The sequence below is a fragment of the Schistocerca nitens genome, chromosome 5, assembly GCF_023898315.1.
Source record: "Schistocerca nitens isolate TAMUIC-IGC-003100 chromosome 5, iqSchNite1.1, whole genome shotgun sequence".
Classification (NCBI taxonomy): Eukaryota; Metazoa; Arthropoda; class Insecta; order Orthoptera; family Acrididae; genus Schistocerca; species Schistocerca nitens.
The window spans coordinates 406649648-406793826 of NC_064618.1; the positions used below are offsets into that span (position 1 = coordinate 406649648).

Sequence of the window (144179 nt, forward strand, 5' to 3'; positions counted from 1 at the left end):
GAGTGAGGACATGTAATGTGCCGAGTAATCAATGGAACAATTTTGTTCAACATAGTTATCCTCCTGTCTGTTGCCTGAAAATATACAGCATTTATAGCAAAATTGAAACTGTCAATGTTTAGTTCAGTTTTTATTCGGAAATTAATGATTTGTAAGGTGAAACGGTGGGAGGCTGGAGAAAAAGAAGAAAAAGAAAAAAAATCAGATATCACATGGCGCTCCAAAACTACATTTCTTAAAAAAAAGGTAAAATCTAAAAAAATGGGAATAAAAACGTATCAGTCATTGCTTTAACACTTCACCGAGCTTGTATAAAACATGAAGCCCGGAAGTTAGGCGGTCAACTACTTTTTAATACTTATAAAACGCAACAAATACTTTGTGGGGATATAAAGTAGACAAATAATTAACACTGAACGATGTGAGGATCTAACAAACAAAAAACAGTCAGAAGACGTCCACTCCCAGTTCTTCTCAGAAATGCAGTTATGTTTCTTTCCCTACCAGTACTACCAGGAGTCCTATCATTCACTACGTCACTTAGGTACTCTACCAAAACCACTGATTCGCAGTTTTGGTAGAGCGCAACTGTACCCGATAATAATCCCACAGAATATTGCCAAAAGCAAGTGAAACGTAGCAACCAACATCCCCCCCCCCCCGCAATTTTTTAGCTCTATAGCTGTACTGGATATAGTCAGTGAGTGGGTTCAACGGAATGTGGCATACTTAAAAAAATGTTGACTCTCGTTTTCGTTAACCTGAGGTCATTATCATAGCTAGATGCATCTTTACACGGTATTAGCGGTATGTGTTTTGAGAGTGACGAATTTTATACGGCTTGACTATGCAGTATCTGTAGGGGAAACACGGGCCCATTTAAACGGATTTCTTTACTGAATTTCTTGAATTGTATTGGTTAGATTTATTGACTTTAAAATTGTTTAGTCTTAGGACATGGTCATTAAAGTATAGTTTGGTAGATAAAGTATAATTTGGTAGATACACTTCTAACTCATCATTCCATTTAAGAGGGCAAATTAGTTTTATATAGGCTCAAGACACTAGCATAAAAGTGGCAGGTTTACGTATCTGTGGCAAATCTACGCAGCTATGGGACACGTTTATGCATGTCATAGAACACAATAATGAGTAAACAAAACACATTACTAAACTCTACTAAATTTGTGTTATTGGAAGTACATCTACATCTACATCCACACACCGCAAGCCACCTGACGGTGTCTGTCGGAGGGTACCTTGAGTATCTTTATCGGTTCTCCCTTCTATTCCAGTCTCATATTGTTCGTGGAAAGAAAGATTGTCGGTGTGCCTCTGTATGGGCTCTAATCCCCCTGATTTTATCCTCATGGACTCTTCGCGAGATATACGTAGGAGGGAGCAATATACTGCTTGACTCCTCGGTCAAGGTATGTTCTCGAAACTTCAACAAAAGCCCATACCGAACTACTGAGCGTCTCTCTTGCAGAGTCTTCCACTTGCCTTTATCTATCATCTCCGTAATGCTTTCGCGATTAATAAATGATCCTGTAACGAAGCGTGCTGCTCTCCGTTGAATCTTCTACATTTTTTCTATCAATCCTATCTGGTACGGACCCCACACTAGTGACCAGTACTAAAGCAGTGGGTGAACAAGTGTACTGTAACCTACTTCCTCTATTTTCAGACTGCATTTCCTTAGGATTTTTCCAATGAATCTCAGTTTGGCATCTGCTTTACCGGCGATTAATTTTATATGGCCATTTCATTTTAAATCACTCCTAATGCGTACTCGCAGATAATTTATGGAATTAACTGCTTCCAGTTGCTGACCTGCTACACTGTAGCTAAATGATAAAAAATCTATCTTTCTATGTATTCGCAGCACATTACACTTGTCTACATTGAGATTCAATTGCCATTCCCTGCACCATGCGTCAATTCGTTGTAGATCCTCCTGCATTTCAGTACAATTCTCCATTGTTACAACCTCTCGATATACTACAGCATCATCCGCAAAAAGCCTCAGTGAACTTCCGATGTTATCCACAAGGTCATTTATATATATTGTGAATAGCAACGGTCCTACGACACTCCCCAGCGGCACACCTGAAATCACTCTTACTTCGGAAGACTTCTCTCCATTGAGAATAACATGCTGCGTTCTGTTATCTAGGAACTCTTCAGTCCAATCACACAATTGGTCTGATAATCCATATGCTCTTTCTTTGTTCATTAAACGACTGTGGGGAACTGTATCACACGCCTTGCGGAAGTCAAGAAACAAGGCATCTACCTGGGAACTCGTGTCAATGGCCGTCTGAGTCTCGTGGACGAATAGCGATAGCTGGATTTCACACGATCGTCTTTTTCGGAAACCATGCTGATTCCTACAGAGCAGATTTCTAGTCTCCAGAAAAGTCATTATACTCGAACATAACGTATGTTACAAAATTCTACAACTGATCGATATTAGAGATATAGGTCTACAGTTCTGCACATCTGTTCGACGTCCCTTCTTGGACACGGGGATGACCTGTGCCCTTTTCCAATCCTTTGGAACGCTACGCTCTTCTAGAGACCTATGGTACACCGCTGCAAGGAGGAAAGTTCATTTGCGAACCCTGTGTAAAATCGGACTGGTATCTCATCAGGTCCAGAGGCCTTTCCTCTTTTGAGCGATTTTAATTGTATTTCTAACCCTCTGTCATCTGTTTCGATATCTACCATTTTGTCATCTGTGCGACAATCTAGAGAAGGAACTACGGTGCAGTCTTCCTCTGTGAAACAGCTTTGGAAAAAGACATTTAGTATTTCGGTCTTTAGTCTGTCATCCTCTGTTTCAGTACCATTTTGGTCACAGAGTGTCTGGACATTTTGTTTTGATCCACCTACCGCTTTGACATGAGACCAAAATTTCGCAGGATTTTCTGCCAAGTCAGTACATAGAACTTTACTTTCGAATTCGTTGAACGCCACTCGCATAGCCCTTCTCACACTACATTTCGCTTCCTGTAATTTTTGTAAGTAAACAGAATTACAGCCTTATTTACAACAATTAACCTGCCAGTAAATAAATTTTTGGCAAACTTCCACCTGTTAGCATGATAAGTCTTACAAAGAAGTTCGAATGTTGACTCAAGGACTATTCATCACCACTGTCCGAGTTAATTTATGCACACAAAAGTAGTCTTTCCTGTGCCACAATCGTGGTGGGCCCACCTTTTGCTCTAAGGCACTGGAGCCATTTTTTTGTTTTGTTTGATCGATTGTGTCGTTTCAAATAGTAAACACAAAGGCAATTTTCATTCTCTTCACGGGGCAACTGGAGAAGAGAAGAGCACCTTGATAGGACATTCGTTGAGGTGGGAGGGCTGGGTAACAGACGGTATGGAAGAACTGGCTTGGCAGAGAAGGCTGAGACGAAAGAATACGTAAATGATAGACGACATAAAGGGAACTGGAACTTATGCGAATCTGATGAAGATGACAGAAGACAAGACAAGATATGGAGCTACCATGTGAAAACCAGCCTTTGGATAGAACACTAATGATAACATCAGAATTTGGCCTATCCACATTCTCCCATGTTCTTGCTTTAAGCAATTGCTTGCCCTTATCAGTTCTTGCTGTCATAGAATTAATTCTATCAGCTTCAGAGTCATTAGGTTCAAATTGTGTTTTTAGTAATTTCTATTCCTTATCTCCCGTGCCTTCATTTTCCTTAGACTGCATTTCACACTGATCTCGTCTTAAAGTTTCCTTGAGTGGTACATCAGTTCGGATGTCAATGCAAAGCATTGCGTAAAGGTGCCCCAAGAGAACTGCGGAAACATGCCCCACTGTTTTGTTTGCGTTAGTTTCGAAGACGCAGTAGTAACATTCCGTTTTTCAAATTTCAAATTACGAGGTGTGTGAGAAAAGTAACGAGAGCTTTTATCTGCCATATTTTTTCATTTTTTTTAAGATCACTATTGCCCCCCTTCAAAGTAGTTCCATTCGGCAGCTGTACACTGGCGGAGTCGTTGTTTCCAGTCTTTCCAGTAGGCGGCAACTGGTTGATCCTTTAACATGTCAGTCACATTCTGCTGAACGTCCTCTAAAGCCCGAAATGACGTCCTTTTAAGACATTATTCAATTTCAGGGAAAGAAAAATGTCACAAGGAATCCGATTAGGTGAATAGGGAGGCAGTGGAACTACAGGATTGCCATTTGAGGTCAAAATTTCATGATGGAAGTGTCCGTGTGACATAGGACGTTGTGTTGATGCAGCATCTTTTCTGCAATGTCCGGTGTCACTCACTCGATTCACCCTTTTTCTCAGTCTATCAAGGATATCTTACTAAAACAGTTCTTTCACATTTTGTGTTAGAGGAACAAATTCTTTGAGCACGAGACCCCTGCTGTGGAAAATGTCCTTCTACTCAGTTGTGAAGTTTTTCGACACCACTTTAACACAAACCTTTCGCATGTGCAAAACGGCGGTAAAAATTTCATGTACGGGGAAAGTGTTTCAGCTTAACACATATTGTTAAACGTTGGTCTGATCTCACAAGAGCACATACATGTTCGTCTTTTTCGTCGGTTTTTGAAGCTAAAGATCTCCTGGAGCGTGGTTCATGTTTAACGCGTTCTCGACCTGGCAAAAATGATTTGTGCCAGCGAACAACTTGTGCTCTTAGTAAGGAATTTTCTTCATAGGCCTATTTCAGTTTTTCATAGGTCACACTCGCGGATTCGCCAAGTTCAACACAATACTTGATGACAATAATGTTGCCCTCAATTCCGCTGTTCCATTTTTGTAAAACACACACACACACACACACACACACAAATCACTGATGGTGCCCTCAAAAATCACGTGATGGACGTACGGGGCTGAGTCTCGAACTGAGCTTCTGGAAGGCATGAACACGCCGGTCTACACAAGTAGAACAGCACAACGTTGTCATATCGCTCGCAGTTTTGGTCGCATTACTTTTCTCACACACGTCGTATATAAACGTATCTTGTAAAGTCGAATAATTTCATGTGAACAAACATACATCTATCTATTGTCATTTCTAGAACTAGCTTTGATATTTGACAACAAAATTTACTCACCTTGTGCAAGAACACGAATATGGTCTCGTGCTAAGACGTTCGCTCATCTGGTGCCATGAAGTTTGTTATAGTGCTCAGTAGATGGCATTACAAAACTAATCTTCCATTGTCGGTGGCACTCTAGCAGGAAACGTTCCCGAGAAAAGTGCTCTGCGTAATATTCCTTCATCGTTTTCTGTTGGTACCATGAATCTTCGTTTAATCTCAATAGGAATCCATTTTTCTACTGCAAGGCAGTGCAATGTCAGAGTTTGGAAACACTTTTAGCATAGCCTTTAACTGAAAATACCTGAGTGTTAATGTTTGTCGAGACGTCTCTTGCTAAATTAATGAAGATAGCTTAGAAGAATATTCTATTCCTTCTGAAAGAAGAACGAGGATTCCACTAACATAGTGCATTACATGACGTCGCAATCTAGTGAGGATGTACGCATATGACGAAACAAAATTGCGGAACACATTATCCTTATCAGCTACTACACACAGAACAGTTTTTTCGATACGTGTTGGTAATGTGCAGGAAATTCAAGGGACAATATGGAAACAGATTTCACAAGAATTCTTCAGATTTTTAATGTTAAGATTTTAGCTTACAAAAATGTTCAATGTAAATATTAACAATCGACTCTATAACTATAATACACGATCAACAGTATTAAAATCCGTTAGTAACTTTTTTTTCTGACCAGATAGTCTTTTGTGCGAAGTGCATCACAAGAATTACCAAATTTGTATATATTCAATGTCATACTTGGACAAATTTACTTTATAGTTTTCTCGTCACTATGCAGGACATCCGATGCAGATCAGTCACATTCCACACAACTTGAGCATTAAGGAGCTAACTACAACCTCGATTTATTCTTTCATATCGCGAGTGACACCAGGTCTTTCAGTAAAATTTTCTAGAATATGGGTAGTATTATTTTTCACCACTGTGATAAAATGGAGATAAATAGTTAGTCACACGGCCTTTAAAAATCCAAGCACTACACAGACGATACATCACGAATATTAATTATTACACTGTTTCAGTGAACATTAAGAGCGCACTCAATTGCGCCATGTAATGTCGTATTAATGGAATCAGGAGTATTATGTCACACTGTAAATGAGGATGCAGATATATGACTATTTATGTCAGTGTCTTTCTGTCACTAATTTCGCAAACACTATCTGATATTGCCACTAAACACAGTCATTTTCTTCGCTAAAACCTTAATCACTCGTGTCTCTAATCACACCGGAGTAGCGACGGAATATATGCATTTGAGTATTTAATTTTTAGTCATAACTATTGGATAATTGTTGGTTCCACCATAAAAAATAAATAACACACAGATAGCTGGCTTAAAATATATGGTGCATAACTACCTGGATAACCGAATGAAATTCGATAACAGAAGAAAGACAGTATTAGCAATACAGTTGTTTTTATTCACGCATGATATATCCTACAAAGAACGTAAGTATTCTTCCACAGAATAAGTTCGTAACGAATTATAAGAATGGCAACTGGAATGGAAAATTGTAGGTTTTTGGTTATCTTTTGGATCGTGTTTGCTGTTTCCAGTATTTATTGCCTTTTGAGAATCATAATTCTAATCACATTGTAACTGCCCTTTTGCTTAAATGGATTATTCTTGAAATCAGAAAATGTGTATGGTAACAAACAATGTAACGAGAGAATAGCAAATCCTGGCCTCATTTGTCAATAAATGATTAACTGTTCATTATTCTATGTCAACTGAATAAACAGATAAATAAATGATTTGTGAGTGTCATCCGAATTATTAGATTTATGGACTGTGGAAGGAAAGCATATAAAGGGCAAACAGCGCTGTTGCCAGTTGACTGTGTATTTTGTCGCTGTGAGTGACAACAGAAAACAGGTCCAATGATCTGTCAAACACATCAGTTTATGTGCATAAAGCATTATAATTGAAATGGGACTCTATCAATTAGAAGGAACATGGTGAAAAATGCGTGGGAAGTGATAAATCATTTTGACGGCCTTCATGAAAATTTAGTGTCAGAGTCAATGGGAACGTCGTTCTTTGTTTTATTTTGTAGGAAATTTTAGCGTCTGCGTTGTATAGTCCACAATGTTAGAGAACATGTCAGTTCACATGACAAATCGCCGTACATATAGGAGGACGACTTCTAGCAATTATCGTGTAGAAAAATGACAGTGAAAGTATATGTCAGTGAACTATGGCTGATATACCGGGTGATCAAAAAGTCAGTATAAATTTGAAAACTTAATAAACCACGGAATAATTTAGTTAGAGAGGTAAAAATTAACACACATGCTTGGAATGACATGGGGTTTTATTAGAACCACCCATATTGCTAGACGCGTGAAAGATCTTTTGCGCGCGTCGTTTGGTGATGATCGTGTGCTCGGCCGCCACTTTCGTCACGCTTGGCCTCCCAGGTCCCCAGACCTTAGTCTGTGGGATTATTGGCTTTGTGGTTACCTGAAGTCGCAAGTGTATCGTGATCGACCGACATCTCTAGGGGTGCTGAAAGACAACATCCGAATCCAATGCCTCACCATAACTCCGGACGTGCTTTACAGTGCTGTTCACAACATTATTCCTCCACTGCAGTTATTGTTGAGGAATGATGGTGGACATATTGAGCATTTCCTGTAAAGAACATCATCTTTGCTTTGTCTTACTTTGTTATGCTAATTGTTGCTATTCTGATCAGATGAAGCGCCATGTGTCGGACATTTTTTGAACTTTTGTACTTTTTTTGGTTCTAATAAAACCCCATGTCATTCCAAGCATATGTCAATTTGGCCTCTCTATCTACATTATTCCGTGATTTATTCAGTTTTCAAATTTATACTGACTTTTTGATCACCCAGTATACTTGAAAGTAATGCAGTCCTGCTTAAATAATGACATATGCTTTCTACAACTCAGTTAATGGTTAAGTAACGAACATTAGCCAAACGTTCCTCCAATGATTATTTGTGTGTTCACTTAAGTCAAATTAAAGAAAAGGGAGTAAAAGTCTTGGTTGTGAATGAAAGATAGCAGGCACTGATGGTCCATTTTCATAATGTTACAGAAGTTAGGAAGGCATTGATATGTGACGCAACATAGTACTCAGATTTCATCATATGTGTAGCACGCGGTAAGATGTCTTTCTCTGAAATTATTTTCTTGGGGTGTAGCTTCATAATCAGAAAAATGGAGTTTGCTCCGTCTGGGTAGACTGATTTGTACTTTTCATGGGTTTCCTACTTCATTTCAGGCAAAAGCAGGGATAATCCCTTCGTTAAGACCGCAGTTGATCACCTGTCCTATCCTCATAAAAGCATACTATTATATTCTGTGTGTGTGCGTCTTTTTGAGCCATTTATTTTCGCTATATTACAGTGATAAAACATATACGACTACAAGATGATTCCCGAATGAATAAACAAATAAATGGAAGTGAAACGTTGGTAATAAACACTACAGATAACAAGGGGATAGAAGATCTTCAAATGCCATGCTACAGAAGAGTGTTGAAGATTGGGTGGATAGATAGATTAACTAGTGAAGAGATCGTGAAGCGAATTGGGGGAGGGGGAGAGAGATAGGAACTTCAAAGCGCAGCTTAACAGCTTGATTACAGGTTGATAGGACACGTCCTGGGGCATGAAGGTAGAGTTAATATGATAATGGGGGCAAATGCGAGGTTAATATTGAAAAGATTGGCCGAAACTTGACTATACCATGAAATGGATGTAGCTTGTGTGAAAATATTTGAAAAACGTAGACTAAAGATGGAGAACTGCGTAAAACCAGTCATCACAGTGAAGGCTACAATGACAGCAAGAACTACACATTACGTGAGAGAAATTTACCTAACAGATGCTACTATTTAAAGTTAAGCAACTAACAATTCCGAGTATACCTCAGAGATCTAGGGCTTGTAGGCCTGGAATGCCATTAGTTTGTTCTGAAATTGTTGAAAATGATAATATTGAAAAAAACGCTGACTTTAGTGCGAAAAGAACAAGTTACAGTAAATGAATTATTGTGATCATAAGCAAAGGCTAGAAAAGAACGAAAGCTACTTTACCGTTCAGCAGAAGGAATGAAGGAGTGTGTAGTGTTAACGTCGACATAACCAGAGACGTCGGTCGCACTAGATAATCCGTACTCGATAATCTAACATGGGAAAGAATCGACTTCGTTCTTCCCACAAATCCGCTGAAATCTTTTGGGAAACCGTGGAAACATAAGCTAGCACGGACGGGGATACGAAGATCGCACTTCACTCTGATATCTCAGTTGAAAGAGCTGTTTACTGGAAAGACATGGATATAGTACCGCGAAAGTACGTTACTTCATCAGAGTATAGGGTTTCATGAGCTTTACTATCGACAACATGTTACGGTAGTATTGTAACGACTGTGAATATCTTAGAAATGTAGGTGCCGAAACATTGCTTCTCAGGTTAAACAACGGTACCTACTCATGATTCTAATGTGACAACATTTGTACAAGTTATGAAGTACATATTACTATCAAAACATTTTTGATATTTATCGACAGAACCTTGTACTGTCTGGAAACTGCATATATGAATGTAGCAGGAACATTATGCCCTATGGCTGAGAAGTGAACCCCTCAAAAACTAACACAGAGGAACACATGTGATATGGAATTTCTCGGAATCAGAGAAAAAATCATGGTAGTCTACGTTTCGAATGTAGCTCTTTGCAAGAAGCGGAAGATGGACAGTGGAGTACACTGGAAATAAAACGATCAGAAGCCTTTTAAATATGATGTTACAAGAGAGTGTCGAAGACCACATGGACTGATCGAGTAAAGAATGAAGACGCTCTGCAGAAAGTAAACGACAAAACTTAACTAATAAAGAACATAACATAATGAATAAGAGAAACAGAATGAGTGGGCACGTGTTAATAAATGTTGGTAGTAGAGGAGGACTTAAGATTTGGAACGAAGAGATAGAAGGCGCCATACAAAAACGAAAATAAAGCATATAGGGAGTTCTTACAGAAACAGACTGAGGAAGCTAGAGAAAAATTTAATGACATCAGACATTAAACCAAAAGAACAGTAAGACAGGCACATAGATCTTTATGGGCTGCATTTACAAGTACAGTTGAACATGACGTACACGGCCGACAGGATGCAGCATATAAACTGATCAGACAGCTAAAAAAAAAGACAAAGATACTGCAAGTATTAATATTATTACTTCAGAAGACTAGTAAGTCCCTAAATGAAATATGGAATAACCCGACTGCAGAAGAGCCAACGGAAGAGAACGCAGAGGAACGGACAGATTTGATAGATTTGACACAATTAAAACAGGCATTCAAGGAAGCAAAAAACAGAAAAGCACCTGGATTAACAGAATTACTGCATAACTGAAAATATATGGGGGCACATTTCTAGAATTCATAATGTTCCATCTATGTAACAAGTGTTAGAATGCAGATGAAATACCAGAAAAATCGTGATGCGCTAAAATTATATCAGCGTTTAAAAAAGTAGACAATAGTAACTTACAGGGGAATCAGTCTTCTGAATGCTTCTTAAAAAAATTTAAACAAAATATTCATTGAATGGCTTCGAAACATCTCTGATTCAGTTTTATTAGAACAGCAAGCAGTATTTCGTAAAGGAAGCCCTTCTGCTGACGATGTTTTAGCTCTGAAATAAATTATACACAAAAGTCGAGAATTCGATTTGGAGACACACCTAGCATTTATCGACTTTGAGAATGTATCGGATCTCATCCACAGAAAAGTCTCTGGTAAGTAATGCAGGAAAGAGGTTTCTTCAGACACGTGATAAAAGTACGCCCAGGTTAATACAAAAACACTAAAATAAAAATAGATACTGGCAAAGAGCTGAACCTAGAAATGGATACAAACCAGGGAGTAAGGCAAAGCTGTAGTCTGACCAACACTATTTAATATCAACATCGATGACTTGGTCAGGGAATAGATGAACGCCAAAATTCTTGAAGGTATAAGAATTAGTCCAGGCAAATTTTTAAATACGACTCTTTCTGCCGACGATCAGGTGATCATACAGGACAGTGAAGCTACATTACAAAAAGATGAAACAAATTATAATCTAAAGATATCAACAAAAAATGGTCTTTGTAGGAAAATATCCCTTAAGAACTAACATAATCATCAATGATATACTAATATACCAAATGTCCTTTCCAGTACCTAGGATGTAATATAACTTTTGAAGAATAGAAATACATAAGTAAGAAAATTAATACCTACCAACATATTGTTGCCCGATAAGAACACTGAACCGTAAAAGGAGAAGAGAAACCTTAATGAAATTTTATAAAGTCATGGCACTACCCGCAGTACTATAGGGGCCAGTAGGTTATATATTAAGATCAAAAGAAGTAAGACAACTTGAAACATCAGAAGTGAAATTACTTAGGTCAATGAAAGGCGGCGCAAGAGAAGACAGAATAAGGAATGAAGGAATAAGGAAAGAATTGGGGGTACAGTCATTACGTGAAAAAGTAATCCAACGAAATCAGGGTCGGAAAGAGCAGGTACTGCGTATGACATCTCAGAGAATCCCTCGACAAGCGATGGAATACAACGCATTTTGGAAAAGGAGTGCTGGAAGACCAAGGGAGATGGTGAGGACCAAACAGGCCATAAGACCTAATACAGGATTTGCAAAACAAGAATAAGAAGAAGAAGAATTGAAGGAACACTGGAAGGAAAGAATCATAGGCACGTATCTAGATGTGACTGTATGAAGCACATTGTTGGCAACGTAAGATACAGCAGTCGTAATGAGGCAGATAGTTGGCGACAGGAATTGAGAAAATGGGACTCATGACCGAAACAGCAACGTGGAATCCCATAATGCAACGGATACACTCGGTTCTTATCTAGATTAGCTTTTCCTTTTTGCATATCACGTCAAATGGATTTCAGCTGTATTACATGAAGTGTAACTTAATTCTTTTTATGTTTAGTCATTGACCGTTTGGGTTAATACTAGTTCTAGATTGCACAAGCTATAAAAAACCAGAGAAATGCTAATGTCCTATCTACTAGCCTTGTAGCTGGCGGAAATGTAAAGTTCAAGTGTCAATAATGCACTACGTAAAAATGATATGATAAGAAGAAGGTAGCAATTATCCACCATGTGTGTCAAGAGACAGGGTTTTGATTTGATTATTCGAGCCAGATGAGTCTGTTTATATTTACATAAAATTTGAATTATGGGATTGGGAAAAGTTTCTGATTGATCTACACCTCACTCGCGATTGTATCAAACTGGAATATTCGTGTTCAGTGGCTCAGTTTTTAGTTTTAGTGGCGGATTGGCTGTTAGTACTGATCTGCGATTTCCTGGAACCACGTTAAGAGAGCAAATAAAAACTTTACTCGAAGACATTATGGAATAAGACATCTCATGGTAATTAGTATGTAGTATCTGACAACAAAGTGGTGAGTGTAACAGTAGGTGAGTTGTTTTTGTTTTGGAAATTAGATATTCCTTTGGACTAAGTACTCACGTAATGACACAGGACCAGGAAAGAGTTTTTCGTACTACGCAGATGTTCGGGTGTCCTTCCTTAAATTAATTATGGGCAGCGAGGTAGAGAATAAAATCAGCTTTCTACTTACAGTAGGCAGAAGAATTAAGGTTAATGTCCAATGTATTCCTAGTAATACTTCTCTGAAATACAGTTGTAATAATTGTAGGGATGTATTATTGCTGCTGCACGACAGCGCTCCCATTAAATGTTCCCTAGAAACTCCCGGAAACTAATACTTATGTTGGACAGTTGAGACCCTTATACTCCTTCCAGACTAAAGTCTACAGGGCTGTACGGAGATGTGCACTCCTACAATCTCTGTCAGGCTGGAGACGCCTACGGGACCAACTTTCAATCACTGACGAGCAATAGTTGCTTCAGTTGATGGGTGAACACAGCCTGCTCGTCATTGTCTGTCAGTTCTATAATAGAACATACAGTCACTAGTGATCTTTATTTTACAATTATTATTGCCTACTTTGGCCCATATGAACAGATACTCGTCTGCATTGAGCTTCTTCCTTCTTCATGTAGACAGAGTAAACGGCTTTTCTGGCATCAAACTCCACGTCTTCGAACCCAAGATGTTATAGGTCTGGAAAAGCTTCAAGGCCACCATAGTCTGCGTGGTTGCCCATACAACTGCCAAGGTAAGCCATGTACTGCCTCCAAAAACCGCTTGAAGATCACAAGTTAACTGCATTCGTAGTCCACGAAACACATTAGGACCAACTTCGTATTTTGCTGCACGAAGATGGTTGAGACTTTCAAGGCACTGTTAACGTGTTACAATTGCTGCCCACGCTTGGTGATGACTGCGTACTAGAATGTGTGGCCTAGATGGTTTACAGCATCCTGCAGTATGATTGGAAAATGTCAGTCTCGGCTTTCGTGCCGGCAATTATCCCAAGGAGCTACTATTCCTGCAGAATGACGGCAGCTCCATAAAGGCAATGCCATCGATGACGCCTAGTCGTTTCTATAATTAACGGACTGAAGTACCTCAGATGGCCAAGGTTTCGAAAATACCTGGAAAGCTATAATTCTGTGTGCATGAAGCATCAATCGACACTGTTCTTCCTCCTTGACTTGAAGGAAGAAAAGAGTCGTGCTATAGATGTTTTAAGTAGCTGCTCCTTTGGCTACAGATGGCCTCAGACGGACGAAGTCTGGCAGCTGCTGCTGGTGGCGAATAGTGATGACCTCGTGTGAGTATGCTCTTCTACGACCTTTGGTTCCTTGTGAGGGACGATCGTTTCAGATAAGAGTGTCCATTGTTGGTGTACGGCAGCTGTTATCCTGAGGGCCATAGATAAGCGTGGTTGTCGGTGACGCGTGGGGGATGCTATTCCTGGTGAATGGCGACAGCACAGGCAAATGTGGCTATCAGGGGTGTGTGACAGCTGCTGCTGCTGTCATGGCAACTGCCTCAGACGAGCCTGGACTTCAGCATCTGGCGCTGCTACTCGTGGCGATGGTGACGTCCTTACATAACGACCACATCAGACGGGCGTGGCTAACGGTGGCGCCCAACAGTTGCTACTCCTGACGAATGACGACGGGCTCGGGCAAGTTTCGCCATCAGCGACACCCGGCAGCTGCTACTCCTGGTGAGAGGCGACGGCCTCAGACGAGCGTGCCCTCGAGGACGTCCGGCAGCTCGCGGGGCCGGCTCTCCAGGCCTCACATGTGCGAACCGGCGGGGGGCGGCGGCTCGGGCAGTGCTCGCGGGGGCGGCGCCGGGGGCGGCAGCTCCGGGGGCCCGTACAGCCTCTGCAGCGCCTGGAGGCTGCTGGAGGAGACGGCGCGCTCCAGGATCTCGCCCCAGCGCTGCTCGCTCAGGCACTCCAGGTCCCGCGGAGAGCCGGGGCAGCGCGCCTTGCTGCGCCGCCGGCACCAGATCTGCGGCACAAACACACAGCCCAGTGCTGCTTCAGACACAAAGTGTACGGTGCTCACACCAAGACTGAGTGTCCACATTTGAGGGCTGTAGTTGACCCTTTTAGACGAGGTTTTTACGTCATTCCGGCGGGACAGGCAACATGATCATTCTGAAAGTTTAAATGGAAATTTATCTTACTTAAACATGTAAGCTCTCATCACTGTGCCTTCAGTGATGGCGGTGGTAGTCAACGAAAGTGATTACGTGTGCGTTGAGACAAGCGCGGAAGATACATTGAGAATATCACTGTACTGCAACGTACATCGTTCGGTCAGTTCACGAACCTTTCCTTCAGTAGGAAGACTTGAATTTAATTTACGTGGCATGTAACATGAGACAAATATTTTGATTCGTTACCGCACAGCCAGATACGTGTTAATAAGACAGTATTACACTTCTTTGAAGATGTAGTCTGAGAACAGTAATGAAAATAGAGAAGGAAATGACGACGAAAAGCACCGCGCGCTTTCGGCGACACATGGCCGTTGATTATCTGGTTCGGCGATTTTGAACAACTGCCACTTCTTGGAAGAAAAGAAAACGGTCTGTCACAGGCTTTCTGCAGAAATCGATTTTACCAGTACACCTACATCTACATCAACATAGAGACTCTGCAAATCACATTTATGTGCCTGGCAGAGGGTTCATCGAATCACCTTCACAATTCTCTATTATTCCAATCTCGTACAGCGCGCGGAAAGAACGAACACCTATATCTTTCCGTACAAGCTCTGATTTCCCTTATTTTATCGTGGTAATCGTTTCTCCCTATGTAGGTCGGTGTCAACAAAATATTTTCGCATTCGGAGGAGAAAGCTGGTGATTGGAATTTCGTGAGAAGATTCCGTTGCAACGAAAAACGCCTTTCTTTTAATGCTGTCCAGCCCAAATCCTGTATAAAAAAAATGTTTCAGATGGCTCTGAGCACTATGGGACTTAACTTCTGAGGTCATCAGTCCCCTAGAACGTAGATCTACTTAAACCTAACGAACTTAAGGACCTCACACACATCTATGCCCGAGGCAGGATTCGAACCAGCGACCGTAGCAGCCGCATGGGTCCGGACTGAAGCGCCGGGCCGGCCAAAATCCTGTATCATGTCAGTGACACTCTCTCCCATATTTCGCGTTAATACAAAACGTGCTGCCCTTCTTTGAACTTTTTCGATGTACTCCCTCAGTCGTATCTGGTAAGGATCCCACACCGCGCTGCAGTATTCTAAAAGAGGACGGACAAGCATCCTTAGTAGATCTGTTACATTTTCTAAGTGTCCTGCCAATTAAACGCAATCTTTGGTTAGCCTTCCCCACAACATTTTCTTTGTTTCTTCCAATTTAAGTTGCTTGTAATTGTAATTCCTAGGTATTTACGAGGCCTGTTCAGAAAGTAAGCTCCGATTGATTGCCAAATTGAAACCACAGTGAACATCAGAAATGTTTTACTTGTAACAATTAGCTACACCTTTCAGCTACTTCTCTACGTAGTCGCCGTTCTGACTTAGACTTTTGTCATAGCGTTGTACCAACTTTTCAATAGCCTCATCATAGAAGGCAGCCGCCAGTGCTTTCCGCCAATTCTCCACGCTGGCCTACACCTCGTTGCCTGTGTCAAAATGTTGTCTTCAAAGACAGCGGTTCATGTGACCAGAGATGAAACTCAGGGGGAGACAATTGCGGACTGTATTGTGGGTAATCTCACATTTCCATTTGAAAACGATGCAGGAGCATCTTCATTGCCCCTGCAGAATGCGGCTGAGAATTGTCTTGAAGAAGAAACAGCACGACAGTTATGTAATATTAGCTGCATAGCCTCAGGCGAAATTTCTCACCAGGCCCTCGTACTTGGCGGCAGACACTATTTTCTAGACATCTTTACGCACTCACTGCGAGCTCAGAAATGAGAAGAGCGACGTGATGCTAACTGGGGTTATACTAGAGACACTACCCAACACATCTGTGCAAAGCTTTATCGGATTTTCATAGTCGTTTCCATTTCGCGACCGATCGGAGCTTACTTTCTGAACGCCCCTCGAAATTGAATTTACGGCCTTTATATTTGACTGATTTATCGTGTAACCGAGGTTTAACGGATTCCTTTTAGCACTCATGTGGATGACCTCACACTTTTCGTAATTTTGGGTCAACTGCAAATTTTCGCATCATTCAGATATCTAACAGAGAGTTCTTCTGTCCTTTCTATGTTCACAGAGGGAGATCAGCGTGCTTCAGAAACCAATTGAGCTAATCTTTTTTATTTTCATGTCTAGATCGCTATATTTTCTTTATGTAAGGTGATTGGTTTCAACCACACCGTCATCTCCGGGCCTAATGATAACAATAGGAAAATAATTAGGAAAGTTTAGAAGGTTACAACAGCAGACAGAATAAAGTGTATGCAGTATACTACACAGGTGAGGCAGGTAAGACAGGGCACCAAAAACACTGTCTAAGATAAAAAAGAATTTAAAAAAAAGCCGAAGCACCAAATAGGAATTATCCATTTGGGACGAAAATCAGTACATGAGACGTCCATGTACAGACAAACATATGATTACTATTTCAGAAATATTGGATGATTTATGCACGAGAAGACAAATTGTGCAACTCAATAATGCGTTGGCCCACCTCTGGTCCTTATGCAAGCAGTTACTAGCTTTGGAATTGATAGAGCTGTTGGACGGTCTCCTGTAGAATATCGTGCCTAATTCTAATTGGCGCGTTACATAGAATAACGAGATATTGAAGGGGTCTTGCCCTTAGTGGTCGATACGTTTACAAATGGGGAGAGATCCAGCGACCTTACTGGCCAAGGTAGGGTTTCGCAAGCACGAAGACATGCAATGGAACCTTTCGCCTTGTGTGAACGGCCATTATCTTGCTGAAATGAAAGCCCAGGATGGCTTTCCATGAAGGGCAACAAAACGGGGCGTAGAATAATATCTACATAGCTGTAACCAGAGAGATCGTGATATGAAAAGAAATGGGATCCCAGACCATTAGTTTTATTTGTCGCGTCGTATCGCAGATTGGTACACCATCGCTGTGTCGGACGTCTCCAGACTAGTTGATAGGCGTCTTTCTACATTTGAAATATGATGTCTATTCATATTTCGTGACAGTCGCTAGTCGCTGGAAGCTCCACTATGAGGATGCAAATGGGGTTTGCTTTAACTACACGCTATAACGGTCATAAACGTTAGTTACCTTTGAGATTGGACGAGGTGAGTTGATGTTAGTCACGAATTTATTAAAGGCGACAAAGACGCCAAAATCAACACCTCATTGAGTTTAAACGAGGTGGTACGATACGGCTACGAGAAGCTAGCAGGAATGTAGCTACTGCACATGGTTGCTGGCAACATGTACGGTGGCGAGAAGACGGAGCTCCGGACGGCCGCGTGGCACTGCCGATAGGGAATACCGTAGTGTTTGGCGTAGGGCTGCCACCACAGTGACATAACGAGCTGTTAAAATCGGTTACTTCAATGACAGCTCCGAGTCTGACGCCCTGCACCGTGTATTCACTCACCCCAAACCACCGCTATTTGCAACTTCATTGGTGTCAAGCCAGAGCTCATTGGAGAGCAGGGTGGGAGCTTGTTGCGCTTTCTGATGAAAGGTTGTTCTGCCTCGGTGCCAGAGATGGCCGTATGTTGGTTAGAATGGGGCCATTTGAGGACCTGCAGCCAGCCTGGCGGCGTGATACACACACCGGACCTACACCTGGAACTATGACGTGGGGTGTGATTTCGTGTGGTAGCAGAAGCAGTCTCGTGGTTATCCCACACACCCTGACTGCAAATCTCTGCGTCACTCTGGTGCTTCGACCTGTTGCGCTATCAGTAATGAACAGCATTCTAGGGGGTGTTCAAGAATGGTTCAAACGGCTCTGAGCACTATGGGACTCAACTGCTGAGGTCATTAGTCCCCTACAACTTAGAACTAGTTAAACCTAACTAACCTAAGGACATCACAAACATCCATGCCCGAGGCAGGATTCGAACCTGCGACCGTAGCGGTCTTGCGGTTCCAGACTGCAGCGCCTTTAACCGCACGGCCACTTCGGCCGGCCTAGGGGGTGTCTTACAACAGGATACCGCCCGCCAACATACTACTGTTGTAATCCAACATGCTCTATAGAGTGTCGACTAGTCTCTTAGCGCCAGCCATTGTGACCGAGCGGTTCTAGGCGCTTCAGTCCGGAATCGCGCTGCTGCTACGGTCGCAGTTTCGAATCCTGCCGCGGGCTTGGATGTGTGTGATGTCCTTAGGTTAGTTTGGTTTTAGTAGTTCTAAGTCTAGGGGACTGATGACCTCAGATGTTGAGTACCATAGTGCCTAGACCCATTTGAACCATTTTGATAAATTCCTTCCATATTCGGGCAAGCATGTCCTTCGTCACGGATGTTATGGCAGTACGGATCCGGTTCTTCAACTCTTTCAAGATCTGTGAGAGTGATGGTACAGTCATGCTCAAAAGTATCCGAACGACCTGAATTGTATTTCGCCTGATTCGCATGCAACCTGCATAACGCAGCTGTCTAGCAGGTCCTCTAATCGCTCCTCGGTGCAGTCGTTTGACTATTAAAAAAGATTCCAACAAGTCACCACTAGAAAACACTGCACTGTATCGCAATGATTCAAGATGTAAAGTAATACCACGATACTACAAATATCAAGGAACACCTTATCACAGATAAGACTGTCCTTAAGGCTTGTAAACTCACATTTATTACAATAAATGCATGGTTAAGAATCGGAGACCGGCCGCTGTGGCCGAGTAGTTCTAGGCGCTTCAGTCTGGAACCGCGCTGCTGCTACGCTCGCAGGTTCGAATCCTGCCCCGGGCATGGATGTGTGTGGTGTCCTTCAGTTAGGTTTAAGTAGTTCTAAGTATAGGCGACTGATGACCGCAGACGTTAAGTCCCATAGTGCTAAGAGCCATTTGAACCATTTGTCACTTAGCCTGCTCGATCATCAGATCTGTCTCCAGTCGAGCACATATCGGACATCATCGGACGACAACCCCAGCCCCAACAAGTAACAGCGTTAACCGCCCCTGTATTGACCGACCAAGTGCAGCAGGCATGGAACTCCATCCCACAAACTGACAACCGGAACCTGTACGGAACAATGCATGTCCATTTGCAAACTCACATTCAACATTTATTTAACAGTATTTTACATCTGAAATGGCTTATCTCGAGCTTAGATGAACCTCTGATCTTGCAATGTTAATTACTTAAATATGTTATCTAGACAAATGTATTCCCGAAGTTTCATTACTCTATATTAATTAATTCTGGTGTGGTGATTTTTTCCCGTCAGTGTATTACAAAGAGCAGTTTTATCAAAGAGTGGTTTTCGCCAAGCTGTAGCGGACGATAAGGAGAATTTCCTTACGTTCGGAAGTAATTTTTGTCGTTTATAGTCACCGAATTACGAAATGGACTTTGTGTTTTTGTGAAGAAACTATATACTTTCTGTGGCATTTGAAAGAAATTTCCAAGAGAACTTCAAGGACGTAACAAGTATGGGACTTGATCAAATAGTACCTAGATAACAGCACCGCAAACCACTGTCCCACCGGCAAGAGAAGAGGTTGTACAAAAGTCTGTTCTCTTACACCAGGCGTAATGGTTCAAATGGCTCTGAGCACTATGGGACTTAACATCTGAGGTCATCAGTCCCCTAGAACTTAGAACAACTTAAAACTAACTAACCTAAGGACATCACACATATCCATGCCCGAGGCAGGATTCGAACCTGCGACCGTAGCGGTCGCGCGGTTCCAGACTGAAGCGCCTAGAACCGCTCGGCCACACAGGCCGGCAACCAGGCGTAAGCAGACACGATAACTCAGGTATGGTTCTATTGTTTACCTGTGCGTCTGAAACCCATCGGTCTGTTTTATGCTGTGGTAGCAATCAGGTAATTGTTGCTTGTGAAGCTATTTAGAAACTCACAACGTATATGATAGTCGAAAAAGTTAGTATCGTTTACGGTAAATTTCGCCAAACTACTGGGTTGGTGCGTAAGTTCCTAGCGATTTTCCGTAAGTTTAATAAACTCAACAGATACAGGTAACAGAGACAAGTCATCAATAATAAATTCTCCTTCACTGTCTACAACAGTCTTTCGACGCTGTGGTAACTTTACGATTCCGCGACTGTCGAAATCACGTGGCTTTGAGGTGAAGAACTCTTCGAGGCATGTTCGGAGCGCATTTTCATCCGGAAAGGAGTTTCCTTGAAGGCTGTTCGACAGAGAGCGTAATGAGGTGGATGCGGAATGACTTCGCAACCCAACGACTGTGTAGCGTTTTTTGTCAGTCTAGCAGAATGTGAGCGAGCGGTGGCGTGGAGTAGCATCACTTCACGCAGACCTCCTGGTCGTTGTTCTCGGATTACGTTTGCAAGAAGACGTCTCAGATGTTGACAATAAATGTCAGGAGCGTAAAGCAGTTCGTAGTACAGCACACCATCACTGTTCCACCAGATGCATAACATTATCTTTTGTGGATGCACACAGGTCTTGGTACGGGAGTTGTTGCTTTGTTTGAGCTCAACCATTCCTTTCGTTTCCTTACGTTAGCATAAAGACACCATTTCTCTTCACCGGGAGCGATATAAGGTAGGAAAGGGCGCTGTTCTTCACGAGACAATTTAAGACGAGCAAGCAGAGATGCACACCCGCACATTTTATGATTTTGGCTTAGAGCATGCGGTACCCACACCACAGATTTTTTAACCTTCTCCATTACATGCAAATGTCACACAATGGTGTACTGATCATAGTTCATCAAATCAGCCTGTTCTCGAGAATACTGACGTGGAATATTGTAGATTAATGCGTTTAAACTGTGTTCTTCAAACCCTGAAGGTTTTCCTGAACGTAGATTGCCACTAATGTCAAAACGATCTTCCTTAAAACTAGAAAACGAATTCCTTGCCGTGCTCAGTCTAGTGGCATTATCCCCATACACGGTGCAAATGTTTCTGGCTGTCTCCGCTGCTGTCACCCCTCTGCTGAACTTAGTCAGAAGAATACGTCGGTCACGTCCCTATTTCTCCACTTGCAACTCTGTTTTCTAACGTCGACAGTTGCACTTTTTATTTCCAAACGTCAAAATGACAATATGCAAACTCAAACAAGATCAGTGAACTGCAAATAAGAAATGACAACCGATTAATAAACCCATATCAAACGAGATACCAACAATTAAAATAAAAACGCTACGGTCTGGTGCACCACCCTAATATTAGAGCAGCGGTTCGGCTGTATGGTGTATAATATCCCTAAAGTGCTAATTACTCACGATCTGTCTTTACAAACGTTATAAAAATGTTCTAAAATGAAATGCGCCAAGAAAAATAACAGCAATTGAAAAAAGAAATGAAACTAGCATTTTAACAGCAGTAGCACATAATGTCACTAAGAAGCATTTCGGAATTACGAGAGGGATCAACCAGAAGAGTGTTCTGCGAACATTGCATTTCATCGTATTTCATCCTTTTCACGTGTCACTGCCTCTACAACATGTGTCGATGACTTCCAAAATTGATTACAGTTACCGAATGTTATCTATGAAGTTTCAAAGTGACTCACCATATCTATGCAAAATTTTATATAAGGAATAAACATCGTTTGCAAAGTATGAGCAACTCAGTTTTCGCAACACGCAGTAATTGTCAACTGAAAATCAAGAAAATTGAAAGAAGTTGATAAAACAACGTTCTTGACCTGTCAACATTTGCTACATTTCATTGATGGGAATCCAAGTACATTCAAGTATCTCGAGTGTCTAAGATATGCCGCTGCCACAGTTTTTGGAGGACATCCCATAATAAAAACACGAAGCATACCTGAATTATAAATTTGCTTTCATTTGGTATCAGAAGGCAAACGTTTGTGAACCTCTTCTCATGAGGCGGGACAGTGGTTTGCGGCGCTGTTATCTTGATACTACACTCCTGGAAATTGAAATAAGAACACCGTGAATTCATTGTCCCAGGAAGGGGAAACTTTATTGACACATTCCTGGGGTCAGATACATCACATGATCACACTGACAGAACCACAGGCACATAGACAAAGGCAACAGAGCATGCACAATGTCGGCACTAGTACAGTGTATATCCACCTTTCGCAGCAATGCAGGCTGCTATTCTCCCATGGAGACGATCGTAGAGATGCTGGATGTAGTCCTGTGGAACGGCTTGCCATGCCATTTCCACCTGGCGCCTCAGTTGGACCAGCGTTCGTGCTGGACGTGCAGACCGCGTGAGACGACGCTTCATCCAGTCCCAAACATGCTCAATGGGGGACAGATCCGGAGATCTTGCTGGCCAGGGTAGTTGACTTACAGCTTCTAGAGCACGTTGGGTGGCACGGGATACATGCGGACGTGCATTGTCCTGTTGGAACAGCAAGTTCCCTTGCCGGTCTAGGAATGGTAGAACGATGGGTTCGATGACGGTTTGGATGTACCGTGCACTATTCAGTGTCCCCTCGACGATCACCAGTGGTGTACGGCCAGTGTAGGAGATCGCTCCCCACACCATGATGCCGGGTGTTGGCCCTGTGTGCCTCGGTCGTATGCAGTCCTGATTGTGGCGCTCACCTGTACGGCGCCAAACACGCATACGACCATCATTGGCACCAAGGCAGAAGCGACTCTCATCGCTGAAGACGACACGTCTCCATTCGTCCCTCCATTCACGCCTGTCGCGACACCACTGGAGGCGGGCTGCACGATGTTGGGGCGTGAGCGGAAGACGGCCTAACGGTGTGCGGGACCGTAGCCCAGCTTCATGGAGACGGTTGCGAATGGTCCTCGCCGATACCCCAGGAGCAACAGTGTCCCTAATTTGCTGGGAAGTGGCGGTGCGGTCCCCTACGGCACTGCGTAGGATCCTACGGTCTTGGCGTGCATCCGTGCGTCGCTGCGGTCCGGTCCCAGGTCGACGGGCACGTGCACCTTCCGCTGACCACTGGCGACAACATCGATGTACTGTGGAGACCTCACGCCCCACGTGTTGAGCAATTCGGCGGTGCGTCCACCCGGCCTCCCGCATGCCCACTATACGCCCTCGCTCAAAGTCCGTCAACTGCACATACGGTTCACGTCCACGCTGTCGCGGCATGCTACCAGTGTTAAAGACTGCGATGGAGCTCCGTATGCCACGGCAAACTGGCTGACACTGACGGCGGCGGTGCACAAATGCTGCGCAGCTAGCGCCATTCGACGGCCAACACTGCGGTTCCTGGTGTGTCCGCTGTGCCGTGCGTGTGATCATTGCTTGTACAGCCCTCTCGCAGTGTCCGGAGCAAGTATGGTGGGTCTGACACACCGGTGTCAATGTGTTCTTTTTTCCATTTCCAGGAGTGTAGTTGATTAAGTCCCATTCTTATTATATCGTTGAAGTTATCTTAGATGCTTGTTTCGAATTCCACAGAAAAAAGCATATAGTTCCATTAGAGGGAATGTAAACACTGTCGGTCTCGTAATTCGATGACTATAAACAACAAAAATTACTTGCGAACGTCAGAAAATTCGCCATATTGTGCGCTATAACTTGGTAAAAATCGCGCCCCGATATATTTATTAATTCTGGGTATATTTCTGGTGTTCTGTCTTAGCTGCCCATCCAGTATTTTCGTTACCAGAGTAGCTACACGTCACCATTTGCACAGTCTTATATAAACGCATGAAATACACTGTGTGGCAAAAGGAGTGAAGAACCCAGAAAGGAGTAGAGGAAAGGAAATGGATCATGTATGCCATTTCATTTTAAGACGTTGACCACATTGCCACGTGTAATTTTATTCGAAATGTGGAAACTAAAGTATTTTAAGGTGTTGTACGCTGTTGCAGTGAAAAACCAGTGTAGGGGTTGCAGATTCCTCTTCTTCTTTAGGAAGTTCACGTGTGTGATCGTAAACTGTAATTCACCAAACGGTAATAACAAATGAAATTAGTATCTATATGTTTTTAATATGAACTATGCTGAATAGTGAAGTATATGCAGGCTGTATTCGTTACCACCATTATCAAACAAAACTTTACTAAGGACTCCGTTAGATGGAGCTCCCTCCGCACAGATTTGTGAAATATGGGATATCATGTGACTATACCTTTTCACTTACATGTATCTTTGTTCTTATGATTTTTTTCTGTTCTTTGAGCTACTTCAACTTTTTGATATTTTTTTTCTATTAGGTGGCTTGAAAAATGTGAAAGGGAACGAAATTAGCTAACAGGAAAAGCATGCAATGAACTGTTTATTTCAAAACTAAAAACACCTTATACAGGTAAATGACTTTGCTCAAGAAATTCGCAACAGCAATGGACCCATGTATAAGGAAGGCTATCGATGAAAGGAAGGTGAACGTCACACTTTCAAAGTTCTTATGCAGAGGGTGTTGAGATCTGACAGTTCAAAAATTTTAGCATGAACAAAAATATTATAATGAGGTTAATTTCGAAACATTATTTACATTTTAAAAATTAAGAAACAATAACGCAAATAAAAATTCCAAAAAGTTCCATTCATGGTATCAAGCGTAAAATCCTCTTCACATCTTTCATTTATAAATGACCCTGCTCTTAAAATACCTGTTTTAATGTTATTTAGTGTTCATCAGTCGTTATACGAATAGAAATCTCCTGCATACATTTAGTTTCTGAATATGTTAATATTGTGATTCATTTAAAAATCGTGTGAAAATGGTAGTATGAATGGATAATTGCCTTTTTTGTGAAAAAGCCAACAGCAGAATAACTTGCTTTTGGAGACAGGTAGAATCTTATGAGGAAACTCTTTAAAAAGAAAGAGAGAAAACATTAGCAACAAATTAAACTACGCTGGAAATCACGATACAATTTATGGCAGATTTCTTCAACAGCAATACGTTTGAAACAAGGAATATAAAGAGCAGACATGCTCATAATCGACACGGATGTCACTTTGCTAACAGGCAAAAGTAAAACTGTTAAGAAAGGGAAAGAACATTTTAGCATATTACTGAATGGTTCGGCAGTATGTAATTTACACGAATAAAATGACGACTAGATGGTGATTTGATTGTGGAAACTAGCTGGGTGTTTGCTATCGTGGGACCCTTAACTGATATACAAGTAAGGGGGCAGAACCAAGCTGTTTTGAAAATCACACTCAAATGGGTTTGTACTGAATCTGAACAAGGTATGTAACGCATTCTTATAATGGCCCAGATATAAATCCTACGTGGGATGGTAACTTCTCATATAATTTATTCATTACATTATAAATCAAAGTTTTCCTCCAAAAGTGATGATGGGAAAGATTCTGGTGAATGTGACTGTTTAACAGAGAAATGCCGCCTAAAAGTTTACAGTCACATTTATTTGCTTTAAATGGAACACAAAAGTGACCAATAATTTGTACTAGGAACAATCATATATATTGTTGTAAACCAAACATGTAAGCAGTATTCATGTGACAGAGGTGTTGGAGACAACCTAGTAAAAACGACACAACGAGGAATCAAGTGTGCTTCTCTACTGCGAGAAGAGGGAGCAACGAGAACAGGTGAAATGTATAACATCAATAAACAGGTGGGAATTCGGATGCAGTACCACGATATCACCTAAGAAGGCAAAGCGATTCTATGGATGACACCGCTGAGAAAACTCAATTTGAATTTTGAACGGCTAAGAATTCAGCAGAAAGCCTATAGGTCGGAGCTGCGTGTATCTGACAGTACAGCGCAAGGCGGCGTGCTGATGGCTGCTATGCGTGGTCGGCTGCGCTGCATGGAGGTGGGGTTCCCCCCCTCGGAGAACGATCGAAGTCAGAGCGCGAAAAGAGTGTTCGTCCGAATGGCCGGAAAAGCGAATCTGTGTGCAGCAAGGGCGGCAAAGTACGCTACTGATTCCTGGGGCGGTCAGGAACCAACTCCCCCTTTCAATTCTCTTCCGTCCTACGCTCAGAGAGCGACAGCTCCGCATGTGGCAGAACTCGTCTAATAGTCGCCGATAAACAAAGCTTTCGCCAATCATGGCCTCACAACAAATTCGCCTGGACTCCCACTACCATACTCCAAGAACCTAGGTGGCGCCGAGCCGATGCGTTCCTGCCCAGCACATGAGGATTCCGCGAAAAAACTGTCGCCAACTGCTGTAAAAATAGCGACCGCCTGTTGTCTTGGACTCTGAGACCCGACATCAAAAGAGAAAGCCGCCAGCAACGGGTCGGGGCTCGGTCCGCAATTCCCAATGAACGGATGTCCCTTCACCTCCTACTCGTACTATTGTGAGCGGTTCGCCTCCTCACAGCCCAAACGTTCCTGCTCGTCTCCTAAGTGAAATGAACAGAATTACGATATGCATGCATCCCACTCCCGATCATGTACAGGCCGGTAGATAGTATCAATTACCTCCTTGAATGACAGTGTAATATGGTAGCGACACGACATCAATTTGCGAGTATGTAAATTCAGATTAAAAAAAAAATGCAAGACAGGCTGGTTTTATGACCCTCAATTAATGTATAATGAAGCCAGAGGGCTTGTCGTCTTGCATCACCCTGACCCAGTTAATTATAATTTGAAGTAATCATAAAGGAAAAGAGATATAAAAACACTAGAATTGATGGCACAAACACGGGCATTTGTAAGCTCAACAAATTTCTTTTTATAATCAGCCCCCACAAAATTATTAGGTTCCATAAGTGCTATACACAAAAGTTGTTCACAATAAATAGTTTAAACTATAGAGGAAGTGTATTAGTGAGTATAACTTATAGACTGTGACGAATTTACTGTTAGCGGGTATATAACAATAAATTTAAGTGTTTCTTGATGACTGGGCCTGCAGTGAAACATGTGTCTTGAAAGACACTGTAAGTAATGTTCCAGTATCACTACTTAAAACATTAATTGACTGTTATCACAGCTGTTTCGGAAGATTTCCATTTTCAAGTACGTCTACGTTGTCCTGGCGTATATCTGATGTAACTGTATCTTGTGACTGTTCTCGTTATATTTCAAGTGAAATTCTAACATATCGATTTCACTTCTATTTTTGATGTTTCATACAGTGTGGCGTCATATTTTAGTGTAATGTTGTAGATATGTCTCGTAATTTTAAATAGTTCACACCATAGATGAACTGTCAAAATAATCTCATACCCTTGGGGTGGCGAACTGGCCTAAAACGCTGAAGAATCAGCAGTGATCAACAACGTGACGAAACAGAAGGCAGCGGTAACCACTGTATTAAGGAAACACAATGCGCATCCACAGGACCTATGATCTGTAATTGAAAAATTGCCATTGGCCAATGATTCCGGACTAGTCCACCTTTCAGATTTCGGGGAGGGGACTGCCAAGGGAGAGATGACCATGAGGAAAAGATGGAATAACCAGTGAAAGAGTAACGTTCTGCGAGTCGAGTGGTGGAATGTCAGAAGTTTGAGCATGGTAGGGAAAGCAGAAAAACTGAAAAGGGAATTGCTAAGGCTCAATTTAGATATATTGGGAGTCAGTAAAGTAAAATGGAAAGAAGACAAGAATATCTGGTCAGATGAGTATAGGTTAATATCAACAGGAGCAGAAAATGTTATAAAGGGAGTAGGATTCGTTATGAGTAGGGAGGCAGTGCAGAGAGTAAGTTTTTTTGAACAGTTCGGTGATAGGATTGTTCTCGTCAGAAATGACAGAAAACTAACACCGACATGATAGTTCAGGTACACATGCTGACGTCGCAAGCAGAGGATGAAGAGATACAGAAAGTATATGAGGATGCGGAACGGGTAATTCAATACGTAAAGGGAGATGAAAATCTAATAGTCATAGGTGACTGGAATGTGGATGTACAGGAATTACTTATTTCGCTTTAATTGTATTAATATTAACTAACGTATATGAAACGTGGACTTGCAGAAGAACACAGGCTAACGGCTTCTGAACGCAAAAACTAGAGAAACAAATTTTAACCCATGGGGGACATCACACATTATGACTGGACACTTGGCTAATGAACGTTGTAAGTTATCCAAATAATTTATAAGGTGTTCGCAGTCTCTAGTCACACGACGAGGCCCATATAACGGGCTTAAAGTGAATTTCTACAGTTGGTTTAATAGAAGTGACAAAACCTTATGGTTATGCATCAAGTTTTATGAAGTTGACTTAGGACATGGCCTGTTTTAGACAAACATTTAAATAATAATTTATGTAAGTACTATACGATGCATCCTATAGGATGACCATATCTAATATAATTTACTAGCGCATTATAATATTAACTTGTTGCAGGATCTGAAGAAGACGTTATTACTAACGTTGAAACCTAGGTAAACGATAAAGTTAACCTGCAACTGTAGGCTGCATATTCTTATATAAACAATATCAGTTGCTGTCGCTGCATAAAAATGTTAAAAATCAAAATTAAAGCCAATAGCAATGTTATGACAGCACCACTAAACAGTATGATCCTAAAAGTGACAAAACTTCATATTGGAAACGACTTTTTCAACATTTTCATGCGAGATGCCTACGTCACATCGAAAGTGTTTTGGAAACATTATGACAGGAGAGAGAATGCAAAAAGATTCTAACATCAAAGTTGGTCAATATATATTATTTTACAGTGACGGACCTTGGTTTGCAAAACTTAATATTAACGAGGGTTAATTATCTCACCCACAAAATACTGCGAAAGGAAATATCCCTTGCATATTCAGCACACGACAAAGGAAGTGCAGGTGAAGCACCTGATATTTTAATGAACATCTGAAAATTCTTGTTCTCTCTTTGCAGACTACAGAGTTGTAATGCTTCCCAACCATAATTTTATGTTATGTAACTGCCTTTAGTAGAAATTCAGAGATAAAGAAAAAAAATACTTTGTAGCAGAGATCATCCAGTATGAAGTTTCTATCCGCCGATGGAAAAAGTAATCCTATAAAATAAATCTGTTTACAGAAACTGACCGCACGCGCTTTATTGCCCCGCAGAACATACATTTAAACAGTGAAAACAATATTCACCGTGGTAAATTCTGTGGATTCCGAGGTCACAAGAGCCACCAAAGCTGTTGTAAGCTTCGAAATTTGGCAGCGGATATTTCTCAAGTAATGTCCACTGATTCGATCATTAAAGTCTGCTTTGCGCAACGTCGTACATATAAATTCTGAGGGGCCGTTTTTGGTCGAGGAAACTATGGGCAGTGCTAACGGGACAAACGTCAGCAGAGGTGAACGGTGTTGTTCAATGAGCAGTTGAATGGAAATGCATCGGCGAATGGTCATAGTCGATGCTTCCCTAATGCCCTCCATTAATAACGTGTAAAATGGAATCGAGAATGTTGGAGATAACTCTCCACACGCGGGAAAGCCTTTAAAGCGGTAACGACGAGGATTTAATACCGAAAATGAAACATGGCCAGCTCAGGCAAAACCCCTCCCGTGCCTGCACTTGGACTGTTGCTGATAGCGCGGTTGTACCCGGGCATCATGTTTTGTTGTAAAGCTTAACGAATAACGAATAGATGCCGCCAAAAAAAAATAATCTCCCGTTTGTACTGGATTAGGGAAATGGTCTCCCAGTTTTCGGTGACTGAAGGCCAACACAGATGCACTGTCAGATCCATGGGTGAGGTCACTTGTAGGGGTTTGCCATAGCAGGGCCTGGGCTAAATGAAATATGTGCGGTTCATCCAGAAACTAACTATCCCTATTATCTTTGTTCATCAATTATTTATTCCAAAAGATGAAAATTACGCAAGTAAAACATTTTTTGTGCAAATCATATTTTTTCCACGTAATCTTCTTTCAGTTCCATGGAGTTTCTTCAGCGAGACACAAGGGCGAGAATGCCTACCGGTACCTCGCCCTGGTGACGAAGCTATTTCCTCACTGCACTAGTCACTTCCTCGCTGTCCTTACAAAGTTTTCTACGAATGTCATCCTTTCATGGCCCAAAAATAGAAAGTGTGAGAGAGATAGGTCGGGCTGTAGAGCGAATGGCGTATCCCCGATATGAGTAGTGCTCAGAACAGATTTTGTGTAGCTGTGAGCGCAGCACGTCTGAACTAACTGTATTCCCTGTGGACAAATGGTTGGTGCTCCCGTAGCCAATGAAGCCGAAGTGTTAGGGGTGTCAAGAGGCTTCATATCGAAGATGTATATAGCATGCAAGGAAAGCGGAAACACGTCAACCACTAAGTCACAGGACAGAAGTCAATGTGTGCTGAGTGATTGTGACAGGTGCTTAAAGAAGAGGATTCTGACGAAAAATAAGAGGTGGACAGCTGCTAAAGTCAATGCAGAACTGAAGGTCGCTCACCCGAAATATATTAGCACCAAAAACGAGGAGAGCTTCATAAGCAGGGCATTGTAGTGCAAGCTGAAATTCCAGAACCACGTATCAGTGATGGAAATGCCCGTAACAGCAAAACGTTGCGTCGAAGCCAAAACATCTGGACTGTGGAGCAATTGAAGAAAGGCATTTGATCGTATAAGTCTTGTTTCGCCCATTATACAAATTGTAGCCGAGTTTACGTTTTAAGAGTGTAGCATTGCGGAGGTTAGGTGGTGATTCGGGCAGCCATATCGTGGTATTCCATGGTCAACGTGGTTGCTGTGCAAGGTCGCACTATTGCCAAGGATTAAGTGACCATTTTGGCTGACCAGGTCCATGCCATGGTACCCATGTTTCTACCCCAATGGTGATACTGTGATCCAAGACGACTGGCCCACTTATCACACAGCTGGCATCGTCCAAGACTGATTTTGGGTGCACAGGATCAGTTTTCTCATCTTTCTTGACCACCACTGTCACCAGATCTGAATATCATCGAGCCTTTGTGGTCTATGACGGAGAGTAGAATGCGTGATCGCTATAAACCTACAACATCGTTACTTTAATATGCCACTACTTTGCTGGAAGATCGGTTTGCGATTCCATTGAAAAATATATTGGTGCTGTATTTGTCCATTCCGAGAAGACTAGAAGCTGTTCCCAATGCCAATGGTTTTCCACACCGTAGTAGACATAGTACTGTGTCGTGGTTTTGTTTGTTTTCATATTTTTGGCCATCTCTTGTACGTGTGTATATGAAACGATGTGCCTGCACACAGACCAATTTTCTCTAATGGCAGCAGGCAAGCCATCAGCTCCTGACATTCCCATCCGACGGATGTGTCATCACTAACAGTGGCATGTGCCGTACTTAGACATTCGCGTTGATGCGGGTCCCGGGACTAATAACTACTTTGCGGATAGACGACGATGCTGATGTGGATATCCGTCAATATGTTTGTGAATATTCGTAGCAATAATAATTATTTCGTTAAAAAATATTAGTGCTAATGATAGTATTTTCAGTCATTTGGGTTACATACAATCGATAATAACAGCACTTATTGTTTAATTCCCTATTACTGTCAGTTTATGACTGGTGACACTATGTCGGTTGCGCTACACAGTGTCCTGGAAGGGGTTGAGATTTGCAAAGGCTTAATGTATCGACATGCCCTCCATCCTGGTTTTATGCACAGTTGCATTTACATCCTACTTGCGTCTTGCCAGCAGCTGTCTTCTTTCCCAGTCATTTCTGATTCGTTCGTGTTAAACGCTAAAACTTATGTAATTACCGGAGGTTGCACAAAGTAACATGAAGGCTTATGTGGAACACTAAATCATTTGGAGTCTTCGCTCCATGTTCTGGCTCTTGTTTACTTTTCACAGATGCCATAAATATGTCGATTGCACTACACAGTGTCCTGGAAGGGGTTGAGATTTGCAAAGGGTTAATGTATCGACATGCCCTCCATCCTGGTTTTATGCACAGTTGCATTTACATCCTACTTGCGTCTTGCCAGCAGGTCTTCTTTCCCAGTCATTTCTGATTCGTTCGTGTTAAACGCTAAAACTTATGTAATTACCGGAGGTTGAACAAATTAACATGAAGGCTTATGTGGAACACTAAATCATTTGGAGTCTTCGCTCCATGTTCTGGCTCTTGTTTACTTTTCACAGATGCCATAAATAACATTCAGTATAAAATCAGTATATCTCCCAACATTTTCCGTAAATATACACTGGTCACCCAGAACATTATGACCATATAAACCCGTCCAGGCGATAGCAGCGTCAGCTGGCAAGGAATAAATGCTAGTCAGACACTCACACAGTGCATGCCGCATCATTGAGTCTTCTGTCCGTTTGTAGAATGGTTAAGACGCGCGATCTATCTGACAAGGGGAGGCCGCCAATTGTGAAATTCAGATTCGATTCATACTGCGCATAATAAAAGCTGATGGCCAGAGGTGTAATGTGGCAAAGCATCAAGATGCACTTCTCAGCCGTTGTCGAGAAAATCGACAGTTAAAAGAAACCGTTGCGGTGAAATACTCTCTACGATTATCAATTTTCTACAGCGTCGTGGCGCAGCGGTAAGCGCTCGGGTTCGTAATCGGAAGGTCGCCGGATCGAATCTCGCGCCATGCAATTTTTTATTAGTTTTTTGTAATTCAAATATATATAAAAACTATTAATGAATTGCTTATGCATGTTGGTGAAGGCGGATCGCTCTCCAATTGTACCGCCTCCATTTTTCCGTTTGTTTCACAGGGTGTACCAAAGCTTTCCCGTCCGCACTGATTTTCGACGATGTTATAAGTTGCGCTAGGGACCGCATCTACCTTCTTTCGAAGTTAGCAGGCAACTACGCTGTTATGCGGCTGCTCGTTTCGGCCCATTCAACATCTGTCCTTCATGTGTAACGAGCGAGTAACGGAGTTTATATTTCATACCTGCCACAGCAAATTTGTGTTCGTGTGGTCTCTGTTCTAATTCGAACGTTTGACTTACACTATACGTATTCGTTTCGGAATATCGTTTCTACGTCTTCCGTTAACTATACGTCGTTAACATTATGAAGACAACTAATAACATTTATGAAATACAATTTTGTTTGCGGAAAACATAATGATGTTCGAAGTCGCCAGTTTTTCCACGAGAAACAAATTGTTGCAACGACTTACGAACTATATATATATATATATATATATATATATATATATATATATATATATATATATATATATATATATATATATTTGAATTACAAAAAACAAATACTAAAAAAAAAGTTGCATGGCGCGAGATTCGATCCGGCGACCTTCGGATTACGAACCCGAGCGCTTACCGCTGCACCACGACGCTGTAGAAAATTATTAATCGTAGAGAGTATTTCACCACAACGGTTTCTTTTAACTGTCGATTTTCTCGACAACGGCTGAGAAGTGCATCTTGGTGCTTTGCCACATTACACCTCTGGCCATGAGCTTTCATTATGCGCAGTATGAATCGAATCTGAATTTCACAATTGGCGGCCTCCCCTTGTGAGTCTGACCGATAGTAGATTGTGACGGCCAGGAAGCTCGGCACGATCGTTTCCGAAACTGCACGACTTGTTGGATATTCGAAGAGAACTGTGGTGAGGGCCTTCGACAAGTAGCAAAACCAAGGTGAAAACACCTCCAGACGCAGTATATTTAGACAGCCGACCCTCACAAAAGATGTCGGACGTCGCGAAGATCGGCAAAACGGGAAAGGCGGCGAACTGTGGCGGAACTGACGTCAGACTTCACTGCTGGGCAGACTACAAGCGTATCTGAACACACAGTGCACCGAACACTCTTAACGATGGGGCTCCGCAGCCGAAGATCCATGCATGTACCAATGTTAACACTACGACGTCGGCAACTACAACTGAAATGGGCACGTGACCATCGGCACTGGACATTGGCGCAGTGGCAGAGCGTTGCACGATCTGATGGATCCGATACCTTCTTCATCATGCCGGTGGTAGGGCGCGAATCCGTCGTCCTCCAGGAGAACAGCTTCTTGACTCCTGTGCTGAGGGTCAGAGACAAGCTAGAGGCTGTTTTATTACGCCCTAGGGAACATTCAAGTGGGCATTTATGCGTCCAGTAGAGCTCGCCAAAGGCGAAGGAGTACTGTACACTGGTTGCAGACCACGTTCACCCTTTCATGACGATCATGTTTCCCGTCAGCAATGGCATTTTTCAGCAAGATAATGCGTCATGTCGCAAGGTCAGGAGTGTGATGGAATGGTTCGAGGAACACAGTGGCGAGTTCCAATCGACGTGCTGGCGCCCCAAATCGCCAAATATGAACCCATCGAATTTACTGGATTTGGGTGACTCGTGTATGCCTATGTGGCGACCTACCATGCCCTCACTGCTTCCATGCCACGACGCATTGCTGCTGTTATCCGTGCAAAAGGTGAACATGCCGCCTGTTACGTAGGTGGTCATAATGTTCTGACTGATTTGAGTATTTACTGATACAAATTGCATAAAAGAGTGTGAAATGTGTGACAACAACGCGTAACGAATTCATTTGACTTCCAAATATTGTGCGAAACGTTCACAAAAGACAAAAGAAACTGCCTCTGCGTTCTTAGTCAGTGAAGTGCAAATCACTAGGTCAGCCTTCAAGTGAAGATAATTTGTGAGGGTCACTCCAAAATAAATGCACACAACTTTTTTAAAAATCATCTTTTATTCTACATGCTTGAAAGTCTTACAGCGTGTAGATACATCCTTTAGGAACAATATTTTCATTTCTCCACATAATTTCCATCCCACTCAACTGCCTTACGCCATCTTGGAACCAGCGCCTGTATACCCACACGGTAAAATTCTGGACCAATCTGTTGGAGCCACTGTTTGGCAGCGTGCACAAGGGAGTCATCATCTTCATTGTTCCACGAAGAGAGCCTTTCAGTTTCCAAAAGAGATGACAGTCACATGGAGCCAGGCCAGGACTGTAAGGCGGGTGTTTCAGTATTGTTCATTCGAGTTTTGTGATCGCTTCCATGGTTTTTTGACTGACATGTGAACGTGAATTGTCGTGCAACAGCAAAACATCCTGCTTTAGCCGATGTGGTCGAACACGACTAAGTCGAGCTCGAAGTTTCTTCAGTGTCGTCATATATGCATCAGAATTTATGGTGGTTCCACTTCGCATGATGTTCACAAGCAACAGTCCTTCGGAATCGAAAAACACCGTAGCCATAACTTTTCCAGCAGAAGGTGTGGTTTTGAATTTTTTTTCTTGGGTGAATTTGCATGATGCCACTCAATTGATTGCCTCTTCGTCACTGGTGAAAAATGATGGAGCCGTGTTTCATCACCAGTCACAATTCTTCCAAGAAATTCATCTCCACTATTCTTGTACTGTTCCAAAAGTTCGTTGCATACCGTTTTTCTTGTTTCTTTGTAAGCCTGTCAACATCCTGGGAACCCACCTGGCACAAACCTTTTTTAACGCCACCACTTTCAGTATTGCGCAAACACTTCCTTCCCGTATCCCAACGTAGCGTGAGAATTCGTTGACTGTGATGCGTCTGTCAGGAGTCACCAATTCGTTAACTCTCTGCGCATTGTCTGGATTGTGTTAAGTACGAGGCCTGGCGCTGCGAGGACAATCCTCAACATTGCCGTTCCCACTTTCATCACGTAACCTGCTTTCCCACCGACTAACTGTACTGCGATCGACAGCAGCATCTCCACACACCTTTTTCAACCTCTTGTGGATGTTTCCCACTGTCTCGTTTTCACAGCACAGGAATTCTATGACAGCACGTTGCTTCTGACGAACATCAAGTGTGACGGCGCCACTCACGAGAACAGGTTGAACTAAGTTTGAAAACAAGCAGGAAGGATGTATCTACATATTGTAGAACTTTCACACATGCAGAATGAAAACTATATTTTTACAGAAACAGTGTGCATTGCTTTTGGAGTGACCCCCGTAGAACCAGCGTAAGCATACCTCTAGGCTTCTGGCGTTGCCAACGGATTTAAGAGACTTAAAATGTGAATATCTGTGAATGAGGATAGTAGACTTGAGGATGTGGATACACTGACTACGAGGACCATGCAATTTCGGTGCAGATGCGGACAGCGTTTCCCTTATCCACACAGACCTGTTGCCGTCACTTTATGTGATACTTCAAGGAGGTTGCAAATTTAATCCAGCAAATTTATCACAGTATAGGGTCAAGATACATGCGCTCTTCCTCGTTCAAATGTAGATAATAAAATTTTGTTCCACCACGAGGAATTTAACCAGTTACCACCAAATGATGCGCTACCACTCTACCGCACATTAGATACCCAAATTGCGCAGACATCACTTTTAAATCTCCCTGCAGTATGTGTCTTTTTAGATGGAATTTTCAAATGCGGTCAATGTAGGAAGTCTGAGGCGCACTGTAGCATGATGAGCTACGTTTCTTCTCACGAGTACCTCGACAAAAGGAGGACGACTGGAAAGAAACCGGAGATAAAAGATGGCGGAGCATCTGGTTCGGAAGGAATGCGCTGGCCCAGTGGGGCGTGTTGACGGCGGGGCAGCGCGGCTGGAAAGTGGGGCGACCCCATACGTCAGGCGGAGGGCCCGCTGCAACTGACCTTGGTGAGCAGCAGGGTGCGGCAGACGCGCCGGAAGTGGCCGTCGAGCAGCCAGAAGAGGAACGGGCTCCAGAAGCTGTGGCTCAGCGCCAGCCACGTCGCCAGGAAGTCCAGGAACGGCGGCGCCTGCAACACGCGCACCCACGTGCCAAACACTCTGCGTAGCAGCCGATCGCGCTCGCTTCCTCTCACATGGTAGAGCTCGACCAGCCTAAGTCTGCCTATTTATTTCATGTACACTGCTAGCCATTGAAACTGCAACACCGGGAAGGGCAGTGGATAGTGAAATGTTACTATTTGTGTGTGTAAAGTACAGTAAGAACAGCCATGTGGTTAAATTTGTAGGTGGGTTGGTCGTATACACGGTACAAAACCTTGCCCGGTTCGGCATGGAGTGGAACCGAGCTCGGGTGACAGATACGTATATGTCATTCCACATTGGTTCAGCTGCCTGATGCCGAGCAGGGGCGTGACATTCTTCTCGGCAATCCATGGGTAGATGTTTCCAGAGGGTGAGAGATGTAGGCCGTGTGCTGACGAAGGGTGGAGTCGAATATTCTCTGGATCGAGGTAAACCGCGGCTGCACAGGGACAAAAAGCGGTTTGTCGTTATCTTGTGGGAAGATAACATCATGGAGAACCCAAAGATACTGGCACAGCCACCGGCCTTAACAAATCAGAGATATGTCGTTTGCTGTCAAATTACTAGCACGATCACTGAGCTCGTGTGATGGAGCCGAATGTAATGTAGCAATGTTCGCTCTTCTCAGAGCATCGAGACACGCATTCGCTGTAATGTTGTTCACAGGAACGGGCCTCGTCTGGAGGGCGACGTAGCGCCACTCCTGCGCACACTGTTTGTGACGGTACGTCACATAATTGGACATTTGGAGAAAGGGAAAAGAAGTTTTTGTTATGAGACGTGTGAAACATAAATTATCTAAAGACTAAGTACGTCTGCGCGATGTATAACAAATATTAAAGAACGTAAGTTATTATTATCAAAACACAAATATCGATGTAACTAACAAAACAGTTTTTTGGTATAATCTCAGTGTAACATAGGCCATGAAGATCAGAGACAATGCTTTGATTGAACCAGCACTACTGTTTTTGTTTCGTCTGGAGGTAGGCCGCCATTGTAGCGCTGAATAATATTTAATGTAAGTTTGGTTGTAATTTAGTAAGGTATACATATAATTGTTATTAGAAAGTGTGTAGTACAGACTTAGTTGTCACCTCGCATGATCGCAAGCATTAATTCTCATCAACCAAGTTTTTACAGAACTTCGTAGTGCAGGGAGCTCATCTCACCTAGCAGGATTTAGTCAGCCATTACGCTGACTGTATTATTTAATTAAAATTTCATGTCATAATATTAAATATAAATGCGAAAGACTTCTCAATTTTAATCTTAATTTCAAAGTTAAAAAGAGTAGTGATAGATTTATTTACCAAAATTCACAGCACTGAATGAGTTCAGTATGTTTCATTTTGGCCGCCTAACGGCGGATGAGATTCTCTCCAGTTTTGCCTTGCAAATAATGAACAAGAAATATTGAAAATATTTTTCATTCAATAGGTTCCGCAATATCTCAGTTAATCTTTATGTAATTTGGTACATAAACAACCAGTAGTCCCTGAGACCCATATTAATAATTACAGTTTGCGTAAGAATACGCATATTTTCTTTTCTAAATAGCAGCACTCACGCAAACTATTTATTAGAAGGCGGTGAGTCGCGCGTTGTGTTTAAAAAATATTATATCGACGAACTCGAGGCAGCCGATGTCCGTACGAGTGTTATCGCGGTATACGTTAATTAAAAGTCTCATGGTAGCCCACAATATTTAAAGCCACCCCAACTAAAAACATAAAAAAAGTATACTTATAAAAACAAAAATATATCATCATCCCGTGATAAAGTGCACCCACATATATATACAGGGTGAGTCACCTAACGTTACCGCTGGACATATTTCGTAAACCACATCAAATACTGACGAACCGATTCCACAGACCGAACGTGAGGAGAGGGGCTAGTGTGATTGTTTAATACAAACCATACAAAAATGCACGGAAGTATGTTTTTAACACAAACCTACGTTTTTTTTAAATGGAACCCAGTTAGTTTTATTAGCACATCTGAACATATAAACAAATACGTAATCAGTGCCGTTTGTTTCATTGTAAAATGTTGATTACATTCGGAGATATTGTAACCTAAAGTTAACGCTTGAAACCTCCGACGTTCAGTTGCGTGTTGTAACAAACACGGGCCACGGAGGACGCATAAATTGGCCAGCCCGTTCTCCTGATCTTACTTCTCTGGACTTCTTTCTGTGGGATACGTTAAAGGAGAATGTGTACCGTGATGTGCCTACAACCCCATAGGATATGAAACAACGTATTGTGGCAGCCTGCGGCGACATTACACCAGATGTACTGCGGCGTGTACGACATTCATTACGCCAGAGATTGCAATTGTGTGCAGCAAATGATGGCCACCGCATTGAACATCTATTGGCCTGACATGTCGGGACACACTCTATTCCACTCCGTAATTGAAAACGGAAACCTCGTGTGTACGTGTACCTCACCCCTCATGGTAATGTACATGTGCGTCAGTGAAAAAGACCAATAAAAAGGTGTTAGCATGTGGACGTAATGTGCTGTTCCAGTCTCTTCTGCACCTAAGGTCCATCACCGTTCCCTTTGGATCCCTACGTAATTCGGTGCTCTCCGATACACGCGATCGAACAGCGGAGGAGTGGTACTCAAGCGTCAACTTTAGGTTACAATATCTCCGGATGTAATTAACATTTTACAATCCAACAAACGGAACTGATTACGTATTTGTTTATATGTTCAGATGTGCTAACAAAGCTAACGTGGTTCCATTTTAAAAACGTAGGTTTGTGTTAAAAAACATACTTCCGTGCATTTTTGTATGGTTTGTATTAACCAATTAAACTAGCCCCTCTCCTCACGTTCGGTCTGTGGAATCGATTCGTCAGTATTTGATGTGGTTTACGAAATATATCCAGCGGTAATGTTAGGTGACTCACCCTGTATAGTTATGCCATGATATGTTGTTGGGCGTGTCACTGTTGGAGCGTCTCTCTGCAACCGCTTCTAGGCGATCCGTCGTCATACTGGACAGGCCTTAACGTTCCAGATGTCGTCACTGTGGCAGTGTGCATACTTTCCTTTCTGCTTATGAGCCCATTTTCTCACTTTAGATATGTGACCTGGCTGTGAGATCCTGTCCTTTCTAGCTCAGGTCCTGCTGGTGGTCAATTTGCTACACTGCTTCATGGCCCATATCTTGTATTCATTACTCTGTTCATTTCATTCAGCGGGTCCTGTGATTCTTCTACACTTTCGCTGAGGACAGCAATATCATCAGCGTATTTTATCATTGATATCCTTTCACCTGGAATCTTAATTCCAGTCTTGAACTATTCTTTTATTTCCGTTGTTACTTCTTCGATGTATAGCAGGGGCTAAAGACAACATTCCTGTGTTACATGCTTTTTAATCCGACAACATCGTTCTTGGTCTTTCAGTCTTACTGTTACCTTTGGGGTCTTGTGCATATTGTATATTACCCGTCTTTTCCTATAGCTGACCCCTATTTTTCTCAGAATTTCGAACATCTTGCACCATTTTACGTCGTCAAACGCTTTTTTTCAGATCGACGGATCCTATGATTTGTCTTGATATTTTTTTAGTCTTGCCTCCATTGGCTCTGAGCACTATGGGACTTAACTTCGCGCGGTTCGAGAATGTAGCGCTTAGAACCGCTCGGCCACTCCGGTCGGCTTTTTATCATTCTTCTGTATATTATTCATGTAAGAAAATTCGTTACATGAGCTGTTAAGCTGATTGTGCGATAATTATCGTATTTGTCGGCTCCTGCAATCTTCGGAACTGTGTGGATCATGGGTTTCCGAAACGGAGATGATATACACTCCTGGAAATTGAAATAAGAACACCGTGAATTCCTTGTCCCAGGAAGCGGAAACTTTATTGACACATTCCTGGGGTCAGATACATCACATGATCACACTGACAGAACCACAGGCACATAGACACAGGCAACAGAGCATGCACAATGTCGGCACTAGTACAGTGTATATCCACCTTTCGCAGCAATGCAGGCTGCTGTTCTCCCATGGAGACGATCGTAGAGATGCTGGATGTAGTCCTGTGGAACGGCTTGCCATGCCATTTCCACCTGGCGCCTCAGTTGGACCAGCGTTCGTGCTGGACGTGCAGACCGCGTGAGACGACGCTTCATCCAGTCCCAAACATGCTCAATGGGGGACAGATCCGGAGATCTTGCTGGCCAGGGTAGTTGACTTACACCTTCTAGAGCACGTTGGGTGGCACGGGATACATGCGGACGTGCATTGTCCTGTTGGAACAGCAAGTTCCCTTGCCGGTCTAGGAATGGTAGAACGATGGGTTCGATGACGGTTTGGATGTACCGTGCACTATTCAGTGTCCCCTCGACGATCACCAGTGGTGTACGGCCAGTGTAGGAGATCGCTCCCCACACCATGATGCCGGGTGTTGGCCCTGTGTGCCTCGGTCGTATGCAGTCCTGATTGTGGCGCTCACCTGCACGGCGCCAAACACGCATACGACCATCATTGGCACCAAGGCAGAAGCGACTCTCATCGCTGAAGACGACACGTCTCCATTCGTCCCTCCATTCACGCCTGTCGCGACACCACTGGAGGCGGGCTGCACGATGTTGGGGCGTGAGCGGAAGACGGCCTAACGGTGTGCGGGACCGTAGCCCAGCTTCATGGAGACGGTTGCGAATGGTCCTCGCCGATACCCCAGGAGCAACAGTGTCCCTAATTTGCTGGGAAGTGGCGGTGCGGTCCCCTACGGTACTGCGTAGGATCCTACGGTCTTGGCGTGCATCCGTGCGTCGCTGCGGTCCGGTCCCAGGTCGACGGGCACGTGCACCTTCCGCCGACCACTGGCGACAACATCGATGTACTGTGGAGACCTCACGCCCCACGTGTTGAGCAATTCGGCGGTACGTCCACCCGGCCTCCCGCATGCCCACTATACGCCCTCGCTCAAAGTCCGTCAACTGCACATACGGTTCACGTCCACGCTGTCGCGGCATGCTACCAGTGTTAAAGACTGCGATGGAGCTCCGTATGCCACGGCAAACTGGCTGACACTGACGGCGGCGGTGCACAAATGCTGCGCAGCTAGCGCCATTCGACGGCCAACACCGCGGTTCCTGGTGTGTCCGCTGTGCCGTGCGTGTGATCATTGCTTGTACAGCCCTCTCGCAGTGTCCGGAGCAAGTATGGTGGGTCTGACACACCGGTGTCAATGTGTTCTTTTTTCCATTTCCAGGAGTGTATTACCAGACGCATACATTGAACACACCAACGTGAATAGTCGTTGCTACTCCCCACCCTCTAAATTATTTTATAATTATGATAAATGTTATGTATCCCTTCTGCCTTATTTGATTTCAATTCTTGCAGGGCTCTTTTAAATTCCGATTCTAATACTGGATCGCCTATCTCTTCCATAACGACTCTTCTCTTATCACTTCATCAGACAAGTCTTACCCCTAACAGAGGCCTTCAGTGTCGTCTTTCCACACATCCGCTCTTTCCTCTACATTTACTCGTGGAATTCCATAATTACTCTCTTAATGTTACCGCCCTTGCTTTTAGGCTGACTTACTTTTTCGATTTCTTTACATTTTTCTTGGAGACAGTTCGCCTTAACTTTGACGCATTTCCTATTTATTTCATTCCTAAGTGATTTGTATTTCTGTATTCCTGAATTTCTCTCAACATTTCTGTACGTCCTTCTTTCATCGATCAACTGGAGTATTTCTTCTGTTACCCATAGTTTCTTCACAGTTACCTTCTTTCTACCAATGCTGTTCTTTCCAACTTATGTGACTGCCCTCTTTAGAAATGTCCATTCCTCTTCAAGTGTAAAGGCTAGTGAGGTATTCCTTATCGCAGTATCTACAGCATCTGAGAACAACGAGCGTACCTCTTCATTCCTTAGTATTTTCGTATCATACTTCGTCGCACATTGATTCTTCCTGACTAATCTCTTAAACTTCAGGCTACTCTTCATCACTACTAAATTGTGATCTGAGTGTATATCTCTTTCTGGGTACGCCTTATAAACCAGTATCTGATTTCAGAATTTTTGTCTGACTTTGATGTAAACTAATTGAAATCCTCCCGTATCTCTCGACATTTTCCAAGTATACCTCCTTCTATTGTGATTTCTAAACAGAGTATTCACTATTACTAGCTGAAATTTGTTGCAGAACACAATTAATCTTTCTCCTCTCTCACTGCTGGTATCAAGTCCATGTTCTCCCGTAACCCCTTCTTCCTCTCCTTCGGCTGCAACCGCATTCCAATCGTCCATGACTACCAGATTTTCATCTCCCTTTACGTACTGAACTAATCGTTCAATATCCTCGTATACTTTGACTTTTCGTCTTCTTTTTGCCACGTCGGCATGTATACCTGAACTATCGTTGTTGGCGTTTGTTTGCTGTCGATTCTGTTGAGAACAGCCCCTTTACTAAATTATTCACTGTGACTCTGCTGTCGGTATCCCATTTTCTGCTGTTGTTAATATTACCCTGTACTCAGCTGACCAGAATTCTTGTCTGCTTTCCAATTCACTTCACGGACTTTAACTATACCTAGACTCAGCCTTAGTATTCCACTTCTCAGATTTTAAAGCTTCCCTACCACGTCTACACTTTTAATATTCCACGCCCCAACTCCAAGAACGTTACCCTTTTGCTGATTTATCCATCTTTCTTCATGGTCGCCTCCCCCTTCGCAGTCCCCTCCTGGGGATCTGAAAGGAGAACTATTGCGGAATATTTTGCCAATGGAGAGATCATCAAGACTTTTTTTATTCCATTACAGGACACATGTACTACGGATACACATTATGTGTCTTTAATACAGTGGTTTCCGTTGCCTTGCCCATGCTAATGCCGTTGATCGTTACTGATAATTCAGTCTTTTGGGGGCAGTTTCCCACCTCAAGACAAGAGGGTGACCTGAAGCTCTGGCCTTTTTGACAATGCTGTTGGTCGAATTAGGGTGACTTCTTATGCCAGAAGTCTAAGGCCGCCACTACTGATGATATTTATTCAAAATTGAAGCAGTGGCGAGGTTCGAACCCGGGACCAAGGTTGTTTTAATTACGAATCAAAGACGCTACGCCCTTTTTTTACTAAACCATCGCCTTAACCATACCCTGCGGATTTTTTAAATTTATTTTTTTGCAGGAAAGAACGGACACAATCGGCTGCAGGCTGGGTGTAGACAAGGTGGGTGGGCATCAGTCGACTCGAAACCCAGGGCCTGACGACACCCCATGCGCCTGTCACTGCGCAGGTCCCTCACATGGACATTGCACTAGGTTGGTTTTTTATTTTTTATTATTTTTATTTTTTGTACTTTTTAATTTTTCTTTATTTTTGATTTTACTTTTTTATGAAAAGAAACCTGATAGACATAAATTCCAGAATTCCGAGGGTGAAAAGAAAACATTTTGTCTCTAGGAAGAACACAATGAGGGAAGGCTCCAGAACAAGGAAAAGGAAAAAAATAATAAACAAACAAAGCTATCCAATTCCTTGACGATTAACGACAAGGTTCAACATATTTTCAAACAAAGCACAATAACGTGGAAGCGTCTGCTACTTCCAGTGAGCGTTCATCACGTATTGGTGACAAACGTGGGAGTCGGGGTCGTTGGAACACCAGACTACGCAGTGGGTGTAGTGTCCGAGAACCATACAATCGAATTAGTCTTCGTCCGAATGAAAACGGGTAAGTCCGGATACAGAAGAAGTTCAACCAAGAAAGCACTTCAACTGATCGCATAAGGAAATCCAGTTGTCGGCGAATCCAGTGCTAGTGTTCTCAAGCCTGTGGGGTAATGTATCAGACTGATGAAATTTGTCGCAAAGACCAGTCGGACTAAGATCAAGGCGAATGTGGCGTTCGTCGGTCGGGATCAGACTGCGAACGACAATACACCACAAAGAGGCGGCTTCCATCGGGAGGACAGAAAGACTAAAGTGAAGTCAAACTGTTTTTCAGGATATCAATGGAGCGGCCAATTCCACTGGGGAGAGGGACGATTGAGCTCCCCAAAGAAGAAAGAGAAGGCAAAGATCTAGTGGTGAGCTGTATCACGGACAAAATGTCGGCTCTCAGAAAACTTATTGTTACATAAATTTCAGATATGTGCCTCAATTTTCTTGATCCGGCCAACATCGGCACGGGGAGTCAGACAGGCCGGTCGAAGACATTGTGAGATTTAATACAATGAGCAGCTAGCTAGAGTACATCTTAAAACCGTACGCCATATAAACAATATTGAAGCCTACCCTTTGATATTGAGAGGTCCCAACCCTCCAAGGCGACGGGGCCTCGCAACCACTTCATACTGAAGTAAAAAAAAATGTGACTTTTCCAAAGGAAAGGATTGGGCAATTGCATCAATTTGCGCGCCATCATCACGGGGAGCGGAAATATTTGTGCAAGTTAGTACACTTTGCTGAAAATGTAGGGACCGAAGATCCGCACTTAGTGTAGAAAACTAAGCGAATGGCGTTCGTGTTTACGAATTGTCCCTCGAATTCGATTCGTCACTTCCCACCTCTCACCCAGTGCAGCCATTTTCATCGGGCAGCGATCCACGGTAATTCCCACGATATGTGGCGAGCAGCACAGTTGCCCATGGTATGACAGCGTGTTGAAAACCCTGCAATGGTAACAAGGTACATTTCCTTTCATTAATGCGAGCCCCAGAGAGAGAACAATGTCAGTCCTATGTGTCCTTGAGCAAAGATATGTCGTTTATATGACGTAGCAATACAGTATCATTATCCGCGCACGCTCGTACCGAGAAGGTCTCTCCTAATATCTTGCAGTCGCATAATTGATCAGCAAGACGGCGAAGCAGAGGTTCTAAGGACAAGACAAAAAGCGACATGGAGAGGTAAGCCCCGTCAGACGATCATCTGGGGACTAAGTTGCCCATCAGCTACGACAGATGCTTGAATGCTAGTAGAAACATTGGATAAAACCTGACACGCAGTATTATTGAGACCATTCGCCTTGAGCACCTGCATCAAGAAACTGTGACTGACCTTGTCAGATGCCTTATTAGAATCAATAAAAGTCAAGGCTCCAGAGAAGGAAGTTGAAGCAGCCACCGAGACAACGTCCGCGATTCGACGACAGAAGTCACAATCGTGGGCCCAGGTACACAGATCTGGTGAACAGCAACAATTTTCTCTAGCAGTATCGACGAACCGCTATTAATTGTCCGGGCGACAGTTTTGTAATCGAAGTTAAGTAGTATGATCTGATGGAATTTATCACTGTCAACGTCGGATTGTCTTGAGAATTAGAACGACTGAAGGGGTCAGGAATGAAACCCACTCTCGGGTCACCTCACTCACCGGTGACGTAAGAGGCCAAAATTGTACATAAAATACCGGAATACCGTCGAGTCCTGGCGATTTTTGCGATGGTGAGCCAACAATAAGGCTATATATATCATAGTGACTAAAGTCACTTAGAAATTCATCATTTAATGCAAGAGTAACAACGCAATCCAGGAAAGGAGTAGATCCACCAGCGACAGTCATATCAGTAGCTGCAGCATCATAAAGATCGGTAAAGTAGTTTAGATCGCTCTCGAAGTGTCATGTTGGAACTTCAGTACGTGACCATCAGTGTGAGTAAAGGACATGATAAATGCGCTTTGTCGACGTGTCAGGAAGGAGCGGGATTTTGATCGCACCCTGAGTCCTTCCATTTTTTGTCTCTTTAACTAAAGAAGCTTCACCTTAACACGGCGGACATCCATAATCCGTAAGGGAGCACATGTGACATCGTCATAAAGTTGTCGCAAGGCGGAATAATAAAATTCCTGTGTCCGATCGAGATGCCTCACCCTCTCAGCGCTGTAACGCATTAATGCTTTTCGAAGCAAAGGTGAGGTGAACACCATTCCCTAAGAGACGGACAACGGTGCTGCAAACGCAGGCTATGGGCCCAAATCTTCTGAATGATAATGTCTACGGAAGGATCCTTTCAGAGGGATGTGTTCAACATCCAGGGGAGGCAACACGGCCTTACCGGCTGCAGCACAGGATTTAAGATTACAGCTACGGCACAGTGATCATTGAAACAAGTGGCTATCACGTCTGTCACTGACAGCTGTCTATATAAAAATTCAAGATAAAAGCGATCGAGTCTGCTACTGGAAGTAGTTGTAAAATACGTTTACCTGACGAGAGTGGGATGGTGACAGATCCATACATAGCGTATTTGCGGAGAAAGCATCAAACACAATCAAAATCTCCGCCTTCAGAGTTTTACGAAATAAATAAACTATATCCTCTTTATAAAATCGTGCAGTATGCGGAACGGCCAGATACAGTATGGGCATAAGAAACAATTAGAGTAATGTCACAAACATGCATCCTCAGCCGTTATCAAGAATGTCTAACTCGGTCAGTGGCATTCCCTCTCTGTGAAATAACGCAGTATCAGTAGATGGTTCAGGGGCCACTTTAAAGAAAGTAGAAAAGCCTCGATGAGAAATATGGTCAAATAACACTTCTTGCAAAAATATCACTTCTACTCTTGAATCGTAAATCCTCGTAAGTGGTTGCAGCGTCACAACTCTAGGCTCGGAACTGGTTCTGTTCACGTTGAAGAAAAGAACGGTATAGGCCTGCATCTATTTATTGCCAAAACTGTCCATTTGATTACTTGCAAGTGATCTTTAAAACCGCGTGTCACAGTCCATGCCAGAGTCAACGGATGAATCTGAATGTAGAGAGGTGGATCTCTCACTTCCACCCTCTTTCAGTTTTTTCCTCTTTCACGATGCCGCGCGTTCAGGTTGGAAACGCTGTTTGTTGCGGCTGTGCCGGAAGGCGACTGTCGCATGGGGCAATGAGGGGCGGGCCGGGAGGAAGGGGTGGTATCGGAGCGGCGGGAGGTATATGGTACAGAGGATACACCCCACTGTTCTACAGGTGGTCGGTGCAGCTCCCGGGAATCAACGGAAACTAAAGCTGCCGGCACGTCTTTTACCGTCACCACATGTTCCACTGGCACACTTGTGCCGATCTGGTCCTTATCAGTAACGGCCTGTGGCAAGCTTTCCCCATTCGGGGGCGCGAACGAAGGGTGGGAATACGTTACGGACTCAGGAGTGTCTGGCAAGTCCGTCGATATAGTATGGAGCTCCGGTACACGTCTATCCTCATGTGATTCCGAAGAGGCGATCTCAGTTTCGGGAGTCACATCGGAGGGGATGCTGGACGCTTTCGAATCTTAAACAGCAGCCGATATGTTATCATCCGGTCTGAACTCGGGGAGGGGTGAGGCCTCCTCCAATGGAACATTTTCAGTAGAGCGGAGAAGGGAAGAGGAATCGTGTGACTGTCACCATCTTGCGTCCATTTACGCTCGTTTCGAACTGAAGACGGTGGTGGCGCGAAAGCCACAGTGGCGAAGTACCTACTCGAGGCTAACGGTGGAAATGCTCTAGGACCATCACGCAATAGCTCGCGTTGCCTCTCAGAAATGACGTTAGGCACAATGGCTGTCACTTGTGGAAACAGGTCCGCTTAAGTTAGCCTTTTACGTTGTTCTTAAGTGGACTTTAAGACTATGACACAACACGGGCAATTTGTGTAGAGATGTCCGCTCTCATTACATTTAAAACAGGTTCCTTCTCGTCCTGTGTAAGTTATATATACATGGTATCCACACTACTTCAATTGAGAGAATATTCCGTTTGACCAACATGTCCACGGATCGATCTCCATTATGAATTTTTAAACGATGTTGAGCGGACCGGCATTCCCACAATATATTCCGTATATCCCTAACCGGGAGCACGACAGTCTTGAGGAAACTGTCGTCAATTTTGAGTCGAAGTGAAACACCCTAACATTCGTATATTCCACCTGCGCGATCGTCAGAATAACCATACTATTAGAGCCATCACGATGAATAAAAGGGACTTCTTGTCCGTGCCACAAAAGGAGCCTAGAAACTTGGCATAAAACACATACGATTCAGAATCGAAGAGCTGAGTGTTCCTGTTCTGAAGTGACCTTGATTCTATCTACAAGCCAATAATGAATTTCTAACGTGGCTGCACATGCCGTGTGGACTTGTCAAAACTAATACTGACGATACCTGTGGGTGGAATATTCCCGGGAGCCATCGACTACATCACGGCACAAGACAATGCCGCGTCAAAATTGAATCACGCACACAAGACGCAAAGGGTCAAACAACGATACGACGCACAGAATGATTCACACAACACTGAGGGCAAACAAGGAAGCTCTCGCAGTGTTACGGCAGATTCAGAACCTACTCGCCCAACGAACGAAGGGGGAGTATGCCTGAACCACAACTCATAGCCTTCCTACACCTTGCTAAAAACAGTGTTCTTTCTCTTTCCACCTTTGAGTCAAAAAATGGTCGCCGTTGGACGCCTCATGCCATAGGAGATCGTATCTGTGTTGCCTGTAGTGCGTCCTGTGTCAAGTCGCTACCCTACAAATGAAAATCCAATGGAGTGCATGGCTCTGAACTACGTCAAGCCTGGCGCATTCTTCTGCGAAATCCCTCGAGAGCGGTTCCTCTGTCCGCCTACGTGACTCTACTGCTCGCCTCAGCACTGTCGCATCATCCAATGTGATTCCGAAGACCTCTTTCACTTAAATAAAGCATGCAGTTTCCAATTACTGGTCCTGATTTTTATTACATTTCTCAGTTTCGGAGCAAATGGGTATTTATTTTCTGATTTTATATTGGTTATGGCGCAGTTTTAGGAAACGGTCACATAGCATTATGCATTTTACAGCCCACGTTCAGTGGACGTTTTTTCTTATTTCCACTCATACTATCTCGCATCAAAATTTGCAGTAGAAATATCGAAAATGATGAAGTGTTCGTAGCTGTTGAGGTATGCATTTTAAAGTCCACATTTACTTGGCATTTACTTCTTGGTGTGATCCATACTATAAGCTCCGAAAGCTTGTCAGCAGAGTTCTGGTAAACCCTGTAGATTGTCTTATTTGCCTCACTCTATACGTGACTGGACTTCACGCTAAAATAGTTAATTCTGTTAGAAAGTACCATTCGCCACATAATTTCCAGTGGTTTGCGGTTAGATTCGTCGCCCTTTCTTTCGGTGCGGTCTGTTCTAAGAGACATAGCGGATATATAAGAACTCTTTTTTCCTGTTATAATGGAAAAGATAAACATAATCTGATCAAGAAAAAAAGCTGGAAACACGCATTAGAACTACACCCACGTGCAAAAAGTAAGAATGAAAGTAACTTTCGCATGACGTTTCGCTGCCAAGCAACTTACCTCGATGAAACTTGGACCATAGTACAGAAGGTAACTGAAAGAAATACGCAATGAGACGAACAAATGAAATTTTTTTCTTGATGGGTCCCCGGGACAATACAAACAGAAAGACATGATTTTCATTAGGGTATGCGATCATTTCCAACAGAAATACACGCTCTCCATCACGCTCTCATGCTGGCCATAAGGCAGGCAAGATGTTATTACGGTAGGACTCAGGTTTGTTGAAAACTGCTGGATGATCATTGGAGCATCTGGACATGCCACAGTGCGTCTTCCCAAGACATCCCATATACGCTCGATGGGATTTAAGGCAGGGGAACTAACAGACAGTAAACCCGCCGAATAACCTCGTTCCATTGGATCCTCCACATGTGCTTTTCCATGCGATCACGTATTGTCATATATAAAATTGAAGTCAGGCTGAATATACCCCTGAAAAGACACATCTGTTGAAGGAGTACAGTATCACAACAATGTTGACCAATGAGTGTACCATGTTCAAAGATCCGGAGGTCAGTACACACATAAAACACTATGCCTCCCCACACTATAACACTCGGAACACCAAAACGATCACGTTCGTCAATGTTTCTGCGTGCATTACGTGTTCCCACTTCTAGCCACAAGGGGTTATGCCTGCCATTGTGGAGCGCGATCGTGTTGGTGGCACAGGTGCTACTTTGTGGGTGTCATAATGTTGCATGAGCGCAGTGACCTCCAAGTCTCTGAACACATGCATGAGCCTATTGACATCCAATTCTCTTTTCAAAGCAGGATTCGGCTCTCACTTCACTTTTGTGGATGACAAACTGCGACAGTATCGAACTCCGCAGGGGGAGGAGCTGTTGGACCGAGAAGATATTCGACGAATGGACTGACCTGTCGGTTCCCCTCGCAAACATCTCACCGATCACGTGTAGGCTGTGTTTGGAAGGCTTACTTCAGCACGTCTAGATGCCCCGAAGACCATCCAGCAGTTGTCAACAGAGCTGGTAGAGGAATGTAACGTCCTGCCACGAAAACCCCTTGTCAGCCTTGTGGGGAACACGCGAGCTTGGTGCAGAACATGCACTGCCGTCCGTGTGTGATCACACAACGTGTTAACGACCATGTCCCGCCGTTCTTAACGTCCAGTGGATACCTGTGAATTCAATAAAATTGTTGTCCTTAAATAACAGTGATATTTCTGTTCATTTCAATGCGTATTTCTTTCAGTTACCTTCTGTACTGTACTATTTTTTATTTAATCGTATGGCTAGGGCCCCCCGTCGGGCAGGCCGTTCACCGGATGCCGGTCTTTCAATTTGACGTCATTTCGGCGATCTGCAGTCGATGAGGATGATAGGATGATGATGAGGACAGCACAACACCCAGTCCCTGGGCGGGGAAAATTTCCCGACCCAGCCGGTAATCGAACCCGAGCCCAGAGGACTGACAATTTGTCACGCTGACCATTCAGCTACCGGGGGCGGACTGTACTGTACTGTGACAGTTCGTTCTATGTGTGGTCCCAGATTCATCGAGCTGTCTTACTTGGCAGTCCTTATGTTTTGCACAAGATTTTACTATTTGGTCCGAAATCCTGGGCAAAATAGTACCCCGGCCGCGGTGGTCTCGCGGTTCTAGGCGCTCAGTCCGGAACCGCGCGACTGCTACGGTCGCAGGTTCGAATCCTGCCTCGGGCATGGATGTGTGTGATGTCCTTAGGTTGGTTAGGTTTAAGTAGTTCTAAGTTCTAGGGGACTGATGACCACAGATGTTAAGTCCCATAGTGCTCAGAGCCATTTGAACCAAAATAATACCGGTATAGCGAGGAAGTCACCACACAGAAATAATAGAGAAGGTTTTATAGCTAGACAAAACTTTTGCATATGTAAAACAAACTATCAAGAATGTTGTGTCTCGTTCGTCTTAAGCGCCGAAAAATTATTATTGGATAAGAGAAAATGAGGCTAACTTTTAAAGAAACCGAAAGCACTATGAATGTGTTAAAAAAGACGTCCCTTTTATTACTTGTTTAAAACACTTGCAGTATTCTAAAAACAAGTCGAAAAATATTATATTCGCTAACTGATTGACTGAAACACCTGATATCTCTTGTTTCCTTTGCTCTGAATATTTCCAGTTTGTCCGGTTCAGTGTTCAGCTGCTGATATGCACGTGTACTTAATATGCATTCACGTAGTTATGGGCCACTTTGAATGCAAATGTCACCGTATATTACATGTGTTTATTCTAGTGAAATAACGGAACACGAGTTGTTTAGCCTGCCTTTAACAAGAGGTAAACAGCCAAAACATCTGCGGAGAGATAACAAAAAGTAGTGAATGATAAACACTGTCCCCAAGTGAGTATCATCCAAGTGTTGTATCCCTAACTCATTCTACCGTTTCTATTTGCAGTGGTAAATGGTTTCGGTAGATATACGGGTGTAATTAGCGATACCTGTCGGTCCACAAACTGCACGATGCGGCAGTGATTAAAACATTTCACATACTTTGAGGAAAGATGAATTATATATTCCGCATACGGACGTACTCGGTTGTGTTTTCAGTCCTTAAACATTTTCATATGAATTTCAGGATGGCTAGTTTATAATGTTAAGGTGTACTCATCTCCACCTTTGTCTAAAACAGTTATTTGGTTTTATTCTGTTTTCTGTTTCCTCGAGACCGAGCTAGTCAAAGCAATTGAGGATGAAACTAGTCACTACATATTTCACAGACGTCCGGCAAGAGAATTAGATATGTTCCATGGAACATTTGTTTGCTTTCTTGCTTTTTCCAGTACATTCCAATGAGGATCTCTCCATAGTTCGTACTCATCAATTTTCAGTGTTTCAATGTCTTTCGTATAGTGAATTCCATTTATCACCGCTGTAATACAAAACAGATTTTAGGATCTCTTTCCAGAGTCATTGGAAAAGTAGTTAAGTAAGCTTTGTTTACGTTACTAGATGTACTACAAGCAATTTTTATTTTCATATGCATTTGTTTTGCAGTTCATCAGTTCTGGTCTTCAACAGCACCAAAAAGAAAAACTCATCAACCGGTCCTATGATTTCAATATTGATTTGTATTACTTCCTTTTGAATGTATCGATTAGTAATTATTTCAGATCTATTTAATAAGACTAAAATAATGGTAAAACCACGTTATTTAAAGTGTCCGATTGCTATACTAATCAGTCACCATACAGGGCGAATCATCCAAAACTTGCATTGCAAATATATCGAAAATCGAAAGTGCTAAGGATGCACTGTTTTCACAGAATGGATTGGTAGCCAGGGGCTCGTATTTTCCAATAAACAGATTGTAATAAAACTTACAAAATGTACTTTTTGTTCAAACATACACTTTTTGAAATGGAACAGTGGCTATTGACATTAATAGACAAAAACTAGGGTAAATTAGATTGTCAGTGGCGTTCGTTGTAGGAGTTTAGTGCGACTCGTTTACGAGATATCGTATTGTGCAAAGTTTTCACGCCGACAGTTGTCTGTGCCATATAATCGGCGCAGTTGCTAGCTACGATGTTGTTAGGTTTGCTTACAGTGTCCAAGTGGGTTCCTTGATTGCACTGCAGCTTGCTAGTCAGTTAGTTTGTGACAGTCCAACGAGTAGGTCGTCAGTGGACGATAGGATTATTCAGGGCGTAAAAAGCCGAAGTGCTCATTGCGTGTGTAGAGTGTAGGAAAAATGTAAGTCGTTCTTGTATAGTGTATGCTGCAAGATATCGTAATAGACGTCAGTTATTTGTCAACCTCTTCAACCAGTTATATGAAAATGGTACTGTAACATCAAGACAAGGTAACAGAAGGAAACGAGTCATGACACTAGAGAGGAAATTAACGTACTTGCAGCTGTTGCAGTTGATCCGCACGTTAGCTCCCACGCAATCGCACGAGGAAGTGGCACGAGTAAGGGACGTGTTCTACGCTTTCTCCATCGACATAGGATCCATCCTTATCACATATCTCTCCATCAATAGCTGCACGGAAACTATTCCGAAAATCGCGTTAACTTCTGTACATGAACATTGAGAGAGGATACTACAGGTGTATCATGTACCTTGTTCAGTGATGAAGCCACATTTTCCAGTCATAGCCAGGTAAACCACCGAAAATGCACTACTGGTCTATTGACCATCCCCGCTGGCTTCGTCAGGTAGAACGTCAGCGTCTAGCGTCTAGGAGTGTAAACGTGCGGCGTGGAGTAGCGAACAATCAACTCCTAGTTGGGACAATGAACGGGCACAAGTACCACAACCTCCTAACAGACCATGTTCCACGGATGCTAGAAGATGTTCTCCTGCAGACTAGGAGGAACCTGATGGCTGTCCAGCCCATAGTGCACGAAGTACTACAGCATGTCTTCAAGAATCGTTTCCAAGACTTTGGGTTGAACGTAGATGAGCTATGCCTTGGTCGGCCCGTTCCCAGATTTCACGCCTATAGACTTTTTTTCTGTGGGGAAAGGTGAAAGACGCTGGTTACAAGTGCTTATCAACAACACCCGACGAAATGCAAGGACCTATTACTGCAGCCTACTCGGACATCTTCGCTGAAATGCTAGGCGTATGTAGCAATCGCTCCATACCAAACCGGAAGCGTATAGTGCCTCTGCTGGCGGTAATTTTCAATACAACCTGTGATGCTCAGTTGTCTCATTACTGGTCAGAATCCACGTAACTAGAGTATGCACTTTTTCTGCTGTCTTTGGGAAATCGAAGTAGAATCCTGCAAAAAATGCCACCGACATTCTAATTGACCCTGCTTTCAGTTTGTGTATGTCAATAGGCATTGCTCCATTTTAAAAAAGAATATGTTTGCACAAAAAATACACCTTCTAAATATTGTTACAATCTATTTATTGGCTAAAAATATTAACCCCTGACTACCAATCCATTCTTTGAAAACCACATACTTTCCATTTCCGCAATATTTGCGGTACACATTTTCCGAGATTCACCTTGTGTATTTTTATGCCGTGTGTTTCAAAGTCAATATCGGCGTTTAAGGCTTTGTATCATTTATTAAATTCAACTAACAATTGCAAATAATACATCAAATGAAAGTGCAGCGGGAAAGGTTAGTTGGTGTACTTGTGCACATGCACTGTTTTCTGTGTCTTCTGTTACAAAGCACTAGTAGCAGAGATGGCGACTAGTGAACGGAAAGTTATTTTTATCTTACAGTTTGCAAAGACTGATTGTGTTGGTACAGTGCAAATTGCGTCCCGTATTAAGTTCCATTGTAATCCTCCAAGTGATAATAACATCCGTACATGGTATTAACTCTTTGAAGACACGGGCTGTCATTCCCACGGCAAGAGTACGGGACGACCAAGAGTGACTGAAGAACATGTTGGATGAATGGGAGAGTCTTTCACGCGTAGCCCAAAAAATCAGTTCTGAAGGCTAGTCGTTAGTTAGGCATTCCAGTGATGTCTGCGTGGAGACTCTTAAGGAGACGCTTACAACTAAGTCCTTGTCGTTCGCAGTTGTTACAACCTAAAAACCTACAGAGTAAGGGTATACATGCCAACTGTGCAAACGTTGCATGACGATGAAGATTTTCTGGACAGTATCGTCTTCAGTGATGTATCGCCATTTCACCTAAGTGGAAATGTGAACACACATTATGCGGATCTTGGGGTCATCAGATCCTCACGAGATGGTACAGTTGCAACGTGACTCTCCTAAATTGAATGTCTGTTGTGACGTACCACGGCGGAAAGTTTATCGCTCCGGAACTATGGCTCTTTCCACAACTGGAAGAAGTTGAACCACAGAAACTTATATGGCGTCAAGAAAGTGCGCCGTCTCACTGGCATAATAAATCAGCACGCAGTTGGTTAAACGACGTTGTACCCGACCGCTGGATTGGCCGTAAGAGGCTGGACGACGTAAGTCGTTTCGCATTGTTTCTAAGTTCAACCGATCTGATATCATACAGGTTTTACGTTTGGGCGGGTTCTTAAAGGATTATACGTACTTCCGCTACCAGTGCATCTACCGAACTTAATAAACAGAATTTGAAGTACTTGTTTTAACAATTACTTCAGACACACTGATCTAATTTTGAGGAGAATACTTCCTGTCAATTTTTGACTTTTTGATTTAACACCAGTTGCACTGTCTGCGTATGAAATCTTCTGGCATTTTCTCAACCAGCTTCTCACGAGATGGGCTGAACTCCATTCCGGACGTTTCCAGCACATAAATAAGCGAGGTTAGTATCACGAATCGAACTAAGGACCACCGCATTACTATCCAGTAACGCAAGCCAAGAATCCACGAGGCTGGTTATCAGTCATCGTGATCTCCATTTATGTTTCACGTCAGTAAGCGGCAACCGCTAAAAAGACCTTCTGAAATTAATAAGCATTTTTTTAATTGCGGTCTTTCAAAAAATGTGAAACTTAAAAAAATATCTTTATATCAATAAGGAAGCGGAGAGAATCAATTTTAAATCTTTGTGCTCTGTGAGTCATATGGTCTTCAGAATATGTGTTATTCTAACGTATAGAGTCTGTTCCATAAAGTTTAAAATCTTAAAGTTACGGCTACTAACTTTTTTGTCACTTGAGCAACGAAAATAATTCTGTGTGAAGTTAGTGATTTTCGTAGGATGTGCCGTTTAAAAAGAGAGAAGAAGTTTGAGCAGGATTACCAGACACGTCTAGACAACGGCAGACAGGTACATCCTGAAGACAATGTTACCACATTTACGAAGATGTCGTACACCTGTATCGTGCAGAGAGGCGCGACTCAAATAACGCAAACACATTTTTACGAGCCGCGGAACGAGGAGGAGAATGAGAGAAGATGAATGCTCAAGAGTGCAAACAAGACATCAGAATGAGCCAGAATGATGAATTTACCCTCCTACCTGCTTCATTCACTATGACATTATGAATTCTGGTTATAAAGTGGTACTGATTTTTATTTTAGGTTATCGTCCGAAGTCAGCCCATTTGTGTGTGTGTGTGTGTGTGTGTGTGTGTGTGCGTGACCATTGACACTTTAAGAATGGTATATAGGGCATCATCACCAGTGAAATCACTGCATTTCTTCGATTCGAATATCTAGAAAAGGAGAAATTCGTTCAAACTAGAAAACAGTGGATAGCGAAAAAAAAGGTTTTTTTATCATTCTCATGGGCATTTACTGGTAATCATATAATGCTTTGAAACGGTAAAAACAATAACAGTAATTTCGTGAAGTCCACAACTGTTTTTTTCTACCTAACACGCATTAAGTTGATGGCCGTGTTCGTAACATTTTCCAAGAAGTTCTTCTAGGCTAAAAACAGAGAAATGTTGCTATTGTTAGCTCGTTTTTGATCGTGAACGATTCTATCCAGTTATGAGTTACTGAAAAAAGAAAAACAGAAACCAGTCAGTTGCGCTCTTTCTCGTTTTCGTCTAACGGATGCTCTCTCATGAAATCGACCTTCTATTACTGTTAACTTTAGCTAATAAATTTAGTTACAGCTTCTGGGCTGAGCGGCCGTGGCTGACATACAAAACTGTTCCCTGGCGTTTAGTCCCCAACTGCGAGAAACATCTTTAAAGTTAAAAAGACGTCTGCATCTCCCAAGATGTCTCCCGCAGTCGGAGAGTAGTTATCCGTCACCACGACTGGAGCGGCTTATACATCAAAGGAACAAAAGCGACGCGCCGCCTAGCCGCGGCCGCACTAGTAGACACGGACAGTAGAAGAAGGGCTCTAGAAGAGCAGCAGTGATATTAACGATAACGCTGACTTTTGAACTCATGCGATTAGTTTGCATAGAAATTGTATCTATCAAAGGACATTGATTATTTGCATGTAGCCAATTGCTTGCGACCCATCATGTAGAAACAAAAGTTTTGTCAATTCAATTACTGTAATAAACTCCATTAATATGAGTTGATTATATGTTGTCTAGTTATTCTAGGAAACAGCTTCCTGGGCAGCCTATAGGAGACGAGTGGGCAGGATCCCACAAGAAACACTTGAAGGTGCGTCTTACCTGGCTTGAAGAAGGAGAACGAAACGTTAACAGCTCCGGCGCCAAACTCACAAAGGCGTGTCAGAATATCCATCGCTACTGGTTGTTGCAGCGAGCTTCGCAGCGCAGCACCAAGCATGGGAGATATTCAGCCACCAGGAATTAGGCAACCACTCGAAATATGGGCACTTTACCCTTTTCTCCGATGAATGCTCTCCGCCAAGGGATTCTGTTTGTCAAGAAGTCTTCGAGGCAGTTAACAGTCTGAAGAGTAATACAGTGTTGAAAGTCTTCCATAAGTAATCGAATATAGCCTGCATCATTGGATCGCAAGAAGTCTTAGATATAAACAGGAATATACAAAAACTAACAAACAAATACGTAGGGACCTCGGGCGTAAATGCCGCCACTCTGAGATGAAGAGGTTGCCACAAAAGAGGAATTCATGATGGGCCGCATCAAATCAGGCACAAGTCTGTTGACAGACAGACAGACAGAGAGCGAGAGAGAGAGAGAGAGAGAGAGAGAGAGAAAGTGAGTTGTACTTTGCACAAGTGGATCAATCGTTCTCTTTTGTGGACAGAAAATTTCTCTTTCTCTTTCTCTCTCTCTCTCTCTCTCTCTCTCTCTCTCTCCCTAGGAAATTAATCAGAAACGAGCTTGGAATATGGTCAAGGGTCCTGCAGGAAATCAAAGTTAAGGATATTGGTCTCTAATTTAGCGCACCTGTTCTTTTTTCGATTCATATATACGGGAGTAATCGGGCTTTTTTTTCCACCCGCTTCTGACTGTTCGCTGCGAGAGATGAACCAGTGCTGCGGAGTACTCTCTGTTTTACACCGAATCGTAATTTCACTAATCCCTTATTCTTTCTTAAATGATTTACAATTTCTTCAGCAGGAGAAATCCTTATTCTTACGTCATTCATGTGAAAGTTTGTGCAGTGGTCAAATAATGGTAATTCATTTCGATGTTTCTGTGTGAATAATTTTTTAAATGCCTGTTTTTTAAGGCATCGGCTTTAGTTTTCGCAGTTTTCTATTTCCGCACCAGACCGGTACACGAGTGACTGATTAAAACCTTTCGTCCATTTCTGAGATTTTGAGAACTACTAGAACATTCATTGAAGACAAACTAAAGTCTTCCTGACCACAGTGACCATGGCATCCGTAGAAACCTCGAGAGTATTGCAGTAAATGACACAATTTTGAAAACCGCCTATGCATCATTCATCGAGCTTACCGGATAAGTCTGTGTGGTCGCATGTTTACAGCGTAGCAAAATAAGTTAGATAACTATCGCTCCGTGTCATAACACGAGTACACCGAGGGGGAATACTGGCATTAATTTATGTTCGTACATTTCCACGGCTAGTGACAATCTGAGTAAAATCATTTTGGGTATTAGGCTGCACCTTTATGAAACACTAAAACAAATGAAATGCCGCGTTTCGACCGACTTTGAAGCAGTCCTCTTCAGAGCGACTTACTGCAGGCGGTGAGCTCGTTGGCATTTTATTTTTTTGGAATTTATAATGACGCGGCCTAATACCCAAAATGGTTTTATGCAGATATTAGCTTTGTATATAAGTAAATGGTTGACCATGTGGAAAACCGAAAGGAATAAATTCACAAACTTTGGAAATGTGATGGTATAAAGGGTGTCGGGAACGAAATTGCTTGGTAAACTACAAAATGAAGTTCTACAATTTTCGTGTGTCCGGGGTGCGACGTGACCCACGCGGACAACCAACAGTTCTACAAGTTAGAAATATGCCCGATAAACGGATCGCACACAAAGTGAAGTACCAGAATGAAAGGACAAGAAAAGAAGTTTATGGAAACGCTAGAATAATGGACAGGAATAGTCAACCTGGTGTTGGAATCTGCGGTTCAGTCAACTGCATGGGGGAAACAAGTATTAAATTACATACGTTAAAAGCCTAGGGCTGAGAGGCCGCGGCTGATGTTTAACATTCTTTACTAATGTTTAGTACGCGTTTTGAGAGAGACATTACACGAAAATAACATAGTACCAAGCGCTCTCAGGAGAATCATCAGAAACGTAACATAAACACTGTGATAATTTTAAGAGACAGGGAAACAAGAAGGTTATTTTAACAGTCGATAACTTTTAATGGAGAATGAGGTAATTAGTCAAAGGTAACAATGCACTCTGCATCAGGTGACAAATCTTGATGCGGTCTATGGAGCTCTTGTATATTGGGGGCTCCTTGTGCTGCTGCTGATGTTGTCAGTTGTATTTATAAGGGTATCTCCCGCAGGTGAAGACGAAACATTGGTAAATTATTTTATTTTAACAGAAAGGGATAGCAGCTGTGGAAGCATTAACCCATTTTTTTCGAATTATCAGTCTTCAGACTGATTTGATGTGTCCCGCCACGAATTCTTCTCCTGTATCACCCTTTTCATCGCAGAATAGCAATTGCAGCCTACGTCAATTATTTGCTGGATATATTCCAATCTCTGTCTTACTCTTTAGTTTTTACCCTCTACTGCTCCATCTAGTATTATGAAAGTTATTCCCTAAAGTCTTAACACATATCCAATCATCCTGTCCCTTGCTCTTGTCAGTAATATTCTTTTCTTCGCAGATTCTGTGGAGAATCTCCTCATTTCTTACCTCATCAGTCCACCGTATTTTCAACATTATTCTGTTGCACCACGTCTCATAGGCTTTGATTCTCTCCTGTTTTCCCACAGTCCATGTCTCACAACCACACAATGCTGTGCTCCAAACGTACATTCACAGAAATTTCTTCCTCAAGTTAAGGTCTGTATTTGACATCAGAAGACTTCTATTGGCCAGAAAAGCCTTTATTGCATGTGCTGGTCTGCTTTTTATGTCCTCCTTGCTGTGTCCGTCATGAGTTATTTTGCTGCCTTGGTAGCAGGGTTCCTTAACTTCGTCTACTTCGTGACCTCCTATTCTCATTTCTCCTACTTATCATTACTTTCGTCTTTCTTCGATTCACTCTCAATCAATATTCTGTACTCATTAGACGGTTCATTCCATTCAGCAGATCCTGTAGTTCTTCTCCACTTTCACTCTGGATAGCAACGTCATCAGCAGATCTAATCATTGATATCCTTTCACCCCGAATTTTAATCGCACTCTTGAACCCTTCTTTTATTTACCCCATTGCTTCTTCGATGTGTAGACATAACAGTTGGGGCGAAAGACTATATCCCTACCTTACACCCTTTTTAATCCGAATACTTCGTTCTTCGTCTCACACTCTTATTGTTCCCTTTTGGTTCTTATACCTACTGAATATTACTCGTCTTTCCCTATAGCTTGCCCCTACTTTTCTAAGAATTTTGAACATATTGCGAACGCTTCGTCCTCGTCAACATATCCAATGAACGTGTCACTCTTGTTCCCATTATCAACCGCAGCGTCGTAACTGCCTCTCTAGAGCTTTTACCTTTACTAAAGCCAAACTGATAGTCGTGTAACAGATCCTCATTTTTCTTTTCAGTTATTCCGTCTATTAATATCATCAGCAACTTGGATGCATGTGCTGTTAACCTGATTGTGCGATAATTTTCGCACTTTCCGGCTCTTGCTATCTTCGAAATTATGTTGACGATGTTTATCCGAAAGTCTGACAGTATATTGTCAACGTTATACATTGTACACACTAACGTGAATAGTCGTTTTGTTATGACTTCCTCCAATGATTTTAGAAATTCCTGCTCACTTATTTGCTTTTAAGCTTTCCAAAGCTCTTCTAGGTTCTGATTCTAATACTGGATCTCCCATCTGTTGCCTTTCGATTCCTGTTTTTTCTTCTATCCCGTCATCCGACAAGTCTTGCCTCTTGCAGAGGCTTTCAATGTACTCTTTCCATCTATCCGCTCTCTCCTCTGAGTTTAACGGTGATGATTATGTTTGGTTTGTGGGGCGCTCAACTGCGCGGTCATCAACGCCCGTACAGAGTCCCGATTTTTACCTCTTTAAAGTAAGTACCACCATTACACTGTTGTTTATTTACAATGTTACATTTACATTTACACAATCATGATTTCGGTTTCAAAGTACCATTATCAAGTGTTTTAAGTGTTATAAATTGCCTAAGATGGCATACTGTCGAATTTTTTACGTAGTTCCAAGCGAGCCACTGTCACGAATGATGATGACGATGATGATGACGATGATGATGAAATGATGAGAACAACACAAACACCCAGTCCCCGGGCAGAGAAAATCCCCAACCCGGCCCGGAATCCAACCCGGGACCCCGTGATCCAGACGCAGCAGAGATTAACGATGGAATTCCCATTGCACTCTTAACGTTACCGCCCTTGGTTTTAATTTCACCGAAAGTTATTTTGAATTTCCTATATGCTGAGTCCGTTCTTTCGACGAACGTTTCTATTTCTATGTCTTCACATTTTTCCTACACCAATTTTGCCTTAACTTCCCTGCACTGCCTGTTTATTTCATTCGTAAGTGATTTGTAAGTATTTCTGTATTCTAGAATTTCGCTGAACGTTTTTGTACTTCATTCTTTCGTCAATCAACTGAAGTATTTCTTCTCTTATCCAAGGTTTCTTCGCATTTACTTCGTTGTACTGACTGTTTTCTTTCCGACTTCTGTGATTTCTCTTTTGAGAGATGTAAATTCATCTTCAACTGAACTGCCTGCTAAGCTTCAACCTATAAAGTTTTAAAATATGTTAAATAATCGAGGAAGCTGACTGTATATAGATTGTCTGACGAAAAAGTGAAGCGGCCGTAGGGTATGGTCAGACCTCAGTGTAACATAACACGTACACTCCGTCATTGGGTAGTAAGCGATTAGAAGAACAATTATCTGTAGCAGGTGATCGGCCAGAAGAGTGCGTTATTGCTGTCCGTGTTTAGTGTTGTCACCTGGACTGGTACAGTATTTAAGTGGCGTATTAGTGTGACTCAATATTATCAGAACGTGGCATAGTTTGAAAGTGGCATCATTGTACGTCTCTGTTTGGCTGGCTGGTTGAATCGTACAATACACAGATTTGTGGTGTATTCCGATGTGACAGTCTGTAATGTTCAATGTGGTGTCACCGCCAGACACCACACTTGCTAGGTGGTAGCCTTTAAATCGGCCGCGGTCCGTTAGCATACGTCGGACCCGCGTGTCGCCACTATCAGTGATTGCAGACCGAGCGCCGCCACACGGCAGGTCTAGTCTAGAGGTACTCCCTAGCACTCGCCCCAGTTGTACAGCCGACTTTGCTAGCGATGGTTCACTGTCTACATACGCTCTCATTTGCAGAGAAGACAGTTTACCATAGCCTTCAACTACGTCATTTACTACAACCTAGCAAGGCGCCATATTCAGTTACTATAAGTACTATCTTCAAGAATGTATTCTGAACAGATAATGTTGTGAATCATGTACCGTCAAGAGCGACGTTCATCATTAATAGATTAAAGTTAAGTACGCTTTCTGAATTCTCATTCCTTGTCATGTTCCAGACCTCACGTCAGTATAGTTCTTCCCTCCTCACGCCAGCCTGCGTGAGCTGAAACGCGTGCATTTCGGCCTCCACTCGTAACACGGTGTTGGCTCTTCTGCTAACATAAAATTCAACTGCATGGGTATCTGAGGGTAGGAAAAGACGCCGTAGATTTTCCGATCGACCTCGTCTGACCATCAAAATTGAGGGTCCCCGAATAGTACGCAATGCACAACGTAACATCCTCAAATCTGCGCCTGGCATCCGTGAACAAGTCATGGATCCACTTCTTTGTCATGCTGCTCCATTGGTCAGAGACCAGCAGCACCCGGGTTAGGGAGTTACCATCTCACGATTGAGCTGCCGTTAGCACCACAAAACAAACGACGGCGTTTGAAGTGGTACCGTGATGGGAAATCACAGACTGCTGATTAATGTCGTCCCATTGTATTCAGCTAGCCACCCCTGCAGTACCCCTGACGACCATCGACAGCGCCTAGGACGACATGATGGGGACAAATTTATTTTTCCAGTGTTTTGGTGAGGCACAGCGAAGTTACTCCTGGCGTCATGAGCCGTGCGTGGCTCGTGTTCCTGCCATCATCTATTTTACACCATGTTTTTAACGTACTTCCACCTCACTGCGTTAATTTAAATTACTAATGTCCCTGAGTTGCTGCCTTGCCTGACCGTGACTGGTGCTAGCAGAGCGTATTGATATATCCCCTCTCGTAGTATCTTTGCTGGACTGCTATTACTTCTCAGTGGTTGTCTATCGTATGTGAGTTCTGGTGGCGAGTTCGGGTCTGCCAGTCAGTCAGAACATGCCTGGAGCACAGTCCGGACCTATCAGTCGGGAGTTGCAATGCACCACTAGTGCAGTTGGATTGGAGCTGTGAGGTCTGTGTCGACATGGCTCGCCCGACCATTGCCGCCACGCATCACTTGAGCCGGGCCACGGTCTTGGTGGATCGTCGGTCGGTTGTCCTACCGGACGACGCATTTTGGCTCGCCGATCGTTCATGAGTCGGCTGCGTGTGTGTGCATCGACTCCCGATTTATCTTCATGCGTGTTTAGTTACTGTTGGGTATCGTTCAGGTCTTCGTTCAAGTGTTTGTCAGGTTGTGTGTCTAGTTGGCGTGATTTCCACTGATGACTATTTTAGATGCTGTGGGCATTCTGAGGAGTCGGTCGGTTACTGCGGACCAGGGAAGTTATCTCCACGCGGTGTAGTCGGCTGGGTCCGCTGGCGGTCCCTGGGCAGTGTTGGAGCGTGTATGGAGCAGCCCGATCGCTACGAGCTTCGTGGTCCACCGACCCCGGACGTAAAAGTTGAGTAGGGGTTTCAACTATCCAAGCCACGTCCATTCATGTTGTGTGGTTCGTTTAGATGGTTCGCTGTTGGGGAGGTTTTCCTGCGAGCAACACGAGTGTTTCTATTGATGAAATTTAGCCGCCATGCAGAGCAATTAACTATATTGGTTGACTACAATTCGAGTGCACCAGCGGAATTTTCTACTTTATGACCGTTAGTGTGCCGGTTACCTGCCCTGGCCACTAACTTAATTTCAGGCAGCGTCCTTTCCTCACCTGTTGTTGCTGCCCAACGTGATGTGCGGTTTTAACAGCTAACACATATTTCATTGTGGATAATCACGTTCGTAACTTTTGATGGTTGAGTTCTCATGCACCGATTGGCGAAAGCAACTCGTTTTGTCGGTCGGTCCGTGGCTGTCCTCTGGTTGGGCTCCGACGGATCAAGTGTAGTTGGGCTCACCACCTGTCTCACCTAAGTTAACAAGGGCAGAGCGACCTCCCTGGAGGCTTCTGAGTGCCGTTTTCTTTACTGTCCCTCTCACTGGTGTTTAATTGTCTGTCTATAATCTATCATAGCCAGTGATTTAAAGATTCTTGTTCTTACTGGACCTTATGTATTTTTGAATTTTGTAAAATAAATTGTGGGCCTTAAGTCGCCTAAAACCCTATTCTTGAAATTACCCCTTAAGCAAAATCATTGCGGCCTTCTGTCTTAAAAGATTATGGTAATATATTTTAAAATTTTCAAATTTAATTGTGGCCCTCAGCCGCTTGTATTGCACCTTGCATATGTTTGTTCTATCTACTTTTGCCTTGAGACTTTCCAGCCTAGCTGTGATACCATATATATTTTAATTAATTTATTTGCTATTTTAACTGCATTTTTATTTTGTTGACATAAGATTTCTTGTTTGAGACCCTCAGCCGTGGAATAATTGCCTTTTCGAAACTCGTAGTTCTAAAGGTTCGGCTATGTGCCGTTTTGGTTTAAAGGTGTTATTAAATTATAATAAATTACAATTTTGAGTTAACCTGACTGAAACCTTATTTGGCCCTTTCCACAGTCTTATCACCTGTTCTGCCCTGCACGGCTTTGTGGGCGTCTCAATCATGATGTGGGGAGCCATCAGATATGACTTCAGGTGACAGGCGATAGTGATGGAATTGATGCCACACTAATACGTCACTGATAGCCTTTGTCCTCGTCTCTCAGACTACAGTATTGTGGTACTGTTTTTCAACAGGTCAGTACTCGTTCATGCATGGCACGCGTCTTTATGAACTGCCTGCTTGATGTTAAGGGACTCCTGTGGCCAGCAAGGTTCTCAGATCTTTCCCTCATATAACATGACTGTGAGCAGCTCGGATGTCAGGCCTGTCCCAGCGCCGCCATCGGGAATATCAGGGACCACTCACACCACTCACAACAGAAGTGGGCCAGCTTGGAGAGGGGATACAACGGCTTTACGACACTCTTCCCAGCCAAATCATTACTTGTGTCCACACCTTAGGGTGTACAACGTGGTACCGATAAGTGGGCTCATACTACCACGTAGTTTGTTAACTTGACATTTTTGAAATAACTGCGCATATCCTGTGATTCCGTGAGGTTTTATTTCTTTTCCTCCTCCCCTTCTGGGTTCTTCACGGTTTTGTCAGGCAGTGTATATGAATCAAAGCATTATGATCACCGTCAACAGCGAGACTTACGAATGGAAAATCATTCTAGAGACGTTATGAGACGCAAATGGGGAGATTCACCGGCATAAATGTCTATGACAAAGGACTAGCTGCAATAGCCCGGCGTCTGGGAACGGGCGTCTCGGAAAGGGCGTAGCTGGAAGTTGTTGAAAGACAATGCAGCCACGATTAAGCGACAAGTTGTTGTATGTGCACGATTTGCCACAGAACATGGAGGTTGAAAGTTTGCCCTCTTTGTAAAGTGGGATAAGCGGCTATATGCGGAAAATATGACGACAGAGTGTAGTAATGGTGTAGGCGCTGGTGTTTCGGAGCACATCGTACAGCAAAAAAATGGTTCTGAGCACTACGGGACTTAACATCTGAAGTCATCAGTCCCCTAGAACTTAGAACTGCTTAAACCTAACTAGGGACATCACACACATCCATGCCCGAGGCAGGATTCGAACCTGCCACCGTACATCGTGCAGAATACATCGTTGAACATTGGGCTTCGTAGCAGACGACCGCTGTGTGTTCCCAGTGACATCATCAGATACAGTTTCAGGATCATAAAGACTGAAGAGAGGATGAACAGAAACATACGTCGAGGCTCATGTACACCGCCACCATGGCGAAAGGCTGCTCAATACATGCGCCGCACCACAGACGCAAGCCGGTAACGGCCTATTATGCTGTTCGGTAACGGCCTATTATGCTGTTTGGGAGACTCATCTGCGGCATGTGTTAGCAACTGAAAGCACCGTGAGAGCTGTGGACTTAATGAGTGTTATTGCGGACCCACTGTGTCCCTTCACACTTGATATTTTCCCCGGCGGGGATGGCATCTTACCGAGGGATAACTGTCCGTATCACCAGGCTATAATCTTGCTACACTGGTTTGAGCAGCTTGGTAGTGAACTCAAGTTGATGTGTTGGCCATCAAATTCGTTCGACCTGGAACGTGATGGAACATATCTGGGACGCTGCTGGGAGCCAACTGCGCGCCGCTTGACACTGGTCCGTGATGTATAGGAATTGCCTGACCTGTGCGTAGACCTATGGAAACCTGTCAAGGACTTTTCGAACCCATTCCACGCAGGATCTATGCTGCATCACGCTACAAAGGTAGACCAATATGCTGTTGAGTAGTTGGTCATAATGTTTTGGCTCATAATTGAAAATATACGGCCCTGACTGTTGTTTTACATAGAAGTTAAGAAAGGAGGGAGTGAACGGATACTGTGTCTCGTTGAGAGTTCACTCACCTTGGAACCCGTGCACGCTGCGACGACCTCCTGCAGCGTCCAGGGCGTCACGAGGACGATGAAGCCGAGCGACATGGCGGCCATGGAGCGCGTCGCGCTGCAGTTGATCCGTCGCTCCCGCGGGGCCATCTGCTGCAACACGTGCCGCCGACAGCACACATGTGAGAAAGCGCGCACCAAGCAGCGCCACTACTGTACACGCTTCAGCGACCGATAGTACTGGAACGTTGTGTTTTACACAGAAGCTGAGCAGCTGGCCAGCACCTAGCTTTTCACAAATAACGTAAGGACTTACATTTTTAATGATTTCAGTTGTTCTACTGCAGTTCGCAGTTCAAAGCTGTTGACGTTGTAGATAACACGAAACGGGTAGATGGCTACTCACCGTAAACATGACACGTTGAGTTGCGGACAGGCACAACGAAAAGATAGTTACACACCGAGCTTTCACCCAAAGCCTTCTTCCGAAAAGAAAGGAAAACACGTGCACACATTTACACAAGCAGACAAACCTCACGCACGCATGACAGCTATGGGGTCAGAGTGGCCGGAGGTAGGTCACGTGAAGTGTGTCTTCTTGTGTGAATGCGTGTATGTTTTCCCTTCTTTTCTGAACAATACTTTGTCTGAAAGCTCAGCCTGTAACAGTCTTTTCATTGCACCTGCCTACAACTCAAAGTGTCACCGTTACGGTGAATACCCATCTATCCTTTTCGTAATATTGTTGACATCTCAACATAGAATTTCCATTGTTTGAGGTAGTAGATAGTAATTATTTGCCTTGTTTTGCAACGAAATTAAATTTTTAATTCTCATCTATATTTCATCGATATTAAAATATTTTTGGAAACCACAACCAGGCAGTGAATGTTGTTGACTTACTTAAGTAAGGTACGACATCCTTCTTCAGACTACTGCGTTCCATTGGCAGAACACTTAGAAGATGCAACAAGTCCACTAAAGAGACAGCTTACACTACACTCGTTCGTCCTCTGTTAGAATATTGTTGCGCGTTGTGGGATCCTTACCAGGTGGGATTGACGGAGGACATCGAAAGGGTGCAAAAAAGGGCAGCTCGTTTTGTATTATCACGCAATAGGGGAGAGAGTGTGGCAGATAAAAGCAAAGACGGTTTTCGTCGCGGCGAGATCTATTTACGAAATTTCAGTCACCAACTTTCTCTTCCGAATGCGAAAATATTTAGTTGAGCCCAACCTACATAGGTAGGAATGATCATCAAAATAAAGTAAGATAAATCAGAGCTCGAACAGAAAGGTTTAGGTGTTCGTTTTTCCCGCGCGCTGTTCGGGAGTGGAATGGTAGAGAGATAGTATGATTGTGGTTCGATAAAACCTCTGCCAAGCACTTAAATGTGAATTGCAGAGTAATCACGTAGATGTAGATGTAGATGTACAAAAAACATTTGCACAAGAGTACACACAAATATTAAAGTTCTTCTTTACAGTCTTGGCATCAGATGTGGTCATCCTGCGGAGAAAGAGAAGCACAATGTGAGGAAATATTCACGTCGTTTCTTCGTGTGCTCCTGACATAAAAACTTTTAAATATTTTTCTTCGTCTGAAATGGTTGTCTTTTTGTGGTATACACAGTTACGAACTATGGGTCCTTGGATCTTGTTAACCACTGTTCGTAAACTGTGCACTGCCCTGTAGAAACAAGAAGGCGGTCAAATTAATAGGTGTATTTCAACTTGACTATCGATGTGCCTGTTCTTGTGTTATCTGCACCTGAAATATTTTCTTCGTGTCTTGTTTTTGCACCATTGATATTGGTCGAAGAAGTATATTACAGTAAGGGAGACTGAGACAATTTGTTGTTGGAAACGACAGTATAAAAATTATTTTAAAGGATTATAATGATATTGCTATTGGAAAACACATTCATACATATGCATAACCGTTACGTATTTTCTATTTTAACGTTACCGATGTGATTTTTCGATTTTCGTCATGGATAAATATTTCCATTTGCTCCAAGAGGTTTGTTTTCCAGCCTGAAGTTGAAGTTTGTATCTTGAAAAATGTTGTTTCGTTGAAGAATAGGGGTCGCTAAAAGACCTTTTCAGATTTCTCAAACGTTTACGGCTGATTAACACGGTCAATATCGTTTTAAATACACTGCTGGCCACCGTAAATGCAACACCAAGAAAGACAAGAGGTAGCACAACAAGATTTGTTTTGTAGATAACATGTTGACCAAGTATCAGATGATTACGTGTACAGACGTCTGTGACATGTGGTTCCTGCCAGAATCAGTAGCCAGAGTAGCCGCCATTGTTGGAGATCACCGCTGCCACACGTCTCGGCATTGAGTCAAAGAGACGTTGGATGTGTTCCTGGGGTACAGCAGCCCAAGCAGCTTCCACACGTTGCCAAAGATCATCTGGTGTGGCAGCTGGGGATGTAATGTGGGTCACTCGTTGAGCAACCATGGACCACATGTTTTCTATCGGCGAAAGATCCGGAGAGCGAGCCGGCCAGGGAAGCAATTCAATCTGGTTATTGACGAAGAACCTTTGGACAATGCGTGCCACGTGTGGTCGCGCATTATCCTGTTGAAATATGGCTGTGGCCGAGCCCTGAAGGTAAGGAAGGACAACTGGCTCCAGCACCTCGGATATGTAGCGCCGGCTATTTAAAGTACCGGCAATGCGTACTAGAGGCGTGCGAGAGTAATATCCAATACCGCCCCATACCATAATACCCGGTGCAAGACCAGTGTGGCGGTGCATAATGCAGCTGTCCAGCATCCTCTCTCCACGGTGTCTCCACACTCGAATCCGACCATCGTGGTGCTGCAGACAGAAGCGTGCCTCGTCAGTAAAGACAACGTCATTCCATTCTGCCGTCCACATCCGTCTGTCATCACACCATTGGCGACGGAGACGTCTGTGGTTCTGCGTCAATGGTAGATGAAGCAATGGACGTCTTGCGGACAGACCACTCTGCTGTAAACGGCGTCGAATGGTTCGCGCAGACACTGGATGATGCGTTACAGACGCAATGTGCTGTGCTATGGTTCGGGATGTCACTGAGCGATCCGTCACTGCCATGCGCACAATTTGCCTATCAGCACGTGCAGTGGTGCACCGAGGTGAATGCGATCGACCACGTCGGTCCGTCGTACCCTCCTGCATCCAACGGTCACATATCCGCATTACAGTTGTTTGGTTTCGTCCAACACGACTAGCGATTTCTCTGTATGATAATCCACAATATCGGTAAGCCACTATCCTTCCTCTGTCGAACTCGGATACTTGATCAAAAGATGTTCGCTGTTGTCTACGAGGCATAACTGATCGTCTTGTGAAACAACCACAAGGTAAACACACGTGCCGAACGTACACTCGTCGAAATCGCCAAGCCTTAAATGGCGCTATGAGTTGGCGCCACAGGCGCGCGTGATGTGCGTCTGCGCTGAAATTCTAATCAGTTGCGTATCTCATCGCTGCAAACCCATGGTGTAAATTTCACTTGATTCGGATGCTTCCTTCAGGGTGTTGCATTTACGGTGGCCAGCAGTGTATTTCATGAACATGTGTGGCTCGCAACCAGGGTTGTACCGAGGGGTTGGCGAGATAGACCCCTGTAGAACGCAGGCACGGAAGGGACGAAAAATATACCAAAAAATGGTAAGGAGGAAAAATGGTTTAAGAATTAACTCGAAGAGTCACATGTGTACTCATGCTCATGTTCCTATCTTATGCGTACGAAAATAAGTCTTCCCCCGTCCACAACTCAGTCGCACGCTGTTGTCACATTTTCATTTCTACGGTGTCATTTCCTTCAACTAGCATCTTAAACAAGCGGCTGCTAAAGAACAGACGTCTATCGTTAACTTGTGGCAATAGTGCTTTTGGTTCAAACAGTTCCCTCCTACACAGCCCGCTCATTTTCAGTAGTGGAATTCGCTACGATATTGCACGAACTCAAATTTCGACGAGTGGGAGTTGAAAAAAAACACGATATTTGGGAGAAGGGTTCCGATTTCTGAAGTTTTCAACAGAGTGAAACGAGCGAGACGCGACGGTGGAGGGAGCATGCACAAAGGAGGAGGCCGTATAAAATTTACTTGCCCCTCTAATCGGTACCTTTGCTGTTCCGAAGATTAGGATAGCACACTCTTCTGTGCAAATAAAAATGAATTCAAAATTAAGCATTCTGTGACTGGTTACTAATAATGCGAACCAGAGGTTTATCCAGATCCAATCTCCTTAAATTCCCTTCTTTTTGCAGTTTCTTGTGTTTTAATCTAAAGTTAATGACGAATAGATTGTGGTGAGAGTCCACATCTGCTCCTGGAAACGTCTTACAATTCAAAACCTGGTTCGTGAATCTCTGTCTTACCATTATATAATCCATCTGAAACCTTCCAGTGTCTCCAGGGTTCTTCCACGTATAAAACCTTCTTTCATGATTCCTGAACCAAGTTTTAGCTATGATTATGTTGTGCTCTGTGCAAAATTCTACCTGGCGGCTTCCTCTTTCATTCTTTACCCCTATTCCTAATTCACCTACTACGTTTCCTTCACTTCCTTTTCCTACTGTCAAATTCCAGTCACGCATGACTATTAAATTTTCGTCTCCATTCACTATCTGAATAATTTCTTTTATCTCATCATACATTTCATCAATCTCTTCGTCATCTGCAGAGTTTGTTGGCATATAAACTCGTACTACTGTAGTAGGCGTGGGATTCGTGTCTATCTTGGCCACAATAGTGCATTTACTATGCTGTTTGTAGTAGCTTACCCGCACTCCTATTTTTTATTCATTATTAAACCTACTCCTGCATTACCCCTATTTGATTTTGTATTTATAACCCTGTATTCACCTGACCAAAAGTCTTGTTCCTCCTGCCACAAAAAAAATGTGTTCAAATGTGTGTGAAATCTTATGGGACTTAACTGCTAAGGTCATCAGTCCCTAAGGTTATACACTACTTAACCTAAACTACCCTAAGGACAAACACACACACCCACGCCTGAGGGAGGACTCGAACCTCCGCCGGGATCAGCCGCACAGTCCATGACTGCAGCGCCATAGACCGCTCGGTTAATTAAGCGCGGTCCTCCTGCCACCGAACTTCACTAATTCCCACTATATCTACCGTTAACCTATCCATTTCCCTTTTTAAATTTTCTAACCTACCTGCCCGATTAAGGGATCTGACAAATGGCTCTGAGCACTATGGGATTTAACTTCTGAGGTCATCAGTCCCCTAGAACTTAGAACTACTTAAACCTAATTAACCTAAGGACATCACACACATCCATGCCCGAGGCAGGATTCGAACCTGCGACCGTAGCGGTCACGCGGTTCCAAACTGAAGCGCCTAGAACCGCACGGCCACACCGGCCGGCGGGGATCTGACATTCCACTCTCCGATTCGTAGAACGCAAGTTTTATTTCTCCTGATAACAGAATGTCAGATATAATTTCGCATTTCAGCATAACCCACACGATGACAAGTGCCTGCCATTCACAGACAAATGATTTCACAGAACACGTTAATAAGTTATTGGCAGATATGCTCTTCATGTACGTCGATGTCGAACTGAGAACTGGGATACAATAACGCCCATCGTGACATTCTCATGCAACCGAGCAGAGAAAGACTGTACATGTTTTGGACATTTTTGTACTCCATGAGCATGAGGACGAAAAAGAAATAGGTACACTGTTCCCGTTTCAGTCACATGTTACTCAGGATGACTACGTGAAATACGAGGGTATTTCAGAAAGTAAAGATACACCGTACGCCAGAGGAACAGAAGAGTTTTGGCGAGCAAGTTGGCAACACTGCTGTTAACCTTGAACCGTTAGCTTTCTCCTCGTGGTCGTTCGGCAGTATAACGTTGCTTCTGGTTGGAGTAGGTCGTGTTTGAAATGGCTGCGCCGATTCAGGATCCCACCAAATGCGAAGTGCGGTCTGTCATACGTTTTCTTCATGCAAAAGGTCAGCGACTAGCGGATATTAGTAAAGAAATTTGTTCTGTTTGTGGGAAATGAATCGACAAAATGTAACGAAATGCTGTCGTCATTTCTCCGAAGGTAGGACGGATGTTCATGACGAACAAAGAATAGGTCGTCCATCTGTGATCTTTGATGCCCTTCTTCGGAGAACGGAGGAAGCAATTCGTGCGAATAGGCGTCTCACATTGAAAGAATTGCATCAGATCATACCGGACGTGTCAATGACAACTCTTTATGACGTTGTGACTGTCAAATTAGGGTACAGGAAATTGTGTGCGCTCTGGGTTCCAAAACGTAACGGAAGAACACAAAAGGAAACGATGGGCTTTGCACTCGACTTCCTCACACGCTATGCTGAAGCAGGTGATGAGTTCCTTGATCACATTGTGACAGGTGACGAGACGTGGGTTTATCATCATACACCTGAATCGAAGCAACAATCAATGCAATGGCGCCATTCGAATTCACCAAAATCCAAGAAATGCAAAACGTCGATTTCAGCGAAAAAAAATGATGGCTTCTGTTTTTTGGGACATTCAAGGCATTCTTCTTTTGGAATTTATGCCTCCTGGAACGACAATTAATGCTGCTGCATATTGCCAGACTTTGAAACGTCTTCGAAGGGCAATTCAAAACAAACGCAGGGGAATGCTGACAAATGGAGTCCGCTTGCTTCATGACAACGCTCGGCCTCACACAGCGCTATTAGCCAAAGCACTACTCAAAAACTTCAAATGGGACGTATTGGACCATCCGCCATACAGCCCGGACCTTGCACCCACCGACTTCCATTTCTTCCGTTACCTGAAGTCGCATCTTGGTGGAAAATCATTCCACGACGATGAAGAGATCAAAGATGAAATGTGGTTCCGACAACAGGCGGATACAAAAGCTTGTGCACTGACTTAACAAATGTTTCGATAACGGGGGTGATTATGTCGAAAAATAACAAATAATCCAGTTAATAAGATGTAACTGACGTTTTCTAAATAAATGTTCTATGTACGGACTCTGAGCCATTGTATCTTTACTTTTCGAAATGCCCTCGTATATGTTCAGCAGAAATGAAGAAGCAAAGCACATGCATGCGAATCCTTGACAGTTCAAAACATGGTTCAAATGGCTCTGAGCACTATGGGACTTAACAACTATGGTCATGAGTCCCCTAGAACTTAGAACTACTTAAACCTAACTACATCACACAACACCCAGCCATCACGAGACAGAGAAAATCCCTGACCCCGCCGGGAATCGAACCCGGGAACCCGGGCGTGGGAAGCGAGAACGCTACCGCACGACGACGAGATGCGGGCGCTTGACAGTCTGGAGAAAGACCAAGAGCAGTACAACGGCAAGCACCGACTAATGAGATACAGACCAGGACACTTGATGTGGATTTTTGCCGCTGTGCAGAAAGTGGTACTGTCAGAAAAGTCAATGAAGTGCTACTTTCGGCCGCAGCGTGTCCATCGTTCGTCTGACATCACATATGGATGTCATCCTTGTCCTCTGTATGAAGCCCTACTAGAGTCGTGAGGCACAGACTGACATTGGGGGCTCTTCGTTCAGGGAAACTGAAGAGCCGCTCGACGATCGTTAAGTTTTGATGGGAGAGGCTACCTACGACGCTCTTGATAATGATGAGGATGCAGCGGTATGAACTGACATGAGGATCCGCCAGTGCCACATCCACGGGATCAATAACATCTGTATCCACGGTGTTGTATTCAGTTCCGATGAGAACTTCTAAAACAGCGGTCCTCTGTTTCTCCAGGAGAGAGAGAGCGAAGCTGCAAGCTATGATACGGCGTACTGGTTAGCGTCATTACCTGGCATGCTGATCATCAGCAGTTATTTGTTACTTAGTATTTTTCATTTTTGGAAGGTTCTTGTAACATATTACGTTTGTATGTTCTATAATATTTATATTCAACAATATTCGATGTTTGCCTAAATACAAACGATGTGGAATATTCAGTGTTTGTAAACAGCTGCACTCTCCGGCCTGGAGGTCACTTGTGTTCAGGCCGTACGTTGGTGTCAATAAAAAACTGCTAAGTACTGTATTAAGGTAATTCAAACAGAAACGAGATGGAGGATGTAAAACGGAAACCGCTGCAGGGATCGTAATGCCATTACCTGCGACAAAAGGTGCGGTCTCTATAAGTGCACTGAGACCCCAAGTTCGCAGCTAGAGGGACAAGAGTGGTTACTCACGTCACGACAGGGCTAGCAAGTGCACACGTAGACTTTCCACTTGACGCAGTCATGCTGTAAACAGATTAATGGAGGCTGCATAAGAACAGCGAAGGGATGTAGTGCATTTCCCTACAGCGGAATAAGTGCAGGGAGCGAAGTTTATGGAACATCGGCACAAGTGTACTAAGAGGAATGCCTGTCCATTGCAATTACAATGGTCAGTACGAGCTGTTGTGCAATGGCTGCCACCGTAACTGGCCGGTCTTCGGTAATGGCAGCATCCATGTGCTGGACGATGGTATACGTGACGCAGTATGGCATTCCAGGACGTGTCTCATCATCCTACGACATCTGTCCATTCATTTGGTTCAGACACGCCTTGACCTTGCAAAGGTGATGCAGTGCTCTTCGTACACCTGTTGCATTCCTGTTGATTCTAATAGACGGTAAACGACGGTATCATTTGCAAATAATCTAATAGGACGGCTCAAGATTGTCACTTAAATCCTTTATAGAGATAAAGAAAAGCAGAGAGTCTATAGCGCTTCCGTGAGGAAACACAGATATAATTTAGGTTTCACTAGATGACTTATCGTCAATTACTACGAACTGCGACCTTTCTGACAGTAAATCGTAAATCCAAACTCACAATTGAGATAAAAACGCAATTAGATTTGAAGATGCAGTATCAAAAACCTCCAGGAACTTTAAAAAATTGTAATCAACTCAGTATCCACTATTGATAGCATCCATCACTTGGGCTCAAGTACGATACGTGGACAAAGAAAAGTAGAGGTACAACTTTAAATCTATTTCACTGGCTGTTGAGCTCCCTAGCTATAGATTATGTTATTTTAATAAATACAGCAGCCAACCAGTTTCTTTTCACACATCAAAAAAAGTTTTGTATCACCCCAGTTCCCAGAACTCCTGAAGACAGACGTTGACTTTGGATATTCTATCACAGACAAAGTCCCTTTGACCAGAGATGTCACTAAACCCGCCCAAAGAAGTAAAGAACCATGCATGAGCAGCGCCTATTAGACGGAGGGGGGCCGGCCGAAGTGGCCGAGCGGTTCTAGGCGCTTCAGTCTGGAACCGTGCGACCGCTACTGTGGCAGGTCATGCCTCGGTCATGGATGTGTCTGATGTCCTTAGGTTAGTTAGGTTTAAGTAGTTCTAAGTTCTAGGCGACTGATGACCTCAGATGTTAAGTCCCATAGTGCTCAGAGCAATTTAGACGGAGGAGGTCCGACAGCTGATTAGTTCCAGTCATTCCACCAGGAAGGACGTACACGGCTCGTGTTGTCTGTAGTTCAACCATGCCTAGACGGTCAATATCGCGTCCGCAGTGCTACTTTGTGCCAGAAAGGGATCTCAACAAGGAAAGTGTCAAGGTGTCTTGGGGTGAACCAAAGCGATGTTGTTCGGACATGGAGGAGCTACAGAGACAGGAAGTGTCGATGACATGCCTCGCTCAGGTCGCCGAAGGTCTACTACTACTGCAGTGGATGACCGCTACCTACGGATTATGGCTCAGAGGAACCCAAACAGCAACGCCACCACGTTGAATAATGCTTTTCGTGCAACCACAGGACGTCGTGTTACGACTCAAACTGTGAGCAATAGGCTGCATGGTGCGAAACTTCACCCCCGACGTCCACGGCGAGGTCCATCTTTGCAACCACAACAGCATGCAGCGCGGTACAGATGGGCCCAACAGTATGCCGAATGGACCGCTCAGGATTGGCATGACCTTCTTTTCACCGATGAGTGTCGCATATTCCTTCAACCAGACAATCATCGGAGACGTGTTTGGAGGCAACCCGTTCAGGCTGAACGCCTTAGACACACTCTCCAGCGAGTGCAGCAAGGTGGAGGTTCCCTGCTGTTTTGGGGTGGCGTTATGTGGGGCCGACGTACGACGCTAGTGGTCATGGAAGGCGCGGTAACGGCTTTACTATACGTGAATGCCATCCGACCGATAGTGCAACCATATCGGCACCACATTGGCGAGGCATTCGTCTTCGTGGGTAACAATTCGCGCCCCCATCGTGCACATGTTGTGAATGACTTCCTTTAGGATGACGACATCTCTCGACTAGAGTGGCCAGCATGTTCGCCAGACATGAACACTACCGAACATGGCTGGGATAGATTGAAAAGGGCTGTTTATAGATTACGTGACCCACCAACCACTTTGAGGGATCTACGCCGAATCGCCATTGAGGAGTGGGACAATCTGGAGCAACAGTGCCTTGATGAACTTGTTCGTTGCATACCACGACGAATACAGGTATGCATCAATGCAAGAGTACCTGCTACTGGGTAGTAGAGGTACCGGTGTGTACAGCAATCTGGGCCACCACCTCTGAAGGTCTCACTGTATGATGGTACAACATGCAATGTGTAGTTTTCGTGAGCAATAAAAAGGGCGGAAATGATGTTTATGTTGATATGTATTCCAATTTTCTGTACAGGTCCCAGAACTCTCTGAACCGAGGTTCAAAATGGTTCAAATGGCTCTGAGCATTATGGGACTTAACTTCTGAGGCCATCAGTCCCCTAGAACTTAGAACTATTTAAACCTAACTAACCTAAGGACATCACACACATCCATGCCCGAGGCAGAATTCGAACCTGCGGCCGTAGCGGTCACGCGGTTCCAGGCTGTAGCGCCTAGAAGCGCTCGGCCATTCTGGCCGGCCTGAACCGAGGTGATACAAAACTTTTTTTAATATGTGTATGTATATTTATGTAATATAGAGACTGAACACTTGAATATGTATTACACTAACTGAATATGGATGAAATACAGAAATGCATTTAGCTTAAATTATACAGCAAAGTGGCTGGTTTCTGTATTTATTAAAATAATGGATCTGCAACTTATAGAAAACTCCGTAAGTAGCCACCGCTGTAGTCACAAAATTGTCTGTTTGCTGTTTTGATCGTTGTTATGAAAAACCAAGCTCCCTTCTTGGACCAGTTTCGTTTTCATCACCATGCTGGTCAAATGATGAGAAATACTGTATCGATTCTCTTGTCTTGCACGTTATTTGAGGCCTACATAAAGAGGCATTAAAGAAGGTAAGCATTTTTCTAAATTCTCATTTATGCGTCTGATCCTTTTCGGTCAGCTTTTTAGCGCTAAAGAAATGTGAAACATGTATCCTGCAGCAACAAGACAATGCAGCTTTGAATATAACTCTTGCTCCATAGTTGCTCTTTTATTTGAACTAACACAGCATTTCCTTTAGTTGGCCTTTATTGAGATGGCTTTCTACTTTCCTTTCTTAGATCATAGCTCTGAGTACTAGCAATGTTGTGAGAATAATATGCCCGTATCTGCGCATATTCCGTGTAAGATTGTATGGACGGTCCCCCGTCACTTTATATTGGCGGCATTCCAACCATATCGGCGTATAAAATCTTCGCCCCTTTTGAAATATCTGCAGCGATCCGTTGAGATACTGAAGGTACGAGATAGAGAGAGAGAGAGAGAGAGAGAGAGAGAGAGAGAGAGAGAGAGGGAGAGAGAAGGGGAGAGAGAGAGAGTGCGGGGCGGGAATAATAATTTAACTTTTCTCCTAAAAGAAGAGAAGAAGTAAATGGAAGTACCATTTTAAAGGATAAGATTTACGGCTGATATCTCATTCACACTACAATTTTCTGACAGCCTACATACTCTCCCCTGCTTAATACGATGTACACTTGTAACAGATTCCTTTGAAGAAGTTGTCATTGTGGAAGAAAGGATGAAAAAAATAAAATAAACTGGAGGAGCCGCACAGCGAACTTGGTTTCTCCCCAAGATGTAAGCGGTAAGCGAACCCTACCAACGAACGGCCGCTCTTTGCTGAGCGACACTCGATGTGCTGCTTCTAAGAAGAAACCTGTCAACTCTAAAAACTCAGAAATAAAATTGTTGTTTCCAGAACTGAAATCTCTCCCCAGATATACTCAGAAACGAAAATCAATAATTACCCTTATCTCTGAAACGTAACACATTACTGTGGTCGTGTGGGCAACCCTGCTAAGGATTACTGCTTCTATTTACTTTGTGTGATGTTTATGATACACTGTGGGACTCTTTTCTACACCACTAATGTCTTGGCTGTTGTCTTCATCTTGTTACTTCTAACTAATAAAAGAACGGAAAATCCTTTAGGCTACACATTCCAGGATGTTTCACTACTGCTTCTGCTTCGCGAAATTGCAGAAATCCTATAGGAAAGGCGCAAATCATATCGTCGTTCGTATCATTTAAGGTGTCGAATTCGCTTGCGACAGGCAATGAAAATCTGAAAATACCAATAACTGATGTTAAACAAAAAAGTCGTCACTTGATGCACAGTGTTGTAAGCGAAGGAAGAAGAAGACCTCTGCTGCCCATATATGTAGTCATCTGCCGGTCGTGAACGAGTAGCGTGAATAGGTTTTTATTTTTCAATTTTTAATGGTTAGGCAGCATCATCATCGTCCCAAAGTTGGCTTATATGTACTACGAAAGTGTCTGGGTCGCTGACGAGCCGATCGTGAGGGTTATTTGTGCGGAGCGCGCAGCACGGCGGTATCGTCCTGGCTAAGGACGCGCACCCGCGATACGTGGATCGATCACCGGCTACATCAAAGTTGCCCGCAAAAGTGTTTCGCGCTCGGCAGAGCGTGCTTTGTTCTCTGGAGCACGTCCGCTTTGCTGCAACGAGAAAAGAGAACGTCGACGTCAGAGAAGGTGAACTTACACAACGTTGTGCTCTGTTTACATTAGCTGAACCGTTAATCGATGGAGTTCTGCCAGTGCCCCTGAACAGCTGAAGAGTGGAACTTGTAAAGTGCCAAGTGCTAATCATCACATTTCTCAGGAGAATGAAAAAAATATATATCTCTTTTTGTAAATAACTGATTTGTATCCAAAACACTGAGACAATATTGTGACACAACAGAACTAATACTACAGAATAACGAGAAAAATTAGAAAATAAATGCGTTATTAACATTCTAAGTACCATACGAGGAAACTGACTGGTTCTATGTACCAATAAGAAAGTTTTTGCAACCTGATTCTTGAAAAGAAGGGAACAGCAGCTTGTGGGAATGCTTTTTAATCCCTTCAAAGACCGGGGTTTCGAAGCGACAGGTTAATTTTCAGACAGATTCCCACTTAAATATTACATTTGTAGTTGTTTACTTTAGCTGTTGGCTACTTTTTGTTCCAATAACTGTTTTAAACTAAAAAAATGTAATATTAACCTTAACAACTAACTGAAGATGAACATGGCTGTTCGTAACCTGTAACGACGCTCTCTGTGGAGCTCGGCTTTTAAGTCCCTCTGTCATTTTAAAAACTCATTACTTGAAACTAGAGATAAAGCATCGCAATTTGCTATAAGACGTTTAGCAGTTCTCAATTTTTTTCTGTTTTCTCTTTGCTGTAGATTTGACATGGAGTGCCAAAGAAAGACATCAGACCACGAGAAAGTGCAATGTCTCATCTGATATGGGAGGGAGCTACCGAAAAAAGAAACAGCAACATAATGAGGTGGTTCAAAACCTTCAAAGAAGAGGAAAGTTTCAACGGCTTTCCTCGAAGGGGTCGTCCCCGAGTATATCAAGTATTTGTTCAATCTGCATTTCAACGCAGTCCCCATAAGACAAGTCGTCGTGCATCACGCAATTTACAGGAAGCAGTATCAGCTGTCTATAAAGTACTATGAAATCAGTTACGGCTTTTTGCGAACAAAGTGCAAGTGGGCCAAGCATTGCAGCCAAACGATCGTCCTCTGCGGTAATCAACCGCGTGTTCTACGCTGGCGTCTATAGATGCCGACAATAATAACCTGAAAAAGGACGTGTTCCCGGGTGAAGCAACGTTCCACATTTCTGGACATGTGAATCACGCCCGCCTTAGGATTTGGGGTTCCGTAAAACACATCAAATATACATGAATACATCTATTATAGCCGTAATCTTAATATCTGGTGTAGTCTAATGCACGATAGTGTGTTAAGCCCATTTTTCTTCGCAGGAAAGACCATAATGGGAGCCCGCCGGGGTGGCCGGCGGTTCTAGGCGCTGCAGTCTGGAACCGCGCGACCGCTACGATCGCAGGTTCGAATCCTGCCTCGGGCATGGATGTGTGTGATGTCCTTAGGTTAGTTAGGTTTAAGTAGTTCTAAGTTATAGGGGACTAATGACCTCAGAAATTAAGTCCCATATTGCTCAGAGCCATTTGAACCATAATGGGAACTGTTTACCATGACATGTTCGAACAGACTCTGCGACCACAAATCGGAGAGCTGCAGCCGTCTATCAGCTTCCAGCATGACGGTGCACCCACACACTAGAGTTCGAACAAGCGATATGCGCTGTATGACATATTTCCTGAGAGGTGAATGGGTCCTGATCGTCGCTTCGTATGGCCTCCGCTATCTTCCAGCGTCACGCCACTAGAATTTTGTTGGTGAGTTTATGTCAAGGATCACGTGTGAACACCACTAGTCAGTGAGATTGCTATTTTTTGATACACTCATCAATGAAGCTGTCAGAACTGTTGATGCAGCAGTACCACCCTTACACGGACAGAACACGAATACTCCCTTAATGTTCTACAGGCTACGAGTGAGATAACTGAAATTCTGTAGAAAAACAAAAACTCCGTGTACACATTTTACAAGAAACCATGATTCCCTATCTATAATAGTTTACATGTTATGATTTTCTGAAATAAAAGTGGGATTTGGCTTTCTTGTAGACACAATCCTGAGGCGGTGTGGATAACAAGTACATCACAGTGTAGGAGTGAACACAGATCATGACATTATTTTGCAACAAGTCTCTGTAAATAATGGTTGGAACGTTCTATCAATCCTTCAGTTCCTCGATGACTGAAACCCGCTCAATAGTCACGGACCCATTTGAGAATCGCTGTGTGTACGTCCTTCCTGTTGGAAAATTTCTTTTCCCCAGATGTTGTTTCACCTTGCCAGAATGTTCCTCGATTGTCTGGACATTGACGTCTACGCCGGTGGGCCTCCTTCCCGGTCAGCATCAGCCACGGTTGTGCGGCCTTAATCAAATTGTTGGGACGTTTTCACTACGTCTGAAGGCGACATTGTATTGGGTACATACACCGCCAGAAATTCTCGGTGAACCTATGTGCAATTTGGAAGTTCTGCCCGCAAGAACCGTGCTCTCCCGAGTACTTCAACTTTCGAGTATGTTCCCAGGTATCACGCCATTTCACTCCTACACTGTGATGTACTTGTTATCCATACCGCATTAGGATCGTGTCTGCAAGATAGCCAAAACATACATCGTATAATTTGTTCTGACAACACGCCGCTCTTGCTGCGCAGTGTTCTAAGTGTGGAGTGCCACGTGTCATTTACAGTTTGATGTTTTCTTGTATTATGTTATTCACTTTTGGCCCTCTGTTTCAGTTATTTCTATCTTAGTAGTCCATTTTTCAGTTAAGTAACTAGAAAGAACTCTGCGAATCCTACTGATTTCATCTCTACACATCGATAACTTAACATTAAACTATAGAGAGCGTTGGTTAGCTTTGAATACATTGCCACCTTTCGAACTGTACGTCACTTTATTAAAACAACCAGTTCCCCCCTCCCAAAAAAAAGATTATCGTTTGGCCAATATCACTAGTTTTAATAGAGTGTTATGCAGCTGTTGTTCCAATCATGATTTTTCATAAAGTTTTAAAAGCTGTGATGCATCGCCTGCTTAAAATTATATGGACTATGGCAAGCATATTCATATACACTCCTGGAAATTGAAATAAGAACACTGTGAATTCATTGTCCCAGGAAGGGGAAACTTTATTGACACATTCCTGGGGTCAGATACATCACATGATCACACTGACAGAACCACAGGCACATAGACACAGGCAACAGAGCATGCACAATGTCGGCACTAGTACAGTGTATATCCACCTTTCGCAGCAATGCAGGCTGCTATTCTCCCATGGAGACGATCGTAGAGATGCTGGATGTAGTCCTGTGGAACGGCTTGCCATGCCATTTCCACCTGGCGCCTCAGTTGGACCAGCGTTCGTGCTGGACGTGCAGACCGCGTGAGACGACGCTTCATCCAGTCCCAAACATGCTCAATGGGGGACAGATCCGGAGATCTTGCTGGCCAGGGTAGTTGACTTACAACTTCTAGAGCACGTTGGGTGGCACGGGATACATGCGGACGTGCATTGTCCTGTTGGAACAGCAAGTTCCCTTGCCGGTCTAGGAATGGTAGAACGATGGGTTCGATGACGGTTTGGATGTACCGTGCACTATTCAGTGTCCCCTCGACGATCACCAGTGGTGTACGGCCAGTGTAGGAGATCGCTCCCCACACCATGATGCCGGGTGTTGGCCCTGTGTGCCTCGGTCGTATGCAGTCCTGATTGTGGCGCTCACCTGCACGGCGCCAAACACGCATACGACCATCATTGGCACCAAGGCAGAAGCGACTCTCATCGCTGAAGACGACACGTCTCCATTCGTCCCTCCATTCACGCCTGTCGCGACACCACTGGAGGCGGGCTGCACGATGTTGGGGCGTGAGCGGAAGACGGCCTAACGGTGTGCGGGACCGTAGCCCAGCTTCATGGAGACGGTTGCGAATGGTCCTCGCCGATACCCCAGGAGCAACAGTGTCCCTAATTTGCTGGGAAGTGGCGGTGCGGTCCCCTACGGCACTGCGTAGGATCCTACGGTCTTGGCGTGCATCCGTGCGTCGCTGCGGTCCGGTCCCAGGTCGACGGGCACGTGCACCTTCCGCCGACCACTGGCGACAACATCGATGTACTGTGGAGACCTCACGCCCCACGTGTTGAGCAATTCGGCGGTACGTCCACCCGGCCTCCCGCATGCCCACTATACGCCCTCGCTCAAAGTCCGTCAACTGCACATACGGTTCACGTCCACGCTGTCGCGGCATGCTACCAGTGTTAAAGACTGCGATGGAGCTCCGTATGCCACGGCAAACTGGCTGACACTGACGGCGGCGGTGCACAAATGCTGCGCAGCTAGCGCCATTCGACGGCCAACACGCGGTTCCTGGTGTGTCCGCTGTGCCGTGCGTGTGATCATTGCTTGTACAGCCCTCTCGCAGTGTCCGGAGCAAGTATGGTGGGTCTGACACACCGGTGTCAATGTGTTCTTTTTTCCATTTCCAGAAGTGTATATTTATATATATAAACTCTTAAAATCAAGTGTGTGTGTGTGTGTGTGTGTGTGTGTGTGTGTGTGTGTGGGTTGGTGGGTGGGCGGGTGGGTGGGTGGGTGGGTGTGTTTGTCACAGAGAGAGTGAAATAATGAGAGGGGGCGGGAGGAACGAAAGTTAGTGTAATATTCTCCGTCGGTTTGAGTTTCAGATAGTGCTGAAATTCAGTTTGGGTAACAGTGGTAAAAGAGCGTTGTATGCGTGGGCTCTTCATAGGCACATTACGCCATTGGAGTATTTAATTACTGGGTGTATAATTTAGATGCTAAATTTTGTTTTGCATTTGTACCGATAGTATATCTTTATTATGTAATTTTATGATGTGAATTATCCCAGTTTTAGTCACAAACTTTGATTTTTGTTATCAGTTCTCTCGTTATGCTTTACTGTCATGCTATGTATGTTTCCATATAGAAGGGGGTCCGAAGATCACAATCTTGCGGCGAAACTGGTAGCACGTTTTGAATAAACGACGTTGAATTACAATATAGCTTTTGGTTTCAGTTATCATTATTTAAATACTTGATTTCTGGCTGCTGGCCCACCGTCCTCTATGGATTACCACTTCGGCTATCTGGGCACGCTTCTGAAAGTCTGAAGAGGTGCTCATCACTGATTTTTTTGACCCCGTTCATTTTCCCCGTTGCTCGCAGCTTCATTGTATTCCCACAAGGGGAGGAACGACGGTATGCATCCACATTGAAGTAGTCGTATGCTCGTCGACGTGTATCTATACAGTTATATGCGTGGTGAAACAGACACGACGCATATGACTGTATAAAGCACTCTCCGCTTAAGGTTCCAATATTCATTCTGGAAACAATCCTCTAGCTTGTGCAAGAGAACTTTTGTGAAGTCTGGAACTTAGTAAGAAAGGTACTGGTGGGCCTGAAACTGGAAAGCTCAGAGGGTAAGAATATTTCCCCCTTAAGTCAAGGTTCCGGGTTCGTGCCCCGCTAGCTCTTAAACAACACACAATCTGCAGTATCTACATCTACATCTACATTTATACTCCGCAAGCCACCAAACGGTGTGTGGTGGAGGGCACTTTACGTGCCACTGTCATTACCTCCCTTTTCTGTTCCAGTCGCGGGAAGAACGACTGTCTGAAAGCCTCCGTGAGCGCTCGAATCTCTCTGATTTTACATTCGTGATCTCCTCGGGAGGTATAAGTAGGGGGAAGCAATATATTCGATACCTCATCTAGAAACGCACCCTCTCGAAACCTGGCGAGCAAGCTACACCGCGATGCAGAGCGCCTCTCTTGCAGAGTGTGCCACTTGAGTTTGCTAAACATGTCCGTAACGCTATCACGGTTACTAAATAACCCTGTGACGAAACGCGCCGCTCTTCTTTGGATCTTCTCTATCTCTTCCGTCAACCCGATCTGGTACGGATCCCACACTGATGAGCAATACTCAAGTATAGGTTGAACGAGTGTTTTGTAAGCCACCTCCTTTGTTGATGGACTACATTTTCTAAGGACTCTCCCAATGGATCTCAACCTGGTACCCGCCTTACCAACAATTAATTTTATATGATCATTCCACTTCAAATCGTTCCGCACGCATACTCCCAGATATTTTACAGAAGTAACAGCTACCAGTGTTTGTTCCGCCATCATGTAATCATACAATAAAGGATCCTTCTTTCTATGTATTCGCAATACATTACATTTGTCTATGTTAAGGGTCAGTTGCCACTCCCTGCACCAAGTGCCTATCCGCTGCAGATCTTCCTGCATTTCACGTCTGTAGACGTCTCTCCATTGATAACAACATGCTGTGTTCTGTTTGCTAAAAATTCTTCAATCCAGCCACACAGCTGGTCTGATATTCCCTAGGCTCTTACTTTATTGATTGGCGACTCCATGTTGTCTTGTGCACAACGACCAGATAACAGGTATACTTGAAAAAAGAGACAGCATTGGTCGTATATACGACCAATGCTGTCTCTTTTTTCAAGTATAGCTCTTACTTTGTTTATCAGGCGATAGTGCGGAACTGTATCGAACGCCTTCCGGAAGTCAAGGAAAATGGCATCTACCTGGGAGCCTGTATCTAATATTTTCTGGGTCTCATGAACAAATAAAGCGAGTTGGGTCTCACACGATCGCTGTTTCTGGAATCCATGTTGATTCCTACAGAGTAGATTCTGGGTTTCCAAAAACGACATGATACTCGAGCAAAAAACATGTTCTAAAATTCTACAACAGATCGATGTCAGAGATATAGGTCTATAGTTTTGCGCATCTGCTCGACGACCGTTCTTGAAGACTGGGACTATCTGTGCTCTTTTCCAATCATTTGGGACCTTCCGCTCCTCTAGAGGCTTGCGGTACACGGCTGTTAGAAGGGGGGCAAGTTCTTTCGCGTACTCTGTGTAGAATCGAATTGGTATCCCGTCAGGTCCAGTGGACTTTCCTCTGTTGAGTGATTCCAGTATAGTTAACGATTCATTCGGAAACCCTTTGGATTTTTCGGTACTGGTCCTACTCCGTATAAATTATGTTCTTCAATGTTCTTCACGATTTGGGCAGTAATAATCCTATTAAGATGAGAGGTAGACGTCAGGGCTGTGAAGCTGTTTTCCCTGCTGAAAGAATGAGCATGCCGCCAGAGAGGCTTCATGGTAGTTCCCCAGATTTGCAGGAATTTCTATGCGCTTGTGTGTCCCAGATTTTACTATCAATGATTTTGTGCCGGATATTTTCTGTCAGTCTGTCGAATTTAAATATTTTTCAATCTTTGTGGCCCTTTTTCTGCAGATACGTTATTGGTTTGTAACCGTCAATAACACGCACTGGTGTCCAAAATCAGGGCAACAAACGGAAATTTTGCAGCGTTGTGTTTATTTTGCCACAAAACCGTGATGGAAAAGTAGAAACAATGTGAAGAATACAGAACGTAAGCAACTGCAACATGCAAAACAACAGGCAAAACTGTTATTAGTTTTTTCCAACTTAACGGATTTGCACACTCATTCCGATAACTGGCGAACGTACTCAGTATGGGGTGTAACCACCTCTGGTAGCAATACAGGCCTGACAACGACGGGGTATGCAGTGAATGATATCGTTGATTTCATTTTGAGGCAATAACGCCCATTCTTCCTGGACAGCTGCTCGCAAGTCTTGGAGAGTGGTTGGTGGATGCTGAAGTGATGCAACTCGTCTTCCTAGTGCGCCCCAGACTAAGACATGCTCTTGGGATTCAAATCGGGAGAGCGAGCATGCCACGGCATGCGTGCAATATCTTCGTTTCCGAGAAAACATCAATCGCTCTTGCTGTATGAGGTCGATTATTGTCGTCCATCAGTATCAAGTCTGGCCCCGCACCAACTCGCAACAAGCGTGCATAAAATCCCAAGATCTCGTCACGATATCTGACAGCAGTTAAACCTTGCCGATTCACCCGTACCATTTCATGAATAAGTGTTCATGTGGTCAACATAATCTCTGACCACAACATTAGGGATCCTCCTAGATATCGGCCTGTTTCCATAATTTTTGGGTCCTGAAATTGCGTTCCACTTTCCCTCCAGATGCGAATGCGTCGGGAATCACTCTCCAGACGAAATGGAGTCTCATCTGTGAAAAGAACATTGGCCCACTGTTCGACCGCCCAGGTAGTATATTGACGATTCCACTCTCGACATTCCCTCCTGTGAAGCATTAGAGGCACTCACACAACTCTCCACAAATAAACGCCATTCTGGAGAAGCCTTCTGGACAGCGTTTGTCTCGATACAATGGATTCTGCGTGGTCAGATGCCAGTTGCCGTGCAGTGCTAAGGCGATACCATCGTGTCGTTACATCCAAATAAAGGTCCTCTCTTTCCGATGTCACACGTGGTCCTCCCTGCCCTGGTCTTGGGGTACTGTTTCAGTCTCTATAAGCTGTTGCCACATCCGAGTAACAGAAGAACGAGTCACATTAAGCCATCGCACCTCATCAGTTTGCGACCGCCCTTCTTCCATTCTTCTTTCCTGCACCATAGAGAGTCTGGTAGTTGTCTTCTTTGAGCCACACTGCACCGTCTGTGACTGTGTACACGGCGATTGTGGATGTGGGGATACCCGGATAATACTACCCCGTTTAATAGGTGCCATGACGTCATCGTTGACGTGGTTGTCCGTTAACCGGAACCAAATTTTCGGTGCAAAAGACGATCGTACGGACATCTGTTGACAGCGTGTATCATTGCACGGTGAATTACACACAAGACGGGGAATGAGCGGTTCGTTGTTTTAATTTTGGACACCAGTGTATAACAATATGAGGTTCGTGATTGAGTCTCAACTTCATTTAAATGTTTATTGATTACAGTACTGCTAAATTCACACAGCTGCATCAGATATGACATTATTAATTGTAAGAAAGCTGACAGATGTGTTTATCGTGTTAACAAGCACCATTGTCGTAGATTAAGGCACACAAAAGCTGTGATTTCACGCTAGGTCGTCATTTTAACAGGATTTCACTGTGATGTACATTGTCGTAATCGTATTCTTCATATTTTTACTTAGACATTTTAACTACAAACATAACTCAGCTCATTACACCCACTACTGTGTAACACATTCTTCATTACACAGGAAATACAGATACACGACCATCACTTGATATGTAAGTCTGCAGCCTTTCGTGGCCATTGTCACGGAAGGTAAAGCCTTCTGAGTTATTAGGCCGCTTCATACGAGGTGCGGCTAGAAAAAAACCGGACTGATGCTGGAAAAAACATTTATTTACAATTAATTACAATTTCATGTTATCTCCTTCAATGTACTCTCCTCCTCGGTCTCTACACCGCTCCATACGAATTTTCCACTGTTCATAGCAATGCTGCAGATAATTTTCGGTAAGTCCATACATTACTTCCGTCGCTTTTTCTTTTACTGCTTCAACAGTCTCAAATCTAGTTCCTTTCAAAGCTGACTTGACTTTAGGGAAAAGAAAAAAGTCACAGGGGGCCAAATCAGGTGAGTAGGGTGGATGATCTAAGATGGGAATGTTGAGTTTTGTCAAAAACGTCTTCACTGACAACGCACTGTGAGCTGGGGCATTGTCTTGGTGAAGGATCCATGACTTTTTTCTCCACAAATCGTTCCGTTTTCTCCGTACTCGCTCACGTAGGGTAGCCAGGACGCTAATGTAGTAATGCTGATTCACTGTTTGTCCCTCTGGTACCCAATCAATGTGCACAATCCCTTTGATGTCAAAAAAAACAATCATCATTGCCTTGAATTTCGATTTTGACATTCGTGCTTTTTTTTGTCGTGGAGAACCAGGAGTTTTCCAATGCATCGATTGGCGTTTAGTTTCGGGATCGTAAGTAAAAAACCACGATTCATCGCAAGTAATAACATTTTGTAAGAAGGTGGGATCACTTTCAATGTTTTCCAGGATGTCAGAACAAATCATTCTTCGGCGTTCCTTCTGTTCAATTGTGGGACACTTTGGAACCAATTTTGAACACACTTTGTTCATGTTGAAACTTTCATGAAGAATCTGCCTAACACTTTCCTTGTCAACTCCTGTTAACTCAGACACTGCTCTGATTGTTAAACGGCGATCTTGTCGAACAAGTTTACCGATTTTTTCAATGTTTGCATCAGTTTTTGCTGACAATGGTCTGCCAGTGCGAGTGTCATCACTGGTGTCTTCGCGGCCATCTTTAAATCGTTTAAACCACTCAAACACTTGTGTTCGCGATAAACAATCATCGCCGTACACTTGTTGTAACATTACAAACGTTTCACTTGCAGATTTTCCTAGTTTGAAACAAAATTTGATGTTAACACGCTGTTCTTTCTGTACACTCAACATTTTCCGACGCACAGACAAAACGTCAACTACTTAAAACAGACGCCACGGGCAGACTGAGTGCAGGAGGCAGATGAAACTCGAGCAGTAGGCGGAGCGAGAGTCACGTGACAGGCCACGCGACTTTCAGCCTTATTGCATTCGTTTTATTGTTTCACCAGTACTAGTCCGGTTTTTTTCTAGCCACACCTCGTATTTCTTCTACAAGTTCGGCGTTTCCCAGAAGAAGATTCCAACAGAGGAGTCGAAACGGTCGATCGTGTAGAAGGACTACGACGATGCCGAACCACGCTAAATACTTTACATTCAGTAACCTGATAGTCCACAATTCGTAAATAGTAGAGCACACCAACAGAGTAATGCATAAAGTGCAGGTTCAAGCAAATCCGTCATTAATCCGTAGATCAACAATCCAAAACGCAGTCCAGCCGGATCACAAAAGTAACCAGGGTAGAGGCTGTAGGACAGCACGATTCGAAGTGTCTGGCATGCGCCCTGCAACAGGGTTACATCTCTCGGCTTGACACCATCGGCCAGTGCTCATACTGGCAGCCGTAGGAGTCTCCGATAGCGGACGTCACAGGGTATCGATCTCGCTGTCAGACAACAGAGATACAGCACAGACATTAAAATATTTTCTCGAGTAGTAGCATGTAGAGGTACAGAATTCTAGCAGGGGGCGGTTCCCCCGACCTGGGAGAGTATGGACAGAGTATTTTCCATGCCACGTGGTGCCTGTAAGAGGTCGGTGGTATGAGGAACGGCTGACTGCGTTTGAAGATATCTTGTACGCTGATACATACATCTTAAATGGGCATAAAAATTCATAACTATAATGATAAACAGTAATACTGGTAATTAATTTTTGATACACAAAATGTAGAGTTTCGGTAAATGAATAACAAGGACAGAGTAACCTAAGAATACACGAAGAAGTACGAAACAGTACAATGTTGTACGCTAGACTTTGTTATGCTTCAGCTCAGTCACTTGGTACTTACACACAATCCATCCAACATCTACATGTAGGATATCGTCTTAATACTTCTTATTTTCATTTTCAAGATACGTATTTTTGTTAACGTCGGTGTGTTTCTAGAAAGCTCACGAAATTTATTTACAGTTAACTCCCCATGAGGTCCCAATTTCCCATTTATTGATAACGATTCCCGCTGCCCTATTAGAAGGCAGACATTATCATTTTGCAGTACGAGAGCGCTGCCTACTGCGAGGAACTTTACGAGAAGAACTACAAATACGGGGCAAGTACAACTTACTCAAGAGGTTAATTCAAGTACGAACGAACCTCACCTCACTCAACCTGGCCCTGTGTACCTGTGCGGCGGGTAAAGCACCAGCTTCTAATCAGCAACGTCAGGGGTTACGAATAAGAGGAGTCGTGCGGATTGATAGGTAATGTCGAACTAATGTCGAGCACGGTAGTGCCTGTTTCATGTGGAATAAACTTATAATAATGGGCGTTTGTAGAAAGAGGGTGCTAGGATCTAAAATTGTCAAGTTTGAAATAGCTCATTGGTTAGTTTGCAGACGTGTCGATCCACAAGATTTGATGATGTAAATAAAATGAATGCTTTGTGAAATGGTTTGTCTAAAAGTAAGAAATAAAATACAAAACATTTGACGCTCCTATGAATGATGCTCGTATCATGCACAGAAAATGAGAGGCTGGTTGACAATGCACATGCCCATACTGGATTTTTTAAGAATTCTATTTTGAAAAATTTTTGAGTCAAATAATTTTTGGAACTTTTATGCACCTACCATAACAGAAAGATGTCAAGGCCACACAAGACCAGACTGAGACCGACTGAAAAAATACAGTTACACATTAAAAAAAGTAACAGAAGAAACTTTTCGAAGTGGAGAAATGGAGAACAAACTTTAAAAAAAATAGTTAATCAACTATAGTGCCATCTTCAGCTGCTCGCCTACAAAACTTCACATGTGATCACGTTACGGGATTTCTTGCACTATTTTCATGCCTTATATGTTTTTGCTAGAGGGTATTGTGGACGGACGACGCTTACGAGTACGGCTGCCATGTTTAAGTTCTGCTGGGATTGTGGGAATCCGTACGTCAGAGTGTTGGATCGATCCCTTCTTGCGTCTCTATGAGGGCGTTATAAGGAAGTGAGAGAGAAAATATTGAGGTAGCTATTTCGAAATTGTTCTGTAAAGGTTCGCATCCACCCGGAACCGTTCCCCACACTCCAGTTCCTGAATACGAAAAGAATAATTGAGTTCCTATCCTGGTGAAACGAAAATAAACAGGGGCTATTACTTAAATGGATGAATATGCCCAACTGTCTATCAATAGCCGAAAATTATATATGACTCTATGTTGAATAAAATTATGCCCTACGTAAAAATCTAAAGTTGAGAGTCCCACGAGTAAGTCGCAAAGAATAGATTTTCTGCTCAGTTCCCGTAATTGTTATTCGCATTAAATAAATTGGGCACTGCGTATTAATCATCAAAGCAATTACCATTCCCCAATTTAGCACTTAAATAATACCAATCTACCAATGAGAGGCATGAAATACTGGGAACTGTTAGTGTGGTGCATACGTTCGTAGCATTTTTCTTTTGCATTATAGCACCCCGGTTGCTATGGGTTTATTTATCGATTATTATTTTTTATCTGTAGTTTATGATTGCTATTCGAGGTTACATATTGTCATTTTGTCATTTGGAGATACTGAACGGAGCTGTGGACGCTATAAAATGGAGTTGCAAGTGGATGAATCGGAACATTTCCGACATATTGTTCTGTTTGAGTTCATTAGAGGGGTGACGGAAGTGGAGGCAGACAGAAACTTTTGCGCCGTGTGTGGGGATAATGCCACTGGACAGAGCACAGCAAGAAAATGGTTTTCACGTTAATGAGGAGGACTGTTTTGACATTAGTGGCTCTCCACGTTCAGGAAGACCTTTGATGAAAGTGATTTAAACCCATTAAGCCACAATGATCCACGTCGCTGTACTTGAGAACTGGTATATGCGATGAACTCTGATCATCATGCAATCGTGCAACATTTGAATGGAATGGGGAACTTTGAAAAATTGGGTATATGGGTACCGCATGCTCTAAGTATCAGTTGGTGGCCATGTTTGCATCTCTGCTGGCTCGTCATCAATTGGCTCGTGAGCAACTATGACCATTCCAAACCTGTATCGTTATTCTTGAGGAGAAGTGGTGTCTCTGTGGTAACATAGGGGAAAGGAAAGAATGGTTGAGCCCAAACATAGCAGCACCTCTCCTTACAAAGATAACGCATCCACAAAAGATAATGTTAGCATCTGGTGGAACAGCGACGGTTTGGTGTACTACGAATTGCTTCCCTGAGGTGTAACCATCACTATTCACAATTATTGTCAACAAATGAGACGTCTTGTAGACGCAGTCCAAGGACAACGACCAGGAAGACTGCATGAAGTCATGTCGCTCCGCTATGACGCCTGCCCGCATTCTGCTAGACTATCAAAATACATTATACAGGAGTTGGTTTGGGAAATTATTACGCACCTACATTATTCACCTGATCTTGAGCCTCAGATCTGCACCTTTTGCGCTCTCTATCGAACAACCTTCGAGGAACTTCCTTTCTGGGTAAAAATGCGCTCCGAACATGGCTCTAAGAGCTATTCGCCTCAAAAACACGTGATTTCTTCAATTGAGGAATCGAAAGGTTACCGCAGCGTTGCAGACTGTTGCAAAAATTGAAAGAGACTATATTACTGCTGTCTAACGCCTCTTATGAAAAAATGCTACGAACTTATGCACCAATTTTTTTTTCAAATACTCGCATATCACCTGGTATTCAAATGGTTCAAATGGCTCTGAGCACTATGGGGCTTAACTTCTTTGGTCATCAGTCCCCTAGAACTTAGAACTACTTAAACCTAACTAACCGAAGGACATCACACACATACATGCCCGAGGCAGGATTCGAACCTGCGACCGTAGCATCACCTGGTATTCCCTAACTGTCTGTAAATAGTCAATTAATTATAATATTCCATTAAATAAATAAGCTTTCCTATCGCAACATACCACGTAGTTACACAATACAACGACTAACGGGTGCCCGCATCTCGTGGTCGTGCGGTAGCGTTCTCGCTTCCCACGCCCTGGTTCCCGGGTTCGATTCCCGGCGGGGTCAGGGATTTTCTCTGCCTCGTGATGGCTGGGTGTTGTGTGCTGTCCTTAGGTTAGTTAGGTTTAAGTAGTTCTAAGTTCTAGGGGACTGATGACCTCAGGTGTTAAGTCCCATAGTGCTTAGAGCCATTTGAACCATATGGAAAATGCCTTGGTACTGCTGGGGTTAAGCTCCAAGTTTTGACTTAATTGTGTAGCTCAGCGACATTTCTCTTCACGTATCTCTAGCCTTATTTCTTACTAGAACTCAATGCAATCCGAAAACAAAGGAAGTAGGTTACAGTACGCTTGTTCACCCACTGCTTGAATACTGCTCAGCAGTGTGGGATCCGTACCAGATAGGGTTGATAGAAGAGATAGAGAAGATCCAACGGAGAGCAGCGCGCTTTGTTACAGGATCACTTAGTAATAGCGAAGGCGTTAAGGAGATGATAGATAAACTCCAATGGAAGACTCTACAGGAGAGACGCTCAGTAGCTCGGTACGGGCTTTTGTTGAAGTTTCGAGAAAATACCTTCACCGAGGAGTCAAGCAGTATATTGCTCCCTCCTACGTATATCTCGCGAAGAGACCATGATGATAAAATCAGAGAGATTAGAGCCCACACAGAGGCATACCAACAATCCTTCTTTCCACGAACAATACGAGACTGGAATAGAAGGGAGAACCGATAGAGGTACTCAAGGTACCCTCCGCCACACACCGTCAGGTGGCTTGCGGAGTATGGATGTAGATGTAGAAATAGGCGTATGAATGGCCGATAACGGCGAACCTCTACAATAGTTACAGTATTTTACGTCGTGTTCGCCATCGCTCAACATACAGTCACAGATAATCGTTGCTAGATGTTAGCGACAATTCAATATCAATGAAAATTCTAGGAGGGGTCCTTCAGGCACCTACCCCGCACCCTGTCCTCTTTGTGAACACCAACACCTACGCTATCTTCAGATGAATTAACTTTCCTTTTCACCTTCTGTTCCTGCTAGGATCACTCCAGGGATTTTCCATTAATTTACATCAAAGTCTCCCTCTCCCAACAGTCAACTGGCTGAAGCTCGTTTTATTGAACCTGTCGTTCAACGCCTAGGTGAAACACGACCCCGGAAAGTGTCACTGGATTATTCCGACTTTGGTAGATCTTCAGTTGTGCGGGGTCCAGCACTGCGAAAGAGAGATTTAGTGCGAGAGCCGCTTTAAGGGCTCTTTCGCCGAGGCCGTTGTTTGGCTACGTGTGTCCGCGCTGTGTCCCGGGGCGCCGGTCCCCATACACTGTGACAGCGCGGCCCGTGGCCCACGTGGGCTTTGGCTTTAATTACAGAGGAGCTCGCTCGCGCTCGGCCGCGTCTCTCGCGTGTAAGCGGTTTATTGCGCGCACTCAAAGGCGGCGGCGCTAAGTGGATGCCTCACGGCGACAGACGCGTCGCTGGCATCATTACCGAGCAGAGCGCGGCGCGCGCGCGTGCGCACAGTGGCGTCGGGAGCGGCGCGTATCTTATCGCCGAGGCGCAGTGTTGGCGCACACCGCGTAATCCGCACCGCTGACGAGCTCTGGCAGGCAGTGAATTATTTTAGGCCTCGCAGCGCTTCGAGACAGGGTGTGTGCCCATTGTAGGACGTCGTCACGCTCCCAGGCGACACCGAGGCAATTCCTCCCTGAAGTGAAGCGTTCTGCAAATATCCACGTCACTGAATAGAGAAAGGTACGCCTTATTACACCAAGGACACAGAAGGGTGTGATTTTGATGTTGTTATCTTCAGTTCGAAGAATGCGATCCACGTGAGCAAATACTGACCCTGTGACTTACCTCAGAGGACAGGCTGACGAAAGGCAAACTCACATTTATAGCGTTTATACAGGATTTTTCCGTAAGAGCGCGCAAAAATGTGATCCGAAGGCAGCTTAAGAGGTGTGTGTGTGTGTGGGGGGGGGGGGGGGGTAGGACTTCAATCGGTAGGACTTCAATTCATAAAACTTTGCCAGCATGACCAGGAAGGATACAGCATTCACGCTTATAGCAGTGGAAGTTCAAAAACATAACTAAATAATTTTTCTTTTAAATGTGAAATTTCATCATTTTTTCACTTATTATTGGCTGCTTATGTTGCTATAGGTACACTTTTCTTCATAAATACGACACATTCTTCGATGAATTTTGAAAAAAATACAAAAGATACTTACAGGTGTATGGAAGTCTAGAATTTATTTAATTTATGAAAAAATGAAAGTGCTGTTACATTCTAACTTCATTTTTAGAAAAAAAAACTAATTTTATAGTTAATTATTTCAATTTTTACCACGATTTTTAACAGATTTGGAAAATTCTAGAGTTTTGCATGGAGGAATTTGTGCTCAGTAAGCATACCAAGTTTGAAAGTAATAGTATATTTATTTTGTATGTTACATGTACCGAAGTACAGAAATTTGTGTTTTGCGAAATATGGCCGTTAAAGTTTCTGCTTGTATTTGGCGTTCTTTTAGAACTGTCCAGCACCATAAACAGGTTCTTTTTCATTTTCTAAATCAGTTTTTTTCCTTTTCACATTCCTATGACGCACTCTTCTCTATTTCATCACCTGCAACAATGATTTATCTGCTTTCACTTCACACTCTCTGTCTATCGGAGACAAAGCTTTGATGCAGTTCACTGCGGGATTAATTCCCAAGTTTTCTAAAACGTATTTTCTGCTTTTCACACCATCATTAAAACATGAATCTGCATCATAAACACCAACAGCAAGTGCATTTCTTCCCACAAAAATGATTACTGTCAATCTTTCCCATGCACATTGGTTAAACTTTCATTTCTTGAGTACGTTTTGATTTGCAAGGTACCTGAATATAAGTTTCATGACTTCATTGGAATTCTACAGAGCGAAACACACTTACGTATGACAGAATAATGCTGTGTAAAGGGATGTGGTGCTGCATCTTGATACTCTTAATATCAAACAACGTACCTTACAATCTCTCAAATATATGTTTTGTACATCAAAGCTATACATCAAACTATTCAGAAAGATGTACGTTAAAAATTGGCATATTTTTGAAAAATAGATTTTTTAAAAATTTTTGACGTCCTATCCCCCTTAAGGGGAGACAAAAGGCAAGTGGGCTTAAAAAATTCAGTTTTTAGATTTTAGCATATTTGAAATGCCTGGTCTTTCCTGCATGAAACAGTTTTTGTTTTATATAAATTCGACAATTTTTTCGTGACGCTCTGTGCGATCTTGGGACGATGACAGCAAGGCTTACGCCCAGGTATGTGCAACACAACCCTGTGGATGTCACAATTTCTAAATTTTAATGTATTGGGCATGTCCAGAAGAGAATGGGGTCCAGATTGAGAAGATTATTGAAAGAAAAGTAAAAAATAGTATTGGAAGATGGCAAGAAGATAGGTGGTAAAGGTCGCCTGACAAATGTTGAAATCGATAGGTTACAGAATGATTATGGCTTGGCCATAAGAAGATATGTAGGGAATTTAGAAAACATGAAAAAAGCTGTATGGGCTATCTTTTTCCATAAGGTTTCCACAAATGAAAATCCAGTGTACGGTCTTTGAGCGAATGACGCTGACACTTGGTGCAAGTACAGGAGAAGTGCCAGGTACGACCACAAACATTTTTTACCTGCAGCAGTAATGAATGAAATTAAGCCAATATTTAGAGACCTTTGTAAAGATACCTTGTTGAAGAAATGTCTTCATGGGCAAACCTAAAATTTAAATGAATGCTCGAATTCTGTCATTTGGAGCTAGTTACCGAAAACCGTATTTGTTCAGCTTACAACTTTCAAATTTGGTGTTTATGATGCTATTTCATGCTTCAGTGATGGTGCAATTAGAAATCTGGATGTTTTGGAGTTATTGGGCATAAAATCTAGTGGAAATACTACAAAATCCTTGGTGCAAATAGATAAAGAGAGGATCTGCAAAGCAGATATTACTAATTTAAAATGCAAAAAAGAAGCCAGACAGAAAAGAGGAGGGACCAAGAGAAGAAAAGGTAAGTATGATTCAGATGATGCTCAGTATGGATTTTTGGCAAAAGTACATTTTTTACTTTCAGGTACCATTATTTGATAAACTAATGGGGTTAGAAACATGAAATTTAGTCAATTTGTACTGCAGATGGTAATAAGTTATTACAAGTAAATTGAGAATCACCAAACAATCAGAAACTGTTTGATAATAATTAATGTACAAAAAAAGTTAAATTTTACTAGTGAAAAAATGAAATTTTCTTCCTTCACAACCATAAGAGGTATTATGCTCATTTTTCTTGTAAATTGAGGCATATATATAAGTTAAAACAATTAAATTTTTGCTGCATATATATATATATATATATATATATATATATATATATATATATATATATATATATATGCAGCAAAAATTTAATTGTTTTATCACTTATATTTCTTTGGAAAAGTGTACCTATTCAAAGTGTAAAACAGCATTGGCAGAATGGGGATAAAAATTGCCTTCCGTCTCCCCTTCAGGAGATGTGGAGGTAAACTTGTTCACTGCTTTGCCTAACATTATTGTTTTCCAGCTTATCTACAATTAATATGTGTACAAGTTCACACATACTGTTCTAGTTATTCTCATGTACATTCTTTATTTCCTGCAAGGAAATAAGGAAGACGAGCCTCCATATCTTCTACCTGGCATCTCAGTGGCTACCTGTACTTGAGGTTCGTGCAGAGAGTTCTACCTGAGTTGTTGGAGAACGTACCCTTCGCTGTTCCTCAGAGGGTGTGGATACAACATGACGGTGAACCACCCCTTTTCAGTGTGGATGACCGCAACCATCTCAATGCTGTATTTCCTGGTCGCTGGATTGGAAGGGGAGGTTCTATTCCATGGCCTGCCTGGTCACCTGACCTGAATCCCTTTGATTATTCGCTAAGGGGATATCTAAAGTCACTTGCGTAGGAGAGCCCACTGATATGGAGATGGAATTAGTTGCCAAAATTGTAGCTGCCTGTGATGTGATACGAAACACATCAATGATATTTGTCAGGGTGCATCAGAAATTTGTTCGGCGATGTCATGCTTGCACTGAGCGTCTGTTTCAGCACATTTTTTAAGATACAGTACAAATAGTACGTTCAATGTGTCAGTGACTGTATTTGCAGTTAACTCTAACTAACGTAAATAAAAAAGTACACAGCAAAGTGATTTTATTCCTATTATCTCCTTAAGCTGGATTCTCCAGCCTCAGGTTTCCTACTTTAAATTGTTCAGTAGCGCATTCTCTATGTTCTGTAAATTTTTGCACGCTCTTACGGGAACAGCCTATAGTTGTAGATAGGACTATACAGGGTGTCCCATTTATCTTGACCATCCTGAACAACTGTCCGCCCCTGGTAGCTGAGTGGTCAGCGTGACGGAATGTCATACCTAACGGCCCGGGCACGATTCCCGGCTGGATCTGAGATTTTCTCTGCTCAGGGACTGGGTGTTGTGTTGTCCTTATCATCATCATTTCATCCCCATCGACACGCAAGTCGCGAAAGTGGCGTCAACTCGAAAGACTTACACCAGGTGAACGGTCTACCGAACACGAAGCCCTAGCCACACGGCATTTTCAGTTATCTTAAATAACTCTGTGTCCAGATGCAAAGTACAAAATGTTTCAAGCAAATGTTCTTTAGCCGTCAGCGGTGTGACTTTTTTAAATGGCACCTGTATTTTTTATTCGGTAATTAATTTCCTCTCCTAAAGAAGACCTATTCAAAAATGTATCACAGTGTACCATTAACTGAAACACAACGTTATTAATTACGTAACACAACACTGACTTTGAGCCCGGGATCACAAAATCGTCCATTCGCTAAAGTTGTCAGAAAACAAATGAAAACAAAGTAAAAACAAAACGGAAAATTGGCTTTGACTCTCATGTACCATTGCCCAGGAGAACATTCAAAGGCGCTTAAAGTGATGACCCTGGACACCGACAAACAGGTGCAATCGTTGTATAAAAGAATTATTTACTGCTCTCAGTGTTGCCTGCTGAAGAGAATTACAAGCAAGCATGATACGTTTCTGCATGTCCTCTGGAGTTGTTGGAAATACCGACACAGACAACGTCTTTAATGCATTCCCAACGTAAAAAATCAAAAGGATTTAAATCAAGAGCCCTAGCAAGCCATGTAACTGTTCCTCCTAGACCAATCCATCTGGCAGGATACCTTCGGTTCAGAACACGACGTGCTCGCAAGGCATTATGTGCTGGACATGTGCTGACTCGGTAGTCACTGCCATCAGCTGCAGCAGTTCTGTATGAGGACCTTTGCTATTAGTAAGGCTGCATAATTTGTATTTATTACAGTCAAATAATTTAATATTCAGTAAAACTTGAAGTTTTTAAGTTTTGTTTGTCTTGCATTATGGACCGTATGTTGAGAATAACCCTTCGGATCAGTGGTGGCCGGTTATCATATGCTAAAGTGGTACAGCAGACAGAAAATATCACACTAAAATTACGTCATTTCTCTTTGAATGGAAACCAGATATCGCATTACAATTACGACACTTCGTTTCAGATAAAACGGGTGTTAACATGATTTGTAGCGCTGTAGCCACGACAGCTATGATTGCTGATCGACCCAGAGAAGGAACACAGCTGTCTGTTTTCGACTGTTTTTACACTAATAAGACGTCATCCCTTCCGGCACTATGAGTGCTACGTCGCTCACAGCACCAGATCGGTGTTTTTCTTTGAAATTTCGTTAGCGTACTGTGCAAGTATAGAGTATAAGATGTTGGAGGAGCAATTATCGTAAAGGCACCGTGGCCGAGTGGTGGCGGTAATCCATACACACTTGCGAGAAGATGTGCATCGATGTGTCACCACCACGAGGGTTTCCTCCCACACAAGTGGAAGGCGATGGCAAGTCTTTGCGAGGGTATGCTGGTGCGACAGACATAGATTAATTTTAAAAAATACAAATAATAATAATAATAATAACTTCCTTGTGTCCTCTTTCCTGTTCGGTAGACGTTATTGGGGGTCTCTATTGGCAAGGACTAACGTCTGAAGCGGTGCAGATTTTTTTCGGGGGGAGGAGGGGGGGTTGTTCTTATGTTTCGGTAAAAGTGGCGGTGGCGTAGGAAAAAAACGTGTAATAGAGCAATGCCAGCAAAAAAATTGAAAAAAGCGGTCAAGCGCTGTGACAGAACTTCATTAACTGTTGCAGATGTGGGCACAGGCACCACAAAGAACGCAAGACCGATATCAAGTTCCGACTCACAGTTAGCTTTTGGGAAATTTGGTTTTATATTAATGACAAACAATTTTGTACGCAGGACTGAAGGCCATGATGAACGAAAATAACACTGACAGCTGGTAAAACTTGGTTTTAATTGTCCACCCTATCGGTTTCACGACTTACAGCCGCACCTACATATTTAAGATTTGAGATAGGTATGAAATACACTGGAAATTTGTGCTATTATATAAAAAATTTTTGAAGACTTTTTCCTACAAAAATTACTACATTAATCCATCATAAATGAATCCGAAGTCCTTAGTCAAGGTGTTCATAAAACTAGACGAACGAAGGCTACTTGGGAAGATGGTCCAAGAACTACCCTCTAATAATATTGCTGGATAGGTATCGATATACTGACCATTCTCTGCATGTCCAAGTATCTGTAACAAAAAGAATCAGTAAAGGATAAAACCGATTTCGAAGATACAGCCCAAATGCAGTTAACGGTGTAAATAGTGCTAGACCGTAAGTACGAAGTAGAATACGCTGGGCAGGTCACTGTCTTACCAACTCAAACCAGACACCGAAGACGTAAGTTGTAAGAAGCGGCCCTGCCTTCACCGGCCACCAGAGAACACTGACTGCCCAGGTAAATAATAGCTACAGCTGAGTCGGAATATGCGCGAGTAAGAGCGCTGGGTCACTACCTGACAGTAAACTTAACTACACAAAGTTTGCCAAAATATTATTATGCTTTAAGTTTTAGTATTCAACGTGTTACGTACACTATCTTTTCTGTGTGTAAAAATTTCCACGTCCTCCAGTAGATTCAGAACTTGGAATTTTTGTTTTCTATTGGGTATTAGAAGATTTGTGAGAGTATGCCCGTTTTCCCGTAGGTGTGGTTAACTGTTGAACAACTGCCCGCCCAATGAATGAAGGGGCTACTAAACGACCGGTCAGCGAACGTTGCTGTGTGTGGGCGTCCGCAGCAGACGCTTGATTCATGCACCCACGCTGACTACTGTTCATCGACGACGAAGGCTGGATATGTACATCAATTCCGCAACTGGATGTCCTCTTAGTGGCGACAGGTGTCATTTTTAGACGACAGATGGCCGTTGGCGTGTAAGGCGTGAAACGCCGTAAAGCTAACACCCTGCAACAATCGTCGGAAGGGTGTTGCTCGGAGGAAGGTCCTTTATGGTGTCGTTAATGTTTCCCTGTCATTCCCTTGGTGAACTCGTCATTATGGAAGGTGCAATGGATCGACACAAGTATACACGTACCCTTGAAGACTACTTCCACCCCACGGCACGATGTTGTTGTTGTTGTTGTTGTTGTTGTTGTGGTCTTCAGTCCAGAGACTGGTTTGATGCAGCTCTCCATGCTACTCTATCCTGTGCAAGCTTCTTCATCTCCCAGTACCTACTGCAACCTACATCCTTCTGAATCTGTTTAGTGTATTCATCTCTTGGCCTCCCTCAACGATCTTTACCCTCTGCGCTGCCCTCCAATACTAAATTGATGATCCCTTGATGCCTCAGAATATGTCCTACCAATCGATCCCTTCTTCTAGTCAAGTTGTGCCACAAATTGCTCTTCTCCCCAACTCTATGCAGTACCTCCTCATTAGTTATGTGATCTACCCATCTAATCTTCAGCATCCTTCTGTAGCGCGACATTCCGAAAGCTTCTATTCTCTTTTGGCCTAAACTATTTATCGTCCACGTTTCACTTCTATACATGGCTACACTCCATACAAATACTTTCAGAAAAGGCTTCCTGACACTTAAATCTATATTCGATGTTAACAAATTTCTCTTCTTCAGAAACGCTTACCTTGCCATCGCCAGTCTACATTTTACGTCCTCTCTACTTCGACCGGCCCGCATCTCGTGGTCGTGCGGTAGCGTTCTAGCTTCCCACGCCCGGGTTCCCGGGTTCGATTCCCGGCGGGGTCAGGGATTTTCTCTGCCTCGTGATGGCTGGGTGTTGTGTGCTGTCCTTAGGTTAGTTAGGTTTAAGTAGTTCTACGTTCTAGGGGACTTATGACCACAGCAGTTGAGTCCCATAGTGCTCAGAGCCATTTGAACCATTCTACTTCGACCATCATTAGTTATTTTGCTCCCCAAATAGCAAAACTCATTTACTACTTTAAGCGTCTCATTTCCTAATCTAATACCCTCAGCATCACCTGATTTAATTCGACTACATTCCATTATCCTCGTTTTGCTTTTGTTGATGTTCATCTTATATCCTCCTTTCAAGACACTGTCCATTCCGTTCAGCTGATCTTCCTCGTCCTTTGCTGTCATTAACAGAATTACAGTGTCATCGGCGAACCTCAAACTTCTAATTTTTGCTCCATGGATTTTAATTCCTACTCCGAATTTTTCTTTTGTTTTCTTTTCCTGCTTGCTTAATATACAGATTGAATAACATCGGGGATAGTCTGCAACCCTGTCTCACTCCCTTCCCAACCGCTGCTTCCCTTTCATGCCCCTCGACTCTTATAACTGCCATCTGGTTTCTGTACAAATTGTAAATAGCCTTTCGCTCCCTGTATTTCACCCCTGCCACCTTCAGAATTTGAATGAGAATATTCCAGTTAACATTGTTAAAAGCTTTCTCTAAGTCTACAAATGCTAGAAACGTAGGTTTGTCTTTCCTTAATGTATTTTCTAAGATAAGTCGTAGGGTCATTATTGCCTCACGTGTTCCAACATTTCTACGGAATCCAAAATGATCTTCCCCGAGGTCGGCTTGTACCAGTTTTTCCATTCGTCTGTAATGAATCCGTGTTAGTATTTTACAGCCGTGTCTTATTAAACTGATAGTTCGGTAATTTTCACATCTGTCAACCCCTGCTTTCTTTGGGATTGGAATTATTTTATTTTTCTTGAAGTCTGAGGGTATTTCGCCTGTCTCATACCTCTTGGTCACCAGATGGTAGAGTTTTCTCAGGGGTGGCTCTCCCAAGGCTATCAGTAGTTCTAATGGGATGTTGTCTACTCCCAGGGCCTTGTTTCGACTTAGGCCTTTCAGTGCTCTGTCAAATTCTTCACGCAGTATCATATCTCCCATTTCATCTTCATCTACATCCTCTTCTCGGCACGATAGCGTCTACCAAAAGGACACTGCAATACGTCACGCAGATCACAGTCTACGTGGGTGGTTCGAAGAGCACCTGAATGAGTTGATCGTACTCCTCTGCTCACCAAACTCCCAGGGGTAAATCCCAGTCTGAAATCTGTAGGACCATCTCGATGTGGCTGTTCGCGTAATGGATGCTCAGAGGAGAAACCTGGTGCAGCGTGCCGCGGCACTGCAATCGATATGATTCCACATGCCTGTTGGTACCTTCTCGTACACACTGACTCTCTTCCTGAACGTGTCATGGCTTTCCGCGCTGCCAAAGGTGGTTAGATAGGCTTTTGACAGGTATCACATTAACGTGACTGGGCAGTGTATAAAGAAGAAGTTCTGAACATATCGGGGGGTAACGAACTTCCGGCAAAAAACTGACTGAAATACAGTATCAAAAATAAGATAATCAAACCTTTTAAGATGTGGTGCTCTAGAAGAACAGTATCGGCAGCAATTCAGAGATTTCTACCAATTACATTAATAAACGACGGAGCTGATCCTCGTTGGTACATAAAACGGGTTAGAACACTGTTGCAGAAACAACGAAACAAATATGCCAAATTTAAACAGACGCAAAATCCCCAAGATTGGCGATTACAGAAGCTCGAAATTTAACGCGGACTGCAATGCAAGATGCTGATAACAGTTTCCACGACGAAACTTTGTCTCGAAACCTGGCATAAAATCCAATGAGATTCTGGTCATATGTGAAGTATGTTAGCGTCAAGGAACAATCAATGCCTTCTCTGCGCGATAGCAATGGAGATACTACCGAAAACAGTGCTGCCAAAGCAGAATTACCAAACACAGCCTTCCGAAATGCCTTCACAAAAGAAGACGAAGTAAATGTTCCAGAATTCGAATCGAGAACAGCTGCCAGCATGAGTACCTTAGAAGTAAATGTCCTCGGAGTAGTGAAGCAACTTAAATCATTTAACAAAAGCAAGTCTTTTGGTCCAGACTGTATACTAATTAGGTTCCTTTCGGAGTATGCTGATGCATTAGCTTCATACTTAAAAATCATATACAGCCGTTCGCTCGACGAAAGATACGTACCCAAAGATTGGAAAGTTGCACAGGTCACACCAATATTCAAGAAAGGTAGTAAGAGTAACCCACTAAATTACAGGCCCATATAGTTAACTTCGATATGCAGAAGGATTTTGGAACATATATTGTGTTCAAACATTATGAATTACCTCGAAGAAAACTACTGACACACAGTCAACATGGGTTTAGAAAACATCGTTCCTGTGAAACACAACTAGCTCTTTATTCACATGAAGTGTTGAGTGCTATTGACAAGGCATTTGAGATCGATTCCGTATTTGTGGATTTCCGGAAAACTTTTGGCACTGTACCACATAAGCGACTTGTAGTGAAATTTCGTGCTTATGGAATATCGTCTGAGTTATATGACTGGATTTGTGATTTCCTGTCAGAGAATTCACAGTTCGTATTAATTGACGGAAAGTCATCGAGTGAAACAGAAGTGATTTCTCTCGTTCCCCAATGTAGTGTTATAGGCCCTTTGCTCTTCCTTATCTATATAAACGATTTGGGAGACAATCTGAGCAGATTGTTGTTTGCAGATGACGCTGTCGTTTATCAACTAATAAAGTCGTCAGAAGATCAAAAGAAACTGCAAACGATTTAGAAGAAATATCGGAATGATGAGAAAAGTGACAGTTGACCTTAAATAACGAAAAGTGTGAGGTCATCCACGTGAGTGCTAAAAGGAACTCGTTAAACTTAGGTTACACGATAAATCAGTCAAATCTAAAAGCCGTAAATTCAACTAAATACCTAGGCATTATTGTACCCGTGGTCTAGGGGTAGCGTCTTTGATTCATAATCAAAACATCTACGGTCCCGGGTTCGATCCCCGCCACTGCCTGAATTTTGATAAATAATCAGCATTGGCTGCCGAAGACTTCCGGCATAAGAAGTCAGCCTCATTCTGCCAACGGCCTTGTCAAAGAGGGCGGAGGAGCGGATAGAGATTCAGGGCACTCTCTTGTCCTAGGGGTGGGAAATTGCCCCTAGAGGCGGAAGAATCAGCAATGATCAACGACATGAGGCTGCAGAAGGCAATGGAAACCACTGCATTAAAGACACGTAACGTGTAACCACAGGACATGTGGCCTGTAATTGAAGAAGTGTCATGATGATCTCTCCATTGGCAAAGATTACGGATTAGTCCCCCATTCGGATCTCCGGGACTGCCAAGGGGGAGGTTACCATGAGAAAAAGATTGAATAATCAACGAAAGGATAACGTTCTACGCGTCGGGGTGTGGAATGTCAGAAGCTTGAAGATGGTAGGGAAACTACAAAATCTGATAAGGGAAATGCAAAGGCTCAGTCTAGATATAGTAGGGGTCAGTGAAGTGAAGTGGAAGGAAGACAAGGATTTCTGGTCAGATGAGTATCGGGTAATATCAACAGCAGCAGAAAATGGTATAACAGGTGTAGGATTTGTTATGAATAGGAAGGTAGGGCAGCGGCTGTGTTTCTGTGAACAGTTCAGTGACCGGGTTGTTCTAATCAGAATCGACAGCAGACCAACACCGACAACGATAGTTCAGGTATACATGCCGACGTCGCAAGCTGAAGATGAACAGATAGAGAAAGTGTATGAGGATATTGAAAGGGTAATGCAGTATGTAAAGGGGGCGAAAATCTGATAGTCATGGGCGACTGGAATGCAGTTGTAGGGGAAGGAGTAGAAGAAAAGGTTACAGGAGAATATGGGCTTGGGACAAGGAATGAAAGAGGAGAAAGACTAATTGAGTTCTGTAACAAGTTTCAGCTAGTAATAGCGAATACCCTGTTCAAGAATCACAAGAGGAGGAGGTATACTTGGAAAAGGCCGGGAGATACGGGAAGATTTCAATTAGATTACATCATGGTCAGACAGAGATTCCGAAATCAGATACTGGATTGTAAGGCGTACCCAGGAGCAGATATAGACTCAGATCACAATATAGTAGTGATGAAGAGTAGGCTGAAGTTCAACACATTAGTCAGGAAGAATCAATACGCAAAGAAGTGGGATACAGCAATAAGGAATAGCGCAGTAGGCAGTACAGTTGAAGAGGAATGGACATCTCTAAAAAGGGCCATCACAGAAGTTGGGAAGGAAAACATAGGTACAAACAAGGTAGCTGCGAAGAAACTGTGGTGTCACAGCCAGACACCACACGTCCTAGGTGGTAGCTTAAATCGGCCGCGGTCCTGTAGTACATGTCGGACCCGCGTGTCGCCACTGTGTGATCGCAAACCTAGCGCCACCACAAGGCAGGTCTCGAGAGACTGACTCGAACTCACCCCAGTTGTATGGACGACAGAGCTAGCGACTAGACGTACGAAGCCTTTCTCTCTCATTAGCCGAGAGACAGAATAGCCTTCAGCTAAGTTAATGGCTACAACTAGCAAGGCGCCATTAGCCTTACAGTGAATGTAATTAGAGTCTCACTTGTGTTCACCTTAGAGATGTACCACAATGAATGAGTAAAGATAAGTATTATACCAGCTACGTACTTTTCTTCATAGCATTAATTACGTATCCTGTTCCAGTACTTCACGCCCGTCTGCGTTAGTCTAGCGTGCATTAAGCCACCTCTATCTACAAGGTGTTGGCCCAGCTGCCGGCACATCACATGGCGACGAGTCTACAAAGGCTCTTGTGTTTTACTTTGCCCTAATTTCTTTGTGTCATGGCTTCGCCACAATCTCCAGATGTACTGTCCGAATCTTATCGCTTGCAGAATCAGCAGACGCAGGCGTTATTGGATGCTCTTGGACAGCTCGTCCAGGGTCAACGTGCGCTGCACACCGATGCGGCCGCCGCCGCTTCATCGCTACCGCCGCCACAACATGCTGTTGCACCTCAATTCAGACCCTTTGACGCAACCCAAGAGTCATGGCACGAGTGGTCCCGTCAGTTCGACTTCCACCTAGCCGCCTACAGAATTCAAGGTAATGAGCGGCAGCCGTTTTTGCCTTCTTGTGTCGGTGTGTCCACCTACCGAGTGATAGTGAAGTTGTTTCCCCGGCGTGACGTAGCGACTCTGTCCTACGAAGAACTTTTGTCTGCTTTAGATGCCTATTTCAAGGAAACAGTAAATGTCGTTGCACAAAGGTATACGTTCTTTCGTACAAAACGTACGGCCGGTCAGACTAATAGGGAGTGGGTTGCGACATTGCAAGGACTTACTAGGGAGTGTGCGTTTGAATGCGAATGTGGACTTCCTTATTCAGATACTATGGTGCGTGATGCAATAGCACAGAACGTTTCTGATGTTCGCATACGGGAACAGATTTTGAAAATAGTTAATCCCTCCCTTCAACAAGTGATAGACATATTGGATAGGCAAGACACACTTGACTTTGCTCAGGACTCATTTGCAACTTCGCCGGCAGTGTGTCACATTAACCGGCCCGCCTGGCCCGCTGCACGGGACGCTCAGGGGCCCTCGCGCCCGTCGGCGCAGCGGCAGCCTAGCTCGCAAACACGTGCGCCGCGTAAGCAAGCTAATGCAGTGAAATCATGCCCGCGGTGTGCAACTAGACATTCGCGTGAAAATTGCCCGTCACGCCAAGCTATTTGCTTTTACTGTCATAAGAAAGGACATGTCCAAAGTGTTTGCCAGAAAAAGCTCAGATCAGACACTCACACCAATTCCAGGCCCTTTGCTTCGCGCCGGAATCGAACCAAGGAAACTCAGGCTCGTGAACCTTCGCCCATGGGTATTCATATAGTTCATTCCACCCCGTCCGGTGACAGTGTTCATTCCACAAAAAGTGTGCGTCGACGTCGACGGAAGTCCTGTCACGTCGCACGTGATTCTATCCCAGTGTCTGTTCCAGTTGCACAAAACAGTCGCTTTTGTCGTCAGCAGGACAATAAACTTTGTGTAGACTTAGACTTTGCAGGCAAAGTGATACCATTCCAGCTCGATACCGGAGCTGCAGTTTCATTGCTCAATCACGACACGTACAACCGACTGGGCAAACCTCCGTTGCGTGCCGCAAATGTTCAGCTCAATAGTTACTCGGGCCAGAAAATACCAGTGTTAGGACAGTGCAGCCTTCTTGCAACATACAAGGGACAAACAAAACTTGTGTCATTTTACGTTCTTCGTTCTTCTACTGCAGTGAACTTGTTTGGTTTAGATTTATTTCAGTTGTTTAACTTGTCTATAGTAAATCAGGTCCTATCAGTGAATCAGACTGTGCCTTCCGCCAGTGTTTCTAGTCTGTGTGAAGAATTTGCGGACATTTTTGCACCAGGCCTTGGTTGCGCTAAGAACTATGAAGCACATTTGGAACTGACAGCAAACGCGCAACCGAAGTTTTTCAGAGTGCGCAATGTTCCCCACGCATTGCGTGATGAGGTCGAAAGAACATTACACGATTTAGAATCTCAAGGTGTAACTGAACGTGTGCAGGCTTCTCTCTGGGCCTCACCCTTAGTAATTTTGCCAAAACCTTCCGGAAACTTGAGACTTTGTGTGGACTTCAAGGCAACTGTGAATCCACAACTAGTGACTGCTACTTTTCCTTTGCCCCGCCCGGAAGATCTTTTTGACAAACTGTGCCCGGGAAAATATTTTTCAAAGTTGGACCTAGCAGATGCGTACTTGCAAATACCTGTGGACGAAGAATCCCAGCGCGTCTTGGTGGTAAACACGCATCTTGGTTTGTATCACTTCAAAAGACTGCCTTTCGGGTGTGCGTCCGCACCTGCATTGTTTCAGCAATATTTACAAACTGTTTGTGCGTCGGTCCCTACTGCTGCGAACTATCTGGACGATATTGTGATCTCTGGAAAGACAGACGCCGAACATTTGCAAAATCTCCGAACATTATTTCAGGTCTTGCGACAAAATGGTCTTCGCTTGAGGAAGGACAAATGTGTGTTTTTTGCTCGGGATTTACCCTACCTGGGCCATGTAATAAATGCCCAGGGCATCCATCTGAGTCCAGAGCACCTCCATGCCATACTGGATTTGCCTTCACCGCAGAACTTGAAGCACCTACAGAGTGTGCTGGGTACAATAAATTATTATCATAAATTTCTGCGCCATGCTTCTTCCATTTCAGCTCCGCTTCATCGCTTACGCCGTAAAGGTGTTCCGTTCATCTGGACGACGGAATGCGAACGCGCCTTTCGCCAGTTGAAATCGGCGTTGCTTTCAAATACTTGCCTTACGCCATTCGATCCCCGAAAACCCCTTTTGTTGATGGTAGATGCATCGGATTTCGGGATCGGTGCTGTGCTTGCGCACAAAGATTGATCGCATGATCGCCCTATTGCCTTTGCGTCAAAATTGCTCTCATCTGCGCAAAGAAATTATTCACAGATAGAGAAAGAGGCTTTAGCTCTCGTGTTTGGTGTTACTAAGTTTCACGATTTCTTGTATGGTCGTCACTTTACCATCATCACGGACCACAAACCTTTGACATCGCTTTTTCATCCGAACAAGCCGGTACCTCCGCGTACGGCGCAGAAATTCATTCGCTGGTCTCTTTTCCTGTCGCAGTACCGCTACGATATCTTGTATCGGTCCACTGCTAAGCACGGAAACGCTGATGCGTTGTCCCGTTTGCCTGTTGCCGAGGATAAAGCATTCGATTCTTCCGAACTTGCTTGCATGTTCATTGATGCGGAAACCGATGACGTGGTCGCATCGTTTCCGATTGATTTTCGTCGTGTCGCTACAGCCACGGCAGCTGACCCTGTCCTTACTCCCGTTTTGCGTTTTGTTGCTACGCAATGGCCCTTGTCCAAGTCGCGGATCGAGGATCCGCTGGTTCGCCGATTTTTTGCTCACAAGGAGAGACTTTTTGTACGACGTGGTGTTTTGTTGTTGCGTTCTGATAATGATCAGTCTAGAGTCGTGGTACCACGTTCGTTACAGTCCTCTGTCTTACGGCTTCTTCACCAAGGACATTGGGGTATAGTGCGAACGAAACAACTTGCTCGTCAGCACTGTACTTGGTTCGGAATCGATGCTGCGATTACGAATATGTGCTCCTCTTGCGTGGCGTGTGCCGAACAACACTCTGCACCGCCGCGGAAATTCTTTGCATGGCCGAAAGCCACTTCCCCTTGGCAACGCTTGCACATCGATTTTGCTGGTCCATTCTGGAATGCTCGTTGGTTGGTTGTGGTCGATGCTTTCAGTAATTTTCCTTTTGTTGTCCGGATGTCTTCCACGACGTCTTCTGCCACAATCCAAGCCTTGTCTGCTATCTTTTGCATTGAAGGTCTTCCGCAGACTACTGTTTCCGACAATGGCCCACAATTCATGTCCGCAGAATTTCAGTCCTTCTGCAAGGCCAATGGTATTCAACATCTGACGTCCGCGCCGTTTTCGCCTCAGTCAAACGGTGCAGCGGAACGATTGGTCCGGACTTTCAAGTCACAGATGTTGAAATTGAAAGAGTCGCATTCTCGGGAGGACGCATTATTGCTCTTTTTGTCCTCGTATCGCTCTCAGCCCCGCGATGGTCGCTCGCCGGCTGAGTTGCTCCATGGTCGTTCTCATCGAACCTTGATGTCTTTGCTGCATCCGCCGCATCAGGTTCCTGTGCAGCGGCAGACTCCTGCTTTTGCTCCTGGCGACGTTGTCTTCTATCGCACCTATCGTGGTTCACGGCGTTGGCTCGCAGGGCGCATTCTTCGCTGCCTCGGCCGCGCAATGTATGTGGTTTTGGGGGCCTCTGGTGAGGTGCGTCGGCATCTCAATCAGCTGCGCCTCTGTCGTCGCCCGGGTTCTGCCGCTCCCCGTCTGCTTTCAGCGACGGAGCCGTCAGGTCAGCACCCTGGGGACCCATCTACTGGCTCGCCTCATCCCCAGGTGTTACCGACGCTGCCTTCCATTTTGCCTCATGGCGTCGCGCCGCCGCCGCAGCCGCCGCAGCCGCCTCCGGCGCCGCCCGCAGTGGACGCTTCGCTGCAGCCGCCACGCGCCTCCCTGGGTCACGCGCCGCCGATCGCTTCCCGTGACCAGCTGTCCTCCGCCATGGAACTCTTGCCCGCTCCGGACCAGATGTCGTCATCGCGCGTCGGATTCTCCGACCACATGGAGGTCGACCCTTCGGCCCCTCCTGTCTCTTTACGGGCGCATACACCGCATGTTGACGTGCACCCTGGACTAGGTTTTCAGGCGTTTCCTAGCTCCCCTCGGACCGAATGGCCGGGTGCGGGTGGCACAGCCTCGCCTGTTGTTAGGCTCCCCACCTCATCGCATACGTCAACATGGGGTCCTCCCCACGGCGGGCGGGAGCCTTATCTCACGACCGTTCGCCGATTTGCGGGGGAGGAATGTGGTGTCACAGCCAGACACCACACGTCCTAGGTGGTAGCTTAAATCGGCCGTGGTCCTGTAGTACATGTCGGACCCGCGTGTCGCCACTGTGTGATCGCAAACTAGCGCCACCACAAGGCAGGTCTCGAGAGACTGACTCGAACACACCCCAGTTGTATGGACGACAGAGCTAGCGACTAGACGTACGAAGCCTTTCTCTCTCAGTAGCCGAGAGACAGAATAGCCTTCAGCTAAGTTAATGGCTACAACTAGCAAGGCGCCATTAGCCTTACAGTGAATGTAATTAGAGTCTCACTTGTGTTCACCTTAGAGATGTACCACAATGAATGAGTAAAGATATTATACCAGCTACGTACTTTTCTTCATAGCATTAATTACGTATCCTGTTCCAGTACTTCACGCCCGTCTGCGTTAGTCTAGCGTGCATTAAGCCACCTCTATCTACAAGGTGTTGGCCCAGCTGCCGACACATCAGAAACCATGGCTAACAGAAGAAATACTTCAGTTGATTGATGAAAGGAGGAAGTACAAACATGTTCCGGGAAAATCAGGAATACAGAAATACAAGTCGCTGAGGAATGAAATAAATAAGAAGTGCAGGGAAGCTAAGACGAAATGGCTGCAGGAAAAATGTGAAGACATCGAAAAAGATATGATTGTCGGAAGGGCAGACTAAGCATACAGGAAAGTCAAAACAACCTTTTGTGACATTAAAAAAAAGCAACGGTGGTAACATAAAGAGTGCAACGGGAAATCCACTGTTAAACGCAGAGGAGAGAGCAGATAGGTGGAAAGAATACATCGAAAGCCTCTATGAGGGTGAAGATTTGTCTGATGTGATAGAAGAAGAAACAGAAGTCGATTTAGAAGAGATAGGGGATCCAGTATTAGAATCGGAATTTAAAAGAGCTTTGGAGGACTTACGGTGAAATAAGGCAGAAGGGATAGATAACATTCCATCAGAATTTCTAAAATCATTGGGGGAAGTGGCAACAAAACGACTATTCACGTTGGTGTGTAGAATATATGAGTCTGGAGACATACCATCTGACTTTCGGAAAAGCATCATCCACACAATTCCGAAGACGGCAATAGCTGACAAGTGCGAGAATTATCGCACAATCAGCTTAACAGCTCATGCATCGAAGCTGCTTACAAGAATAATATACAGAAGAATGGAAAAGAAAATTGAGAATGCGCTAGGTGACGATCAGTTTGGCTTTAGGAAAAGTAAAGGGACGAGAGAGGCAATTCTGACGTTACGGCTAATAATAGAAGCAAGGCTAAAGAAAAATCAAGACACGTTCATAGGATTTGTCGACCTGGAAAAAGCGTTCGACAATATAAAATGGTGCAAGCTATTCGAGATTCTGAAAAAAAGTAGGGGTAAGCTATAGGGAGAGACGGGTCATATACAATATGTACAACAACCAAGAGGGAATAATAAGAGTGGACGATCAAGAACGAAGTGCTCGTATTAAAAAGGGTGTAAGACAAAGCTGTATCCTTTCGCCCCTACTCTTCAATCTGTACATCGAGGAAGCAATGATGGAAATAAAGGAAAGGCTCAGGAGTACAATTAAAATACAAGGTGAAAGGATATCAGTGATACGATTCGCTGATGACATTGCTATCCTGAGTGAAAGTGAAGTAGTAGAAATGAGAACAGCGAGAAACTTAACATCAGGATTGATGGTCACGAAGTCAATGAAGTTAAGGAGTTCTGCTACCTAGGCAGTAAAATAACCAATGACGGACGGAGCAAGGAGGACATCAAAAGCAGGCTCACTATGGCAAAAAAGGCATTTCTGGCCAAGAGAAGTCTACTAATGTCAATTACCGGTCTTAATTTGAGGAAGAAATTTCTGAGGATGTATGTCTGGAGTACAGCACTGTATGGTAGTGAAACATGGACTGTGGGAAAACCGGAACAGAAGAGAATCGAAGCATTTGAGATGTGGTGCTATAGAAGAATGTTGAAAATTAGGTGGACTGATAAGGTAAGGAATGAGGAGGTTCTACGCAGAATCGGAGAGGAAAGGAATATGTGGAAAACACTGATAAGGAGAAGGGACAGGATGATAGGACATCTGCTAAGACATGAGGGAATGACTTCCATGGTACTAGAGGGAGCTGTAGAGGGCAAACACTGTAGAGGAAGACAGAGATTGGAATACGTCAAGCAAATAATTGAGGACGTAGGTTGCAAGTGCTACTCTGAGATGAAGAGGTTAGCACAGGAAAGGAATTCGTGGCGGGCCGCATCAAACCAGTCAGTAGACTGATGAAAAAAAAAAAAAAAAAAAAAAAAACCCTAGGCATTACAATTACGAACAACTAAAATTGGAAAGAACACATAGAAAATGTTGTGTGGAAGGCTAAGCAAAGACTGCGTTTTATTGGCAGGGCACTTAGAAAATGTAACAGACCTACTAAGGAGACTGCCTACACTTACGCTTGTCCGTCTTCTTTGAGAATATTGCTGCGCGGTTTGGGATCCTTACCAGATAGGACTGACGTAGTACATCGAAAAAGTTCAAAAAAGGTCAGCACTTTTTGTGTTATCACGAAATATGGGAGAGAGTGTCACAGAAATGATACAGGATTCGGGCTGGACATCATTAAAAGAAACGCGTTTTTCGTTGCGACGGAATCTTCTCACGAAATTCCAATCACCAACTTTCTCCTCCGAAAGCGAAAATATTTTTTTGAGACCGACCTACATAGGGAGAAACGATCACCACGATAAAATAAGTGAAGTCAGAGCTCGTACGGAAATATACAGGTGTTCGTTCTTTCCGCGCGCTATACGAGATTGGAATAATAGAAAATGGTGAAGGTGGTTCGATGAACCCTCTGCCAGGCACTTAAATGTGATTTGCAGAGTATCCATGTAGATGTAGATGTAGAATGTTAGGTGCACTGATAACATAAGGAGTGAGGAAGTTCTCTGAAGAATCGGCGGAGGAAGGAACTTACGGAAAAGACTGACAAGAAAAAAGAATAGTACGACAGGACATGTGTTAAGACAGTATGGAGTAACTTCAGTGGTACTAGACGGAGCTGACGAGAGTCAATACTGTCAGGGAAGACGGAGACTGGAAAACATTCAACAAATAGTCGAGAAATACGGCGCAAGTACTACTTCGAGGTCAACAGATTGGGACAAGAGAGGAATTCTTTCAAATGGCTCTGAGCACTATGGGACTTAATTTCAGAGTTCACCAGTCCCTTAGAACTTAGCACTACTTAAACCTAACTAACCTAAGGACTCACACACATCCATGCCCGAGGCAGAATTCGAACCTGCGACCGAACCGCTCTGTCATAGTGGACGGCGTAAGGAATTCGTGGCGGTCCGCATCGAAGCATGGGAGACAGATGATGAAAAACACAATTATATTCGGAAGTCGTTCGTCGTCCAAATGTCCTTCTAATAACAGAGTCCCTTACGTTAATTCAGGTACATGGGGAATGTTCCGCGCAGATGAAATAAAGTGGATGCAGTTTCTTGGGACGTAGCCGAAGTCAAACAGAAACCCTTACCACAACAGGCTTTGCCGAATTTGAATATCCTTCATTGTTGCAAATTGTGACTTCATGTCCTCCACCAGCATGAAAAATAATCGCAGCTGAGAGAAGCAAAAGGTACCTCATTCTTATTCTGAAGCAGTTTTCGTAACGACCATTGAAGTTCCCGAAATGAAAAATAGGTCATCGCAGTTTACGTCATAAAGCAACGGGAGATGTCAACCACCTATAAATTGTGTTGTTTAATCATGATCCTTCACATTCAGCTGATTAGTTTTTTCCTAATACGAAACTGGAAACCGAAAAGAAGAGAATATAAGAGTTTTAAATGTTGTGTTACAGAAAGATGTGGGACTTGTCTGTGGAATTGGTGAGAACAGGAATGTATGGATAGAACATGTTAAGCCATCCGTGAATAATTTCCAAGGTTACTCGGAACCATAGAGACAAAATCTGTAGCTGAAATACAATACAGTGTACCCATCAAACACACTGACATGACAAAAGTCATGGGATACCTCCTAATATCGTGGCCACCTCTTTCTGCACGGCGTAGTGCAGCATTTCGACATGCAGGGACTCCGAAAGTCCCTTGCAGAAATACTGCCACTGTAGCCGTCCATAATTGTGAACGTGTTGCAGGTACAGGATTTTGGGCACCAACTGATTTCTCGATTTCTTTCCATAAATGTTCGATTAGATTCACGTCGGCGGTCTGGGTGGCCAAATTATTTGTTCGAATCGTTAGTAATGTTCTTCAATCCGGCCGCGAGAAACTGTTGCCGGCTACGTGGCACATTTTTATCCATCGTTGTCTGGGAACATTAAGTCTTTGAATGGCTGCATTTGGTCTCCTAGTAGCCGAGCATAACCATTTCCAGTCAATGATCGGTTCAGTTGGACCAGAGGACTGAGTCCATTCGATGTAAGGACAGCCCACACCAAAATGAAGCCACCACCGCTTGCATAGTGCCTTGTTGATAACTTGTTTCCATGATCTGCGCTTGATGGCTGGGTGTTGTGTGCTGTCCTTAGGTTAGTTAGGTTTAAGTAGTTCTAAGTTCTAGGGGACTGATGACCATAGATGTTAAGTCCCATAGTGCTCAGAGCCATTTGAACCATTTTTTTGATCTGCGCCACACTCGAACCCCCCCCCCCCCCCCCCCCTCTCAGCTATACCAACCGAAATGGAGACTCATATGACGAGACTACGGTTTCCCAGTCGTCTAGGGTCCAACTAATATTCTCACTAACCCAGGAGAGGCGCTGTGGGCGATGTCGTGCTCTAGTAAAGGCACTCGCGTCGGACCACTACTGCCAGAGCTCTGCTACCATAGTTCATTGATGCCAAATTTTTCTGTGCTGCCCTAAAGGATACGTTCGTCGTACGTCCCGCATTGATTTCTGCGGCTGTTTCACGCAGTGTTGCTTGTGTGCTAGCACTGACACCTCTGCGCACGCGCCGCTGTTCTCGGTCGTTATGTGAAGACCGTCTGCCACTGTGTTGTCGGTGGTGAGAGGTAATGTCTGAAAATTGGTATACTCGGCAGAAAAAAAGTCTGCATTGGAACTAGTTCGAAAAATGTAATCCTCAGATTTTATTTTCACGAGTCCGTCTTGATCACATGGATTTCTTTACACTTTATGACCGGTTTCGGCTTATCGCCATCTTCAGATCTGTTGTAAATATAAATATTGTGTAAGCACTGCCGCTTACCCCTGATGACGAGATAAAGGAATTAAGTGTGACTAAACACGTATCCACGGCAAATGGATATAAAGATCGTGACGTAATGAAACTGTATTACAAACTAAAATCAAAAATATGTGACAGGAAAAAGCCAATAGAACCAGATGGCAAGAAGTTTGTGGTTATGTCATACAATGGTGCGTTTTCAGATAGAATTACGCAGACCTTCGGAAAAATAAAAACAAAACTAAAAATTGGGTTTCAAACGAAAGGTACAGTTGGTTGTAAGCTAAGGCACAAAGTTGGCAACTACAGCAATAAATGTATGGGCTATGGTGCTTACAAGAATTGCCAGGACTGTGATAAATTTTATATCGGTTAGACAGGAAGAAATTTCCAAACTCGTTTCAGAGAACTTACATGTAATCAAAATAAGAGTGCTTTCGGTACACATTTGGACAGAGAAAGACATTCGGTAGGACGTATAGATGGTAATATGAAAGTGTTGCATAGGGCGCCAAAGGGACAGATAATAAACCTGCTCGAAGAAATGGAGATTTATGTGCACAGAAAACAACAACCGGAATTACTGCTGAATGAACAGAACGAGTTTGACCTGAATGCTTACTCTGATTTATTCAGAGACCTACTAGTTTGAGTAGCGTGGAGCAACCCAGCGGATTGGCCTGTGCCGACCGCCGGCGACGAGGACACTGGGCCGTCCTCCGTCAGCTCAACCGCAGGAAAATAAGGAAGTCATGCAGGGAAGCCACGACATATTCGCCATCGATACTGCACTCTAATATAATATCGATTGTCAATTTTCTATTTTTAATTAAGGGTCACTAATTTATTAATTGTATTACGATTTCGTTCACTGTTAACTGATCTTATGATAGAATATTTTGTGATACAGCTGAGGGCTGTATTGTATATTATTTGTAATTTTTATGGATTTCAAGTATGAGTCTAATTTCACATATAGTATATCAGTATATGTTTTTAATGACAGACGCTCGTTTAGCCAAGGGGAAAAGAAATTTTGTACTAAAGACAATACATGCCGCATTTTATTCTTTATATTCGCGACACTGCTTTACAATGTACTCTGGCTAAACTGCCCTCTGCAGGCATTAGGTGTTTGTATAAATACTGACGCAGTCTGAGTATTAGCTTGCACATGTTTAACTTGACGATGATTTGTATGAGAATATTTTAACGGTATGTATGACTGCCATACATGGCTATAAATATTTTATATTTGATGTGCTTACACAATATTTATATTTTCAACAGATCTGAAGATGGCGATAAGCCGAAACCGGTCGTAAAGTGTAAAGAAAACTATGTGATCAAGACGGACTCGTGAAAATAAAAGTGCTCAAAATAAAATGATCGCGGACTCATATACAGACGTTATGTCTTCAGTTGACAAACATGTTTTTATAACTAATCGGCATGCTGTTGCAGCTGAGGATATTAGTGTCTCTCTACTTGGATGTCTGACCTAGTGATGAGATTAACGCAACGGATAAAACCACTCACAAGATCGTCGTCAGATACAGCATTGTGATATAACCCACCTGTCCGCAGCGATCACTGACGAGTATGTTCAAAATGTTCAGATGTGTGTGTGAAATCCTATGGGACTTAACTGCTAACGTCATCAGTCCCTAAGCTTACACACTACTTAACCTAAATTATCCTAAGGACAAACACACACACCCATGCCCGAGGGAGAACTCGAACCTCCGCCGGGACCAGCCGACTGACGAGTATGAAACAGGAACGGAAGAAATTGCGAAATTTTACAGCACAGCCTCGACACATGGCCAAATATTCGGCAACGCCGAGATATTAAATGGCGTACGGGAGCAACTGCGTTATTGAAGTATCTTGGAATATGAAAGAAGAAGTCCCCAATGCCGCTGTATCGCTCATCGAGCCGCTGTTAACACTCGCCTGAGAGGCATCCTTCACGAATGCCAGACACAACTGTGTCACCACGTTTGCTCGGAAAACACAGCCCTCTTTCTGAACCGCTCGTTGTTTAATAGCAACCTGCGGAAGAGAGAGCTCAAAAAAAGAAGCTCGGTAAACAAGCCAAGCCGTTGGGGCGGAACGCAGGCCCTTCAATAACCGCACATGCGCAAACGCGCACGTACGCAGCGTGTGTGTTTCTACCGGTGCGGGCGCACCACGGGCGCAAACAGACGAGCTGCGAACGGGAATGGATGCGTGGGCCGAGCAAATATGCTAAGTTCAGAGAGCAGCGTCTGGATATACCGGCCGGACACACCGCAGCGCGCGTACCGTTCCGGTAAACAGCTAAAAAATGCCGGCCTCAGTATAAACGCACAGCTGGCCTGAGGACTCACGGGTACATGGACTAGTCCGCCACTGAGCTGCGTGCTGTTGCTGTTCATTAACTACCTTTATTTCTCTTACTGTTGCCAAATATTTCACAATATCCTACCTCTTGGTCAGCACTGCCTCAGCCGATCGGTGCGGCCGAGCGGTTCTAGGAGCTTCAGTATGGAACCGCGCGACCGCTACGGTCACAGGTTCGAATCCTGCCTCGGGCATGGATGTGTGTGATGTTCATAGGTTAGTTAGGTTTAAGTAGTTCTAAGTTCTAGGGGACTGATGACCTCAGATGTTAAGTCTAGGGGACTGATGACCTCAGATGTTAAGTCCCATAGTTCTCAGAGCCATTTGAACCAGCACTGCCTCAGTGCTAACGAAAATCTTCTTTCACTAAATTTCTTATGCTTCCAAAGATTCCTTTATCTATATTTATGTTATGGATTGAAAACCCATGAAGTCAAGATCGCACATTAAATCTTCTTTATGTGGATGGATTACTGTTATCGACAAAATCTGGCTATCTACAGATCATAAAACATTCTTGATTAGCGTTTGTGCTATTACGGCTTCACACATGGTTAAAATCTTTCTTTACACGACAACATCCATACATGACATCATTAAAAACAGCTTTTCTTCGTTTGTGGCCAGCGTAATTCAACGATGGTTAGAAAACTAAGGCGTCGTGCCGGTACAGTTTAGAAACTGATAGAATCAATATTTACATCATTCCTTAACCGAGATCATCATATGATGATCTCTCTTACGAAATGACATAAATACTGACTGAGTTAGTTTCTAATATGTACCGCCGTAACGCCTTTCCTTTATCTCCATCGCTGAACTATAGTGGTCACGAACGGTGAAAATCTGTTTTTAATTTTGTGATGTATAGATCTTATCTTTTTAAGAAACATTTTAACCATTTGTGAAGCCGTAATGACATTAGTCAAGAATGTTTCATGATCTGAAGATGAATAGATTGTTAGCCGATACTAGTAATCCATCAAAATAAAGAAGTTTTCATGTCAATTCCTGACTTCATTGGTTTTAAATCCACAACATAAATAAAAAAAGCTGTAACGGATTGCTTACCTCTTGGTGGAGAATGTCTTTTGATTCTTTTATTTTTCAGTGCCGATCTCATTCCAAATTGCAAATCTTTCCTGAAGGACAGGAGTTCTAATAAGTCCCCACGCCAATAATACTGTGGAACATAAAGATAATACCAGCTTAGACAATGAACAAACAGGAGTTTACAAGATTGTTAGCTCAGTTGCCCCAGCATTTATCTCGGTCAGATTAGTAGAAGCTGTAATATAAGAGATCATGAAAACAGGGATATCATAAACTAAAAAAAATTATTAACTCTTCAGTTACTACTCACGTGGGTCAGCATGGACGTTCTGTTTCTAACATTAAAGATAACTTGCAAGAGCTAAATACCACCAACGGAGGTAAGAAAATGGACTTCCAATCAGAGCTAGAAATATACTTTGACACCCTCAATTTACCCCAATACATTCTGAATGAGGAGTAAGAGTTAGCTAACAAACAGTTTCTTCACAATTCTCTTGGGATTTTCACGTAACTTATATTTTTATTTTCTAATAATTTCTAAACCATGCCATATTTATAAGCTGTATATCTTTATATCTGAAATAATCTGTCTATGTTTTCAGTAAAAAAATAATTAAATCGTTTGTGAGGAAATGCACTAGTTTACACAAAACATTGCCGGCCGCTGTGAGCGAGCGGTTCTAGGCGCTTCAGTCTGGAACCGTGCAACTGCTACTGCCGCAGGTTCGAATCCTGCCTCGGGCATGGATGTGTGTGCTGTCCTTAGGTTAATTAGGTTTAAGAAGTTCTATGTTATAGGGGACTGATGACCTCCGATGTTGAGTCCCATAGTACTCAGAGCCATTTGAACCATTTTTTTTACACAAAACATTAGATCACAATGTTTCATTTACTATCACCCGAATTTGTCCTATTTACCATTGTTCTCATTAGTTCCCTTCGAAACTCTTCCTCTGTCGACAGATTTTATGTAAGCCACAATGCCTACAAAAAACCATGTGCTAGATTTTCATATTCTCTCGCTCGCTACGCACCAAAAATTAGTCGAACAGAAAAAAATGAACAGGACTTCTTTGCAAGAAATTTCGTACTGGGATTAGTTTCCCTGGAGGCCACAGTTTTCGAGTTATCCAAGAAAAACGCGTTTGAAGGTCACGTTTGTATGTTTTATTTTAATAATTCGAAAACTATGGGCTCCAGAAGAAACGTGGTATTTGAAGTCACGGGGTTGCATAAAACTCATGGGTAGAGGCAGCTGAATCACCATATATACAGGGCGCAATGGGCGTAAGTGCATATATTTCTGTTGGTGACCAACGACGATGTAATGAGCAACTTATATCGGTATTAATTCATTTGCAGACTAATAACTGTAGCTATTAAGAGTAGTATGTGTTTAGAGTGATTAATACCTCAAGGTATATGTGGCAAGAGTAAAGCATTAATGCTGATTTCCCCTCGGGCAGGAGGTCAGTTGTTGAAGTGAGTTCACGTGAACCAAAAACGGATAAGTCTATACCGAAGAGCATAGTCCACTTAGTGTGTAGTTATGGCCATGCAGAGATCATGACGTCATGAAGTCTGTGACGTCTTTGTGGGAGGACTATTTGATGCAGAGAAAAAAACAGTCAACTCACTGACCTGCGTAAATATTATGGTACCACACATAAAAATATCTCCAGTTATTAAAATTCGCACTGCCAGTTGTTGCTAAAAATAAAATTAAAAACGCCCCTGAAAACATGGAAACAACTGCACTCTCCTCATTTTCTTTGCTCAATTTAGAATTTGGTCAGCAGGAAGTGAATGATATCTTTGCTTAGCAGATACACTTTGCTTTGTAAGCAAAATGAATGCGAAGCACAAATGTGAAGTTTATGCTGTCATGGAGAATTTTATAAAGTGATTTTTACGTGCCAGGACCACCAATAAACTGTTGCAGTGCAGTACCAGACATATTCTAAATAATTCAGTGTTCTGGAAAAGCTTAAAGACCATTGCAAGATAACGCGCTGTCCACTGTAACGAATAAAAGTGTATAACGCTTTCTCACCTTATAAAGGACGGGATTAAGGAATCTTGGGCCCCCTTTTGATGTCTGAGTCGCCTGTGTGTGTGTGTGTGTTTGTTTGTTTTCAGCACAGTTTTGAGTAAATTCTCAGATTTAATTTTCTTTATTTATTTTTATTTATTTATTTATTTATTGTTCCGTGGGACCAAATTATGGAGAAGTCTCCATGGTCATGGCACGAGTCAATACATGAAATTATAACACGATATTAGAAACAGATAAAATGAAATGTAAAAAACATATTAAGGTGACAAGTCGTAAAATTAAATAAAGAAAATCAACAATGTAACACTGGAATTTGCTTAATTTTTTAGCTCTTCCAGGAGCTCCTCGACAGAATAGAAGGAGTGAGCCATGAGGAAACTCTTCAGTTCAGACTTAAAAGAGTTTGCTTAATTTTTTAGCTCTTCCAGGAGCTCCTCGACAGAATAGAAGGAGTGAGCCATGAGGAAACTCTTCAGTTTAGACTTAAAAGAGTTTGGGCTACTGCTAAGATTTTTGAGTTCTTGTGGTAGCTTATTGAAAATGGATGCAGCAGAATACTGCACTCCTTTCTGCACAAGAGTCAAGGAAGTGCATTCCACATGCAGATTGGATATCTGCCTAGTATTAACTGAGTGAAAGGTGTTAACTCTTGGGAATAGGCTAATATTGCTAACAACAAACGACATTAAAGAAAATATATACTGTGAGGGCAATGTTAGAATTCCCAGACTATTGAATAGGGGTCGACAAGAGGTTCTCGAACTTACACCACATATAGCTCGAACAGCCCGCTTTTGAGCCAAAAATACCCTTTTTGAATCAGAAGAATTACCCCAAAAAGTAATACCATACGACATAAGCGTATGAAAATATGCGAAGTAGACTACTTTTCGTGTTGAAGTGTCACTTATTTCAGATACTGTTCTAATGGTAAATAAAGCAGCATTTAGTTTCTGAACAAGATCCTGGACATGGGTTTTCCACAACAGCTTACTATCTATCCAAACGCCTAGGAACTTGAACTGTTCCGTCTCGCTTATAATATGCCCATTTTGTCTGATCAAAATATCGGTTATTGTTGAATTGTGAGTTAGAAACTGTAAAAACTGAGTCTTACTGTGATTTTGCATCAAATTATATTCCACAAGCCACGACCTTATTTCATGAACTACATTATTTGATACTGTTTCAATATTACACACAAGATCCTTCACTATCAAGTTGGTGTCATCAGCAAACAAAAATATTTTTGAATTACCTGTAATACTAGAAGGCATATCATTTATATAAATAAGAAACAGCAGTGGCCCCAGCACCGACCCTTGGGGAACGCCCCACTTAACAGTGCCCCATTGGAACTGAACATCACTACCACTCTCAATATTGCGGAGAATTACCTTCTGCTTTCTGTTCTTAAAGTAAGAGGCGAACCAATCGTAAGCTACTCCCCTTACTCCATAATGGTCCAACTTTTGCAGTAATATTTTGTGGTCAACACAGTCAAAAGCCTTCGTTAAATCAAAGAAAACACCTAGCGTTCGCAACCTTTTATTTAATCCGTCCAAAACCTCACAGAGAAAAGAGAATATAGCATTTTCAGTTGTTAAACCATTTCTAAAACCAAACTGAACATTTGACAGCAAATTATGTGAATTTAAATGCTCCAGTAACCTTGTATATACAACGTTCTCGATAATTTTAGCAAACGCCGATGGCATAGAAATAGGTCTATAATTGTCAACAGTACACCTGTATCCTTTTTTATAAAGTGGCTTCACTACCGAGTACTTTAATCGGTCAGGAAACCGACCACTCGTAAAGGAAGGTAGTCCATCAACAAAGGAGGTGGCTTACAAAACACTCGTTCGACCTATACTTGAGTATTGCTCATCAGTGTGGGATCCGTACCAGATCGGGTTGACGGAGGAGATAGAGAAGATCCAAAGAAGAGCGGCGCGTTTCGTCACAGGGTTATTTGGTAACCGTGATAGCGTTACGGAGATGTTTAATAAACTCAAGTGGCAGACTCTGCAAGAGAGGCGCTCTGCATCGCGGTGTAGCTTGCTCGCCAGGTTTCGAGAGGGTGCGTTTCTGGATGAGGTATCGAATATATTGCTTCCCCCTACTTATACCTCCCGAGGAGATCACGAATGTAAAATTAGAGAGATTAGAGCGCGCACGGAGGCTTTCAGTCGTTCTTCCCGCGAACCATACGCGACTGGAACAGGAAAGGGAGGTAATGACAGTGGCACGTAAAGTGCCCTCCGCCACACACCGTTGGGTGGCTTGCGGAGTATAAATGTAGATGGAGATGTAAATGTAGATGTAGAAAAGTTACAGATATGGCTAAGTACTGGGCTAACATACATAGAACAATACTTCAGTATTCTGCTAGATACCCCGTCATATCCATGAGAGTTCTTGGTCTTTAGTGATTTAATTATTAACTCAATATCCCTCTTGTCAGTATCATGGAGGAGCATTTCAGGTAACAGTCTCGGAACACTTTTTTCTAAGAGCGCAATATGATTCCCTGTTGGGACTAGGTTTCTATTTAGTTCACCTGCTATATTCAGAAAGTTATTATTAAATACTGTACATATAAGCGACGTATCAGTAACACGGACATTCCCACTACGCACTGATTCTATATCCTCGACCTGTCTCTGCAGACCAGCCACTTCCTTTACGACTGACCATATGGTTTTAATGTTATCCTATCTGCATACCACATGCTTTTTGCCTTCCTAATAACATTTTTAAGCACCTTACAATACTGTTTGTAATGGGCTGCTGCATTTAGATTTTGACTGTTTCTAACGTTTTGATATAATTGCCACTTTGTTCTACAAGATATTCTTATCCCTCTAGTCAGCCACCCAGGCTGCCTGTTTGTGCTAGTACCCTGTTTTGAACGTTCTAACGGAAAGCAACTTTCAAAGAGCACGAGAAAAGTCTTGAGAAAAGCATTACATTTATCGTCTACTGTATCAGCGCTATAAACATCTTGTCACTCTCGTTCCTTGATAAGGTTTACAAAGGTCTCTACAGCAAGTGAATCAGCTTTCCTAAACAGCTGATGATTATATTTAACACGTGTTGCAGCACAAAAATCTTTTAGAGTTAAAATTTGTGCATCATGATCTGAAAGGCTATTCACCTTTTTGCTAACAGAATGCCCTTCTAGTAATGTGGAATGAACAAATATGTTGTCTATGGTTATTCTACTGTTCCCTTGTACTCTCGTTGGAAAGAATACGGTTTGCATAAGATTATATGAATTAAGGAGGTCTACCAGCATCCTCTTCCTTGCACAATCACTTATACAATTAATATTGAAGTCACCACATATAACTAACTTTTTGTATTTCCTATAAAGTGAACCAAGAACCTCCTCTAGCTTTAGCAAAAATGTTGTGAAATCGGAGTCTGGGGATCTATAAATAACAACAGTTAGAAGTTTAGCTCCGTTAAATTTAACCACACCTGCACAACATTCAAACACCTTTTCAGTGCAGTACTTTGAAACATCAATTGACTCAAATGGGATGCCTTTTTTCACATACATGGCTACCCCCCCACACCGCAAAGAGCTCCTAGAAAAGCTGCCAGCCAACCTGTATCCTGGTAAAGGAAGCCTCTGAATTATCTCCTTATTTAAGAAGTGTTCAGATATACCAATAATTTCAGAGTCAACGTCTATAAGCAGTTCCCTAACTTTATCTCTAATACCTTGTATATTTTGATGAAATATACTAATTCCCTCATTACTCGGATACCTAAGCTTTGTCAAAAGTGGTTCCATTGTTAGAGAGACTTCCCTTAAGCAGGAATACCTATCAGCTGACTTCAGTCTAAAAAAGGTGCAGCTCTAACACCCACTACTGCAGGAATTTTCCCATGAGTGATCCCACCAACCCCACCTATGCTGTCACCTATAAGCTTTGCCAACCTCCCCTTCCCATACCTGTTGAGGTGCAGGCCATGTCTAGTGAAACCCGTCCTGCTGATAGACTCCACCGACACCACTGAAATGTGACCCATGGTTTCTGTCATCAGTGCACCCCCAAGTCTCATGTTATTACGCCTGACGGCTGTATTAAAATGAGGCCGATCGTGACGCCGAAACAGTCCCACGAAATGCACATTCGTGTTGCCAGTCTGAGTGGCTATCTTTTCCAGGTCACAATCTATGTTATACTCCCCATCCCTATCAATACTATTACCAGCCCCACCCACAATCACTACCTGATCCTCTTTAGTAAAATCCCTACATAAACCCCCCATGTTAACAGTCACCTGAGCCAATCCTGCATTAGGCTTCACAATGCTGGTGACCTGGTACTCACTCCCCAGCACTTCCTGCAACTGCTGGCCTACACCTCTGCCATGAGAACTGCCTAACAGCAGAACCTTCTTCTTCCTCTTCGACTTTGCAACTGTTCTAGCCACCGTAACTACTGAGGTCTGCTGCATCATACTTCCTACATCTACAAAACTGGCTCTGAGCACTATGGGACTTAACATCTATGGTCATCAGTCCCCTAGAACTTGGAACTACTTAAACCTAACTAACCTAAGGACATCACACACATCCATGCCCGAGGCAGGATTCGAACCTGCGACCGTAGCAGTCGCACGGCTCCGGACTGAGCGCCTAGAACCGCTAGACCACCGCGGCTGGCCCTACATCTACTGCTACTAGAGATTCCTTTCCACTAGACTCTGACAGTTGGTCATATCTATTGTAAACACCAATATTAAAACTATCTGAAAATCTTCTTCTCCTAGCAGATCTCTTGCCAACAGCCAGCTCCCATTCCCCAACCCCCTTCTCCCTCCTCATCCTATCTAGCTCCTCCTGTGCGTTTTTCAACTGTACCTGAAGGGGACGGATTTTACGCTCCTGCTCCTCTATAACTTACTCTTGCTACATAACCTGCAGTTCCAGGAGAGGATCTCACAAGAATGCCCACTGGCTTCCCCACTGCATTCCCCCCAGTGAAAATACTTCGAACAAGTCTCACACCGCAATCCACTACTCACGAACCTACGGCAAAGCCCACACTTCTCACTCATGGTAAAATTTTACTTTTTCTAAGTTCCGCTACTACAATAACATGATGTTAAAAACCTGACTACAATAAACAACATATGTACAAACGGAAAAGAAATTTCTTAAGTACGATAATTTCGCATGGCAAGCCCCTGTAAATTTCCGTGTAAGATAATACTCCTTACTAAAGTCACATTCAATTTTTTTTATACGGCGTATAGTACGTTAACCCCAAGTTTTAAGGGTACTGGAGAGTGAAGATTTCACAATATTTCCGTTCATCTTTTTTGAAAATGTGAACAGACGGTGCTGCTGCACAGGTAGGTCACCAGTTGGCTTTGCCGAATTAAATTTAAGCACTTACACATTAAAATATGAACAAAAATACCAGAAATATGCACTAAAACGGGGAAAATTTGCATCAGAATAAAATAATATGAACCTAACGCCAACAGCAAACACAATCGGAAAAACAGAAAACTAAAAATTTATAAGGCGTTTCTGACATTACAAGAAAAATGAACGAATTCTGAACAGATTTCAGTTGTATCTGTCATACTAAATTGCTGAATATTTTTCCAAATCTTTTAGGAAGGACCTATTTACGTCTGTCAAAATAGTAGTCACTTTTGAGAAAACGTCCTCTGCATCACATTATCGTAGTGAGCAGATCTTCATTATTGCAATGTCACTTGCAAAATAACTCTAAAAAAGTACATCGATATCATAAAGCCTGATACAATGTTTTTCTTTAGCTCACAAAATAAACAGCAAGCAAGTGTATGGCGATTGTGAAATATACTAAAAAGCTTACTTACAGTATTTCATACGAATTGGGGGTTGTTACAGATACTGCAGAGGCTGTAACGACTAAGCGTTTCATCGTAATTTTTACTTTTTAAGAAGCAACAGAGGCTGGTTCAACGCTGGGTTTCCAGATTGCGCGAAAAATTGATCTGTTTTTACATTCAAGACAAGCGGCCAGTGAGAGCTGTCATAGAAATAAACTGTATTCATATGCATTATTTTCGTGACCTTCTATAACCTTGGTAATAGTTCACAACAGTTGGGAGCGAAGCTTGGATGACTTGGTAGTTATAACTTTTACATGCACCGCTATAACCATGCAAAATTAGGCATATAACCCAATAGATTCCGTGTAACGATAAAAAAACCGGGCAAAAGCCTACTAATTTTAAAAACATTATTTTATAAATTACTCACCTAAATCTTAACTTTTATTGCTTTTTGAGCAGTGAAGATCTTCACCGGTTTCTCCATGTGGAGCGAACGTGCATTCTGACTTTCCACGGCTGAGATAAGTTTTAACGATCTTTACCTTGGGAAACCTACTTTCTGTAGGAGCCACAGACAATGGAACTCACAAAAATATTCTTAATGCAATGTTACATTTGGGAAAACGTCTTGCAAGTTAATTTCGATGATGTGCTGAAATACTTCGAAATGTGTGTTCACATTTTGTGGAAGCGTTGGGGACAACTGTTAAACTTGCCTGCAAGATCTAGCGAATTTAGCAATCCTGAAAGCATGGAAGTGTCTCTCAAAGTTTCCAGAAGATTTCTGCGTCCTCTGTTGAGCTCTTATTTCTTTGTTGCCAAGTTCTTAATGTAAAAAATAACACTGAACACGTCACAGTAGTTACTGAGCTGCTGAAACTTTTCCTTCAAAGACGTAACAGTTGTGTCTACCGCAACATAGAAGTTTATTCTTAAGCGGTTCTCTTCCCGTGGAATGGGTACATCTTTATTTTCGGAAGATGTTGCAGATCTGGAGTCTGTTAACTCAGTAACATTTCCTAAAGATGCAGCCAGATCCTCTACTTCTTTCTTAGCCTTTCCAAAACCTTTGTCTCTATATTCTTCAATAACACAAAGTGATGATTTAATTATTGTTATTGTAATATCTTATTAGCTGGCACGGTAGCTCAGCGTGTTCGGCCAGAGAGCCGGTTGGCCTCTGTAGTAAAAAACTGAGTGGAAGGATCAACCACCGAACTTGCACAGGATGTCTCGCGACGTCCGCAACGACCAAACACAACGATCAATAACGAAGAAAATGAAAAAAAAAATGTGTACCTTCTGCTGCACTGCCTTATTGACTCTGTTGACATGGCAACCACAGCAAACAGGAAAAATTTAAATTTTGAGTATTACTACACTGAAACAGACTGGATGATTTATGTACGTGTTCTTTTGTTAAAGCACGTAGTTAAGCTGAAATATTACGAGCCGAGAACTTTCAGTCCTAGCCTCCCATTTTGTATGACACAGTGGATTCTGAGTCAGATTTAAGTGATTCTTAAGTTCTTACTAGAACTTCAAAGAGGCAAAAAATAATGTGAGGAATGTTTGAACTACACTGAAAAATGTAGCGCCATTATAGCTGATTTAACTGCATCGTTAACAACCAAGTTGAAGCTATGAGCACAGCGTGGTATACAATGACTCTTGGACTTCCTTCGATTGTACAGCTTGAGTACCACTCTTGCTGCACTTCATGTTGCTCCCATTTTCGTAAGATTGTTCCCTAAAATCTGCAAGTGGTATGCCGTGTGTTATGTAGCATGTGAAGTAACAATTCTGTAAGACCTCTTTCCGTAGTGTCACTCTCTTCAAAAAAACAAAAAAAAAATTCTTCAATAGTAGCTCGTTTGGAAAACACATCTACAATTAATAAAACCACTACATGTATTAAAGCCACTGCTAACTGATCGCGCTTAATTGTTCCTCGTGACTTATAGTCCAATATTATTGATTAATAATGATTTTTGACTATATAACTTAGCTTTATTTTAAAGTATAATTATTTAGTATTTTAGTGCACTTCAGACTGTTTTGTTTTAAAAATGTCGCTGACTACAAAACTTTGATTTTAGCTGCTCTGTGTAATAAATAATGACATAAAATGATTGTTTGCTACTTTTTTTGCGTTGGAAATATTGTTTTTTCCGAAATGTTTTACTTTCAGGCTTTTATTGTTTCGTTAGTTTTCACATATTTTAATTTATAATGGGAAGGACTGCCATACGAAAACTGTTTTTTAGCAAGGAACACAACTAATGAAGAAACTAATGCTGGAAAAATCTAAGCAATGAAATGTAATATACATAATAACTCTGTACATCAACATTGGCTGCCTGGAATGCGAGAGTATGTTAATTTTATGTTGTATTGGGAAATTTCATCTGGAAATTTTTTTGTCATTAGTGAGAATCGAACGTGACAGTCCTGCTATGACTCAGGAAGCTACGGAGGTGGCCTGTGAAAGCAGTACTAAACTTAAATCCACAAAGTATCTGATTAGCTATGGTAATTCGCTGGTGCTTCACCTGCGGTGTGAGCACAGTATAAGGATACGTGATGTCTTTTAATCTATCTGGACACACATGGTAGAACTGTAAGTTTCTGCACGACTTACATAATCGGATATACACGCAGGTGTGCGAAAAACAACGCTACGCCTTCCGAAAATGTCTGTCGTTCACCATGACGACACCGAGGCGCCTGTTCACACTGCTACCTTGAGACACCGAAGTGGAGATATGTTATGCACACGATTTCTTTAATAATTTGTGTGATTCTGAGTTCATCAACTTTCAGCACCTTGAATAAAATGGTCAGTCGTTCACAACGCAACCCTTACCGCTGGATCAGCGCGCCTACAAAGTGTTATGTAGGCTTCCCTCAGATTGGCTGGGCCTCCCGGCTCCATCATGAGAGGCGCTTGACACGAGAGGTGTACGTATTCTGCTTTTAACCTGACCGTGCTCGCCCGTAAGCCAGGCAGGCAAGGTGCTGATAAGCAGAACGGGCAGGCTGCCTTACTTTCCAATCCAAGCCCAATTGTGCCCAGCTCATGCAGGCTAAAGGAATCTTGCTTGCGTGCCCGCCAAACCCGCTGTGCTACGCTACGTAGCAGTTTATTATGTACGCTTTCATTGTAGTGTTATGTGTAGGGTACGGAAGCCGATGAAAAGACTTTTTCCCAGAACATCACAAGACGAGGCTCAATGAAATATTTATAAATTCTGGGCCACTGTATGCCAGAAAATTGTGGATTTTATTTGTCCTTTTTTCCCTTTTCGAGTTCATTTATTTGTTTCGATATGAACGGTTTTCTCTGCAACTTCACACTCTTTCGACTAGTACTGGCTATTCTCCATTCGAATCATTAGTAGGCAACCTAATAAATGTTTTCTGTAGCAAGCAGAAGCATCTCTGAAAGTCGAGATCCTGTGGACCTGAGAACCTGAAGATGTCTATTATACTGCAACGCCAAATAAAGCAAGGTTAGCTTAATGTGTTCCTAACAAGTATGATTCTACTCATACCAATTTTAAGTACTTTTTCTAGAAAGTTGCCAAAATAAATCATTCTAAATTCCCCAAATGCAATTTATCAAACACAATGTTCGTATTTCATATTATGTTGATGTAAGCAGTCCACGTCTGAAAGAAGAAGCTTTTCATTTTTACAAATTTGTTAAGTTTTTCGTGGTCACTTGTTGACAAACTGCCTATTTGCTTCTGGCTCGGATTCCTCGGCCGACGTTTGTCTGATGATTTTACTGACTTTTCGCCAGCACGAGTGGCTGGCGAAACGTCAGTAAAATCATCAGTCGAACGTCGGCCCAAGAACCCGAGACAAAAGCAAATGGACTTTTCATTTTTGCCAAGCTTTCTTTGGACTACGTCGCATATCACCAGAATGGGGATTTTAATAACCATGGAGACATTTTTTCCTGTTTCAATTAGTTTTGTCCTTAATTTAGAAAGCCTATATATCGCTAAATGTCTTCAAGTTCTTAGCACAAATTTCCAATCAGTTGTCGACCACTAAGATTTCGTCTGTTTCAAAATATTTATGGAGTGAGGGAACTGCTTGTGAAATTTGCAAATATGTCGTAAAATAGTTGAGGTTCACTAATGAGTGTCTAGCAACTTTTACACATTTTTTTAGTAATTGAAGCTGCCTCGTAAACCCACGACAATCTTTCCCCTGCTGGACATGGGCTGTTTACTGACTGTTCTATGTTCTCATATTCTTAACTTATCCTCAATCTCCTTTAAGTTTGGTTTGTACATTTGGCTGTTCCCACCGTTATGATAAATCACCTGCAGTGAAGCCACCAATGCAAATACCGTGTGACAGCTATAGAACTATGTGAAATAGAATAGTCATAACTTATGAACGATTTGCGTCAGGACGTCCAAACTGCATGGCTGGTCGCGGAGCAATCCAGGAATTATTGTGCCCATCCATGGTTTCATTTGAATGCGTTCGTCAATAAGTAAAATTGGCGCATTTGGGGGATTAGAATCCACATTTCGCACTGTGTGGTGCGCAGTGTCCAGTCACGGAATAATCTGTGCGATATTACTTGATGTAACGGTACCTACCGAACTGCACCTGAAGGCTTTGGAAGATGATTTCATCCCCATTATCCAAAGTGACCCTGATTTCGACAAGATATGGTCTTGACCGCATTGAAGCAGGAGAGTGTTTGATGTCCTGGAGGAGCATTTTGGGGACTGCATTCTAGCTCTGGGGTACTTCGAGGCCACTGGCATCGACCTCGATTGGCTGCCATATTCTCCGGATATGAACACATGTGACTCCGTTTTGTGGGCTACATTAAAGACAAGATGTACAGCAATAATCCCAGAACCATTGCTGAGCTGAAAACAGCCATTCAGAAGGTCATCGACAGCATCGATTCTCCGACACTCCAGCGGATCATGCAGAATTTCGGTATTCGTCTGCGCAACATCATCGCCATTGATGGCAGGCATAGCGAACATGCCATAACCTAACTCTAAATATCTGTAGTGACGTTTACATGTTGAATAAAGTGTGTGCACGCCGGAGTTTGTAACTAATTAACGTTTTTATATAGTTAATAATTTTTACTTTGTATATACCTGGCTATTCAGGTTGGACTGATAGCGCAACCTTTTCTCAGGTTCCGCAGGCTGAACGACTACCGTGAAACTTGCCAGGTCAGCGGGAATAAAAGTTGGTCAGCTTTAACCACTGTGTGTTTCAGTACACATGTTCCCTTGGGTTTCCTTTGCGGCAGATTGAGCTGCTTTGAAGGTTGCGACAGGGACAGGGGCAGGTAAGCTGGAATGAGAGTTTGTACAACTCTGCCTGATATTAAGTGGGAAACTAAAAAGCTGTCTCTTGTTCCTGTCAGGCAGGTGTCAGATAACGAAAATAAGGGACGATCCTGGATGTACCCTCCGTCAAGTGTATCTACGTTCATCAAAATACTTTGAGTGGTTCAATCACTAGTGACCACTAATAATGTCAGAGTGCTCTATTTCTTTCAGATGAGACCAAGACGACGACTCCACTCACAGTTGACTTGGTTTGAAATGATATCGGCAGAAACTCTCATTTCGGCGCGATGGCCTGCTCAGAACAGCTATCGATTTCGTAGGCGTTTTAAAACTGAAAATCTAAAGATATGTGGCTATTGCTGTAAGAAGAAAGTATTCTTTGTAGCCATTCGTGGGCAACCGATGAGAAATCTGTGCTAAGAAGAACCATCTAGCGCCGCAAAGCTTCATCATGACACAGGAACTCTACACAGAAAAGGAAGAGTTAGTGCAAGGGCGCTTTCTCCAGTGATGATACGCACCGCACTGTGGAAGAAGTCGCCAGCACGCTCTTTGCGTAATGAAAGCGCAAAATCCGTCGGATGCCATCAGATAATGAAACTGCTGTATGGTACATCAGCTGTACGAGTGGTGTGGAGCAGCTTCACATTTGTGCCAGACGATCCGCGACCAGGCCAAATGACACGAGACAAAAATATAGCAGTAGAAGATAATGCGGTGAACGAATTAGAATGCATATTAGAATGCAAAATGTACTTTGATTGCACAGAATGTATCGGAAATTGTCGTTGTGCCAGTTAAATCTAGAACTGAAAGTTATGTTTGCGCCTATGAGGAATTTTGTGCAGTTTTAGACCATAAGACAAAAATTACAGACCAATATCCTTAACATGGGTTTGATGCAGAATTCTAGAACATATTCCGAGTTCGAATATAATAAATTTTGCTACACAACGAAAAGCTTGATTCCACGAATCAGCACTGTTTTTGAAAGCATCGCCCTTTTCTCAGGTGATATACTGCGAACTATGGATGAAGGGCAACAGGTAGATTACGCATTTCTAGATTTCCGAAAAGTATTTGACACGGTACCGCACTGCACACTATTAACGAAGGTACGAGCTTACGGAATAGGTTCCCCGATGTGTGAGTGGTTCGAAGGTTTCTTAAGTAATTGAACCCATCATATAGTGTTCGACGGCGAGTGTTCATCAGAGACAAGGGTATCGTTAGGGGTGCCCCAGGGGACTGTGATTTTCTATACACGTAAATGGATCTGGCGGACAGGGTGGGCAGTCGTCTCAGCTTGTTTACTGATGGTGCTGTGGCGTACGGGAAGGCGTCGAAGTTGAGTGACTGTTGGATGATACAAGATGACTTACAAGGGGAGGCCGCCAATTGTGAAATTCAGATTCGATTCATACTGCGCATAATAACAGCTCATGGCCAGAGGTGTGATGTGGGAAAGCACCAAGATGCACTTCTCAGCCGTTGTCGAGAAAATAGACAGTTAAAAGATAAAAGAAACCGTTGCGGTGAAATACTCTCTACGATTAATAATTTCTTGCAGCATCGTGGCGCAGCGGTAAGCGCTTGGGTTTGTAATCCGAAGGTCGCCGGATCGAATCTCGGGGCACGCAAATTTTTTTATTATTTTTTTGTAATTCAAATGTGTACACACACACACACACACACACATATAATTCCCGGCAATCAGTTGCAACAATTGTGCATATAATAAGCTGTTGAAAGTCGTTTGTCGTGGAAAAATAATACTTGAAATAAAACACAATATCACAAATAATATTCAAGTGGATACAATTTATTGAAAAGTTCGGTATACACTCGCACATAATTGACAATTAGTGACCAGAAGTAGCTGGAGTATCGCGCGAACCAGAGTGATAGTTATCATAGAAACATGGAAAGCAGAAAACAGCACGACATCGAGCACATCTGATAAACGATGCATTTTTATAAGAACAATTGTTTTTTAAATTATCTGTTGGGAAACACACCTGATTGACATTCTGAAAAATTGTTCCATCGTTCGTCAAGTTTGATGCATACCACGCGTGTCGTATCATATCGGCAAAAATCGGAGAAGACAATTGGTGGTGGACGATGGATTGGATTTTTATACAATCGTCTCTGGAGTTGATGTCACTGTTTCGCTCGATTAAAAAAGCACAATTTTGAAGGCGCTTGATCAAATTTTTTACCTGCCGGTAAAAATACACGTCACACGGTTGGACGAGAGGAGTGCACTTTGGAGGAATGACTTTTATAGTGCACGTTGGTAACTTCATATCGTCCTGGAACATTTCATCGTATAAAGCCGGGTTCGTTTGCCCACCCCAAGGGTCGATCAGAAGGAGAAATTATTTCTTTTGTACGTATGGTTGCAAAGCATTACGCAAGAAGTCCACGAACAAACCCGTTGTTAGATTACCGGATTTGGAGGATGTAATAACAACGTTGGTATACTTCTTGGCGTAATCGTCGACTGTCTTCTGTACTCTGGGTCCAAACGTACCTGTGGACTCTTGGAGGCATACGAAAACAAGTGGCAAGACTCGTCCAGACATCGTGATTGAATATTGTGACGTATACGAATGCGTCACCTTGTTCATGTCGTGTCGGGTTACCAGGACAGCCTTTGTGTGTGTGTGTGTGTGTGTGTGTGTGTGTGTACATTTGTATTACAAAAAACAAATAATAAAAAAAAGTTGGAGGGCGCTAGATTCGATCCGGCGACCTTCGGATTACGAACCCGAGCGCTTACCGCTGCGCCACGACGTTGTAGGAAACTATTAATCGTAGAGAGTATTTCACCGCAACGGTTTCTTTTAACTGTCTATTTTCTCGACAACGGCTGAGAAGTGCATCTTGGTGCTTTCCCACATTACACCTCTGGCCATGAGCTGTTATTATGCGCAGTATGAATCGAATCTGAATTTCACAATTGGCGGCCTCCCCTTGTTAGACAAAATTTCTAGTTGGTGTGACGAATGGCAGCCGGCCCCAGACGTAGGGAAATGGAAGTTAATGCGAATCTGTTTGGAAAATAAACCCATAATGTCCGGATACGGTGTTAGTAGTATCCTGTCTGACACAGTCACGTCGTTTAAATATATGTGCGGAACGCTGAAAAGCGATATGAAATGGAACGAGTATGTGAGAATTGTGGTAGGGAAGGCCAATTGTCGACTTTAGTTTATTGCGTGACTCTTAGGAAACTGAGGTTCATCTGCAAAGGAGGCCGCAGGTAGGATGCTAGTGCGACCTGTTCTTGACTATTGCTCGAGTGTTGGGATCGGCACCAGGAAGACAGCGAAGCAATTCCGAGACGCGCTGCTAGATTTATTATCGATTGGTTCGAACAACACGGAAGCGTTACGGAAATGCTTCAGTAACACAAATGGTAATCACTGGAAGAAAGGCTACGTTGTTTTCGAGGCTCACTATAGAGAAAATTTGCAGCACTGCCATTTTAAGTTGACTGCAGAACGATCCTTCTGCTGCCAACGTACATTTCGCGTAAGGACCTCGAAGATAAGATATGAGAAATTACGGCTCATACCGAGACACATAGACGGTTTTGCGAGTGGAACAGGAAAGGAAAAGGTAGCTTGCAGAGTATGTAAGTAGATGTAGATGTAGAGTCATATAACGTACAGTTACGTTTCAAGCCTGGGTGTATAATGGTAAAACATGATACGAAGAAAGGGGGACAAATGCCTCTATACCTCATCACCAAAACACACAGCATTTCAATCGACCATCAACAGAAAAACCTACGTTTATGTTGGGATGAAAAATTGGAAACTTTATTAACGCTCCAGGGACACGGGAGCAACAGTGTATCAATTTCATCTATGGAGGTACATCGCAGCACTACTTTTGATGAGTTCAAATGTTTTCTTCTCTTTGTCACTGTTTGACATTCAACTAGACATGAAATTGCTGTTACCTTCTGGGATCTTGAAGGTGGATGCTTGTACACACCCAGTTTACCACTACTTTCAGACGTTGTGACTACAGCAAAATAAAATGCCGTGTGGCTAGGGCCTCCCGTCGGGTGGACAGTTCGCCTGGTGCAAGTCTTTCGAGTTGGCGCCACTTCGGCGACTTGCGTGTCGATGGGGATGAGATGATGATAAGGACAACACAACACCCAGCCCCTGAGCTGAGAAAATCTCCCACTCAGCCGGGAATCGAACCCGGGCCGTTAGGTATGACATTCCGTCGCGCTGACCACTCAGTTACCAGAGGCGGACGACTATAGCAAGTAGTGTTGGGATTAAAGCTTGTTCTAACAGGCGAAGAGGTCTAAAACACGTAACGCGGATCGCTGTACTTACAATTAAAACTTTATTTTCCAAGCATTAGAACTGCTAGATTACAACGATTACACGCCATGGGCACTGTATCGGAAAATAATCTAACCACGCGTATTTTATTACTACAGGACCATATAAATATAATTATCATTTCAACATCAACAATGTGTGTAGTGTTGAGACTTTGCAGATTAAAGTAATATATGTGTGGACGTTGTGACGGTTCACGAACTCGTTTATATGTTAGTATTCGAGTAATGTAGTTTTGGTGTAAGTAAGAGACGAGGGTATCAGCACAACCAACCAAACGCTGCTGGGCATCGGAAAAAAGTAACATCGCAAAATTTACGATCAGAGATGCTATTACCAACACACTATGTGCATCAGCTCTTTCTTAATAGCACGGGTGACTAATGCATTACCTGTGATACCTGTAACTGATTCCTTATTTATAGATTGCCAGAGGATTTTTGACACCGTTCCTCACAAGCGACTTCTAATCAAACTGCGTGCCTGTGTCGTATTGTCTCAGTTGTGTGTCTGGATTCAGGGCACAGTTCACAGGGACCGACGGATAGTAGTCGGGTAAAACACAACTGATACATGGCGTTTCCCAAGGAAGTTCGGTAGGCACTCTGCAGTACATGATCTACATAAACAATTTAGGATACAATCTGAGCAGCCCTCTTAGATTCTTTGCGGACGGTATTGTCATTCACTGCCAATAAAAATCGTCAGAGGACCGAAGCCAATTGCAAAATGATTTACATAAGACGTCTGTATGTTGCGAAATGTGGCAGCTGACTATAAATAATGAAAAGTGGGAAGTCATCCACAAGAATACTGAAAGGAATCCGCTAAATTTCTGTTACACGAATCACAAGAATATAAGCCTGCCAACTCATCTAAATACAAAGGCATACACTACGAACAATTTAATGTGGATCGATCTCATATAAAATGTTGTGGTAAAGGCGACCCAAAGACTGCCTTTTATGGGCAGAAAAATTAGAAGATGCAACAGGTTTACTAAAGAGCCTGCCTGCACTACGCTTGTACGTCCGCTTCTGGGAGTATGCCACGAGGCAAGAGATACGTATCACATAGGACTGAAGGAGGACACTCAAAAAGTTCAAGGAAGCGCAGATCAATTTCTATTGTCCCGAAATACAGGAGAAAGTGTCACCGATATGATACACGACTTGGGGTGACAATCATTAATGAAAAAGTGTTTTTCATTGCGGCGAGATATTTTCACAAAATTTCAGTCAATAACTTTCTTCTAATGAGAAAATATTTTGCTGACGGCAGTGTACATAGGAAGATGGTTCAAATGGCTCTAAGCACTATGGGACTTAACAGCTGAGGTCATCAGTCCCCTAGAACCTAGAACTACTTAAACCTAACTAACCTAAGGACATCACACACATCCATGCCCGAGGCAGGACTCGAACCTGCGACCGTAGCAGCAGCGCGGTTCCGGACTGAAGGGCGTAGGACCGCTCGGTCCCAGCAGCCGGCGTACATAGGAAGAATTGATCGTCGTAATACAATAAGAGAAATGGAGCTCGCACGGAAGGATTCCACAGTTCGTGTCTCCAGCGCGCTGTTCGACAGTGAAGCGGCAGAGAAATAAGTTGGAAGTGGCTCAATGAACCCTGCGCAAGACACTTAAGTGTGAACTGCATGAATTTCAGAGTAGACATGTAGATGTAAAACGTTTCACACTGATTCAACGCCGTACTCGAGGCCGACGACGCACGCTTCGGCTATGGCGCTCGATTCCAAGACAGTGTATTCGAACTCAGGTGGTGGAAAAAGTTTACAACGCCAGTGTTTCGCGGTCAGGGGGAGCTTCCAGCGTGAAGTTCTACATAACTAGCCTTTACGCTGAGGTCCTGCATTAAAATACAAACCTCTCCATAGTGGCTTATTATCCTCCATGGGTACCATCTTTAAGTAATAATCAAAACGTATTGAGTCCCGGGTTTGGAACCAGCCAATGCTTAAATTCTAAACACAAATCATAATCACTGGTGGCCGAATACCCACGGTATAGGGAGTAATTCTCGTTTTACCAACGACCTTGTTAGGTAGTGCACAAGATCAGCCAGTGTCAGGGTACTCTCTTGCTTTGGGATGGGAAATTACCCCAAAAAAAGGCGGAAAAATCAGTAGCGATCAACGGCTGCATTAATGCACCTGAATGTGTATCCACAGGACATGTGGCAATTAACTAAAAAAAAGTCGTCTTGATCTCTCCATCGGAAAAAAATTCCGGATTACCCCCCCCCCCCCCCAATCGGATCGCTAGAACGAGACTGCGAAGGAGGAGGTGACTATGAGAAAGACTGAACAACCAATGAAAGGATAATATTCCATATGTCAGAGGGAGGTATGTCAGAATCATGCATATTATAGAGAAGCTAGAAGACATGGAAAAGGGAAATGGAAAGCCGCTCTCTAAGCACAATGGGGTCAGTGAAGCGAAATAGAACGGAGACCGGGATTTACTGTCAGTCGATTACAGGATGATACCGGCAGCAGCCAGAAATTATGTCATAGGAGTAGTATTCGTCGTGATTCAGCAGATCACGGTAGAGAGCGAGTTACTGTGAACATTAATAGGATTACTTTTATCAGAATCGACAGGAAGCCAACGCTAATAACAATAGTTCAGGTGTACAAACCGACGGCAGCAGAAGATTAAGAGATAGTGTAAGAGAACACTGAACTTGTAATTCATTATGTAAGGACAAAGGAAAATTTAAGAGTCGTATGTGCTTGGAACGGTATAGTGGTGGAAATAATAGAAAAAAGAGGACCGAAAGAATACGTGCTCGCTTGCAGGTGTGAGAGACGAGAAAGACTAATTGAGTTCTGCAATAAATTTCAGTTAGTAATACCGAATATACTTTTCAAAAATCACAAGAGTAGGAGTTATACTTGGAAAATGCAAAATATGTTGATGTGTTCCAGCTGAATTACGTCCTAATGAATACACAGATTACGAACCCAGGAGTAGGTACAGACGCCGAACACAACTTAGCAAATATGAAAATTAGACTGAAGTTTAAGAGAATCGTCCGAAAAAGCTTGGGGAGAAGTGGGACGCAAGTACTGCGGAGTGATGAGACACGTTTTAAGTTCCCTAATGATGTAGATCATGCGATAGTGAATACCGTAGTCAGCCGTTCAATTGAAGGGAATGGGCGCTCTAAAACGTCATCACAGAAGTTACGCAGACAAACATAATTACAAGGAACGTAACTGGAAAGAAAGCTTAGGAAATATAAAGAATATTGGAATTAATCGACGACAGAATAAATACAAAAATGTGCAGGGAAAGGGAGATATACTGTCACTCAGGAATGCAATAAATATGAAGTGCACGGAAACCAAAAGAAAAGGCTCCGGGAAAAGTGTAAGGAAATCGAAAAATAAATGGT

General features: G+C 43.2%; 1 protein-coding gene across 1 annotated transcript; it reads right to left on the reverse strand.

The window, feature by feature from the left end:
* Positions 1–14358: 14358 nt before the first annotated feature.
* Positions 14359–68395, reverse strand: LOC126260497 (uncharacterized). Its single transcript, XM_049957826.1, has 3 exons — positions 68312–68395; positions 37113–37238; positions 14359–14577 (listed from the first exon to the last, which is right to left on the reverse strand). The coding sequence occupies exons 1-3, from the start codon at positions 68393–68395 to the stop codon at positions 14359–14361; spliced, it is 429 nt and encodes a 142-aa protein (XP_049813783.1).
* Between the last annotated feature and the right edge of the window lie 75784 nt (positions 68396–144179).

Excerpts from the sequence above, each read along its gene's own strand:
- LOC126260497 (XM_049957826.1), bottom strand. The coding sequence starts at position 68,395 with ATGGCCGCCATGTCGCTCGGCTTCATCGTCCTCGTGACGCCCTGGACG. Across the intron at positions 37,239-68,311 it reads CAGCGTGCACGGGTTCCAAG|GCGCCGCCGTTCCTGGACTT; the intron begins GTGAGTGAACTC and ends CGCGTGTTGCAG. Across the intron at positions 14,578-37,112 it reads GCACCCTGCTGCTCACCAAG|ATCTGGTGCCGGCGGCGCAG; the intron begins GTCAGTTGCAGC and ends TTTGTGCCGCAG.